General features: G+C 53.0%; 6 protein-coding genes and 1 long non-coding RNA gene across 14 annotated transcripts; 4 read left to right on the forward strand and 3 right to left on the reverse strand.

The window, feature by feature from the left end:
- Positions 1 to 23,409: 23,409 nt before the first annotated feature.
- On the reverse strand, positions 23,410 to 30,503 carry ZNF70 (zinc finger protein 70). 2 transcript variants are annotated; one of them, XM_014850552.3, is made up of 2 exons: positions 30,363 to 30,503; positions 23,410 to 27,514 (listed from the first exon to the last, which is right to left on the reverse strand). In XM_014850552.3, exon 2 carries the CDS (start codon positions 27,433 to 27,435, stop codon positions 26,089 to 26,091), a length of 1,347 nt encoding a protein of 448 aa, XP_014706038.2. In that variant the 5' UTR covers positions 27,436 to 27,514; positions 30,363 to 30,503; the 3' UTR covers positions 23,410 to 26,088. The 2 variants fall into 2 exon arrangements, with proteins under 2 accessions (XP_014706038.2, XP_014706037.2); XM_014850551.3 differs by having other exon boundaries at positions 30,138 to 30,473.
- A 1,222-nt stretch (positions 30,504 to 31,725) lies between these two features.
- Positions 31,726 to 33,055, reverse strand: VPREB3 (V-set pre-B cell surrogate light chain 3). The gene is made up of 2 exons (XM_014850835.3): positions 32,905 to 33,055; positions 31,726 to 32,178 (listed from the first exon to the last, which is right to left on the reverse strand). Exons 1-2 carry the CDS (start codon positions 32,951 to 32,953, stop codon positions 31,868 to 31,870), a joined length of 360 nt encoding a protein of 119 aa, XP_014706321.1. The 5' UTR covers positions 32,954 to 33,055; the 3' UTR covers positions 31,726 to 31,867.
- A 3,364-nt stretch (positions 33,056 to 36,419) lies between these two features.
- On the forward strand, positions 36,420 to 39,295 carry C8H22orf15 (chromosome 8 C22orf15 homolog). 3 transcript variants are annotated; one of them, XM_044775423.2, is made up of 7 exons: positions 36,420 to 36,475; positions 36,833 to 36,957; positions 37,512 to 37,598; positions 37,682 to 37,861; positions 38,049 to 38,123; positions 38,210 to 38,366; positions 39,147 to 39,293. In XM_044775423.2, exons 2-6 carry the CDS (start codon positions 36,933 to 36,935, stop codon positions 38,347 to 38,349), a joined length of 507 nt encoding a protein of 168 aa, XP_044631358.1. In that variant the 5' UTR covers positions 36,420 to 36,475; positions 36,833 to 36,932; the 3' UTR covers positions 38,350 to 38,366; positions 39,147 to 39,293. The 3 variants fall into 3 exon arrangements, with proteins under 3 accessions (XP_044631358.1, XP_044631360.1, XP_044631357.1); XM_044775425.2 differs by lacking the exon at positions 36,420 to 36,475 and adding an exon at positions 36,615 to 36,755 and having other exon boundaries at positions 37,682 to 37,819; positions 39,147 to 39,295; XM_044775422.2 differs by lacking the exon at positions 36,420 to 36,475 and adding an exon at positions 36,615 to 36,755.
- Positions 39,265 to 41,336, reverse strand: CHCHD10 (coiled-coil-helix-coiled-coil-helix domain containing 10). The gene is made up of 4 exons (XM_014850554.3): positions 41,087 to 41,336; positions 40,611 to 40,830; positions 39,584 to 39,731; positions 39,265 to 39,471 (listed from the first exon to the last, which is right to left on the reverse strand). The coding sequence occupies exons 1-4, from the start codon at positions 41,125 to 41,127 to the stop codon at positions 39,452 to 39,454; spliced, it is 429 nt and encodes a 142-aa protein (XP_014706040.2). The 5' UTR covers positions 41,128 to 41,336; the 3' UTR covers positions 39,265 to 39,451.
- A 2,717-nt stretch (positions 41,337 to 44,053) lies between these two features.
- On the forward strand, positions 44,054 to 54,070 carry MMP11 (matrix metallopeptidase 11). 4 transcript variants are annotated; one of them, XM_044775418.2, is made up of 8 exons: positions 44,054 to 44,238; positions 49,187 to 49,416; positions 50,329 to 50,472; positions 50,550 to 50,683; positions 50,827 to 51,068; positions 51,185 to 51,401; positions 52,036 to 52,403; positions 53,350 to 54,070. In XM_044775418.2, the coding sequence occupies exons 1-8, from the start codon at positions 44,125 to 44,127 to the stop codon at positions 53,398 to 53,400; spliced, it is 1,500 nt and encodes a 499-aa protein (XP_044631353.1). In that variant the 5' UTR covers positions 44,054 to 44,124; the 3' UTR covers positions 53,401 to 54,070. The 4 variants fall into 4 exon arrangements, 3 of the variants coding, with proteins under 3 accessions (XP_044631353.1, XP_014706295.2, XP_070372602.1); XR_011505489.1 differs by having other exon boundaries at positions 44,063 to 44,238; positions 52,146 to 53,085; XM_014850809.3 differs by having other exon boundaries at positions 44,063 to 44,238; positions 52,146 to 52,403.
- A 1,115-nt stretch (positions 54,071 to 55,185) lies between these two features.
- Positions 55,186 to 88,090, forward strand: SMARCB1 (SWI/SNF related BAF chromatin remodeling complex subunit B1). Of its 2 annotated transcripts, none has more exons than XM_014850555.3 (9): positions 55,186 to 55,482; positions 58,587 to 58,725; positions 60,391 to 60,520; positions 63,904 to 64,041; positions 66,088 to 66,215; positions 73,662 to 73,828; positions 80,222 to 80,412; positions 87,229 to 87,360; positions 87,773 to 88,090. In XM_014850555.3, the coding sequence occupies exons 1-9, from the start codon at positions 55,390 to 55,392 to the stop codon at positions 87,810 to 87,812; spliced, it is 1,158 nt and encodes a 385-aa protein (XP_014706041.1). In that variant the 5' UTR covers positions 55,186 to 55,389; the 3' UTR covers positions 87,813 to 88,090. The 2 variants fall into 2 exon arrangements, with proteins under 2 accessions (XP_014706041.1, XP_014706042.1); XM_014850556.3 differs by having other exon boundaries at positions 55,203 to 55,482; positions 58,587 to 58,698.
- An 8,338-nt stretch (positions 88,091 to 96,428) lies between these two features.
- LOC139045956 (uncharacterized) lies at positions 96,429 to 103,331 on the forward strand. Its single transcript, XR_011505490.1, has 3 exons — positions 96,429 to 96,565; positions 96,884 to 97,006; positions 97,762 to 103,331. It is a non-coding gene; the product is annotated as an uncharacterized lncRNA (long non-coding RNA).
- The last annotated feature ends 14,949 nt before the right edge of the window (positions 103,332 to 118,280 follow it).

Below are 118,280 nucleotides of genomic sequence, written 5' to 3' on the forward strand. Positions count from 1 at the left end.
AGAAGGAAATTTGGTGAATACATAGACTTGTGGAAACTAAACAACATACTCCTAAATGATCAATGGGTCAAAGGAAAAATTACAAGTGATATTAGAAAATACTTGGAGATGAATGAAAATAAAAACATAACATACCATTCTGTGAAAGCAGTGCTCAGAAGGAAATGTGATATAATTGCCTACATTAAAAAAAGAAAGATTCTTGAAGCTACAGTAATCAAAACAGTGTGGTACTGGCATAAAGACAGAAATATAAACCAAGCAAATACAACAGAGGGCCCAGAAGTAAACCTTCACATAAAGATCAAATACTCTTCAACAAAGGTGCCAAGACTACTCAGTGGGGAAAAGACAGTCTCTTCAACAAATGGTGCTGAGAAAACTGGATATCCACATGCAAAAGAATGAAGATGGACCCTTGTCTTACACCATATACATATACACTATATACAAAACGGATCTGAGACTTAAACGTAAGACCCAGACTCTCAAAAGAAAACTTAGGGGAAGCTTCATGACATTGGATTTGGCAATGATTTCTTCGATGTGCCACCAAAAGGACAGGTAAAAATAGACAAATAGATCTACATCAAACTTAAAAACTTCTGTGCATCAAATGATACATCAAATGAGTGAAAAAGTAATCCCTGAAGTGGGAAACAAATTGTAAATTATATATTTGGTAAGGCATTAATATGCAGAATATATAAAGAACTCTTACAACTGAACAACACAAAAAAGCTGATTAAAAAAATGAACAAAGGAATAGACATTTTTCCAGAGAAGATATAAAATGGCCAATAAGCACATGAAAATATGCTATATGTCACTAGTCATATAGCACTAGTCATCATGGAAATGGAAAGCAAAACCACAATGAGATACCACTTCCCATCCATTAGAATGGCTATAAATTTTAAAAATGGAAAATAAAAAATATTGGCAAACGTGGATAAATTGGAAAACTTGTGCATTCCTGGTGGAAATGTAAAATGGTGCAGCTTCTGCAGAAGACAGTATAGCAGTTCCTCAAAAAATTAAGCATAGAATTACCATATGATCCAGCAATTCTACGTCCAGGTATATACACAAAAGAGCTAAAAGCAGAGACTAGAATAGATTTTAGCACATCTATGTTCATAGCAGCATTATTCACATTAGCCAAGAGGTGGAAGCAATTCAAGTGTCCATCAATAGATGAATGGATGCAGAAAATGTGATAGAGGAGAGGTGTCAAGATGGCAGCATAGTCACACTCTGAACTCACCTCCTCCCACAGACACAACAAATTTATGACTACTTTGGGAACAATTACCCCTGAGAGATAACTGAAAACTGTGTAAAAAGAAATCCTACAACAAGGGACAGTCCTGACTAAGGTGTAAGAGGCAGAAATTCCTTTCTGGAGGGGAAAAATGCCACCTTCACAAGCTGCGGTGCTTCATGGCCAGGTGGGAGCAATCCTAAGGTACACAGCCTTCCGTGGAGGAGTGGGGTACCTGAGCTGGGGAGTGTTATCACTATAAGCATCCTTTGGACTCAGCACAGCTGAGATGAGTGTCATAATATTTGGCTTTGCTGGCTATTAACTACAACAGGGAATACCCCCAGAAAAGCTATCGGACACATGGGGAAAAAAGCCAGCTCTTAAAGGACCCATGCACAAATTCACTTGTTTTGGAAAACAACCTAAAATCACCAGAAAGAAAAGCACACAGTCCTTTGGTGAAAAGACTCACCTGATAGGCTCTGGGTGCATCTTGGTGAGAGGTGAGACCTCTCCAGTGACTGAGACATTGGCAGCAGCCATTATTGTGACCTAGTGCACGTCTGTGTCAACAGACGCTGGCAGATGCCATTGGAGTTCTTCCCCTGGCCTGTTAGCCCAGGATCTGCCCCACCCACTAGAGCACCAATTTAATCCAGCTCAGCCAGGGCAGGAAGCCCACCCTATGGACTGGCCCCTCCAGTGGCAAGCCCTCAGGCAGCTTGTGGGCCTGAATATACCAGGTGCCTGGATCCTCTGCAGCTGGGTGAATGGGTCTGCCTCTGTAGGGCAGGGCATGCACAAGGAGCAGGTGGAGTGTATGGGGCATTGGTGGAGTGTGTAGGGCCTCTGCAGTGGGGCAACTGGGTCCACTTCAGAGGGGTGGGGCACACACACAGGGCAGGACGGTGTTGACAGTGTTTGTGGCCCTGTGGGCAGTGGGGCTTGTCACCTGCAGAAGACTTGTACTTCTCAAACAGCTACATAGGAGATCAGCCCCACCTTCCAAAGGCTGAAACAATTGGGTGCTCATGTGCCTGGGGCCAGCCCCACTCAGCTTCAATCCTGAGAGAGCTGACGAGAGCCTTGCAGGCTGGAGGCCTACAGTAATTGTAAGCCCCTGAGCCTGGCGACCAGTCACACAGGGCCCTACTCACTTTACAGAAAAACTACAACAGGAATATGGTATTAGACCTTGCAACCAACTGTGCTAGGACTCCCCCTGCCCAGTAAAGTGACTGAAGGGTCTGTAGCAGCCACACACAGCTGAGAATTACAACCAGATGGCCGGGGGACAGCCTAGCCTCCCTGGGCACCTGCAGCAAGAGCAACCCTGCCACAACAGGACACATGTAGCCCACACAGGGGTCACTCCTGGAATATTTGGAACTGGTGATGAGAGGGAAGCACACTGCTGGGCCTCATAAGGCATCTCTTACATAAAGCCACCTCTCCAAGATCAGGTGATGTAGCCGACCCAACCAATACATAGATATGAGCACATAGAAACAGCCAAAATGAGGAAGTGAAGGAAAACATTCCAAGTAAGGGAACAGGACAAAAACCCCAGAAAAAGAACTAAATGAAACAGAAATAAACGATCTATCTGACAAAGAGTTCAAATAAAGATTCATAAGGATGCTCACTGATCTTGAGAGAAGAATGGATGAACTCCACGAGAATGTCAACAAAGAACTGGAAGATATGAAAAAGAACCAATCAGAAATGAAGAATACAATACCAGAAATGAAAAACTCACTAGAGGGACTCAATAGTAGAGTAGATGATACAGAAGAGTGGATCAGTGAACTGAACAAAAGACTAGAGGAAATCACCCAAGCTGAACAGATAAAAGAAAAAAGAATTAAAAAGAAGAAGAACAGTCTAAGGGATCTCTGGGACAACATCAAGCATGCTAACATTCATATTATAGGTGTCCAGAAGGAGAAGAGAGAGACTAAGGGGCAGAGAATCTATTTGAAGAAATAATAGCTGAAAACTTTCCTAACTTAAGGAAGGAAACAGATATCCAGGTACAGGAAGCACGAAGGACACCAAACAAGATAAACCCAAAGAGGCCCACACCAAGACACATTATAATTAAAATGTCAAGAATTAAAGATAAAGAGAGAATCCCAAAAGCCAAAAGAGAAAGGCAACAAGCAACATACAAAGGAAACCCCAGAAGGCTATCAACTGACTTCTTACCAGAAACATGACAGGCTAGAAAGGAGTGGCATGATACATTTAAAGTGCTGGAAGGAAAAAAAACTACTGCCAAGAATACTCTACCTGGCAAGGTTATCATTCAGAATGGAAGGAGAGATAAAGAATTTCCAGACAAGCAAAAATTAAAGAAGTTTTTCACCAAGAAACCAGTTTTAAAAGAAATGCTAAAGGGACTTATTTAAGTGGGAAAGAGAAGACCACAAATAGGAATAAGAAAATTATCCCCCCAAAAAGGCAACAAAATCACTGATGAGGGCAAAAATACAGTAAAGGTAGCAGACCTATGAAGATAATATGAAGGTCAAAAAACAAAAGTACTAAAATTACTTATTTCCATGATGAAAGGGTAACGGATACACACACACACAAAGAGGTTAGATCTGATATCAAAGACATAAAATGTGGGAGGAGGGGAGTAAAAGAGAAGAGCTTTTAGCAAGAGATCAAACCTAAGAGGCCATCAACTTAATACAGATTGCTATATACATTGGTTATTATATATGAACCTCATGGTAATGACAAAACAGAAACCTATGATAAGTACATAAAAAATTAAGAGAAGGAACCCAAACATAATACTAAAGAAAGCCATCGAACAACAAGGGAAGAGACCAAGAGAAGAAGAAAGGAACAGAGAAGAACTACTAAAACACACAGAAAAAAAGAAACAAAATGGCAATAAGTACATTCTTATCAATAGCTACTTTAAATGTCAATGAACTAAATGCTCCAATCAAAAAGCATATAGTGGCTGATTGGATAAAAAAACAAGATCCATATATATGCTGCATACAAGAGACACACTTCAGACCTAAAGACATTCACATACTGAAAGCAAAAGGATGGAAAAAGATACTCCGTGCAAATGGCAATGAAAAGAAAGTGGGGGTAGTAATACTTATATCAGACAAAATAGGCTTTAAAACAAAAACTGTAACAAGAGACAAAGAAGGGCACTACGTGATGATAAAGGGAACAATCCAACAAGAGGACATAATACTTGTAAATATCTGTGCACCCAACATAGGCGCACCTAAATATATAAAGCAATTATTAACAGACATAAAAGGAGAAATAGCAACACGACAATAGTAGGGGATTTTAACACTCCACTTACACCAATGGATAGGTCACCCAAACAGAAGATCAATACAGAAGCATTGGCCTCAAATGACACATTAGGCCAGGTGGACTTAGTAGGTATATACAGAACATTCCATCCAAAAACCACGTTATACACATTCTTTTCAAATGCACATAGAACATTCTCCAGGATTGATCACATATTAGGCCACAAAACAAGTCTCAATAAATTTAAGAAGACTGAAATAATACCATCATCTTTTCTGACCACAAAGGTATGAAACTAGAAATCAGCTACAGGAAGAGAATCAGAAAAGTCACAAATATGTGGAGATTAAACAAAATACTATTAAACAATTAATTTAATGAAGAAATCAAAGGAGAAATCAAAAAATACCTGGAGACAAATGAAAATGAAAATATGACATGCCAAAATTTATGGGATACAACAAAAGCAGTTCTAAGAGGGAAGTTTATAGCAATACAGACCTATCCCAACAAACAAGAAAAATCTCAAGTAAACATCTAACAGTGCACCTAAAGGAACTGGAAAAAAAGCAGAACAAAGCCCAGAATCAATAGAAGGAAGGAAATAATAAAAATCAGAGCAGAAAGAAATTAATTAGAGACTTAAAAAACAATATAAAAAAATCAATGAAACCAGGAGTTGGTTCTTTGAAAAGATAAACAAAATTGACGAAACTTTAGCTAGACTCACCAAGAAAAAAAGAGAGAAGGCTCAAATAAATAAAGTCAGAAATGAAAGAGGAGGGCCGGCCCTGTGGCTGAGTGGTAAAATTCATGCGCTCTGCTTTGGCAGCCCAGGGTTTTGCTGGTTCAGATCCTGCACGCGGACATGGCACCACTTGTCAGGCCATGCTGAGGTAGCGTCCCACATGCCACAACTAGAAGAACCCACAACTAAAATATACAGCTATAGACTAGGGGGACTTGGAGAGAAAAAGCAGAAAAAGAAAAAAGAAATGAAAGAGGAGAATTACAACGGACACCTCAGAAATACAAGAGGTTATAAGAGAATACAATGAAAAGCTATAGGCCAACAAATTGGATAATCTAGAAAAAATGGATAAATTCTTAGAATCATACAGTCTTCCAAAACTGAATCAAGAATAAATAGAGAATTTGAATAGACCAGTCACCAATAAGGAGATCAAGACAGTAATCAAAAACCTTCCAAGAAATAAAACTCCAGGACCCAATGGCTTCTCTGGTGAATTCTACCAAACATTCAAAGAAGACTTGATACCTATCCTTCTCAAACTCCTCCAAAAAGTTGAAGAGGAGGGGAGGCTTCCTAACTCATTCTATGAAGCCAACATTATTCTGATACCAAAACCAGAGAAGGACAACACAAATAAAGAAAATTACAGGCTAATATCACTGATCAACATTGATGCAAAAATCCTCAACAAAATACTAACAAATCAAATACAACAATACATTAAAAAGATCATCCACCATGATCAAGTGGGATTTATTCCAGGGATGCAGGGATGGTTCAACATCTGCAAATCAATCAATGTGATACACCACATTAACAAAATGAGGAATAAAAATCACATGATCATATCAATGCAGAGAAAGTATTTGACAAGATACAGCATTCATTTATGATAAAAACTCTGAATAAAATGGGTATAGAAGGAAAGTACCTCAACATAATAAAGCCATATATGACAAACCCACCACTAATATCATTCTCAATGGAGAAAAACTGAAAGTTATCCCTCTAAGAACAGGAACCAGAAAAAGATGCCCGCTTTCACCACTCTCATTTAACACAGTATTGGAAGTCCTAGCTAGAGCAATCAGGCAAGAAAAAGAAATAAAAGTTATCCAAATGGAAAGGAAGAAGTGAAACTGTTACTATTTGCAGATGACATGATTTTATATATAGAAAACCCTAAAGAATCCACTAAAAACCTTTTATAAATAATAAATGAATATGGTAAAGTTGCAGGGTACAAAATCAACATACAAAAATGAGTTGTGTTTCTATACACTAACAATGAAGGAGAAGAAAGAGAAATTAAGAATACAATCCCACGTATAATTGCAACAAAAATAATCAAATACCTATGAATAAACTTAACCAAAGAGGTGAAAGATCTGTACACTGAAAACTACAATACATTGTATAAAGAAATTGAAGAAGACGCAAAGAAATGGAAAGATATTCTGTGCTCTTGGACTGGAAGAATTAACATAGTTAAAATGTCCATACTTCCTTAAGCAATCTACAGATTCAATGCAATCTCTCACAAAGTTCCAACAACATTTTTCACAGAAATAGAACTAAGAATCCTAAAATTTATATGGAACAACAAAAGACCCCAAATAGCCAAAGGAATCCTGAGAAAAAAGAACAAAGCTGAAGGTATCACATTCCCTGATTTCAAAATACACTACAAAGCCATAGTAACCAAAACAGCATGTTACTAGCACAAAAACAGACACACAGATCAATGGAACAGAATTGAGAGCCCAGAAGTAAACCCACACATCTATGGACATCTAACTTTTGACAAGGGAGCCAAGAACATACAATGGAGAAATGAAATTCTCTTCAATAAACGGTGTTGGGAAAACTGGACAGTCACATGCAAAAGGACGAAAGTAGATCATTATCCTACACCATAAACAAAAATTAACTCTAAATGAATTAAAGACTTGAATTTAAGACATGAAACTTCTAGAAGAAAACATAGGCAGTACACTCTTTAACATTGGTTTTATCAGCATATTTTCAAGTACCATGTCTGGCCAGGCAAGGGAAACAATAGAAAAAATAAACAAATGGGACTGCATCCAACTAAAAATCTTCTGCAAAGCAAAGGAAACTATCAAAATGAAAAGACAGCTAACAAATGAAAGAAGATATTTTCAAAACATATATCTGATAAGGGATTAATATCCAAAGTATACAAAGAACCCATACATCTCAACAACAACAAAACTAACAACCCAATTAAAAAATGGGCAGGGACCAGCCTGGTGGCGCAGCGATTAAGTTCGCACGTTCTGCTTCGGCGGCCTGGGGTTTGCTGGTTAGGATCCCGGGTGTGGACATGGCGCTGCTTGGCAAGCCATGCTGTGGCAGGCGTCCCACATATAAAGTAGAGGAAGATGGGCACGGATGTTAGCTAAGGGCCAGTCTTCCTCAACAAAGAGAGGAGGATTGGCAGCAGATGTTAGCTCAGGGCTAATATTCCTCAAAAAAAAAAAAAATGGGCAAAAGATCCGAACATACATTTCTCCAGAGAAGATATACAGATGACCAACAGGCACATGAAAGAATCTTCAACATCATTAACCATCAGGGAAATGCAACTCAAAACTACAATAAGATATCTCAGTCCGGTCAGAATGGCTATAATTAACAAGACAGGAATCAAGAAATGTTGGAGAGGCTGTGGAGAGAAGGGAACTCTCATACACGGCTGGTGGGAGTGCAAACTGGTGCAGCCACTATGGAAAGTAGTATGGAGATTCCTCAAAAAATTAAGAATAGAACTACCATATGATCCAGCTATTCCACTGCTGGGTATTTATCCAAAGAACATGAAAACACAAATGTGTAAAGATACATGCACCCCTATCTTCATTGCAGCATTATTCACAGTAGCCAAGACTTGGAAGCAACCTAAGTGCTCATCAAGGGATAAATGGATAAAGAAGATGCGGTATTTATACACAAGGGTCAGCTGTAAGAAATGATGAAATCCGGCCATTTGTGACAACATGGATGGACCTTGAGGGTATTATGCTATGCTAAGTCAGTGGGAGAAAGTCAAATACCATATGATCCCACTCATAAGTAGAAGATAAAAACAACAACAAATGAACACATAAAGACAGAGACTGGATTGCTGGGAAGGGGTGGGAGGAGGGTGAAAGGGGTGATTATGCACATGTGTGTGGTGATGGACAGTAGTTAGTCCTGGGTGGTGAATATGATGTAATCTACACGGGAATCGAAATATAATGATGTACACCTGAAATGTATATAATGTCATAAAGCAATGTTGCCACAATAAAAAGAAAGAAAGAAATAGATCTAATCACAAAAGACCAAAAGAACCAGTAAGAAATAACAGAGATGTGAAAACAATTTGGTAATAATTGTAGAGTCATTTATTAGCACTAAGTATACAGAAGAATAGTCAGTTTCATATTTGTTTTTACCAAGGATTTGCAAGTGAAGAATATAAAAGCTAAATTCTTTCAGTAAGAAAAATAAAAAGTAGAAAAGCAATGGAGAAAACTCATAAAAAAGAAAATGTGATATATACATACAGCAGAATATTATTCAATCTTAAAAAGGAAGGAAATTCTGCAATATGCTACAACGTGGACGATCCTTGAGGACATTATGCTAAGTGAAATAAGTCAGTCACAAAATGACAAATACTACATAATTCTACTTATGTGAGATATCTAAAGTTGTCAAATTCATAGAAACAGAAAGTAGAATGGTAGTTACCAGGGGCTGAGGGGGATGGTGAGTTGTTTAATGGGTATAGAGGTTCAATTTTCCAAAATTAAAAATTTCTGGAGATCTGCTGCAGAACATTGTGAAAATACGTAACACTACTGAACTGTGCACATGAAAATGGTGAAGATGGAAAATTTTATGTTACGTGTTTTTTTGCCACAATTTTTTAAAAAGAAGAAGAAAGATCCCAAATGTGTAGTGTAACTATACACTTTAAGGAACTACAGAAAGAAGTGCTAGACTCAAAGTAAGCAGAAGGAAGAAAATAACAAAAATTAGAGTAGAGATAAATGGAAAATAGAGAAAGAATTGGAAAAAATCAACAAAACCAAAAGTTGGTTCTTTGAAAAGATCAACAATTTGACAAATCTTTAGCTAGAGTGACCAAGAAGAAAAGCGAGAGTCTCAAATTACTAAAATCAGAAGTGAAATTTGAGACATTACTACAGACCATGCAGAAATAAAGATTATGAGATAATACTATGAACAATTGTATGCCAACAAATTAGATTATCTAAATGAAATAAAAAATTCCTAGAAACACACAAACTACCAAAACCGAGTCAAGATAAATATCTGAATAGACTCATAACAAGAGATTGAATAAGTAATCAAAAACTTCCAACAAAGAAAAGGTCAGGACCAGATGGCTCCATGGGGAATTCTACCAAACATTTAAAGAAGAATTAACACCAATCCTTTTCCACCTGTTCTCAAAAACATCAGAAACATATAAACATTTCCTAACTCATTCTATGAGTCCAGCATTACTGTGACACCAAATTTAGATAAAGCCATCATAAGAAAATAACCAATGTCTCTTATCAGAATATAAATATCAAAATGCTTAACAAAATACTAGCAAACCAAATCCAGCAGCACATTCAGAGGATTATACATCATGACAAAGTATGATTTATTCCAGAAATGCAAGGATTGTTCAACATATGAAAATCAGTCAATGTAATACATCACATTAATTAAAGGAAAAAAACCACACACGGTCATTTCAGTTGATGCGGAAAAAGCACTTGACAAAATCCAACATCATTTCATGATGGAAAACCATTCAACAAAGTAGGAATAGAAGAGAATTTTATCAACATAATAAAGGGCATTTTTGAAATATTCACAGCTAGTATTGTACTCAATGGTAAAAGAATAAAGCTAAGATCAAGAACAAGAAAAGGATGTCTGTCCTCACCACTTCTATTTAATGTTATACTGGAAGTTCTATCTGGAGAAATTAGGCAAGAAAAGAAATAAAAATAAATAAAAAGTATCCAGGTTGGAAATGAAGAAATAAAACTATCTTTTTTCTCAGATGACATGATCTTATAAGTAGAAAATCCTGAAGAACCCACAAAAAAACTATTAAAGCTAGTAAACAAATTTGTCAAAGTTGCAGGATACAAGATCAACTCAGAAAAATTATTTGTATTCCTATACACTAAAAATGCATAATCTGAAAAAGGAAATTAAGAAAGCAATTACATTTACAATAACATCGAAAAGAATAAAATACTTAGGAATAAATCTAACCAAGGAGGTGTAAGATTTGTGCACTGAAAACAACAAAGCTTTGCTGAAAGAACATTTTTTCTAAATGATTGGCACCTGAGCTAACATCTGTTGCCAATCTTCTTTTCTTCTTCTTCTTCTCCTCAAAGCCCCCCAGTGCGTAGTTGTATATTCTAGTTGTGGGTGCCTCTGGTTGTGCTGTGTGGGACGCTGTCTTAGCGTTGCCTGACGAGTGGTGCCATGCCCATGCCAGGGATCCGAACCTACAAAGCCCCGGGCCACAGAAGCAGAGCGTGTGAACTTAACCACTCGGGCATGGGGCCGGCCCCTGCTGGAAGAACTTACAGGCAATCTAAATAAATGAAAAGATACCTCACGTGTTCATGGATTGGAAGACACACCATTATTAAGATGGCAATACCTCTCAAAGTGATCTACAGATTTGACACAACCTCTATCAAAATCCCAAAGGCCTTGTCCATTATAGAAATGGAAAAGCTGATCCTAAAATTCATATGGAAATGCAAGGGACCCTGCATAGCCAAAAATATCTTGAAAAAGAACAAAGTTGAAGGAATCACACTGCCCAATTTCAAAGCTTACTAAAAGCTACAGTAACCAAAACAATGTGGCACTGGCACTAGGATAGACATAGGGATCAATGCGATAGAATTGAGAGTCCAGAAATAAAACCACACATCCATGGTTAATTGATATTTTTAAACACTTTATTTTGGAGGAAAGCTTTCGGTTCACAGCAAACTTGAGAGGAAGGCACAGAGATTTCCCATAAGCCCCCTGCTCCCACACTTGCACAGCCTCCCTCGTTATCAATCCCCCCGCAGAGAGGCGCGTTTGTTACCACTGATGGACCTGTACTGACGTCACCACCACCCACAAGCCCTAGTTCACATTAGGGTTCTCTCTGGGTGTACCTTCCATGGTTTGGAGTCGGCCAGAGGATCTGGAGCGGCTAACACAGGAGGGAGGGATCCAGGCCTGGGGGAGATTTCGCTCCTGTTTTGGGGGCCCCCCTGGCAGAGATGTGCAGGTACTCCGGGGCCCCCGAACTCCAGGCCCAGGTGGAGACAACAGGGTGAAGATAAGCTACGAGGACACAGGTGTCGGCCCAGCGTAAGCGAGAATCACCTTGTTTGTTTTCCGAGTTCCTCTTAAGATAGAGTTGCGTGGTCTTGGTCTTTAGTTTAAAAACAATAACAGCTCACTGTAAACAACGTGAAAAGTACAGAAAAACACACAGGAGAAAAATACTGTGCCCCTCGTACCCCACCCAGAAGAGCCGTCTCTAATATTTTCATGGATCTCCTTCTATTTTAATCCTATTTTAACTGTAAACTGTAACCACCACAAAATAAATAAGTAAAATGCATCTGTAAGGTTTTAAAAGTAATAATAATAGTGGTGATATTTGCATGACACTGTGAATGTACTAGGTAACTGACTCGTTTGTTTTAAAATGGGGAATGCTGTGTGACGGGAACTCCCCGTCGATTAGCTGCCCAGGCTGAGAACGTGGCCGGGACCTCAGCAGCCCCTGAGTTCATCGTCTCTTTACTTTTCTTCAGTTTTGTCTCCTCTGTCTGTGCCCTTAAAGCAACTATTTTCAGTTCTGCCTGCTTTCACACTTCGTATAGGTTAAGTTAGCCCGTGTGTTTTCTTTCTCTCGACACGCGTCTCTGACACCGGTCCCTGCTCACGAGGAGGAAGGCACCTCGCTGTGTGCGGGGCTGGCAGACAGTCGGCACGTCTGCCCCAGAGCAGGGCCCACCGACACCGTCTGGAGCCCCAACTGAGGGTTTGAGGGTTTCTCCAGGGCCCTGTCACTGTGCAACACATCGTTTCCATGTGTTTTGTTTCCAAAAATGGAGAAGCTTAATTTTTTCTTCATTATGCAAAGAAATACAAAGATACAAAGATTCTTTAAAAGTAAAACAGAAAAAAGTATAAAGAATAAAAGTTTCCAGCACAGCCTGAGATCTGTGCTGATTGTGTCTGGTGTGTGTCCTTCCAGACTTGTCCTTGCCTTTGACATAGACAACAGACACATGATAGATGAGAGATAGACAGATGGATGATAGGTGGGTAGGTAGATGGATAAATGGTAGAGAGACAGATAGATAGATAGATAGATAGATGATAGGTAGGCAGAGCGTTTTTCCTTTTGTCACTGAACAACACACCCATGCGGGCATGGGTATCCTGGGTGTGCATCACACTCATGAACGTGCAGCTCTAATGACACTCCCGTAGCCCCTCTAGGTCCCACCCCAGGACGCAGCCACCACCCTGGCCTCCATCCCTGTGCATGGGTCCCACCACTGACTTAGGTTTGGTAGGGACCAAAGGTTGTGCCTGACTAAGGCTTTGGAAGCACGTTACAGACCGACTTCCAGAAAGGCAGCATGCACCACCCCCCACCCCTCAGAGCCCGGAGGACCCCCTGGATCCTAAGGAAGAGACGGCACGGGCACAGACAGAGAAGGGCCCATGGACACTGCCCTCCCACCTGTCCCACCCCACCCCAGCTCTGCTCTGAGGCAGGGGGCAGAGAGGGGCCCCGAGGCCTCTTCCCAGCTCCCTGGAGCACCCACCACGAAGTGGCCTGAGGCAGGCAGGAAGCCCCCTCCTCAGGGAGGCCTTGGACTCCCCCACACACAGTTGCCCTGTGCCCCTTCCTGGCAACACAGAGCCCCCCGTGGGAGGAGAAGGCTCAGGGCTGTGAGCTCGGCCTCTGGCTGCTCTGGGGGCGCTGGGAGGGTGTGAGAGCTGGGAGTGGGGGGCTGGGGATGGGGCCCCAGGTCAGTGGGCTGTGGGCTTGGGTCTGTGAGGTCTGCACACATGGGGCTGTGGGAGGACATGAGAGGCCCTGTTGGTGGTCCCCACAATGAGGTCCAAGGAGGGGATTTTGTCCCCTCTTCCCTGAATAATAGCTAGCCCCTTAGTTTCTGAGGTCAGAGACCCTAGTCTGGCCTTCCTGGCACAGGTGCCCTTGATGCGGGGGTTAGAGAGGAGACCTCCAGCCCCAGCTCCTCCAGTGGCAGGGCCTAGTGCCCCCACCTCCTGGCTGTGGTTTCAGAGCCTGAGCTGTCAGACCCATCAGGGGTCGCGGCTGCCCAGCCTAGCTGCCCCAGGAGCCAGAGGGGGCTGGTGGGGTCACTGGGGATCCCAAAAGGGGCAATAGAGAGCAGGTCTCACCCACTCAGCTTACACAGGAAAAACTGAGGCCCACAGTGGGTAAAGGACTTGCCCCGGGTCACACGGTAAGCCTGGCCGCCAGACTCAAGGCCTAGTGTTCTCCCCAACACATGGCGCTTGCATGCCCTTGGCCCAAGGGTGCCCCCTCTCCGCCTGGCTCCAGCCCCGTGACCTGCACCCTAAGACTGAGCATCACCTCTGGGCTGTGGAGCTGAAGCAGCTGGCGCTCATTTGTCATGAACGTGAAGAATACACAATGTCTGAGAGGAGAAGCTGTCCCCCCCACCACCAGGCCTCAGGAGCAGAGTGATCCCATTGCCCCACACTCCACACTCACCCCAGACCCAGGTCCCTTCTGAGGGGCCAGGCCCTACCCCAGAGCTCTCCCCGTGCCCGAGGGGCCTCAGGGCCACGCCTGGGGACTGGGGCTCTGGCCTGTCAGGAGCTGACCCAGGAGCAGGACAGCCAAGTGGCTGGGAGCCCAGCCAAGTGGTCACCATGCACCGAGCAGGGGTGCCACCTGCACAAGGACGTCACTGCCGTCACCTGACTGTCCTCCATAGACCACACGGAGATGTCCCTGCTGCATTCCTGGTCAGCATAGCCCAAGTATCCCTGTACAGTGCCGCCCCCACGCGCACACACTCGCATTCACACGCACACACGCCCATACATGCTCACACACGCTCACGCTCACACGTGTTCACATACATTCACACTCAGTACATTCACACGCACACATGTGCACACACCAAGGCTCCAGCGGACAGTGCTGTGTAGCGGCGGCTGTTGTGTCATCTCTAACAGGTCACAGTCGTGCAAGGAACGAGCCCAGCAGTGTCTGTGGGAACTCCCGGCTGCACAGGTCTGGTCGCCTTTCACAGCAGGGATGTGACCTGGCCAAGATCACACTGCGGGTTAGTGGTGGAGCCCTGGCCCCCCAACTCCAGGGCCAGTGCTCTCGCCCCCTCCGACGTGGCCTGGGCACCCAGATTCCAGTTCATTCCAGCTCCCAGGGGAGGGGCTGGGGCAGAGGAGCTGGGGGTCTTGTACCCCCACCTCCCTCACATGCAGCGTGCACAGCCAGCCAGGAGGGAAGAAGGCCCCTTGGGGGAGAGGAATTTCCAGACCAGAGAGTTTCCAAGACAGGTCTCCTCCGGGCCAGATGGAAGGGTGTCAAGAGGAGAGGGCTGGGCTTTCCAGAAACACAAAAATGCCAAGAACACTGACATAGACTCGACACGCTCACCACATGGAAGCAAAATGCTAACCTGCAGTCAATTAGCTCAGACACCTTTACGAAGAGAAGAAAAACAACCGGTCGTGCTGGACGCCCCTTGTCCCCCCGCCCCAGTCCCATGCGCTCCCTCCTTCCCCGGAAGAAACCGAGCACCATTCATTCCACACACAACCACTGATCAGCTCTGAAACCCAGAGCTGCTTTAGGCCCTGGGGACTCAGCAGGGACCTCAGAGACCAGGTCCTGGAGCAAAGTTCCAGTGGGTGACACAGGCCAGGACAAACACCACATTATGCTATGGCATATGGTGTGATGAGTTCTTTAGGGAAAGTAAGGGGTAAAGAGGGGAGAGAGTGACAACTCTTGGTTTAGACTAATGCTCAAGAGAGGCCACCCCTGAATGATGTGAGGAGACAAACTGGGGAGGTGCCTGGGCAAGAGTGCTCCTGGCAGGAGGAACAGCAAGTGCAAAGGCCCTGGGATGTGCCTGACAAGTTGCAGGAACAGCAAGGAGGCCAGTGTGGCGGATCCAAGGAAGGGGGATTGGGGCAGGAGAGGGGCCAGCCAGACCCTGGGGGCCTTGCACATCATGCTGAGCACCTTCGTTTTGTTCTAAGTTTTTAAATGTACCTAGACAACATCATGTCAACACACCATGCTCCTTCTCACCTCCTACATAGGTATCTCTGCGGCTAGGATCCAACTAGTCAGACAGAAAGAGCTAGATGGCTCAGCATGTGAAGAGACAGCACGGTACCGGCCCGGCCAGATGGATGGACATTTGAGCAGTTCTGGTTCTTCTTTCACAAACATGACCCAGGGAACTCCTGCGTGTGCCCCGTGCACACACCAGCGCTTCTGGAGGGCACACACCCCGACCTGGGACAGCGGGGACACAGGACATCTATGTTGGGTTTATTGTGAGCTGCAGCAGGCTCTGCAGAGCAGCTGGACTTTCACAGCCCAGCGACAGGCCACAGCCCCATTCCCCAGGTCTGCACCATGCCTGGGACCATTGACGCTCAGATGCTGCGGTCCCCAGCGGTGTGCATCTCCTCGTGGCATTAAGTGAGAACTCAGGCAAAGTCCACGCGCGTCACTCGGCGGTCAGTATACCCCACCACCCTGGTCCCCACTCAGTCCCTGCGTAGTGCGACCCTGGGGCCTGAGCCTCAATGTCCCCGTGGCGTCACTCGGAGATCCCTAAGCCCGCCCCGCTGTCCTGTCCCCACTCCTCCGGGTCTGCGCGCTGGAGCCTCTCTCTGCGCTTCTAGTGAGAGGACAGAGACCCGTGGCGGCCGGGGAGGGTGAGGCGGCCCGGAGCAGGGGCGGGATTGCTAGGGCAGGGCGAGGGGGCAGTTGAAGGAGGACGGGATGGGGCGGGGCGATCAGAGATGGCAGGGATCCCCACGGGGCTACCCAGGGTTCCCGCCCTCCGAGCCTCTGCCAGGTGTGCCCAGGGACTCACAATCGGCAAAAGCTGGACCACGGGTGTGCCCATATGAGGGCCCTTCCAGGTAGCCCCTCAGTTGAGGGCAGTGCGGCCTGGTTTCTGGGGTTGGGGCCTGGGGTCTTGGAACTCAAGATATCCCCCTCGACCCCGCCCAGCAAGCTGCGCGTCTTCGCTGGCCCCGCCCCGCTGCCGCGGCTCCCGGCCTGCCCTCCCGCGATCCCCTCCTTGGCCTGAGGTTCTTCGTGTATAGAAGGCTCCTACCCTGGCTTGAGAGTGAAACAGAGTTTTCGGACGGGGCGCGAGGGGTGGAGGAAGGGCCTGTCTGAGGGAGTGTGTGCAGGGGTGTGTGTGTAGGTGTCTGTGAGCGAGAGTCAATGTAGGTAGGTGATGTTCATTCCTCTGCTGCCTGACTCTCTCTCTCCGCCCCGCCCCCCCCACACACAGAAAAACCAGGGCTAGACAGAAGTTAAAGCTGTAAAAACAGATTTTATTCAGGAACTACGGAAAGTTGGGAAGAGAGACCTCAGTGTGGAACTGGGCTCCACTCCCAGCACAGCCTGGGGCGGTGGGGGGGGGGGGGGGCTGACAGCCAAGGTGCAGGGCGGGGGCAGTGGATGGAAAATAACTGTGAGGAAACATCAAGGTGGGGGGGTTCTAGCTACACCACCCTCAGGCTTCCTTGTTGAAGGCAGGCCAGGAGTCAGACAAGGAGTCAGACATCACCTGGGGGACCACGGAGGACGAGGAACCGTCGGATACCAGGGTGGGGTTCCTGGTTAAACTGACTCCAGAGAGCTCTTGCTAAAACTAGATTTTATAAGGAGGTGTATAGACGGGCCTAGAAGTTCAGCAGCATGACTAAAGTTTGGTCAAGCCAATAATCTTTGTCAACACACACATACACATCCCTTTGATAACTTAGGCACCAAAATAGCAGGTTACCCACTATTAACACATCTTGTGTTCGATTGTAGGAAAATAAAGAGGGGGAGAAATTGTTACTATAAATGCCAATATATTCATGTAGAAACAAGGAGGAAACACAGTAACTACTACAGTCCTCTTCCATGCCTGCTCACGTGGTCGTAGCTGGTGTTTATTGCTTCCACTGCCCATTCTCTACACTTTGCCCTCAAGCACCTCGGCTGGTTAGGGTTCCTTGTCTGGTGGGGTGACCCAAACCTTCACTCCCAAGGGGCTTGGCCATGCGCGCCCCTACCTGAAGGAGGTGGTGTAGCTTGCATTAACTGAGGGACTCGAGGCTCTCAGGGTTCCAGACACACTCCTCCCAGCCCCCACTGTGCAGCACCTGGCACCCCAGGCCCCTGAAAGTCAGGCCGATCGCCCCATGCCTGTTGTTCACTGGCACGAGATGCCTAGGTGGCCAAGGGGGTGGCCTCTTTGTGTCCCTGGAGGAAGCATTCATTTTTCTCTTGGAAACTAAAACCTCTAAACTAACAGAGCCTGAAGTAGCATGGATGGGACGTGTGTTTTTGCTGGTGGAGTCACAGGCCCGGGAATCCTGGCCGGGGGGAAAAGGGGCACCACAAAGTGGTTTGTTCCATGTGTGATTGAAAAGATTGTGTGTTCTGCACCTGGAGCACGTGCTGCTCCACAGATGGCTGTGAGGTTGTTCGTTAACTGTCTTGTTCAAGCCTCCACACGTTCTCATTCATGGTGCTCTCATTCCATGGATTACAGGCAGAGATGTGTAAAAGTCAGGTAGCCCCCAGGCATCAAGCAGAAGGATCCCCAAGCTTGGCTCCTGGGGCCCCACAGCTGGAGGTGAGCTCCCCCAGGTCTGGGCTTCAGGCCTGCAGAATGGCTGGGCAAAGGGGAAGAGAAGGAGACACGGGATCTGCTCCTGGGGCCAGCGTGGCAGGCGGGAGGCCGCTGGTGGATGTGCTCCAGGCCAGTGAGCACCAGGCAGGGGGTGGGTCCTGCTCTGGGTCTCTGCCCTGGCCAGGCTCACAGCGCCCCATGGTGGCCTCCCACCCCATGTCATATACGGACACCCTCAGAGACTGTGTACAGGTCTCAGACAAGGAGACCCAGCTGTTCTCCGGCCTGTTCCCCCGCTTTGTCTCCAGATTGGTTGATTCTCTTCTTCTCCCCCCTTTCGCCCCTCTTTCCACGAGTACTGTGGGGAAACAGGCTCCTGCCAGCATTCTCTCATGTCAGTGCCTGAGAACATGAAATGACAGGGTCTCCAGTTTCAATCTTGAAACTGACTCCCACTCATTCCATTTTGCTCTTCTATGAACCAGGCTGCCCTCAAAACTCCTGCTGGGCCCCAGCTCCCATTAATCAGGGAAGAAACCAAGGGCGAGATGAACTTCAGCCATAGCGAGGATCTGCCTGCGGCTGGGGTGTCCTGGTCGGGAGTTGGGCTGTGGAGTATAAGGGCTCAGGCAAAACCATAGTCACGGTCTTTGGGCAGTACCTTTTAGGATATGGTGACTATGCCAGGTGTTAAGATGATGTGAAAGGATAACAGTGAGACATAAGAAGACAGCAGTCACCTATCTTGGACCCTCTCTCTCTTCTCTTTCTCCACTAACCTGATATATAAATGGAAAGCAGTAGGACGTATTGGAGTACAGGAGGAAGCCATTTGGCTTAAAACTAGTTGGGCCTGAACTCTTTCTTCCAAAAGGGCCTGATGTGGCCTGTTGAGCATGCATTGTGCACTTGCTTTAAACATTTACAATGTCCCAAAGACAAGAATGGTGCCCTTAAAGATAGGGGTGTAGCTTCCCCCGATATGGGCACTTCCTTAAGGACAAGCATCTCCTTCTTGGAACTAAGGATTAATTACTAGCTTGCTGTGCTCACCTTGTGACCACTGAACTGCTGTGCCAGCAAAGTAATCTCATGACTATTGTAAAAGTGACATTCCTATCATATGTGATGTATGCTTTTTGTTCCAAGACGGTATATGACCACTCTGTACACCCTACTTCTTTGGTGCCCTTCCTTTCTTGGGGAAGGAAGGTCGCAGGCTATACTCCTTAAACCTGGCTCATAATAAACTCACCTCAATTTTGATTTGTAGATTGATAGTGGGTTATTTGCACCAACAACCCAAGTGCTGGCCCTGACCCTGAGCTTGGTCTTCTTCCCTGGTTCAACTGCACCTAACACCCAGAATACAGCACAAGGCTGGGGAGGGGCGTGGGAGTGCCTGGCCTTCTCAGCATAGCTAACCCTGGAAGCCTCTCCCTCTTTAGCCCATGCTCTTTCTGTGGATGGGAGAGGGTGGCCCCCAAGGGATGCCCTTCCTGCCAGAGGAACATGGGAGCTCAGTGTGTCTGGAGCACGAAGGGCCTGGGTGGGGCACGGGTGGCAGATCACAAGGGCCTGTGGGCTTCCATGGAAACCAATAGGGGTGTCTGAGGAAGGGAGTGACCCCATCAGACTGCAGACTAGACCTATCACTCTGGCTACTGAGGGCAGAAAGGCCGGAGGGGAAGCCAGGCAGGAGGTGGGAGGCCAGGGAGGGGCTGTGCAGTGAACCAGTGATGGTGGCAGCAGCCCCAGGCGGGAGCAATCAAATGAGCAGAGGAGGTGGCATCAAGCAATATTAGGGGCAGGACTTGGGGGGACTGGTGCACAAGGAGAGGAGGCGGCTGCCTCTGATTCCGGGCTTGAGATCAGAAGTCTGGAGAAAAGGGCAGGCGATAGAAAGAGGGCTGAGAAGCATTGCTGATACACAGAATGGGCAGGAGAAAGTTGCTTATTCACACAGCAGATGCTTGGTGGAGGGCCTACTTCACAGCCTGGTGGGGGACACGGTGACCAGTGAAACCTGCGGGCCCCTCCCCTCCAGGGCTCAGTCAGGAAGAAAGGAAGATGGGCAGAGAGGAAGGAAACTCTGGGACGGGCAGCAATAGGAGGGAGAGGCTTCCGGCCTTATTTATAATTCTCAGATAAAGTCCCACCAGCCTCCAGGAGGGGAACTGTGCCCCCTTGCCACTCCCACCACAAACCAGGACAGCTCTTTCCTTTTGAGGGTGCCTGTGGTCTTGGGAGAAGATCCATCCAGAACCACATGAGGTGCCACTCCCTCTTCCGAGAAATGAGGTGGTATGAGGATTACGTAGGGAGCACATTACTGCTTGGCTGCTTGGGACCCGCTCTCTCACTCCAGGGCTTCCCGGAGCTGGAGGGCCTAAGTGAGGCCCAGAGGGGAAAAACAGAGGTGCTTCCGGGTATCTCTAGCGGGAAGAGGAGCTAGCCTGGCTAAGGATGGTGGCAAAGGGAAGCAGGCCTTAAGAGCCGACAACACCCTCCTCAGCTGGGGAGACGTCCTAAGAGCCTTTCAGATGTGTGCAGGCCGCCACCAGAGGGCGCGCTAGACCTCAGCGGGCGGAGGAGGCAGCCGCGCAACGCTGGGTGACTGACAGCTACGTGCAGACGCAAGACACCGGGACTCGGCAAACACCGGAGCGTCTTCAGCACGTGCCCCCACCAGCATTCTGACGACTACGCCAGTGCACGGCCAGTGGTGGAGGGATGGTCCATCTCATGACGCCCCCAGCTGACACTCAGCAGGCTGCCTTCGGGTTTGGTCTCCTGGGTGAATTAGACACTGAAGATGCGGGTCGCCCACGAGAGGAGGGTCTCTCCTTCCCCTCCCTGGGTAAATCGATGTGTCGGCATTCAGGCAGATATATCCACCTTGTGTGACGTTGGCAAATGTCCTCTTGTCCCCAAGAGCCAAGCAACTCTGAGTGGACGGGGGCATTTGTTTTTCGCCTCAGCCCATGGTGACGAAACCATTTGCCACCTCTGAGAACAGCTCTGGCAACAGCTGGCTGGGGCTTCAGCACAACATCCAGAATTGTTCTTCCCCATGGCTGCCAGGTAGATCTGAAACTAAAGTGCCACACCTTTGGTAAGTCATTGGCCTCGGTTTCCCCACCTGCAAAAAGAGTGGCCAGAAGTGACCATCTTCTTGAGTGTTTGCAGCTGTGACAGTGTTTCCCCCTGCCTGCCATGGGGACCAGCCTGGGACAAACAGGTGATGACAATGAGGGGTATGAGATGTCCCCACCTCTCTTCAAATGACCGTGTGGGTTCACTCAGGGAGGGTGGGATGGTCTGTGATGTCTAGTTCCTTCCTATATCTGGCAGTGTTTTCTAAAACGTAAAGCACAATGCAAGTTCTAAATTATGTTGAAAGAACTTTGGGAGTAACGAGAACAGAAAATTAAAGAAATATTTCAAAATACTAAAGTGTAATAATCATCTTCGCCCTCAGTTTGCCGTTCAGGTATGCAGTCCTTCCTCCTCTTGAAGCCCACAAGGCTGTGAGGGGGTGTCGTTGTTCCATGTTACAGACGAGGACACTGAAGCCAGAGGCTGTGATGTGAAGAGTGAACTCAGAACAGAGCCTGGCACCGAGGGAGACAGGGAGGAGCAGGCACACACAATGGCAGACCTCTAGTCTACACAGAAACAAGGACCCACATATGGTTAATAACTCACAGAGACAGGGGAAAATGAGCATGGCCTTTTTGGGTTAAATGAGTTAATATATATTAAAATATTAAGATGAAGATAAATTATGCCTTACTCTAAACAATAATGTTAATGATAGAACTTCTTACATAAGAAAAAAGATTACAGAAAGAATCAGAAAACAAAATCCAACAATTTGCTGTTTATAAGTTACAGATATATAGCAAAATATATACACAAATTTAAAAAATAAAATGCTGAGTTACATAAACTCTCATGCAAATGCAAATTCAAGAAAAGCAAGGGGCTTCAATTATGATTTTTGGAAAAGAGAAGTTTAAGCTAGAAGCATTAAAAGAGGCAAAGAGGGCACTAAAAGGCACAGTTTTCGATATATCACTATTAAATATACATGCCCCAAATAGCATGGTCCTTACTTATTGATAATTTATACCCTGCCTCCTTCTCAAAAAGGATTTGAGATAACTGCAAGACTAACTTAGCAACAACATACATAAAAGAGAAAAAGATATTAAAGTGAAATAGAAACACATAAAGATAAAAACACCCAAAATCAGACTGTAATTCGATCAGGTAAATGAGTGTTCTTAACTATTTTGGGGTCACAGAGCCCTTCCAGAATGTGGCAAATGCTCAAGACCCCCCCGCAGAACAATTCGTTCATGCACATATCCACACAACTTTTTCATTCCCTAGGGGTCCCCGCATGCTCCTGGACTCCTGGGCAGTCCATGGACCCCAGGGTAAGAACTCTGAAGTAAACAAAAGTTAAAGTGTGGTGATATGAATAAAATAATTTTAAAACTAAGTTAACAAATAGATCTGATAGAGTAAAAACACATTTCTTGAGAATAGACAAATACTTTATAAAAACTGATAATATATTCAGGCCCAGAGAAGTTGTCTGTGTCTAAGTATCTATGGACACTTAGAAATGTTGACACCATGTATAATAAGAAATAACAGCAATGACCTAAGCATTCACCACTTAGAAATATTAAAAAAATAATAATAATAACACTTGGGCCAAAAGGAAATTCCTAATACAATAAAAAACACCACATTTCAAATTTATGGAGTGCAGAAAAAGCTGTGACTTTAAGAAAAAATCATAGACCAAAGTACCTACATTTACTAGGAACATTAAAAATATGATTAACTGTATCTAAATAATTAATCTTAGAAATGTAAAAAAAAGAAAAGAGCAGAACATATACTTTGACAAACAATTCAATTAGTAGACAAAATCAAGACTCGGAGCTTTACGACACTCAACAGCATCTGCCATAAGGAAAGAAGGTAAGACGACAAAACCAAAACAAGCAACCAACAACTAAATTGAAGGACGATTACACATTACTAGGACAACCTCTTATAATGCTACAGTTTGAGAACCTAAGTAAAATGAAAGCATTTAATAGTACACAATTAACAGTAAAAGAATTTGAACAGAAGAACTAGTTTCTGCTCACACTTCCAAGAGAGCAAACTACCTGGTCTCACCATGGTTACGTGAGACTGTGCACCCCTCCGAATGGGGGTCTTAATCTCTGTGTTACCTCAATTGTCAAAAGGAAGAAAGGAGTTGGGGGTGGAGGAGGAGAAGAAAGAAAGTGCATATTTCAAGATATGAGAACAGCATAAAGTGAGTTGAGAGAAGCTGGGAGTGAGTGGAGAGGGCATCTGGGCACAGGGTGGCATGAACACCACGTGGCTTGTTCAGAGGGGCTAAACCAGATGGGCTGAGATGGGGGTTTAAGTGCAGAAAAGCCCCTGAAGGTTGGTTTTAAGGAGAGTGGTGACATGTGCAAAATGACGCTTTGAAAAATCAATTTGGCTGGGGTGCTCGAAGTATTCAGAGGGAGACATCAAAGGGAGGAAAGAGACAACTGCCAGTAAGGACAGGCCTGGCCGGGGATGAGGTGGACTGGGGGGGGTTGGGGGAGGGCGTGTCAGGGAGGTAGATCTTGGCTGGGGGGCCTGCTGTCTCCCCCACACCCAGCATGGGTCTCAGCATTCTCTCTTCTCCTAGTAAATGACCGAAGGCTGCTTGCAGACAACACCTGGGCCACCAGGTCAGGCCAGTCCAGCAGGTTCTGGGGGACCCCAGGGTGCTGGCTAAATGTTTCACAGACTCACATAGCAAAGAGGAGCTGGAAAGAGGAACAGCCACGCTCTCACCCCTGGATGCCCACTGTGATCTCCCCAGCCCGTCAGACCTGTCATTTTGAAATCTCTGGCCTACCAAGGCCCACTTTAATAAGCAACAATTATGGCTTTCCCATTTTTAGTCACCAAAACTGCACAGAACTGCCCAGCTGAGCTTCTGATTAGCTGAAATTACCAGGGCTCCCACGGTGGGTTCATGGGATTCCAGCCATCAACTTGGAAAACTTCAAACTAGCCCAGCCTGCCTCCTCCCCACACCAGCTCTGAGGAGCCGGGGGAGAGAAAGCCAGTACTAAAGAGATCCCTGGGCCACAAGAAGGCCTGAGGGCCTGGGACAAACACCTATCAGTGGGCCAGACCTGTCACTGCCTGAGCCCATTCCTGTGGGATGGGGCAGGGGCCTGGACAGAACAGCCTGCCGGCTCTGCTCAGTCAGGGCGAGGCGGCCTGGCATCTGTGAGGTGTCGGGGGCACATGAGCCCAGCACAGGGCTCACAGCCCGCTCTGTGTTAGAACGTGATAATCACCTGCGCAGCTTTAAAAACACACCACTATCTGAGCCCCACCTCTGCGCATGCTGACTGAATTGGTCCAGGCTGGACGCAGGCTTGCTACTTTTTAAACAACGCCTGGGTGAGCACCAGTTGACAGTGGGGAGGACAGGGAGAAGTATGATGACAAGGACCTCACCACAGCTGCAGGGAGGCTCAGGATGGTGTCTGGGAAACATCTGTGGGTGAGAAGCCATCACAGGGCACCCACAGCCCAGGGCGCCGCCACCCCCATTTTGGCAACCAGACAGGGATGCCTCTCCAGTCTGCGGGGAAAGCATATCTGGATGGGGCGGGGCTCATTTTGGGTCTCCATCCTCCATCGCCAGTTACCAAAGCACTTTTCCGTGTGGTCTCATTCTGAACGGGAGCCTTGCACCAACCCGTTGAGGTATGTGGCCGGGTCCCACTGTGCTCATTTCACGGATGGGGAAATGGAGCCTGGGGGCTTCCTCAAGGTCAGGCAGGTAGGAGGGGCAGAACTAAGACATGAACCCAGACCTCTGATTGAATCACCTTCTTCCTACATCCCTGGCACTGGAGAGCGGAGAGGGTGCTGCGTAGCCACCCCAGACCAGAAACGGGCCCTGCTGATGTCCAAGGTACGCCATGGTCTCTTCTGGAGGGATTAGTCCTGGAGAGCACTAATGCCTAGAGCCCAGGGTGAGCCAGAGCTGGGCGTCACCATCCTCTGGCCTACAGGACGAATGCTCTACTCTCCCGTGAAAAGGGCGTGTGCAGAGACCACCCTCACTCTAACCTGGAACGAGGATCAAGAGACCACATCGGGGGCTTGCCACCCTCACCCCCAATCCCAGACGAATCCTTCCAGACCCTGCCTTTGTTCCATACCCTGTTTTGGTTGTCCCCATTAACACCCAAGCCAGTGGAAGATTCCAATTTGCTGCTGATGTATCTGCCTCTGGATTCGTTTTCTTCAGCTGATTTGGATTTGTGAGCACAGTCTCCGTCTCCTACAACTGCCAGACTACAGCCTGGTGCTAAAGAGTTCATCTGCCAGTTTTGTGGGTTTAACTCAAGTTTCTCCCACTGACCTTTATTCTTCTAGATCCTGGCAAAAGCGAGGAGAGGGGAAAACTCAATCTCACAGGTTTGGGAGTCCAGTGTGAGAATGAGGCGGCTGACGGCTGGCTCTTTGGGCACACCTCCATTCTGGTGGCCTTCCTATCACCCCAGTAAACCTGCTGGGTGCTGGGCACTTGCCAGGGGCCACGGAGGCCTGGCTGCTTCTGTGGGTGTGCAGGAGCGCTGGGGTTGGCGCATTGCCATTCAGCACTGTCATCAGGGAGGTGGGCTCCCTCTAGGACAGGGTTCCAGCTCTGGGGTGAGCTTGTCCTTCTAGAGCTTCTCGGCAGCATGGATTTTCTGGTGCCGAATAAGGTGCGAGCTGCCCCTGAAGGCCTTGCCACACCTGTAGCACTCGTAGGGCTTCTCTCTGGTGTGGGTTTTATAATGCTCGATCAGGGCTGACCTGTGGCGGAAGGCTTTGCCACACTCATTGCACGCGTAGGGTTTCTTCCCTGTGTGGATCCTCTGGTGCTGGATCAGGGCAGAGCTGTGGCAGAAGGCCTTCCCACACTGGCTGCACTCATAGGGCTTCTCCCCTGTGTGGATCCGCTGGTGCTCAATGAGGGACGAGCTCTGGCTGAAGGCTTTCCCACACTTATGGCATTTGTAGGGTTTCTCGCCAGTGTGGGTCTTACGATGTTCAATGAGGTTGGAGCTCTGGCTGAAGGCCTTCCCACACTCTTCACATTTGTAAGGTTTCTTCCCAGTGTGAATCCTCTGGTGCCGAATAAGGTGAGACCTGTGACAAAAGGCTTTCCCACAGAGATCACATTCGTGAGGTTTCTTTAGGGTGTGGATTTTCCGATGCTGGCTCAGGCCTGAACTCTGGTTGAAGGATTTCCCACATTCCTTACACTGATAAGGCTTCTCTCCAGTATGAATTCTCTCATGTTTTCTGAGACTTGAGCTCCGACTGAAATCCTTCCCGCATTCCCTACACTCGTAGGGTCTCTTCCCAGTGTGGGTCTTCCGATGCTGCGTGAGGGCTGAGCTCTGGCGAAAGGCTTTCCTGCATTCCTGGCATTCGTAGGGCTTCTCCCCGGTGTGGATGATCTGATGTCTGAGAAGGTGTGAGCTCTGGCTGAAGGCCTTCCCACACTCACAGCACTCGTAGGGCTTCTCCCCAGTGTGGATCACCAGGTGTCGGAGGAGGTGTGAGCTCTGGCTGAAGGCCTTCCCACATTCCCGGCACGCATAGGGCTTTGTTGGTTGTGCAGTTCTGTGAGGTTCACGAGGTCCCAGGTCCCCCCTGCCCGCTTTCTCACAATCCTGTTTACTGGGTTCTTCTCCATCGTGGATTATCTGACACATACTAAGGTCTGATTTCTGGAGCAAGGTTTGGCCAAATATTTCGTCATCCTGGTCTCTGTTTACTAGTGAGATACTCTGATGCTGAACAGGGCTTGAGCACAGACTAAAATTCCCCTCATAATCATCGTGTTCCTCGTCTTGCTCCCCAAGAGGGATCTCCTTGTAGATAACAGCCATTTGCTCTAAACCCCTTTCCCGAAGAAAAGGGTCTGCCAGGTCCTCCTCTGGGAAAAGTTCCGGCTGCATCTCTAGCCCGTCCTCAAACACAAAGGTCTCACCAAGCTTGGCTGCTGGGGAAACCTCCATCGTGAATCTAGTATCAACCCCAACGACTGTATTTCCTGAAAGACGTTCTTCTTTGGGACACACGTACTGTTCTCACAATCTGAAAAGTAAAAGGGACATTGTCAGGCCAGCAAGTCAAGCACTTAGTGTGTGCCTCCTTCTATGGTGGGTATAACAAAATAAGTATAAGACACAGTCTTGCCCTGGAGATGATCCCCACTGAGTTAGAGATAAGTTTGATTTACCAGAAACAATTGCAAGGAAGACAGACACAATCGCCACACCGTGGTGTCTAGACTCTAAAGGCTGAGGGTGTTCAGAAAGGTGGGCTAGAACAGGAAGTGCAGCCACTGTGGAACACGGACAAGACTCGCCTACCAGAGGATGTCGGGGGTGAGGTTTTGTTCGAAGAGAGTGTGTGCGCACATTCCCTCCTACACTAGGTTAGCTGCATTCTGTCCCGCCAGCCGGGTGCCCAAGCCAGAACCCTGGCATCCGCTACACCTCCTCACTCGCTCACTGCACATGGCTCGTCCTGTCCATTGCCTGAGGCTTTGTCGAAGGGGTTTCTGCCTCTCTGCCCTTGCTGCCATTCTGCAGCTCAGGCCTCAGGGTGACTCCCCAGGATTGTTTCAATATTGGCCTCCCACCTCCAGCTTCTGCTCCTCCATCTGGTCTGTTCTCCACATTGACACCAGCGTCAAACACCCAAAACAAGTGCCTGATCGTATCATTTCCCTTCTTATTCTCCTGTGGCAGCCCAACTCCTTCACAAGGTCCTTCAGGCCTGGCCCTTCCAGCCCCGTCTCCAGCCTGGCGCTTCCACACACCCCTCACCTCCAAGCTCAACAACTCATCTGTACTGCTGTTTCCTCCTCCTACCATGTCTTCCCCCATTCTCAGACAGCCACTGGCTCTTCCTACCAGCCTCGGTCAAATGTCCCCTCTTCTCTGCACCCTCAGACTGATGATGTCAGGCATGCCCTCTTAGTGACCAGAGGCCATCACAGCACTCACCACCTGGATGGCAGACATCACTGAGGGGACTCTCCCCACCACTGCCCGAGAGCTCCCTAAGGGCAAGTCCTGCCCTCCATTGTGGAATCTCTGGCCCCCAGCACAACGGCACAGTCTCCACACACACATTTGATGAAAAAATAAACGACTGGATGAAGGAAAAGCTGTTTGTTTTTGTGCTAGAACTGACTGATACTTTTTTTTTTTTGCCAAAGAACTCTTTATTCAAATAAATCAATTGTCTGGGAGACAGAAATAAGTAAAACAGACAAAAGGAGAGCTGCTCCAGTTGAAGGGGGGAGTAAAGGAAGGCAGCCAGAAGTCCCCACTCAGGCCCCCATCCCACTATGGTGGCCTCTGAGGGAGCCCTCAGGACCCCATTCAGAAACTACTGTGGAAGCTAAAGGGACACATCTCAGGTACCACAATAATTAACAACAGCTCGTGTTAACTGAGCACCTACTGTGTGCTGGCATACTAGACCTTTTACGAGCATAATGAGCTCATAAATGAGCATACCTCATTTAATCCTCACAAGTCTATACAAAGGTACTACGACACTGAAACTTAGAGAATAACTGGCTCAAACAGCATACTAAATTAATCAGAATACTCACGATGAAGCTCATTCCTATTTGGAAATTATTTTTTTCAATGAATTTCCAGCCAGTGGAAAGGCCAGCTGTGCAAAAAGTACAGAACTAAAGTATTCTCAAAAGTTCTTTGATCACTTCAACTCGTCCTCTCTCCCCTCTTCTGCAACCATAATCTCCAGTCTGTCCAGTTCTCACGGGCCCTCACCAAGTCTAACAACCCCCTATGCGGGCCCGTTCTCCTCCTCTCGTCCCAGCCCTTCCCCGTCTAGCTTAGACCTTCTCTATCTATGGTGGGTCTAACTACGGAGTCACTATCTCTCTGCCCCCCGTCACCATCCTCACTCCTTCCCTGCTGCAAACAGCTGCCAAGGACCAACCTTCTCTGCCATCCCTCCTAGGACGTGAAATGTTGCCAAGGAAAATCATATGACTGTGTATGGCACCGAGACAAATTTCAAGTTTCCAGTTTCAGTGGGACTTCGGTGGGCACTCAACTCCAGCATGCAACGACCTTCTTCTTGCCAAGCCCTGTCTCCTCGGTGCGCTCCTTCCCATCCCTCTGGCACTGCTCACCAGTACCTCCCTCCCAAAACCCTTCATTTCAGAGACTGCAAATTGGCAGCCTGGGGATCCTGCCACAGACTCGTTTTGCTTGGCTCTCAAAGAGCTGGACTTTTCCTTTTTGTTTGCCTTAGCTGCCAATATTGAAAACTCGGCAGATTTCTGACTTTCTCTTGAAAAACTGAAAAAGGCCCTCCTTCACTAAACCCACCTTGCCAACCTGGACGCCCCAGGGTTTCCATCTTGCCGGCCCGCATGCCCGCACCCCGCTTCATTCCCTTGGTTTCTGAAGCTCTTTTTCCCCCCAATTTTCACGCCTTCTGATTCCTCTTTCTTGGTGTCCGTGGACTGCAACTGCGCAGCCCACCTTTCAGTCCTGGTGCTTCCGAGGTTGCCTCCCCAAGGGTCTCTCCCTTCCCACTGTGTGCCCCCTACACGCTGAAGTCCCCACTTTTTTTTAAAAGTTGGGGCACTCCTTTATCTGTCCCCAACAACGTTTTAAATATTTCGGACCGAAAATTCAAAGGTCTGGAAACCCATGCTTCCCACCTCTCTCGGGGCCTTCCCCGGGCTCCTCCTGCATCCGTCACTCCATCCTCCGGGGAGCCCCAGGGCCTGGACCCCGGGCAGCCCCGTCTGGTCACGGCTCCCTGGCTGGAGGCCGGCGAGCGGCCGCGGACCCGCACACACCGCCTGGGTGGCGACGCCGGCGCCCCCGCATGCTGCCCTCGGCCGGAGGACAAGCGGGCAGGCTGCGGACGCGGAGCCACTCACCTGGCCGGGCGGGGCCGCTCACCTGCGCCGGGGGGGGGGCGGGGCCGCGGGCGGGGGGCGGGGCGGGCCGCACCTGTGCTGCTCCCACCCGCGGCCGGCGCGGCCTCGCTCCGGCGGCTGCTGACGCGGAGCCTGTGGCGGCCCCAGGGCCCCGCGCCCCGCCCCCCGCCGCAGGCACTTCCGGGACCGCTCTAGGCCGCGCGGAGGGCCCGCGTCTCGGTGGCCCGCCGCGCCAGGCCCTGTCTCCTGCGGTCCCCGGCTCGGGGAAGGAAGGACGCGGGTCTAGAGGGTCTCTCCAGTCGGCGCAGTGGCTCTGGGCTGTCCGCAAAGCGCGGCACGGCTGTGGGGAAAACTGGGCGGGGCAGGCGTTGGCAGGAGTGCCGAGGAGGAAACTGAGGCCCGGAGGGGTGGCCGGCCTAGAGCCGCAGGCTGGCGGCCAGTTCCCGCTGCACTTGCCCTGCGGGTGGCGCAAGCCCGAGGCCGCTGGGGCCTCTGGGGTCTTCAGGAGAGGGGGCTCCCAGAGCTGAGGAGCCCAGCACCCCGCACAGGCCCAGGGTCTTGTTAGGGTTCACCCTCCCTTCCCAGGTGGCCCTGGCCCGGCCTGCGCACCCCGCCCCCACAGACTGAGATGAGAGGAGGGGCCGCTTAGGGCCCTGGAGATGGCTTAGAGTGTAGGCGGGACTCCCAGCGCATCTGGGGGATGACCTCCAGACGGGAGACTCCTCTAGGGGAACCGGCGGGGAAGAGGGGTGTGTTCTTGAACCCTCCACCTCACTCCCGGGCGCTCAGCTCTGCTTTTGATGGCAAGACTTGCCCCTCCACCCGTGCTGCTCCCGCCTTGGTCCGCTGGTGCTCAGGTGGTGCCTGCCCCGCCTGTGGGAGAGCCTACCCGGGGGGCCCCACCCCTATCGCAGGGGACCAAGAGAACGCATGTTCCTGAGCGGAGGGATGCTGTCCACTACGCCCCTGCCATCGGCACCCTCCACCCTGGCCCTCAGGTGCCTCTGAGTGCCCCTCACACACACACACACACGCGCACACTTGCCTCCCTTCCCCGTCAAGGAGTAGGCTGGGGCTGCCTCCGCCCAAGGCAGCAGCCTGGGCTCCACAAGGACCCAGTCCAGTCCCGCCGTGAGCGTTGGACCACAGCCAACCGTGCAGAACTGGGAGGGCAAGAGCTGGTTCCTTTTTCTCCCTCCAGCTCCTCAGTCCCCGGAGTCTCAGCCCCCTGGGGGCCAGTGGCAAGGTTGGGCCCCGCCCCAAGGATCTCAGGTGCTTCCTCTTCTGCAGTAATCCCCAGCATCCCTGCCCCCACAGCCCCAGACCCACCACAGTCACTTTTTCAGCAGGGATCTCACAGCCCTCCAAACAGTTATTGTTGGCATGTTGAATATTATTAACCCATTTTACAGAGGAGGAAGATCAAGGCTCAAAGAAAGAGAGGGGCCCAAGGTCAGGGGCAGAAGTGAGAGGCAGACAGAAGGCGCTCATCCCACACCCTGCCCCTAGAAGTAGCCCACGGAGCAGTAATAATCCGCGTCGTCCTCGGGCTGCACAGGGCTGATGGTCAGGATGCAGACGTTGTGGGCTGCGTCGGCGGCTGCTGAGAAGCGGTCAGGGATGTCAGGGGATCGGTGGTGGTCCTTTTCTGAGCGGTAGTAGAGGAGGTAGCGAGGGGCGCTGCCTGCCCGCTGCTGGTACCAAGACACTCCGTAGTCCCCAATGGGGTGGCGGGGGTTGATCGTGCAGGAGAGTTGGGCCACTTGGCCTGGGAAGACCATCAGTGATTCCCGGTGGGCCAGGGCTGGCTGGGAGCCTGAGAGAGACAGACCTGCTCGGGCCTGGCCTGGCCCCTTCCCTCCTACCCCTGCTCGGTGAAGCCTTTGTCAGACTCCAAGGAGACTCTGGCTCCCAAAGCATTCATAGCTCCGTGCAATGGGATCAGCATTGGATGGGGTGCAGAGTTGGCGACCTCTATGTCCCCATTAGTGCCACATCCCCAAGGATCTGTGTTCAGTTGAGGGCCTAGAGTTCAGAGGGTGCGACTGGGCACCTCTAGGTCCTTCTGCTGCCCACTCCCACCCCTTGCCCTGCAGAGTCACACTGGCTTTTCCAAACCCTGGCTACAGGCTAACCACCCCCAGGAAGCCTCCCATCCTCTCAACCGCAGGTAACTGGCTGCTGGGGACCTTCTCAGGATTAGATTGTCCCTGCGGTCCTGTGGGGTAGGTATCAGCCCACACCAGCTTCCCTGTGAAAAACTAAGAAGGTGACCAGCTTTGGTCTCCTCTGAGACCCAAAGAGTCAGTCTGAAGGGACCCTAGTGATCTGATCACTCACAAATGGGGAAACTGAGACCCACACAGAGAGGCTTGCCCCAGGTCTAGGGCAGCGTCACATGTAACCAGTTCTCCCCTCCACCTCGATGCCCCTTCCAGAACCCTCCCCTTGCCCACATCAGTTTGCTTCCTTCAGGGGCCTTCTGGAGCCAGCATTGTCCCCCACCCCACCCCAAGGTGAGCCAGGCCCAGGGAGGGCTCACCTGCTAGGAGGACCCCAGTCAGAAAGAGGGCCAGCCGCCAGCGGGCCATGGCCAGAGGCAGGGAGGCAGGCAGAAGTCGTTCTGCTGGGTGTGCTGCAGGTGCTTCAGGGCACAGGCAGGGGAGGCCGCCCACGACGGGACATGCAAATCAGCCCGCACAGGCCTTAGAGCAGGCGGCTGCTCCTCCACTGCAGTCTAACTCACGAGCAGTGAAGCCACAAGACTTGCGTCTGGCTTGACGATTTTATATATATGTATATGTGTATATATATATATATACACACACACCCCTGCAACCTCTACCCAGACCAAGATTTAGAACCTTTCCATCTGCCCAGAAGGCTTCCTCATGCGCCTCCTGCATCAGTAGCAGCCTTTCCGCCCCCATGGGTAACCATCATTCTGACTTTGATTACTTAGATCAGTTTGCTTGCTCCCGAATGGCAACTTTAAACGGAGTGTTAATGTGTCCTCTTTTGTTCCTGCTTCTTTTGTTCAACATTATGAGTCACCCATGTGTGCGCAGCAATGTTTCATTCATTCTCATAGCTGTGTGTAATCCACTGTGTGGATAAACCACAGTTAGATTATCCATCTCCTGTTATTAGACATTTGGGTGCCTTCCAGTCTTGGGCCATTACAAATAAAACTGCTGTGAACAATCTCGTTAGTGTCTTTGGTGCACCTGTGTGCTCATTTCTGCTGCACAGACACCCAGGCCTGGAGTTGCCAGGGGCTACGGCACGTGTCCAGTTAGCTTTAGTAGATACTGCTTGTGTTCCCAACACAGGTGTGCCACCCTGCCTCCCCATGCAGGTAAGAGAGTTCCAGAGACATCCTCGCCAGCACTTGATGTGGTCAGTTCCTTTAATTTGCCAGATGGAGGGGAGCTGAATTCAGTCAGGATTCAACCCAAATTGGGATTCCAACTTGAATCCCAACTCCTCCTCTTCTTAACTGCATGACTTCAGCCAAGTTACTTCCATTCTCTGTGCCTCAGTTTCCTCATCTGGAAAACGAAGATGAGCATAGTGCCAGCCTGAGGGTGTGAAGATGCAAAGATAGGACTGATTTGCTCAGTGTTGGGCACAGTGCATGTATTAATCGTGCTTTTATTTTCTGTGGTCTGCAGCTTTGACATCTGGGGCCTTGCTGATCCTGGAGGACTGACCCTCCCATGGCTAGCCAGCTCCTGGAGACAGTAAATGACTTGCCTGAGAGCACACTTTTCAAATGCACACCAGCCAATCCAGAGCCCATGCCCGACCACCTCCTCCCTCACTTTCCACTGTCTGCCTGTGCTCATCACCCAGGGCCAGGTACCAGACAGCTGGGGAGCCCCTAGGCCCCAGAGCCCTGACGTCATTCAAACTAACCCATCCTGAGCCTGCTTCCCCTGCCTTGCCTGTTCCTTCTCTCAGAAACCACAATAAAGGCTCCTGTCCACAGTTCCCCTCTCCCTCTGCCTCCTGACCCCCGCCCCATGCTGCCCCATGTGGTCCCGCTGTGGCACATCACAGGGATCCTCTTGGGATCTGTGGGGAACAAACTATTTTCTCAATGGCAATTGTCTCCTGATCTGTTGGCCTTACCATACCTAGATAATCATAAAACTATTAAAACCGCGCACTGTCATTACCTGCAGCCCTGAGAGTGCCCCACAGAAAGGTTATAACACCCCCCAGTAAGTCCCACTCCATTCCTAACACCTCCTTAGGGCATCTGCACAGCACTCAAGAGGAAAGACCCCTCCTTGGTGGCTCTTGAGACGAGTCCCTTAGACAGCAGAGTGACAGTTGTTGGAGGCTCCAGGCCCTGAGTGGCCATTCTTCTGGAATCCGGCTGCACTCCACTCCTGAGCTGTGTTCTGCAGGACCCAGTGGACACAGTGGTGTTCAAGGAAGACAGGGCCCTGTGTGCCCATCAACTTGGGAAGTGCTGCCTGTTCCCACAGCGCGGATTCTGAGCATGTGCTGCCTGCTGAGCATCAAGATAGCCCTTTAAAGAGTGACCTGTTTAACCCTCTCACCAACTCTGCTGAGTCGAGGTGTCTCACCTCCTTTTACCAGGTGAGGCACTGAGGAAAGTGCTTCTCCAGAGGCAGAGTGGGGCGCTGGCAAGCTGCGTGGAGGATCCAGGCCTCCCCCTCCTCCAGAGCTGTGCCTGCAGAGGGAGGAGGGTGGAACAAACAGCCTCATCGCTGGTTGAGGCTCGTGGAGGGGGCAGGAGACAGAACCAGAGACACAGAGACAGAAGGGAGGCAGTAGAGGGAAGGAAAGAGATAGGATGATGGAGAGAGAGAGGGAGAGAAAAAAGTCAAAGAAAGGATGGACACATGGAGAGGCAGAGAAATGGGTTAATGTGAGAACTAGAGACAGAAAGAGAACAAGGGAGAGACGGTGGGGAAGGAGGAGGGAGAGAAGGAGAGACAGACAAATGTGAGACAGGGAAAGATGGTGAGAGACAGGAGGACGACAGAGGGAGAGCCAGTGAGAAGGAAAGCTAAGAATCCAGGAGGCCCAGCCACAACCAGACAGAAAGAGGGGCCATGCAAAATGATGCAGGCACGCTGGAAAACATAGGCAGTTTCTTATCAAGTAAAACCTACACTCTGACGGTATGTACCTCAGAGAAATGAGAACTTCTATTCCCACAAAAACCTGTAGGCAGCTGTCTATCTTGGCTTTATTCATAATTGTCCCAAACTGGAAACAACCCAGAATAAAAGCAGATGAATGGATCAACAAAGTTGGTTCATCCAGACAAGGGGGCTCTCCTAAGCCATCAGAAGGAGGGGACTCTTGATAAGCAGGGCCACCCAGGGGAATCTCAATCATTACGCTGAGTGAGGGAAGCCAAACTGAAAAGGCCCGTGCTGTATGACTCCCTTCATAGGACATTCTGGAAAAGGCAGGGGCAGGGCACAAAGCAGCAATTGCTAGGGCTGGGGTCAACTACAAAAGGGTGCAAAGGGATTTTGGGGGGTGACGGAAATGTTCTGCATCCCAACTCTGGTGGTGGTTCTATGAGACGTGTCAAAACTCGAAAACACTGAAAAGGGTGAATTTTACTGTATGTAAATCATAGCTCAATAAACTTGACCAAAAAAGGAAAGAAAGAATGGAGCCAGCCCCGTGGTGTAGTGGTTAACTTTGCGCGTTCCGCTTTGACAGCCCTGGGTTCGCAGGTACGGATCCTGGGCACGGATCTAGCACCACTCATCAAGCCAGGCTGTGGCAGCATCCCCCATACAAAATAGAGGAAGATTGGCACAGATGTTAACTCAGGGCCAGTCTTCCTCACAAAAAAAAAAGGGCAGAAGAAAAGAGAGGGGAGGTGAGAGTGAGGAGGAGGCAGAGGGAGGGGACAGAAAGGAAGCACAGGGCGGCGGGGGGGGGGGGGGGGGGGGGACCTTGAGGTGGGAGGGAGCCTTCGAGGTTGGTGAGGATGCCCTGCTTGGCAAGGGCCACAGTGCTGCCAGCTCATGCAGGAGGTTTTCCAAGGGCCAGCGCCCCACCCCCAGAACCTCCCCCTCTCTCAGCCTGGAAACGCTGTCTCTACTGGTGGGGAGGTACAGTCTCTGGACATCCCTGGGTCCCAAGGGTCGAGCCCCCACTATGGCTCTGCCTCAGGGAATGCCCACACCCCTCCCCCCAGGCCAGATCCTGTTACTGGGATACTGGGGAGAAGGCATTTCCTGCCCAGACGTCTTGGCAGCTGCCACTGCCATGGAGACCAGCTTGGAAGCTGGGACGGCCTCAGTCTCTCTGGCTGCTCTGAGCCAGTGATCAGGAGGAAGAGGCCAGGGGCTGGACTAGCTGCAGGGACCCCCCCACCCCCACCCCAGGCTGGTAGAGCCAAGCCCCAAGGGTGGGGGAGCAGGGACCTCCACCTAGGCCCGCCCACCCATATATATCTCTCTCGGCAGGACCCCACCCTGGAATAGATCTCAGCCCCAGCTCCCTCCTTGGTCAGAAGTCGGAGGTTGGGGCGTCAAAGGCCACCCCTATCTCATCTCCTCTGCAGACATGTTTATCACCGTGATGTTTGGAGGTAAGCGGGGTCCCCTGTCCCTGCAGATGTGTGGGGGGACGGTATACTCAGAGGCTTGCTTCCCTCTGCCCTGGGGGAGGGTGGGGAGGCAATGTGGGGAACGGGGTGCATCTGGGGAAGGGGATGGGGGATTTGGGGGCAGGGCTCTGTGAGGAGGCAGAGTGAGTGCCTGGAGTGAGTTCTTTGAGGGGAAAACCTGTCCTGGAAATTCAAGAAGGCTCCTCTCGAGCAGCTCCTGCCACGCCCCAATGGCGCATGTTTTTAAACTGCACCATATCTTTGCTGTTCAGTCAGTGGTCCTCAAGCTTCAGGGTGCATGAGGCACTTGAAACTCTAGCCACAGCTGGAGATTCCACCTTTCTGGTCGGGACTGGAGTAGGAGGGGGGTCAGGGCAGGTGCAGGTGGCATGGGTTGTGCGCCCCAGTCACCAACATCTCGGGAAATGGGTGTTGGGGTACAGCCCTAGTCCCATAGACCCGTTCCCTGCTCTGCTTAGGGAAGAGATGGGAGAGGCAGAGGGCCCCATTCACTCACCTCTGCCCCTCCCCCACAGCTGGCTGCCGGGAGCTGGTGAACCCCTGGTGCAGCCTGGTGACTCTCACGGCCCACCTGAGGCAGAGAGCGCAGGTGCCCCCAGGCAGTGAGTGGGAAGGGAGGGGTGATGGGGAGGAGGGCCAAGGGCCCCCAGGCAGGGGTACCAGCCCTGCCCTGCCTCCCTCCCAGCGACCATCGCCCTCCTGGCTGAGGATGGGCATCTGGTGAGCCTGGTCGAGGGTCTGGAGGAGGGGGCTTCCCCAGCCCCCTCCATGGGCAGCCCCCTGCTGCAGGAGCGTGCGACCTATGTCCTTGTGCAGATCATCAGTAAGTGGGGCCCAAGACTCTCCCTTGTAGTTATGCTGAAAGGTAAGAGGCGGGCAGCAGTCCAGAGACTGCCCAAGGCTCTGCTCAGCCCCCCACTTTGCCCGGGACCTAGCCCTGACCCTTCCCATCCAATGCGCTGTCCTGACACCAGCCTGGGCAGCAAACAGGGTCAGAGTGAAAGGTGGGGGTGGGGCCCACCAGGCCGGTGAGCCATTCTTCCTCCCTCCAGAGGGTGAGGGCGGGGCTCCCACTCGCTATGAGTCCCTACTGGAGAAGCTGGATGACTGGTGTCCAGAGCTGGCAGGTGAGTGTCATGGTAGAGCCTGGCGGGGGGGGGGGACGGACACCTTCTCCCCAGCCTGGACAGGCAGGGCTTCCTGGGCCTTGCAGAGGAGCTGCGCTGGCTGTCGGGCCTACCCGCCATGGGCGATGGCCGGAGGAGGCGTATGGGCACTCGGCATGGCCACCAGGAGCAAGGCCCTCCTTCAAGGCCCCGAAGGGTGGGCTCCCTGCCACCCAGGACCCGATAGTGGGGGCCAGGAGCCAGGTAAGGAAGAGACATGGACATCTTGGGGGATACTCGCATCCAGAAGTGGGGCCCCTTCCCAGGGGATAGACATGTGCTGAGAGGTGGATCCCCAATGCCAAGCCCCGACTCTGCACACAGCCCCCCCCCCCCCCCCCCCCCCCCGCCACAAGGTGGAACACATTGTCCCAGGAGACAGGCCCTCACTACAACTGGAGTGTAAGTAGTGCCCAAGGGCAGGAACACCCTCAGCGCCCAGGAGAGCTGGAACAGGGCCTGACACATGATAGGCACTCAACGCAGAGCTGTTGACAACTCAATGAAGGCAGCAGCACACAGTGTGATGGCGAGGTCCACTCAGGGTTTGAAGGAGCTGCTCCTGTTCCAGCAGGCCCCGTGACCGGGCACACCACAGCCAAGTGGCGGAGCCGGACCCAGATCCAAGGGGGCTGCCTGTGGCCTCTGCCTTGTGTGATTAGAACCAGCCAGCCGGTGGCCCAGCAGCATTCCTCTTGCAGTATCTGATAAGCTCTATCAGCAAGAGGGACAAGGTCAGACAGAGGTCACTGACAGACAGAAGGCCATGGGGTACCCCTAGGATGTGGGTGCACAGAAAGGGACCCAGAGGCAGCGACAAGAAGGGTGGAGGGGGCAGGCGCCCCTGAGACAAGGAGATAAGATCCTCCAGGGATTCCAGCCCCCAGAGTGGGACGACCTTGGGGTCACCCACTAAGCCTCGCCACCTCCCTTTGGACTGCCAGAGGCTGTCGGCTTACAGCAGGCTCCTCCCTCCCCACCCAGGATGCCAGCCTAAGGTGAAGCAGCAGTCCACCCTGCAGTGTGACATCCATCCTCCCCCGCAAGCTTGTCAGCCAGGGTGCTCCTGGCAGACAGGCCAGTGAGAGGACACACAGCAGGCTCTGGTCTAAAATAAACTCTTTTAATTGCACATTTGTGTCTCGGGTCATTGGTGAGGTGAGAAACCCCCTCTGCACCCCCAGTCCCAGCTACATGGGTACAATCTGACGCAGTGGTCCGGCTGTCGGTGAAAGGGTGGAGGTGGCGCAGGGTTACCCGCGGATCTGCACCAGTCTGCACTGGTCTCTTCAGGGCAGGGAGCTCAGACCTGCGGAGGGAGAGTGGCACAGGTCCCTGGTCAGCCCAAAAGTGCTGGAAGACGGACTGCCTGTAACCGACCTCCCCCTGCCCCAGCCCCAGCTCAGGGGCAGCTCGCTCACCGTGGTTGTACTTGCACTGCTTCAGGGCCTCGCTGAAGCCCTCACACAGGGACAGGTCACTCTGAGTGGTGGAGCAGTCCAGGAACTGCCTGATCTCGTAGGCACAGGGTCCCATCTGCAGGGGCTGGGGGGCAGTGCGAGCTGGGGCCTGGGGTACCGTGCAGGAGGCAGCAAGGTCAGCTTGGGGTTGGCACCCAGAGGTGGATTCCAAAGCTGGGGGCTGGGTGCCCCTCCCCACATCCCCAGCCTGGCTGCCCCAAGGGTCCCAGGCAGGCTGAGTGACCCAGGGCCAGCCCACCCAGCTGCTCCATCTGTGAAACAAGGTAAGCCCACAGCCCCCTCAGAGCCACTCAGCTGATGCTGGTGCCGGTGTAGATAGCAATTCCCTGTTGCTTCATAATGGGCATGTTGGGCAGGTGAGGGAGTGGGAGAAACACCTAGAAAAGCCCAGTGCTCTGCTTGTCCTCTTGGAGTATAAGCCCCATTCCCACAAGTTCTGGCACCTTCCTGTCTCAGCCACACTGATCCTCATAAGTCCTGACCCGCTAAGCCCGCATTTGGCTCAGGATGGGTGGGGTGCCAGTGGGGGAGAGGCCAGCAGGGAACAGGTCTCAGAGTCAAACGCTACCCTGTGCCTTTGGGTCAAGAGACTACAGTGCCTGCCCTGGAGTGAGAAAAGTGGGGACTCAGGAACTTCAACATCCCTCCCCTCTATTAGGGTTAGGTGACCTTGGGCCAGTCTCTGAGCCCCTAAGGGTCTGGGTTTCCCCATCTCTAAAGGGCTGGTGGTGTCTGTCCCTGGGAGTCTAGGGACCTTGGCCTCAGTGGGGGGGAGGGGTTGGAAGAGCCTGCCTGTGAGTGACAGGAGGCCCACAGCAACGTGAAGAAGAGGATCTCTTTGGGCAAAGTCCTGGGCCTGAGGCAGCGCCGGACACGCCTGGACACTCCTCGCTGGACAGTCCAGCAGCTCTCTGCTATGTGGCCTTGAGAGCCGCGTGCCTCAGTTTCTCCCGAGCCCGTTGCCCACCTGCTGAGCTGCAGGCTGGGCGGGCTCTGAGCTGCCCCCGCTGAAGGCTCCGGTCAGGGCGCTGCCGACGACGTGTCCCACAGCTGAGCCCACTGCTACTCCGGCGGCCGTGGACGCCATCTGCGCCATCAGACCCGGCTGGCCCGACGCGGCGGGGGCCGTGGCCGCGGCCGAGGGCGGCGGGTGCGCGGGCGGGTGGGCAGTGGGCGCGGCGGTGCGGCTGCAGGGTTGGGGGAAGCAGCGTTAATCCCGGCCCGACCCCAGGCCAGGAACCCCAGGGGCCTGCAGCCCCTGGAAATGCGCCCCTCTCCTCCTCCCGGAGGGGTGGGCGACCCCGTTTTAGACACGTGTTGCGCCGCCCGCGCCCCTCCCCCCCAAGATGGCGCAGTAGTCGCCAAGGTCACGCTAATGCGCCCTTGGGGGAGTGCCCGTGAGTCCCGAGCCCCCTCCCCACGGGGCCCCGGTCCCGCTCACACCTGGCTGTCCGGGCACCCGCGCTGCGGCTCCCCCGGGGCATGGTGGCGGCGGTGGGACCCGGCTCAGCACAGTCAGAGGCGGCGACGGTGGCAGCGGTTCTGTCTCAGGGACGAACGCGGTAGCGCTAGTCCCAGCAGGCGCGAAGAGGCGGGGCCCCGGGGACACGCCCCCAGGGGGAGGTGCCAGGAGTGTAGCCGCTCCTCCCTCCCGCGGGTACCCCGGACTCCTCCTTGCCAGCATCCCCTCGACACTGCGCCTCCCCTGCGACTGGATCGAGCAGTGTGGGCCCTGGGGACACGCGCCAGAGTCACAGAGCGCCGAGGGCTTACTCAGGGGCGACGGGCCAGGGCCTTCAGAGACCCCCGCGGAGCGCAAGGAGTGGGGCTGGTGCTGTCAGAGCTCCAGGGCAGAGGAGACGGGTGGCGAAGGGTTGAGGCCAGCCAGAGTGGGGCACGAGGCGCCAGGCCAGGCTGTGCTCCTCCCCCTCCTATCAGACGGGGTTTGCAGATTTCGGCGTGGTCTCAGGGTCGCGGGGTGTGCGGGGGACTAAAGCGGGGAAGAGACCTCTGCGGGAGATCTAGCGCGACCCGTCCCCAGAACCCTCGCCAGGGTGCGTCCGGAGCTTCTCTTCGACTCCACCCCGGCCAAAACGCGGGGCAGGCGCGGGCTGCCCCCGCCCAGGGTGCGATGAGGCCCCCATGCGGCCCTGCACTCCCCCTGAGCCCCCTGCCCCACGGATGCAGCGTCGGACGCTGACAGCGTTTATGCGACATTCAAGCAGCGCGTCCGTCCCAAAGGCCTGACCTGAATGCATGGAGGCGCACGGGCAGGTTTGAATCCTGTGGCCTCGCGGTTTTACCGCCTTGTTCCGGGCCAAGGGGAGGGTGGAGGCGCGGGATGAGGACGCTTCCCAGCCCTTCAGGAACTCGAGGTTTTTATATCTTTCCTGAATGACTGCGCAGTGGTCATACTATTACCCTTGAGGAGGAGGGGCCCTGACTTCCCTCCCCTCCCCTGTCACTGTGCAGTGTGCCCTGGGGGGACCTCGTGGCACCGAGATTGTGGGGAGGATGAAATCACCCACAGCAGAGCATGGGGAGGTGGTCCCAAGTGGGGAGAGGTGCCCCTCGGTGAGGAGGAAGGAGGGAGGGAAAGGAAACAAGGGGCGGGGCAAGCAGCACGGCCTGGCACGCTCCGTTATGTGTCTGCCGTGCCCTTATGGGCCACACGTACCTGCAAGCCATGTGCACCTCTGTATTCTTACCACACAATCCTCTCAGCTGGCCTGTGAAGCAGGACCCTCCCCTGACCCCCGGCTGGGCCTGGGTCTCAGTTTTCTCCTCTCTGAAGTGGGGGTGACCACCCACCTCTAGGTGAGGTGAACATGTGCAGCGGGGGCGTTCTCTCCTCTCAGACGTGCCAGGCCTGGTCCAGCGTCTACTCCTTTGCTGGGGAAGTCCCTGCCCACCTGGTTCCCGTTTGCCAAATTGGTCCACCCTTCTAGTCTTATCAGGGTCCTCCTGCAGGAAGACCTCTGTGGCCAGCCCCCTTGCTGGCAGCATGGTTGGCCTGTAACCATGACCACCCACCCCGGGCCTGCACTGTGGGTGGTTGTGCCTCAGCACCCATAACTGTTGGACTGCAGGTTCCCCAAAGTACAGCTACGCACCGCTGGACACAGCCAAGAGCATTTAAGATAGTTACACCAATAAATGTTTTTATTTAAATAATTATGTGTTTTCAAGTATATCAGAAAAAAAGTCTATAATTAGCTCATCAAATCCATAATTTCTTGACCAATATTGCTAAGAATGAAGTAGGCATTTCAATTTTTAAAAGTGAATCACTTTGAAGAAAAAGATTGCTCACAGACCAGGTAGTGAAAGTCACTGTTGTCTTCCCTCTCCTCCCCTCTAGGGGTCTCTGTGGAGCCTTCCCGGAGAAGCCCTGAAGGCTCCTGGACTGGGACCAGAGGCAGGGTTGACAGCCTGATGGCCCTCACTTCCCTCCCAGCCACCCTCCCTTCTTAGGCCCAGGCCGGTGCCCACAGCCTCACCTTGCAGCAGCTCAGGACTCTGTCTGCCAGGATGGGAGCTGCTGCCTGGATTTTGGCTCTGCAGGGTGGCCCGGATGGAGCCAACTGCCTGGTGAGGCGGTGAGGCCCGGCCAACCCAGGGAGTGTGTACCAGTAGCAGACCCCTTTCAGCATGGGGACACCCCCTCCTTTGATGCTCACCTCTTCTCCCTCGGCTCTCAGGCGGCTGGCCCTGAGGGGCCCCGAGGAGAATGTTAGTCCCTGACCAATGGACTCCCTGGGACCCCAGCGCCCCCCTCAGACACCACCCCACTGCGCCCCTCTGACAGCACCCTCCCTCTGACTGACCCACTGGAGGGCCTCCTGGTCCCTCTGCTTGCCTGTTGGTATGGAAAGCCTTCTCCGGCCCCTCTTTCTTGGGGCCTGTTTTCCCATCTATAAATTATTGTTCTGTTCAAGCTAGGGGGCTGGCCAGCCTTCTCCTTACGCCTCAGTTTCCCTTTCCTCACAGGGGCTGTTCTGCCACCTTCCAGATGAATCAGCTGAGGCTCTAAGGGCTGGGGGGACTTGGTCAAGGGGAGGACCACCTGTTATAGGCTAGCAGGATATCAGAGGTCAGGCCACCAGGGAGCCGAGCCCAGGATGCTCCTTCCAAGGGTGGGGGTAGGGACCGAGAGGAGTGAAACCCAACTCCTCTCAGACTCTCCACCGCACGGTGGAGAAACTGAGGCCCAGAGTAGCACGAGCTGGCCAGGGCCACCCAGCAGCAGGCCCCCGAGGTGACAGGCTCGGCCCCACCAAGGGAAGGACTGGGACCCGGGCCCCAGCCGCCGCCGGGCCAGCCCCTCCCCGTCCACCTCCCCCACCCCGGCGGCCGCCGCAGCCGCCGCCGCGGGGAGAGTGTAGAACAAAAGGCGCGGGGGCGGGGCCGGGCCGGGCGGGGCGGAGGCTATAAGGGGCGGCGGCCGGCGCGGCCCAGCAGGCCCAGCAGCCCCGGGGCGGATGGCTCGGCCCGCCGGGCTCTGCTGCGCGGCCCCGCGCGCTCTCCTGCTCCTGCTGCTGCTGCTGCTGCTGCTGCCCCCGCCGCTGCTGCTGGCCCGGGCCCCGCGGCTACCGGTGAGTGCCCGTCGCCGGCCCGCTGCTCCTCCGGGGGGGCGCCGGGCACGCGGGCTGGGCCCAGTGGCCAAGCTGGACCCACGGGGGTGCCCGGGGTGCCCTGGCGCGGCCCGTTACCCGAAACGCTTTCTGGGTCCCTGCGGGCGGGATAGATAGTGAGCTTCCCGTCTTTGGAGGTGTGCAAGGGCAGCCTGCGCCGGGGCGCTCAGGCTGGTGAGGCGGGACTCTGCGCTAGACGCACGCCCCCTCCCAGCTTGGGGACGTGCTCCTCGGCGCCCCAGACAAGGCTAACCGGGTGTGTGCTGGGGGAGGTCCCAGCGGGAGTGGTTACAGGGCCGTCTCTTCATTGCAGGGACAAAGCACAGCAGGTCTCAGGCTGGTGTCAGCCTCCAGGTGTGTGGCCTCAGTGAGCTCACCTCCAGGGGTGCAGTGGGCTGGAGGATTAAGGAGGAGCTGGGGAGGGCAGGGTGCTGGGGGACATGGGATCTGAGCCTGGAAGAGGCGCCCCCCCCCCCCCCCCGGGCACCTGTGAGCGGCAAGTTTGGGAGGCTTGGAGCCAGGACATGCTTGCGCGGCGGAGTGTAGCTCCAATGCGTGTGTGAGAGTGAGGCCAGGGTGAGAAAGGAGGGGGCGGAGAGCGCTAGTGAGACCCTCTGAGAGCAAGGGGGCGGGGAGAGAAAGGGGAGGGGAAGACTGTGTGATCTGGAGAGAAGAGAGTCGGTGTGAGAGAGCAGCAGAGTGAAGAGAGGAGGGATGTCACCGGGTGTGTGTGACAGCCTGCATGTGCCCGCAAGGCTGCACCCTCCCCTGAGCTGGGGCTTTGAGGAACAAGTTACAGGGCACCAGGCAGAGCCCGGGCAACTGCACGCCCACAGGCTCCTGGGCGCCTGGACCCCTCGGACCCACCCCGCTGGGCCGCTGAGGCGAGCAGCCAGCTCAGGCAGGGATGGGCGTGTGAGGGGGGTAGAGGCAGGAGTCGGGGGAGTGGTCCGCAAGGAGGGAGGTCTAACCAGGCTGGGCCCTTCTGTCCACCCGTGCCAGCTGTGCCCTGGCCCGTCTTGCCCTGCGCTTGCTATGGGAACAGGATGGGGGAGTAGGGTGGGGGGGTGGGCACCTCCCCGCAGGCCCTGCCTCTTGCCCAGCCCCTCCTGGTCCCCTAGACCTTGGGGCAGAGTCAGGAATCCCCCTGGGTAGCTCTGGAACCCACAGGGGCGGGGGTTGGAGGGACCTACGTCTTCCCTGTGTGCCCCTTGGTGAGCCCTCTTGTGCCTCAGACCCTCACCCTCTCGTTGTGTCAGGTGGGCGGGAGAGAACGGCACCCAGGGCTGGGCTGAGGACTGAGTGCGAGGGTGTGAGGACAGGGCTCAGCAGGCACCGGGGAGACATTCCGCCACCTGGAGCTGCCCCTTTGACACTTGTACAGGGTCAGCTGGGGCCAGATCTGAGCCAGGCTGTTGTCTGTCACTCTGCAGTTATGCAGGGAGCATTTAGGGTCGCCTCCGCCATGTTTATCCCCAGGCTGCCTCCGTCAGGGCCAGGAATGCTCTGTAAATATTTATCCATCCCCGTTTGCAGCTTTCATGGTTGATGAAACCCCAAGCCCAGTGGGACAGATACTGTCTTCCCTCCTGGAGCCACCGGGGGAGGGGAGGGAAGGGGAAGATGGACCTGCCTAGCAACTGGCTGTGTGACTTGGGCAGCTTGCTTGACCTCTCTGAGCCTCAGAGGGGCTTGATGCTGCATAGAACGGCATGGTAATGCTCCCCTGTCTTCCTCACAGCCTAACCAAGTGCCCTCCCATCAGAGTCACCTCTGCTATGTCACCTCGCTATGGTCAGTTATCCCTGTTGGACCAACAGCAAACTGAAGTCCAGAGAGGGACACAACTAGCCTGGCCTTTACCCAGTGGTCCTCTAGTCTGGGGTCCTCCTTTATCTCCCCTCTACTGGGTGCCTCCCATTTTCTTGATTGGAAGGTGGTCCAGGGGCTGACTGCGAGCCTCTGGCTCAGCTGGGAGGCTGAGTCGGCCAAGAAATTCCTCGAGTATGTTTGAGGCTGTGGTTTGGTGCCTGCCCACCTCAGGGCAGGTCAAGGGAGGCTACTGGCCAAGGAGGAGGAGGGAATGCTCTGGAAGAAACACTTCTCAGGAATGTGGGTTTTGGAGATAGGCCGAGAGCTAAAGTGGGGGGAGAGCTGTGGGTCAAGAGGAGGTCTATGCCCAGCTCTTGCCTGACTTGCTGTGTGACCCTGGGCAAAGTCCTTGACCTCTCTGGGCTCTGTTTCTTCCTCTGGGAAATGCCTGCTCCCTGACCCTGGAGGGCTGTAGGTGAGGTCATGAGCACCACCCCACCTCACTGAATCCCAGCAGCCATGAGAGGACCAGCGCACCCATCTTAGGAATCAGCCAGCTGCTCCGTGCCAGGCCTGCAGCTATGGCATCTGGCTCCAGGCCAGAAAGGACTCGGGAAGATGAAGTGTGGGAGGTCAGTAGGGCAGAAAGCATGTGTTCCATCCTGGTAATGGGGAAACTGAGGCTAAGAGCCATAAATGATGGGCACCCAGAAAAAAGATCCCACTGGCTGGAGGCCTCAGTTGTAGCGCCTCCTGCTAACTGTTTCTCCAAGACCACTGGACGTGACATGGGTGGGGAGCAGGAGGCCGCTGGCCTGCGAGGAGACCCTGCATAAGCCGTTCGTCTTCTCTGGACCTGAAAGCTCCCTCTAGCTGTGACTCCTGTTTTGAAGGAGGTCATTTAGCCCTTTGCCATGGCGCCATCCCCATTTGACAGATGGGAAAGTTGAGGCTAAGAGAGGGCAGTGACTTGCCCAGGGTCACTCGATCCAGGGTCTCCGTGGCATAGAACCAGGCCTCTGAATGTCAGCCCAGGCTCTTTCTGCTGCACTGAGTGTCCCATGACCCAGGACTCTGGGTGTGGACTTGGTGCCCTGTGGGGGCAGGGGAGGAAGGGGTGGTGTGTGAGTCCATTACTCACCCTCCCTCCATGGCTGGCCGCTCCAGGCCTCACTGGGGGGCAGGGGAAGGAGAGATTTCTGCCCATGGGCATAAACAGAGCTGGTAGGCTGGACCCAGGGCTGTTTGGGGCTCCCAGGAGACAACACAGCCCTGTCCTTCCCAGGGAGGGTCCTTGAACCCTTGCCAGGGTTGAGGAAGGAATCCTTTTATCCCGGAGATTAGAGAGCAGTGTCGGGAGGGGCTGGGGAAGGCCCTGGTGGCTCATCACACAGACCTGGGGTCACCTCCTCAGTGTGAGACCCTGCATATGTGAGGGCCCCACTTTGTGGGGGTGGGGTGGGGGTTCCATGAGCCCACCTGCAAAGTGCCTGGGAAGTAGGAGGTGCTCAGTAATTTCCCGTTCCTTCTCTGCTGTCACCAAGGCGAGGCCCGCCAGGGTCCCTCCTCAGAGGTTTCAGGTAGGGGGTGGGCTGTGAGCACGACAGCCTGCCACCTGCGAGGTGTTCCCTGGGCAAGTTCCTTAACTTCTCCAGGCTCTGTTTCGTCTTCTGAGAAGTGGGCGGGATGAAGGTGGAGTTGGTGAGAGGTCCCATCCCGGGACTAAGAGCCTGTCTGTGGAGCTGATGGCTTCGCCACACTTATCAGCAGTGAGGCCAGGATCCGCTCGAACCCACAACCCAGTGCGGCTGGCCTCTGCCAGCTAACCAGCTGTTCAGTGAGCAGGCTCTGAGACTGGGGGAAAACTGCTAAGGCCTTACACCCCAGGTAGCTCCACAGCCCCCAGGGGTTCAGGAGCTCCACGTGTTCGGAAGACCCCTTCCTAGTGGGGGGCTCTGGAGGGTTGAGTTCTTGGTGGCTCTGGAATCAGGAGCTTGGGGGGCTGGGACACTGATCAGAACCCTGGGGCGCCTGGGGCCTGGGAGAGCCGCCAGAGGCCGAGGGTGGGGCCTGGGTGGCCCAGCTCCTGCCCCAAATATGGCTGTGGGGAGGCCACAGCCACCCAGGCCAGACAGGCCCAGACCAGACAGGCGCTGAGTCTCTCGGCAACAGCACCGCTCCGTGCCTCTCCTGCTTTGCGCGGTATCCCAAGCCAGGCCTTCGCCTCCGGCCTGGGGTGCCAGAGTCCTCACCTGGCCTCACCATTCCCTTGCTGGGCGACCTCACGGGTCTCCCAACTTCTCTGAGCTTCTGCTTTTTTCATGCATGAGCACTGAGACCTCCACCCTGGGACTTGCAGAGATTGGGGATCTAAGTCAGAGTCACTGCTTGTGTCCTGGGACTCCTGCAGGGTGGGGCTGGGCGTCTGGTAACTGTCTACTACCCCCACCCACACACACCCACACATGGAGGGGGCGGGCAGACCTCATCTAGCCCTGCCGTGCACCCAGCTCTGGTGGGGTACGAGCGAAACTGCCCCCCAGAAATGAGTCCTGAGTTCCAGGTCCTTATTGGGGGCACGGCTGTGCTCAGGGCTTTACACCGTCACCCTGCTTGCCCTCGGATCAGCACTGTGGGAGGTGTCATCCCCATTTGTCAGGTGAGCAAGTCCAGGCAGGGCTGCAGGGTTGCCGCCCCTCCATGCTAGGAAGTGGTGGTGGTGGTGGGTGTCGCGGGCAGGAGCCAGCTCCTGTAACTAGAGGGGTCTGGGGCAGGGACTGGGAAGAAAGGGAGGTGGAAAGGTGTTTGCTGGGGGTGTGTGGGGGGAGCAGGAGGAGCTTGCCTGGCTTTTCCTCAGCAGCATTGTGGGATCCATTCCTGGGTGTGTGTGGAGAGGAGAGCCCGAGGCCCTCGGGGAGGGGGCGGGAGGCAGCAGGAGGCCTGGGAACCAGTCATCAGGAATCAGTCAGCCGTGCCCAAGGGCCCTGCCTGGGAGGTGGGAACGCCCTTCACTTACCCAGCGAGCCAGTGGGCTGGGGCTGAGCATGGGTGTGTTGATAGCCTACGCCCCAGGCCTCGCATCTTCTCTCCTGCCCAGGACGCCCACCGCCGCCACCCACTGAGGAGGGGGCTGCAGCCCTGGCATGAAGCTCCTCCCAGCAGCCTGGCGCCTGGCCCTGCTGCCCAGGAGGTGACCCGGCCGGCTGGCGGCCCCAGCCCTCCCCGCTGTGGTGTGCCTGACCCGCCTGACGGGCCAAGTGCCCGCAACCGACAAAAGCGCTTCGTGCTGTCGGGAGGGCGCTGGGAGAAGACAGAGCTCACCTACAGGTAGGGCGAGCGCCCCGAGCGGCTCTCCATCGCTCCGGTGTCCGCAGTGCGCTGGCCGCCCTCAGCCCTGCCGCCTGAGACTCACATTGGAAAGATCTCCATGGTTAACACAGCTGTGTGTCTGCAGACCCCCAAGCCTTCCAGGGACCAACACCTCAGAACCTCAACTTAGATGCACACACAGCTGATACCCCCATACCTGTGCCCTCCCACGGCAGGGGGCGGTGCCTCTGCCAGCACGTGGAGTCTTCGCACACGTCTTGTGCCCCATAGACGTGCTGGGCATGGCCTTCAGCCACCTAGGCAGCCTCTATGGGGACCTGAGGGTCAGGCTGTGGGTTCCATGGCGAATGAGGCAGACACGGCCCGTCCTCTCAGGGTGCTAGGGCACTAGGCACATCACTGTCCAGATCTACTGGGACAGCTCGGGCTCTGTGCAGGGGGAAGCCGTGATGAGAGGCCCTGGGAGGGATGCAGACGCTGGGGCTTACACATCCTGCAGGCAGGCTCTCGGCCTGGGAGAGGAGGCACGTGAAGACAGGGCATTAAAACTGAGACTGCTGGGGTCTCAGAAATGTCCTGGGTGGGGAACTGGGAACCCAGAGGGGGCAGGTCAAGGGGTTAAGGTCTCCCCACAGTGAGTGGTACAGTCAGGTCTAGAAGGCGGGTCTTGGGGCTCTTGGTCCTGTGTCCTTTCCGCCAAATGCAGACACCTGTGTGTACCTAAGGACACACAAACCACCCAAAGATGTGCCCATGTGGCAGAGGGCCCATGCACCCTACCTGAGGCCCAGAGCACACCTGGCCCATGTCTGGTGTGCATGCACTCCCACTGAGCATCCAGGGGCCACTCCTGGCCTTCAGGGGCGGACCTTGTCCTGAGCGAGGCCCAGGCCCTTCCTCCTCCCCCAGGATCCTCCGGTTCCCATGGCAGCTGGTGCGGGAGCAGGTGCGGCAGACGGTGGCAGAGGCCCTACAGGTGTGGAGCGAGGTGACGCCACTCACCTTCACTGAAGTGCACGAGGGCCATGCTGACATCACGATCGACTTCACCAGGTGAACTGGTTGCCTGGGACCCTTTGGGAATAAGCCCCACCTGTCAGCAGCTGCTGACTCTGCCCCACCCACCCCAGGTACTGGCATGGGGACAATCTGCCATTTGATGGACCTGGGGGCATCCTGGCCCATGCCTTCTTCCCCAAGACCCACCGAGAAGGGGATGTCCACTTTGACTATGACGAGACCTGGACTATCGGGGACAACCAGGGTATGAGCTGGGGACCCATTTTCCAGATAGGACAACTGAAGAGCATAGAGAATGGGGACTTGCCAGGTCCCTGAGCTGGGGTCTGGAGCCCGGGGTCTTGCTGCAGGAGGTTTGGGGATTGCTGGGCTATTTCCCCTTTCCAGGAACAGACCTCCTTCAGGTGGCAGCCCACGAATTTGGCCACGTGCTTGGGCTGCAGCACACGACGGCTGCTAAGGCCCTTATGTCCCCTTTCTACACCTTCCGCTACCCGCTGAGCCTCAGCCCAGATGACCGCAGGGGCATCCAGCACCTATATGGCCGGCCTCGGCCAGCCCCCACCTCCAGGCCCCCGGCCCTGGGCCCGCAGGCTGGGGTGGACACCAACGAGATTGCACCGCTGGAGGTGAGGCGCAGGAGGGTGGGAAGACCGGAGGTGAGGCCCTGCACCCAGCTCCACTGCTCCACTAGCCTCTGTGGCTCCAACGTGGGCTCTTTCCTGGCCCTTCTCTCCCACCCCAGCCGGAAGCCCCACCAGATGCCTGCGAGGTCTCCTTTGACGCGGTCTCCACCATCCGTGGCGAGCTCTTCTTCTTCAAGGCAGGCTTCGTGTGGCGGCTGCGTGGGGGCCGGCTGCAGCCTGGCTACCCTGCACTGGCCTCTCGCCACTGGCAGGGACTGCCCAGCCCTGTGGACGCAGCCTTCGAGGATGCTCAGGGCCACATCTGGTTCTTCCAAGGTGAGTGGGGGCTGGGTGTCACACCCAGGAGACTTCTGGGAGCCAGGAATGTTATGGCCAAGGGGAGGGACAGACAGACATGATGGGCAGACGGAGGGTGCCCTGAAGCCTTGGGGCCAAGGGAGAGCATGGCTCACTGCTCTGGGCACAGCTGGGAGGCTCCCGGAGGCGGTGGTTCTTGAGTTGGGAGCAGGCTAGACGGTATTGCACAGGGGCCTGAGGATTGGCGCAGTCAGCCCGTGAGCCACCCAGTGGAGCAGGAATGATTATGACTCCTGGTCAGAGATGGAGGTCTGGGGCTCAGGCAGGGAAGTGACTCACCTGAGGGCACAGCTTGGAAAAGGCAGAACTAGGATGTGGCCTAGAGCCTGTTCTGTTAACTTTCAGCTGTCAGACGAGAGCCTGGAGCATTTGAGGTGGCAGGGACTTCATAAACAAAGGCCCCGCTGGGGTGCTCAGCAAGCACTTGTCATGGGCAGCCACATGCCAGGGGAAGGAGCGGGAGGCCAGGTGGCCTCTCTGCTGCTTAGACTACCCTTTTCCACGGGGCACCTCTCAGCGCCTGCGCCTGTCCTGCTGGCTCCAGCTTCTGTCTGGGGGTGCTGAGCAGGCGTTCCTGGCCTCTGTTTTACAGACAGGGAACGGAGGCTGGGAGAGTCTGTGGCGGTGGTGGCGGCTGGGCAGGCCTGTGGTGGCTGGCCATGGCAGTTGGGCAGCTCTGTTGCAGCCTCCCCCCTCTGGCAGGTGCTCAGTACTGGGTGTATGACGGCGAGAAGCCAGTCCTGGGTCCCGCACCCCTCTCGGAGCTGGGCCTGCTGGGGGCCCCAGTCCACGCCGCTTTGGTCTGGGGCCCCGAGAAGAACAAGATCTACTTCTTCTGTGGCGGAGACTACTGGCGCTTCCACCCCAGCACGCGCCGTGTGGACAGTCCCGTGCCCCGCCGGGTCACTGACTGGCGAGGGGTGCCGTCTGAGATCGATGCCGCCTTCCAGGATGCTGACGGTGTGTGGAGGGTGGCTTGGCTGGCGGCAGTGGTGCAGCAGCTGCATCTCCCTCTGGTGGTGGCTGGGCATCAGCTCCTCACCCCAGGTGCTTTGTCCAGTGCCCTCCCCGAGCCCCGCCAGGGCAGTGCCATATCCCCATGCTGCAGATGAGGACATGAGGGCCAGAGAGGTGCAAGGACTTGCCCAGGGCCTCGGCCATAGCTGGTAAACTGATAACCGCCGCACACTGAGGACCCCAGACGCAGCGCCAAGCTCCTTACACGTCTCAGGCAATTTTCAGATGTAGCACTTCTTACAAATCCAGTTTCCACAGGAGCAGAGGTTCAGGCAATGAGTCCCTCACCAGGGCCATCCAGGTGGATGGTGGGGAGCCAGGCCCCCAACCTAGGCAGGCCCTGCTCCTAACCACTGAACCTCCTGGCCTCCTGTAATCTCAAAGGACTAGACTGGGGTCTCACAGTCCAGTGCTCTCTCCTGTCCCCCATCCCTGCTTCGTTTCTGTGCTCTCCCACATCAGAGCCCACTGGGAGAGCTGTCCTGTGGTGGCCTCAGGCTCTGAAGCTCCAGGTTGCCCTTATCATCCACCTTGACTTAAGAGGCCCATCTGTGGCTGGTGGGTGCAGGAGTAGAGTGACTTGGAGGAGAGGTGGTGAGGAGAGCAGGACTTGCTTTCCCGAGAGGTAGGAGTGGGGCCTCTGAGGCTGCCAGCATCTGTCAGGCTGGGTGGTAGCTCAGACGACTCTGGGGCAGGTAGACAGGGCTCCCTGAGGGAAGGGGGGAGGTTCTAGAAGGGCCGGCCTGGGGCCTGCACTTTTCAAGGAACTCAGCAGTGGCCACGGCCTGCCTACCTGGTTCTCCCCCTGTGCCTGTCCCTGGGCACAGCCTGAGGGGAGGTGCGGGGCCCAGTGTCCAGTCGCCCAGGCCTGACTCTCCTCTCTCCTCAGGCTACGCCTACTTCCTGCGTGGCCGCCTCTACTGGAAGTTTGACCCTGTGAAGGTGAAGGCCCTGGAGGGCTTCCCTCGCCTTGTGGGCCCCGACTTCTTCGGCTGTACAGAAGCTGCCAACACTTTCCGCTAACCAGCTGGGATGACCTCAGGGCCCCTGACCCCTGCCAGGCCACTGACGTCGGCTAGATACCTGTGGCCATCTTTGTGCCCGTGGGCCCCAGGCACGGGACAGAGCCCATGTCTCCTCAGGGGGCTGAGGAGGGGTGCTGCCACCATGACAACTGCAGGGGGGCCACGCGGGTCGTGGTCATCTGCCAGCGACTGTCTCATACTGGGAAGGAGGCTCTGGCGTTAATTAAGGGTGAGGGTGGTTCAGGTCAGCTCCGCCCCACCTCATGTGGGTCATGGTCAAACCCGGCCACCCTTAATCTCCATCCCTGTCCCTCAGGGTAGGACCTCAGCAGGGCTGGGGGAGCTGGAGCCCTCACTGGTTGGTGATTCTGGAGATCTGTTCCCCAGGTTCCAGGCCAAAAGGTCCACAACCAGCTGGGGAGTGAGGGTGCTTCCTGCCGGAGCCCCCAAGCCCTGGAGGCCCCAGCATACCTCAAACCTCATCCCAGCACTGGGACCCTCCAGAACCATGTAAATGTGTGTATAGTGTGTACAAAGTCTTTTTTTAAAAAACTAAGGACTGTTATTAAACACGGTCATTTTCTATCTGCTTGCCTGGGGTCTCTCTGTGACATTGAGGCCAGGATGGGGAAAGGGATGGGCCAGGCAGGTGGGAGGCCTGGCTTGGGACCTACTCTGTCCTGGGAGCCAGGGTCACAGCCCACCCCACCCCCAAGCCTCTGGTCCTTGGGGCTGGACGCAATGCTTGGGGCTCCTCCCACTCCATTCCTCCATCACGTCTCACCGGATGCCTGTAGTGGCTTTGAAATTGGCTGCCCACTTCCCCACTTGCCCCTCAGATCCTCCTCCACTAAGTGGTCATTTTATCCGATCACACCTCATCCCAGCCACCATCCTGAAATACTGTTGCCCACGGCTGTTGGGACACAGAGCAAAACTCATGGTTGCCACGGCCAACCCTTCCTAACTCTGGAGTGTCTCCTTGCGCGCCGCCCAGCCCAGCATGTATCTTCTTCACAGTGGCACCTCTCACAGCTGCAATTCTATTAGACTGGAACCATATGAACTTGTCAGCAGGGGGCGGTTTCTGACCTGCTGCCCTGCTCACCTGGATACATGGATCACGGTGCTCTGATGCTTTGTTAGCATGGGTCACCGCTCCAGGCTCTAAGCGCCTGGGGCAGGGCTGGCCAGTGTCACCGCACAGCTGGGTTGTAGGCACAAAGCACAGTTAGGGCAGGAATGAAGTTCCCTCCCCTCCAGCACTCATCTGGTGCACCAGCCAGACCAAATACTACCTGGGCCTTGGAATCCTGCCAAGCCCACGCAGTGTCATCATCCCGCCCATCCCCACAGCCGCAGGAACAGCTGTGAGCTCGGAACTGCGGTATCGGTTCGGCTCCTAGGAGCCCTCTCATCTACTCAGCTGCACTGCCTTCCTGGGTGGGGAAACTGAGGCAAGGATGGCTCGGGCCTCCCGGGGCCTTCAGGCCTCATTTCATTCCTCTTCCACTGGGCTGACTGCCAGTCCCAGCTGTGAGACTGCGAAAGCCTCCGCCTGAGTCAGGGCCTCGGTTACTATTCCTGTCCGTGAGAAGTTTTCCTCGGTACCTCCACTTGGGAGGCGGCCTGAGAAGAGACACGGGTCCTGGCTCCTTTAAGGGGCCCGCGAGCGCGCGCCCCGGTCTTTTGTTTGGGCTGCGGCGGCGCGCGCGTCAGCGTCAACGCCCGCGCGTGCGCACTGAGGGCGGCCTGTTCGTCGTCGGTGTCTGAAGCTGAGGAGCTCGGCGGCGGCGCGAGCCCCCGGCCCGGCGCGTCCTTTGCCTCCCGGCGTCCGCTCCCCTCGGCTCGGGGCGCCCTCTCGATCTCGCAGCCCGGCCTCGGCCCCCTGCCTCGTCGCCGCAATGATGATGATGGCGCTGAGCAAGACCTTCGGGCAGAAGCCCGTCAAGTTCCAGCTGGAGGACGACGGCGAGTTCTACATGATCGGCTCTGAGGTAGCCGCGGCGCCTCCTCGCGCTTCCCGGCCCCAGGCCGGCGGGAGCCTCGGGGCGGGCCTGCGCGCCGGGAACGCGCGTCTCCATTCATCGCGGCGGGAGGGCGCGCGCACGCGGACGCTGGGGGCGTGGCCTGGCGGGGGCGTGGTCGGCGGGCCCCGCCCCGCGCCCTCGGCGCTCGCGGTTTGCTTACCCATGTCGCGGGGGTGGGGACACGCCCCGCTGCCGGGACCCGGGCTCCCCGGGGGCGGTGGTTCCCGCTGAGTTGGTACAGTTCGGGTTAGGCCCTGGGCGCTTCTGGGGGGCATGTTGGGAATCTCACACGCGCCCCTCCTCCATTGCTACCTCTGGGACCCTGAAATCGCGGGCTGGGAACGTAGGCTTAATGAGGGCTCCTCTCACGTGTTATTGCCTTTGAGGTGGATTTTGAGGAAGGTGTTCTGACCTTTCTTTAGCGGTGAGGAAACAGGTCGGGAGGAGGATGCTTGCTTTTGGTTTGATAAGGCCCCAGGCCGTGAGGCAGCTCTATCAGCAATTCCGGAGCAGTTGCCACTTTGGATATCTTGAACTTAGAATTACTAGGAGGGAAAGATCCTGAAGATCTTTAAACTTTAACTGGAAGTCACAGCACTTGGTTGAATCAGCTGGACGACTGACTTTAGGAACACCGTACAACTCGTCCTTCACTGGGAGTTTGTACTCAGCATATTAAGTTTTTCCAGATTGCCTCAAACTAGCCCTTTCTGGTCTAAGGGGAGCCCTCAGATAGTGCATATTCTTTAAGAAAAAAAAATGTGCCAGTGCAATTCAGATGTGTGTGTCTCGCGTAAGGAGAAGAGTGGATCCTGGGGAGCTACAGCAGGTACAGCCTGCCAGGGCGCCTCTCCCTGTGGCAGTTGTCAGTATCAGACACCAGCATCTCATTACTGTTTTTACAGTTCCTGGTTCTTTCTTCACAGTCGAACATAATGTGAGTGAATTAAGCCCTGTGATGGTCACACTGAGCTGTGCTGGGTCCTGTGCTGGGGCAGTGGAGCCAGTGCCTGTCCATCGCCATAGCTCAGATGGTCCTCACTGGCTGGTGGGCACCTGCCTAAATGCAGGATGGGAGTGTCAGTTTGTGATATTGGGCAGCTTGTTTAAAGAAACCTTTACCTGATCTAGTGGGCAGGAAGAGCAGCCAGATTGGCCTTGACTCAGTGGGAGGCACTTTTAAAAAGTAAGCGTTCATTGATTAGGCGGAGCAAATGGAGAAGCAGCCTGTGGCCTTATGGGAAGGACATTGGGAGGCCTGCTTCCAGCCTGCTTTGCGTCCGAGTCATTTGTTCACGTGTATAATGAGATGTTTAGATTGAATGGTCTCTAAGATCTTCCCTATAACACATTTTAGTTTCTAGAAAGCTAACTACAGTCTTCTCTTTCAGCCCTCCTGAGGAGAACAGTTGTCCTGAGCCCCAGTCCGTAGAGACCCAGAGGAGAGAGGGGAGAGGTGGTTTGCTCTCTCAGGCCTGGCTTAACAAACGTCAGACATTTGGAGGTCTGGGAAGGGTTCAGGATCAGAGTGCTGTCTGTGTTATCCAGGAGCTCCTGTGACAGCATTGGGTGTGTGGCCACCAGGCCCCTTCCCCTTGGAAAACAAGCACCGTATTCAGAGAGGTGGGCCGGCAGTAGCAACACACTCAGTGCCCCCATGCCACATCTGCACAGTGGCCTTGGGAGGGTGTCTGCAGTCATGGGGAATGTGTGTCACTCTTCTCTGCCATCTGCAGGCAGCTATATTCCCCAAGCCAGAGTCACAGAGGTGAGAGAACGTGAAGAAATGCCCGGGTCCACCCCTTCATTCTACATTTGGGAAACTTGGGTCCAGAGAGGGCCAAGGCTGGTTCTGGGAAAAACCAGGAAGGCAAGCCCTGGTCTCCTAAGTTCCAAAGGATTCTAGGGAAGGGCCTAGGAGTCCTGGAGCCCTGTGGGACCTACAAGGTAGTGGGGGCGATATTGTCAGTGTCTTTGCGGAAACCTAACGGAAACGATACATTTGCTTTTGGATGGTAATGACACTCAAGCCAAATAATGTGCAGGTGTCTGTACCTGTTGTGTGGAGCATGAGTCACTGGCTGTGGCCACCTTTTGTCACACTGTTCAGCAGTTCTGGTTGCCAGTATAAATCTTGGATTCATGAGAAATGGAGAGATATTTTTATTTAATAAATATACTATGCTGGCTAGGTAAATGGGAAGATAACAGAAGTGGTCCTGCATGGGGTGAAGTTCGGAGTTGCTGAACATTTGACAGATGAGTAAGGAGACCCAGAAAAGGAAAGTGATTCGCAGTCACAGATGGAGCCAGCACCTGGCACCCAGTCCACTGGCTGTCCCTGCCATGCGACTTAAGTGGGCATTTTAAAAAAGTCTGTGAAACAATGGGATTTCTTTATAAAGACTTTAGGATTAGATTCCTTTTCATTAAGGAAGTCATACTTTATTTGGTGCAAGCAAACTGAAGCTGTTGTTTGGGCCAGTAATGATTTATGTAGCAAGCTGGTGATTGCTGATAATGCTTTTTAAACTCTGGAAAATTCCTTTGGTATCCCTGGTTTGAGTTTTGTTACTAAACAAAGCAACAGGGGCCATGGGGGAAATTATTCTGCATCTGTTTAAAATTAAAAGACCTTTCTGGTGTTTATTACATTGTAAAAATATCAAAGTCTTGTTCTTAAGAAAAAAGAAAGTCAAGGAGGCCTTATATTTCTAGAAAGTGCCAGAAATCACAGTGCCAAAATCAAAATCCCCGGGAGCTTCTCGGTGAGCTCTGGGGGCTTCTTGGTCAGCCCTGGGGGCCTGCCTCCTGAGCGTCTTGTCGTGTAATCAGGATGTGGATGTTATTAGCCCTGCCTGGAGGGGCAGATGCGGGCCAGATGTGCACTGCTCTTGAACCCTTGATGTCAGCAGAATGTGTTTTTATCGCTGTCTGTGAAAGCCTGGCGCCTGGGGGCCAACTCAAGGCCTGTTTTTCCATCACTTGATCTGGCAGACCTCTGCACCAGGACCCTCCCCTTCCGCTTTGAGATGTGACCCTCATAATGAGCCTTCTTGCTTTACTCATAGGTGGGAAACTACCTCCGTATGTTCCGAGGTTCTCTGTACAAGAGATACCCCTCACTCTGGAGGCGACTAGCCACTGTGGAGGAGAGGAAGAAAATAGTTGCATCGTCACATGGTAAAAAAACAAAACCTAACACTAAGGGTGCGTCTCACGAGGGTTTGTAAACCTGTTTCAAAACCACTCGCTTATGTCATGAAGATAAAACGTTTTCACTCCAGAGTGTCTTCACTGCAGCCCTGACCTTAGGGAGGCAGAGAGCATCCTGGGGGTGGGCTGGCCCCGGAGCATGCGTGCAGCGAGTGCAGCGAAAGAGAAATCGGCCCCAGGGAGCCTTTGACAATATGTCATGTGTTTTCAGTGGGGACAGTTGGGTGGCGGGGACGGAGCTGTGACAGTAGCAGGTGCTGTGAAGACATGTTGGTCTCAAAACGTTTTAGGAATGCTGTGATGCTCTGCCATCTGCCGCGGGCGTGTCGCCGTAGTCACCCTCCATGTAGCCCGAGCGGCGGGTGGTGGCCCCAGCTCCCACTCCCCTCTGGGGCTTTCACCGCTTTGCTTCCCTGAGCACCTCCATCCTGTTCATTCTGGCAGCCAGTGTGCTCGAGCTCATGTGCATGTGGCTGCTCATCGTGCCTGCGGTGTCCCTGGGGCTCGTCGGGGAGCCGCCGACGCTGGAGAAGCTCGTGTGCTCCAGTGTGGCAGCTCTGTGCAGGGTGCAGGATGCTCTTCGGACACTGAGGCTCCATTGGGAGGGTTTCCCGGTACCTTTGGCTTTGGACACAGCGCAATGTTTGGCAGGTGGCGAAACTGCTTCCCACTTGCAATGGTGCCTTGTAGACAGCTGCCCGGGCCTGGGTGAGACCCACCCTGAAGCCCTGTGCGCGTGTGCGTGTGTGTGCTTTGCAGTCTGTCCTGTCTGGTGGTGTCTGTAGGTGCTGCTATGGAATTGTCCACTGTGGGCACAGTAGTGTTCTTTTAATGCAGGAGCCAGAGCTTCTTTTTTATCTGCTGCTGTAACATTTCCACTCACTTGCTTAAAGAGTCTCCTTTTTGTCTTCCCTCCACCCCAGTGGAGCGCTAGTCACTAACGCATTGAGTTCCAGCTTCGCTTTCCCCTCTGCAAGCCGCCAGTGAACTCTCGGTGACGCTCCTGCCTCACGCTGTGGAGCCACCTTCCCCCTAACTGATTTGTTTCTCCAGGAGAAGCCAGGCTGGACCTGCAGACAGGTAGCAGCTCTTGCCCGAGGTTCCCTAGAAGAGCTGTGGGTCGAGTTGCCCAGAATCTGTCCTGCTTCCCAGACAGCAAGTGTCGCCTGGCGCAGAGCCAGGAGTTCATGTTCCGTGTGAAGCAGCTTTTTCCAACTCTCTGGGCTCTTGTTTTAAAAGACAAGTAGTTGCCATCTTTCATTCCATCTCTCCACTTTGCTTCATGTCATGGATTGCAGTGGTGTCAGACCTCTTCCCACGGGGGTGTTACTCCAGAGCCTTCCTGCTCTCCTGAGAGGCCCTATTGGCTGTGCTGCGCTGTAGCTGCTGCTGCCCTGTGCACTTGCTCTGTGCCCGGAGCCCGTGCTCCCGGGACAGATTTGTCCAAGGAAATCCTCAGAGTGTGTTTCCCCAGTAGGACCTTTAAACCAAGCGCTCAGTCCAGATTGCCCTGTTGGAAGAGGCCAGCATTGAGCTGTAGTGAGGTTGACACCTGCTTTCCCACCTCAGCATGTGAGGACCTCGATGTGCTGCATCTACTGGCTGCTGCTGCCCGCTGCCCCACCAGCAGGGTGACCGCAGCAGCATCTCTGCTTACAGATCATGGGTACACGACCCTGGCCACCAGCGTGACTCTGTTAAAAGCCTCAGAGGTGGAAGAGATTCTGGATGGCAACGATGAGAAGTACAAGGCAGTGTCCATCAGCACGGAGCCCCCCACCTACCTCAGGTAACACAGGGCCAGGGTGAGCTCTGGGGCACCCACAGGTATTTTCCTCATACTCCAGGTCTGGTTGGGGAAAAGTTGAACCGAAGTACTTTAAAACACTTTACCCACTGTGCTTACAAATCATCTTAGCCAGCTTCCTGAGTTTCTTGTGTATCTTTGGAATTTCTAAGAAACATAAGCCAGGTCCTGGCTTGTGGAGAGTTGTTAGGAATGTTTTGAAAGTGGGACTAATGTGTCAGAAAAATTAGTGGCCCAGATAAGCTCAGAAGAGAAACAAACAATAGATTTGAATGTATAAACCTAGAACCTTTAAAAGAGTATTTACAGTAATTAAATTTAATTACAGTAATTAATTTAATTACAATAATTAAATAGGTAAGTAATTGCGAAGTTGCTGTGTCGTAGAAAGAGTCTGTTCATTCAGATTTATAAGAAAAATTTGGATACTCCAATAAATAGATGAGTAAAGGGTGGGTGGTCCACACTGAAAGTACAAGGAGTGAACACACTACAGGGAATAATGTTTGTCCTTATGAGTGATTTGAAAAATTCAAAGTAAAAAAATAAATAATTAACGTCATAGAGAATTGAGCAAGGAGCAACAAAGCTGGCACGCTCACGCACACTCCATGGGCAGGGTCTTTTTGTAGAGCAGTATGAGCTCAAATATTTTTTTTTGTTCTCTGGGCCATTAATTTCACCCCTGGGAATTTGTCCCAGAAAAATAATTTAAAAGAACAATAACAAGAAATGTTATATGTACAGAGATGCTCTTGATAGCTTTGTGAATAATAATGGGAAATATGGAGCCACTTGAGTGTGTCCGGCCTTAGGGAAAGACTGAGTGAGTGAAGACGCAGCCGCTTGAATAGACCAGGCGGTCCCCCCATACGGCATAGTTAAGTGGACTCTCAGCAACCCGAAACACGGTTCATATGAGTGCGATGTGCAGCATACCCCCGTTATGCTTTCAGCTCTGAAGAAAATATACGTTTATATGCACAAACCCTGGGAGCACTAAGGAGGAAAAAAAGAGGGTTATTGTTCAGAGTGATGTGGTTATGGAAAATCGTTTCTTTCCAGATGTTGTTTTTAGAATTGCCCCCCAGAAAAAGGTGGCACCCATCCAACCTGGCCAGTGTTACAGATGTGTGCTCTGCAGATTTCCTTCTCCCTGAGGGATGTGGTAAGAATAGAAGGATGGCTAGACTTCACCAGGGAAGTCACAGAAGGAAATTGTGTACATATGGATGGGACTTTCAAGTCTGCACACACCAGCCAAGAACCTCTTCTGGGGCAGTAAACACTTTCTTGATGATTGTGTCATATGAGGAACAGCTGAGGGAGTGGGAGCCTGTTACCCAGAGGTCAGAACTCTAGGGGTGGAGGGTGGAGGTTTGAAGGAAGCCATTTTGGTGGGCTCCACACTGAGGAAGCACCTTCCACTGCCCAGTTAGCCTCATAGGAGGACTGGCACCTCCCCTCCCTGTCATTGGGCAGGTCAGCGGAGGCTGGATGTCCCCTCGGGGCTCTCCGGCAGACCTCCTTGCTGTGGAAGGAAAGTTTAACTCCTTGGAAGGTTGAATCAGATTCTTGGATTCTGTGTATGGCTGTGTCATCATGCTCAAGGTGTCTGTGACAAACTTGCATTGTCCACTTAAGAAAGCTACCAGACAGGAGGTCTCGGCAGAGCAGCGCAGGCCTGGAAATGAGCAAGGTCGCTGCTAACATAGGACAGGATTTTTGGGGAAAGGGAGGCTCCTTAGTGCAGCCTCTAGGAGGCATTCCAATCAGAAAGAGGTGGTGGTCTCGACCTGTGGTTCCCAAATGCAGGCCCAGCTGCTCCTGGCCTCGCCCATGGGAGTTGTAAAGAATCTCTGTTCCTGGCCCCGCCCCAGCGCTGGGAGCCACTTGATCTGGGCAGTGCACAGGAATTTACTACTTAAAATTTTATGCTTTGAGTGAGTCTGTGTGACCAGGAGTAGAAACCACTGGCCAGATAGGCTGTGGTGGCGACCCCCATCTTGCTGCCCCAGCTCTCTTAGCCCTGCCCAGATGAGTTCCACAGCCCTGTTTTTCTCTATCTCTGCTATAAGGTAAAGGCTGGTCATAAGGTCAGAGCCAGACCTGGGTATGGGCCACTATCTTGATAGAGTCCTGGCCACATCTGGTCTTGTGAATCCCTCCTTGCCCCCACCCTCAGTCAAGGGCTGCCCCTGGCCCTGAGCCTCAGGGAAAGTGGCCCAAGCGCTAGAAGACAAAAGAGTGAAAGGGCCAGGCAGGTCGTGGCCACGCCTCTGCCTGGCCCCCCCCCCCCGCCCCCCCACTCCATGGGAAGGGCAAGGGCCCCTGGGAAGGTATTGTGTAGCAGCAGAAAGCCCAGCAGTTGTCACATCCTCTGAACTGCAGCCTGCAGTTGCTGAATGCAGGAGATGCGGTGCCGGTGTTGGGTGTAAAGGTGACTTACACATGGTTGGTGCCCTCACCTCGCTCACAGCCTCACTCCAGAAGGCAGCTCTGGGATGGTAAAGGGGCGCGCAGAGCATTGTGGGAACCCGAGCACTCTCATCTGTCAAACCCGGCCCCGGAGCCTCAGTTTAAAGTAGCTTTTGATATATTCCTCGTGGTAAAAGCAACCTGTAATTTGGAGAGAAGAATGAGCCCTTTATGGACATGGGCTATTTGAATTACTTTGAGTGCCACTTTCTGAAAGTTTTTGCTAACCTATCTTCTCACTCTCCTGGTCTGGAAGCCTGGAGGCCAGAAGCGCTGCCTAGTCCCTCTCAGGCCCGCACGTCTAAAAGAACAGTCTGATCGTATCTCTCCCTGCTTCAGCCCCGGGGGCACTCAGCCCCTGCTGAGTACAGCCGGTTCCTCAGCACCAGCCCCTGGAATCGGACTCTCTCTGTGTCTCCAGTCCCAGCCCCTGCCGAGCCTGCACCCTGCTGCCTCTTCCCTGCTGCCGTCTGTGCTCCTCCTGAGCTGCCCTCCGCCCCTCCATCCCCCGCAGTGAACCCGCCTCAGTGCTTGAGGTTCCAGTCCAGGGTCCGCTCCTCTGGGAAGCCTCCTCGTGCCCCCTCCTTACAGAAGGAACAGGGCTTCTGTGGAGTCCTGCCTAGCATGACGTGTGTTGCCTTGTGGCTCGTGCACTTGGCTGGGGACTGCTTTGCCGTGTCTGGGCATCCTTCCCCTCCCCAGGTGTCTCCAAGTGGGTGCCGTGGGAGCCGAGGGAATAGACTTGCAGAGTCTGGGGTGCACAGAGGTCCCCATCGGGGTCTGGAGCCCAGCAGGGGCGCATTGGGCATCCACTGACCACGACTTGATGCCTGGCGGGCTGTATCAGGCTCAGAGACCCAGCGGAGGGATTTCCCATTTCTCCCTAGGGAACAGAAAGCCAAGAGGAACAGCCAGTGGGTGCCAACCCTGCCCAACAGCTCCCACCATCTGGACGCTGTGCCCTGCTCCACGACTATCAACAGGAACCGCATGGGCCGGGACAAGAAGAGAACCTTCCCTCTCTGGTGAGCACACCATTCCGCCCCAGTCCTCAAACACGGTTTAGTCTCCTCCTCCCAGGAAAGACACTCTGCCTCTGTGCCCCAAGATGCTACGCTGCCCCCCCTTGAAGCGATTTGACTTGGGCTTCCAGTGCGACCAGTCTCCGGCTCACCCCAGCCCCGGCTCTGCCTGCTTCCATCTCGCTGCTCTCCCCTCCTTTCCCCGGCACCACAAGTAGTGTTCCTGGAGGCGCAGTCCTTGGACCTCTTCTTGCGGTTCCAGATGCCATCCTGCTGTGACTCCTGCTGCATTAGTTCCCTGTGGCTGCCACAACAAATCACCACCAACTGGGTGATTTTAAACAACACATGTATTCTCTCACAGTTCTGGAGGCCAGGAGTTTCATTGCGCCAAAATCAAGGTGCTGGCTGGGCCACAGTCCCTTTGGAGGCTCTTGGGGAGCATCCAGTCCTGCCTCTTCCAGCCAGCAGGCCGCCAGCATTCCTTGGCTTGCGGCTGCATCCCCAACCTCTGCCTCCTGGTCACACAGCTCCTCATCTGTCTGTGAAATCTCCCTCCGTCTCTCTCTTAGGAGTACACTTGTGAAATTCAGGGCTGGCTCACCTAACCACCTCCTCTCAAGATCCTTACTTAATCACATCTGCTAAGTCCCCTCCCCCTTTTTGTTGCCATATAAGGTGATTCATGCTCACCTGTTCCAGGGATTAGGACAAAGATAGCTTTTGGGGAACATTTTTCCAGCTCCCACCCCCACCTTCATCTCTACAGCCCGGCCTCGCCCTTAGACACCATCCTCAGGTCTCTGTCACACGCTGCCTGCGCACTTCTCCATCCCGAGGTGCAGTTATCCCCTCCTTCCCTTGCTCAGGCCCGAACCCTGGAACTCTTACTCCTCCTCACGCCGTGAAGTGGATCTCTGCAGGTCCTACCTGCTCAGCCTTCCGAGTGTCGGGAATTGGAGCACCTTTGGCTGGCTCCTTGTCAGGCCTGGGCCCTTTCACCCAGGGCGACTGAGCCACTCCTGCACGCAGGTCCTCCTGACGCCCTGTCACAGACATCGGGGGCCGGCGTCCTGGCGGTGTCCCCGCTTCCTGGCTGCCTCTCCCACCGCCTTATGCCTCACTCACTCTACCTCAGGCATATTGGCGCCCTTACTACATTTAAAGCTGCCCAGAAGCTTCTGCCCTTGCAGTTTCCTCTGCTGAAAGCTCCCTGCTTGCCAGTATCTGCTTGCCTCACCCTGTCTTCCCTCCTTCTCCCTTCTTTCCCTTCTTCCTCCTCCTCTCCCACCTTTTTCTTCCTTCCTATCTCTGTTTGAATGTCACTTTCTCGGGGCTGCCACTCCTGCCCCTTTCCCTGGTGTGCCTGTCTGTCACGTGGTATGTTTGCTCTCTGTTCGCCAAGCTCTGTGGGAGCAGTTCACAGCCCTCTCTGTATCCTGCAGACACCCTTAGGTTTCTCTGGCCTCCACATCCCCTTGTGCCCCGTCTCTTCCCTCTTTGTCTTCCTAAGATACAGATGTGACAACATAAAGCCCTTGCTCATCCTCCCGGGGCTCCCTCAGGGTAGAAGCTGGATTCTGGAGCCTGAGATGGAGAACTGTCGGCTCCTGGGTACCCCGTGGCTTCCCAGTGCCCCTGCGCTGCCCCCATCGAGTCTGCACTCCCCCTTCAGGGCGCTGGTTGCTGCCACCTCAGCAGCTTCTCAGTGCTCCTGCCCCTCGGTCTTGCTCAGGTCTTTCCTCCCCACAGCTTTCCATGGAAGTCCTGCCCACTTGGGGGATTAAATCTCCCCTCCTTCGGAGTCCATATAGGTCTTGTCCTGCTACCCGAGTCAGCTGCTCCCTCTCCCTTCCCTGTGTGTCCATGAAGCATGGCCTCTAGCCCTGTGGTCCTGAGACTCCTGCTGGCCTTGTCTCTGCTGACTCTGCACTTAGTTGACAAGTCCCAATGAGAAGTGGGCTTTCCCCCTCTGGCCAGCAGAGAGGGAGGCCCTCAGCATGGGGACCCAAGGCACCCCTTGGTGACTGTGCTACACTTCACTTCCAGCTTTGATGACCACGACCCAGCTGTGATCCACGAGAATGCGTCCCAGCCTGAGGTGCTGGTCCCCATCCGACTGGACATGGAGATCGATGGGCAGAAGCTGCGGGACGCCTTTACCTGGAACATGAATGGTATGTGGGCGGTCGGGCTCTGCATGGCCCAGACCTGGCTGTTGGGCGAATAGTTCCCTTTCCCATCAGGTGGATCCTGGACTCTGAATACAACATTCAGAGTATTGTGACAAAGATTGGAGGGTGTGGACTCTGGGTTCAGATCCTGCTTCTGCCACTGTTTCCTGTGGGTTGGGTACATGAGCCTTGGGCTCCTTTCTCCCCTGGTGAGTGTGGGTGGCTCAGGCCTAGCATGTGGGCTGCTGGTCCACAGAGCTCGATGATGACCTCAATGCTGCTCAGACCAGTTCATCCTGGCCCTCAGTTCATCCTGACCTCCCCTTCAGCCCCATCCATCTTCCCTGCTAGTTCACAATGCTGCGTGTGCACGCTCGCCTCTGTCATCCCCTTGGCCGGGAGGCCTTCCCACGCGCTCTCCGTTTTTCCCCTCCCGTCCTCGCTCTTTTTTAAGTCTTGGGTCAGATGCCCGCTCTTGCCCAACTCCCAGAGTCCCAGCGTGACTCTGCAGATGTGGAAGAGACAGGGCAGGAGGAGCTGTCCACCAGAGCCTTTGGTCCTCATCCCATCTGCGAAGGAGGGTTACATGTGGATTTGTTTCTTTCTTGTTTTTTTCCTGCATCTTTCAGACTTTTCACAGCAAACATTATTTGTATTCAGACCAAAAAAACAGTGAATGTCATTTTCGAATGAATAAAAGTTTAGAATCACCAGAATCTCACCATCCTAATAATAGTTTCAGTTTTGCATTGTCCCTTCAAGTCGCTTCTGCATGCAAACATGTTTAAAATAGTTGTAATTATAGCACAAATATAATTTTATTTTTCTTCACTTATAGGTATCTTTCTGGTTTCTTTGGTTTCATAATTGGTGCAGAATTTTCTGTTGAGTTGTGGTGCCCTAGTTTGCTAAAACTCCATCCTGCTGTTAGACGTTTCCATGGCAGAGAACATATTTGCTTACAAAAGTTTTTCTCCCAGAGGGGATTTCCTCAGGGAGGAATGCATGTGGTTGTTGAGACATGGTTGCCTCGAGCAGGTGCAGTGCACTGGTGACACCCTGGCACAGGGCCAGGACAGCTCACAGAAGCCAGGCCATCACCAGTGCTGTGCATCATCTTTTACACTGTTCCTTGCTTATCCCAGCTGGCCTGCGTTATAGTTATTTGTTAATTCATCTCTCTCTCTTCATTGCAACCACTTGAGGTCAGGGTCCTTGTCTTTTTTTTTTTTTTTTTTTTGAGGAAGATTAGCCCTGAGCTTGCATCTGCTGCCAGTCCTCCTCTTTTTGCTGAGGAAGACTGGCCCTGAGCTAACATCCATGCCCATCTTCCTCTAACCAGGGTCCCTAGAGACGGAACAATGGGCCAGTGGGGGCATGGCTTGCCAAGCAGTGCCATGTCCGCACCCGAGATCTGAACCAGTGAACCCTGGGCTGCTGAGAAGCAGAACGTGCGCACTTAACCACTGCGCCACTGAGCTGGCCCCAGGGTCCTTGTTTTTAATTGCTGCTTTTCTTATAGCACTTAGCTTAGAAGCTGGCCCAACATAGGAACTTAGGTTCAGATTGCATCTGTACATGTATTGTCTTGTTCCTTTGTTTCAACGACATGTGGAAAGCTCCTACTGTTTGTTTATACCCCCACCCTGTTTCAGAAGGGATGTAAGGCAGCTTATGGAGGGACGCTCAGTATAAAAGAGTAAAGCAAAGGAAGAAGGAGTGGTTAGGAATAACTGGATACAAGGGAAAATGAAACTAGGAGACATAAAATGAAGCCAGTGCTCTGGTCCACGCTCACAATTCAGTAGGTGTACCTTGCTAGGAGATGGGCATGGCTGTCAGCCCTTCAGAACCAGGCAGAGAGAGACATGATAAGCAGTTCTCAGTGTGGTCAAGATTAGCAGCCGCTGGTGGCTCAGAAGAAGCAGAATTGCACGTAGTATTTAAATCTGAGAGAACCGTTTCCTGTGGCTGTCATGAAGAGGACACAGTATAATGTAATGAAGACCAGCGTCCGTTCGTGAACTCCACTGTGAGTTTCTCCAGGTTCTTCCTCAGGAGTCCTCATGTAACATACCGTATCCCACTAAATGGAATTTAGTACAAACACTTGGAGAACCAAAATAGTGTTGTTCTGCAAACCCTTCTTTAGCCCAGCATGGCATTTAGGGTGTCTAAGAGCTATAATGCTTAACTGGTGGATAGGAGGCCACACCCCTGCCATGGTAGTTGAAAGAGCACATTCAAAATTGCTGTTGATTTGCTGGCTTTCTTTTTAGTTGTGTCTCGTTTACTTTGAAAGTAACCTTAAAGGTGGACATGAGAGTCTTTATCACAGAAGGATTAAAAATGTGAAGCAGCACCAGTTGAGCAGCATGAACGAGCTGTATGTCCTTCAGGGCGTCCTTCGTAACCAGGATTTGGCTGCGACAAGCTTTTGGTAGGCATCATTTAATCCTGAGTTCGAGGTTATGTCCTTTGAGAAGGACGTGAAAGGGAGCTTATCAGAGTTGCTGGTGAAGTATGGCATCATCTGCCTCAGTAGTCAGCCTCCTGGGGGAGTGTTGAAGTCCTCCAGAGAGGATGAGCTGCCAAAGCAGAACACCTGCCTACATAGACACCACCTTGGCCCCGAAGAGGGAGGAGAGGATCCCAGGGCAGTGCCATGAACTGCCTCAGGAAAACGTATGGAATCTGCTCCTGCACACGGTAAAGGAGTGATCGGGGCCCTCAGGGTCTGCACCACAGGGCATGGCTACAGCAAGCAGCCTGTAGAGGTTGGTTTCCATCTGATCACTTTGGATGCTTAAAAAAACCCACATAACAGATTCAAGAAGATGAGCGAACCTCAACAGGATAAACCCAAAGAAATCCGTGCCAAGACACATCATAATTTAACTTCTGAGAACTAAACATACAGGAAAAATGTTGAGAGCAGCCAGAGAAAAATGACACCTTATCTACAGGGAAAGACTAGAGTGACACCCGGTTTCTCATCGGAAACCGTGAAGGCCTGAGGAAGTGGCATAGTGTTTTTCAAGCACTGAAAGAAAAGAACTGACAATTCAGAGTCCTTCACCCAGTGAAAATACCCTTCAGGAATGAAGGGGCTCTCTTTCTCAGATGAAGGCAAACTGTCACTTGTACACTTAACATAAAAGAATGGCTAAAAGAAGGAAATGATAAAAGAAGAAACTTTGGAACACCAAGAAGGAAGAAGATGATAAGCAAACATAGAGGTAAAAACAATGACTTTCCTTCCCAAGTTTTCTAAATTATGTTTGACAGTTGAAGCCAAAATTATGACATTGTCTAATGTGGTTCTAAATGTATGTAGAGGAAATGTTTAAGACACTTATACTATAAATGGAGGAGGATGAAGGGACGTACAGAGAGGTAATGTTTCTGTACTTCACTTGAATTGGTAAAGTGAAGGAACCAGTAGACTGATAAGTTATATATATATATATAACATAATAGGCAGAGGAACACTTAAAAATGCTATGCAAAGAGATGTGCTCAGAAATACTGTAGATAAATCAAAATGGAATCCCAAAAAATGTTCAAGTAGCCCACAGTAAGGCAGGAAAACGAAAATAGAAAACAAAAATAAAATGGCAGACTTGGCCCTGATGTCAGTAATTGCCAGTTAGAAAACAGAGGTTGGCAGAGTAGATTTAAAAAATGATCCAATAATGTGTTATCTACAAGAAACTCATTTCAAGTATGATGATATAGGTAGGTTGAAAATAAAAATATAGAAAAAGATGTATTATGCAAATATTAATCAAAGGAAAGCAGGAGTGGCAATATTAGTATCAGATAAACAGACTTAAGAATAAAGAAAATTACCAGAGATAGAGAGGGCATAAAATAATGATAAAAGAGTCGATCCACCAAGAAGACATAGCAATCCTAAATGTATGTGCACGAAACAACACAGCTGGAAAATACGTGAAACAAAATTGATAGAACTAAAGGGAGAAATAGTCAAATCTACAGTTATGTTGGAGACTTCACCATCCCTCTCAACAACTGATAGAACAGCTAGACAGAAAATCAGCAAGATGATATAAGAACCCAGCAACACCATCAACCAGTGGAATCTGATTGGCATTTATAGAACACTCCACCCAACTCAGGAGAATGCACATTCTTTTTAAGTCCCTCTGGAACAAATACCATATAAACATATCATAGCTTATAAAACAAACCTCAGCAAATTTAAAAGAATTGAAATCGTAGAGTGTGTGTTCTTCAACCAAAATGGACTCAAATAGTTGTAAACTAAACAACATACTTCTAAACCATAGTTCAAAGAGGAAATCTAAAGTGAAATTAAAGTAATACACATGGATCTGGATGAAAATACAGCATGTCAAAACTTGTAGGATACAGCTAAAGTGGTGCAGACAGGGTAATTTATAGCACCAATGCATATATTGGAAAAGAGGGGAAGTCTTGGATCAATACTCTAAGCTCCCACCTCAAAAACCAAGAAAAAGAAGAGCAAAATGAAACCAAAGCAAGCAGAGGACAAGACATAATAAAGAACAGAAATCAGTGAGACTGAAAACAGAAAGTAATAGAGAAAATTAATGAAATAGCTGGTACTTTGGAAAAAATCAGTAAAATCGACAAACCTCTAGAAAGACTGACAGCAAAAGAGAGAAATACAAATTACCAAATTCAGAAATGAAATAGGGGCTTATCATCACAGACCCTGCAGATTTCAAAAGGAAGAGAGTACTACGAACAACTCTACACACATAAATTTGACAAGTCAGGCAAAATGGATCAATTCCTTGCAAAACTCAAGCTACCACAACTCACCCAGTATCAAATAGATAGTTTGAATTGCCCTATAACTATTAAAGGACATTGGATTCATAATTTAAAACCTCCCAAAAAGGAAATCTCCAGGCCCAGGTGGATATTGGGAGAATTCTGCTAACCATTTGAAGAAGAATTAACGCCAATTCTATGCAGTCTCTTCCAGAAAATAGAAGAGAACACACTGCCGATTTATTTTATAAAGCTAGTATTACCTAATGCCAAAGCAAATACAAAGGAAGCAAACTAGAGACCAGTATCCCTAATGATCGTAGAAGCATAAATCCTTAACAAAAACAGAATTCAGCCATCTATAAAAGAATTATACACCATGATCTAAGTGGGGTTTATTCCAGGAATGCAAGGCTGGTTCAGTATTTGAAAATCAGTCAGTGTAATCCACCATATTAACAGACTAAAGAAGAAAAATCGCCTGACCGTGGCAATTGGTGCAGAAACAGCATTTAACAAAATTCAACACTCGTTCTTGATAAAAACTCTCAGAAAAATGGGAATAGAATAGAGGGAAACTTCTTCAACTTGATAGAGAACATCTATAAAATATCCTATAGCTAGCATTATATTTAATGGTGAAAGGCCAAACGCTTTCTCCCTAAGGTCGGGGACAAGGCCAGGATGTCTGCTCTCACTACTCTTATTCAGGATAGTGCTGAGAGTACTAGCCAGTGCAATAAGGCAAGAAAATGAAATAAAAGACATATGGGTCAGAAAGGACGAAATAAAACTGTCTCTGTAGATGATCTGATTGTCTACATAGAAAATCTCAAGAGATCAACAACAACAAAAAAGAAACTTCTAGTATTAACCGAGTTCAGCAAGGTCATGGGATAACAAGATGAACATGCAAAAATCAGTTATATTTCTGTATACAATTAGTGAACACGTGGACACTGAAATTAAAAATATATTACCATTTTTAGTGACTCAACAAAAAAGAAATACGTAGGTGTAAATCAAACATGTACTTGTAAATCAAACAAGGCTCGTATGGCAAAACTGCAAAACACTGATGAAAGTGATTAAAGAAGATCTAAATAAATGGACGGACATACCATGTTCATGGAGTAGAATATTCAAGATACCAGTTCACCCTAAATTGATATGCAAGTTTAATGCCATTGCTGTGAAAAATCCCAGCAAGATTTTTTGTAGATATAGACAAAATTATTCTAAAATTGATATGGAAAGGCAAAGGAACTAGAATAGCTAAAGCAATGTTGAAAAAGAAGAAGAAAGTGGGAGGAATCAGTCTCCCCCATCTCAAGCCTGCTGTACGGTTACAGTAACCAAGCTGCATGTTAATCTACAATTATCTCAAACTAAAAAGGTTAATTTTTAAAAATGCTCTGAATAACATACTCATAGAGTGCTTAGCCTGAACACTTTAGCTTTGTGCTTTATGAGTTACTGATCATGGGCTGGCTGAGTGTTGGGGTCTGTCCTGATGGTGCTGTTAGCATGGCTGTATGGCTGCTCTCTGGCCTTCCTTCTGGGCTACTGAGGAAATGGTGGGGTCGGTTGTCTGTTGAGCAGACCTGGTTGTTTTTTTGAGGAAGATTAACCCTGAGCTAACGTCTGCCACCAATCCTCCTCTTTTTGCTGAGGAAGACTGGCCCTGAGCTAACAGCCGTGCCCATCTTCCTCTGTTTTATATGTGGGACCCCTGTCACAGCATGGCTTGACAAGTGGTGCATAGATCCATACCCAGGATCCAAACTGGCGAACCCTGGGCCGCTGAAGTGGAATGTGTGAACATAACCATGTGCCACTGGGCTGGTCCCCAGCAGACCTGATTCTCGATGCCAGAATCACACCATGTGCTTGTGAGGGAATTCATTCTTGGCTTCCTCTTATCTGTGGCTAATCCCAGTGTGTCATGTGGTCGTATTAAATTTTGGGTTGTAAGAACAGGGCAGAAGGAGGAGAAAACGTTTGACCACATAGGATCTTGTTGTAATCTGGCCAGTTGCAGACGGTCCCTGCAAGCTCATGCCTGGTGCAGTTACCTTTCCAGGATCCCGGATTCGTACACACCTTCAAACTTGTCACCATCTTGAGTGCATGCCCACAGAGTCAGAATCTGAGGGCAAGTCCATAAAAAGCCACAAGCAGGCTAATATTATCTTGGAGGGATTTCTGTACTAAGGAAAGTGAGGTGAGGAAGTGGTGGATGGACATGCATCTGTTCTATCCTCTGCTAGGACACTGACCTCAAAGTGGCTTATCCGGGAGGAACCTGTGTTAGTTGCCAGGGCTGCTCTAACAAAGTACTGCAGATGCATTGGCTTAAACCACAGAAATTTATTTCCTGCCAGTTTTGGAGGCTAGAAGTCTGAGATCAAGGTGTTGGCAAGTGTGGAGGAGGAGGAGGTGTGTGTGGAATGAGGACCAGAATGAGGATGCCCATCCTGTGCTTCCTCTCCCATCCATGTCCAGGGAGGGCCACCCTTAGTTCTCCTGCCATCCTCATCTTCATCCTCATCTTTGTCCGGGAGGTTTGGCAGAGGGGAAGGGGTGGGGGGAGGCAAGGCCTGACTATGGTGAGATTAGGCCCTGTAATGAGTCAGCAATCCCTGCCCTCTCTCCTGATTTCAGAGAAGTTGATGACCCCTGAGATGTTTTCAGAAATCCTCTGTGATGACCTGGATTTGAACCCACTAACATTCGTGCCAGCCATCGCCTCTGCCATCAGGCAGCAGATCGAGTCCTACCCGACAGACAGCATCCTGGAGGACCAGTCAGACCAGCGTGTCATCATCAAGGTAGGCTGCTCCTTGCCCTATGCTGGGGCCTTCCTTGTCCTGGCCCGGGGGCGGGGGGGGCGCAGGTCACAGCGTACTGGGGTACACTGAGGCCTTGGCAGAAATCTGTCTTTAGGGTTTGTGTTGCAGGATGGGGCTTTTGCAAAGCCGTCCTTCAAGGCAACACATGGCTCTGCTCACCCCAGACAGGGTGTGGGCTGACTTCTCTGAGTAAGGTATCACATTCTGGGTGCATTCAGGGGGTGCTACCGGGTCACTGCCAGGCATGAGCTGAGCCTGGGTGGTACAGAGGAGATAAGTCCAGCCAATAGGCAGAGCAGGGAGGCCCGCAGTAAGATGAGCACACTGCCACACTCTTCCCATGAGCTGGGCTGAGCCCAACACACCCCGCACTGTCTCAGTAACCTGCTGTAGTCCTGGGGGAAGGTGCTACCTTCCCAGCTGTGTTACAGGTGAAGAGGTGGGCACATGGAGAGGTGAGGTCACCTGCCCCAGACTCCCCAGCTTAGAAGTGGTGGAGCTGGGATATGGGCTAGGCCTGCCTGCTTCAGAGCCTCCTCTGTGTGAGGTGGTGTTATCTCATTGTGGTTTTGACTTGCATTCCTTGTTGATTAGTGACTTGAATATCTTTTCATATGTTTATTGGCCATTTGTATTTCTTCTTCTTTCTTGTTTTTTTTTTTTTTTTTGCTGGTAAAGTTGTGCCCTGAGCTAACATCTGTTGCCTGTCGTCCTCTTTTTTATTTTTTTAAGGAAGATTAGCCCTGAGCTAACTACTGCCAGTCCTCCTCTTTTTGCTGAGGAAGCCTGGCCCTGAGCTAACATCCGTGCCCATCTTCCTCTACTTTATATGTGGGACACCTACCACAGCATGGCGTGCCAAGTGGTGCCATGTCCACACCCAGGATCCGAACCGGCGAACCCCAGGCCGCCTAGAAGCAGAATGTGTGAACTTAACCGCTGTGCCACTAGGCTGGCCCTGTCATCCTCTTTTTGCTTGAGGAAGATTCACCCTGAGCTAACATCTGTGCCAATCTTCCTCTGTTTTGCACGTAGGACACCACCACAGCATGGCTGTCGATGAGTGGTGTAGGTCCACACCCAGGATCCGAAACCGCAAACCTGAGCCACCAAAGCAGAGCACGCCAAACTTAACCACTAGGCTACAGGGCCAGCCCTGCTGAATTTCTTCTTTAGACAAATGTCTATTCAAGTCCTTTGCCCATTTTTAAATCAGGTTTTTGTTCTCTTGTTTTGAGTTTTACGAGTTCTCTATATCTTCTGGATATCAACCCCTTATCAGATGTGTGATTTGTGAGTATATTCTCCCATTCTGTGGGTTGCCTTTTTATTCTGTTGATAGTGTCCTTTGATGCATAGAACTTTTTAATTTTGGTGAAGTCCAGTTTGTCTATTTTTTCACTTGTTGCCTTTGCCTTTGGTGTCATATCCAAGAAATGATTGCCAAATCCAGTGTCATAAAGCTTTTGCCCTGTGTTTTTCTCTGAGAGTTTTAAATTAATGCCTTTGATCTATTTTAAGTTAATTTTTGTATATAGTGTGAGGTAAAGGTCCAACTTCATTCTTTTGCATGTGGATATCCTGTTTTCTGACCACCATTTGTTTAAAAGACTGTCCCCTCCGCATTGAATGGTCTTGGCACCCTTGCCTAAAATTGTTGGACCATATATGTGAGGGTTTATTTCTGGGCACTGTATTCTGGGCTCTGGACTGTCTTTATCTCAGTCCTGTTTTGATTACTGTAGCTTTGTGCTAAGTTTGAAATTAGGAAATGTGAGGCTTCCAACTTTGTTCTGCTTTTTCTTTTCTTTTTTTTTTTAAATATGTGTTTTTTGTTTTTTTTTTTAAAGATTGGTACTTGAGCTAGCAACTGTTGCCAATCTTTTCCTTTTTTTCCTCCTGCTTTTTTCTCCCCAAATCCCCCCAGTACCTAGTTGTATATTTCAGTTGTGGGTCCTTCTAGTTGTGGCATGTGGGATGCCACCTCAGCGTGGCCTGATGAGCGGTGCCATGTCCGTGCCCAGGACCCCAACCAGCAAAACCCTGGGCCGCTGCAGCGGGACGTGCGAACTTAAACACTTGGCCACGGGGCCGGCCCCATGTTCTGCTTTTTCAAGATTGTTTGACTGTTCAGGGTGCCTTAGATTCCATACGAATTTTAGGATGGATTTTTTTCTATTTCTGCAAAAAACATTATTGGAATTTTGCTAGGGATTACATTAAATATGTAGATTGCTTTGCGTAGTCTTGACATTTTAAGTCTTCTAATACATGAACATAGGATGTCTTTCCATTTCTTTATGCCTTCTTTAATTTCTTTCAGCAATGTTTTGTAGTTTTCATCGTGCAAGTGTTTCACCTCCTTGGTTAAGTTAATTCCTAAGTATTTTATTCTTTTTGATGCTATTGTAAATTGAATTGTTTGCTTAATTTCCTTTTCAGGTTGTTCATTGTTAGCATATAGAAATGCAGCTGATTTGTGTGTTGACTTTGCGTCCTGCTACTTTGCTGAATTTATTAGTTCTAATAGTTTTTTGGTGTAATTTTTAAGGGTTTCCTCCATATAAGATCATATCATCTGTGAACAGAGATAACTTCACTTCCTTTCCAATTTGGATGTCTTTTATTCTTTTTCTTGCCTAATTGGTCTGGGTATAAATTCCAATATGATAGTGAATAGAAGAGGCAAGAGCAGGCATCCTTGTCTAGTTCCTGATCTTGGAGGGAAAGCTCTCAGTCTTTAACCACTGAGTATGATATTTGCTGTGGGTTTTTCATATGTGGATTTTGTTATGTTGAAGTAATTTCTTTTTATTCCTAGTTTGTTGAGTGTTTTTATTATGAAGGAGTGTTGAATTTTGCCAAATGTTTTTTCCGCATCAGTTGAGACAATCATGTGGCATTTGTCCTTTGTTCTGTTAATGAGTATTACATTGATCAATCTTTGTATTGAACCATCCTTGTATTGTGGGAATAGATCCCACTTGGTGGTGGCGTATAATCCTTTTAGTCTGCTGCTGGATTCTGTTTGCTAGTATTCTGTTGAGGATTTTTGCATCAGTGTTCATAAGGAATATTGATCTATAGTTTTCCTTCCTTGTAGTATCCGGCTTTGGTATGAGGGCAGCAAGTTACGAAGACTCTCTCGTCTTCAGTTTTTTGGCAGAATTCGGTAGAGACTGGTGTTAGCTCTTTAAACGTTTGGTGTAGTTCACTAGTGACGCCGTCAGGTCCAGGACTTTTCTTTGTCAGGAGGTTTTTGATTACTAATTTAATCTCCTTACTAGTTAATTACTTTTGAGAGGAATATTAATTTGTTTTTCTTAACCCATTTCAGTTTCACATTATGGCCAACCAGCAGGAAGAGCGCATGACTGAGAAAGAAGGGGGACGTCGTGGGAGAGAAAGGGGGGGTGTGAGGCACAGCAGTGGGAGCCTCGCTTCTGTCCCCATGCTCAGTCTGTTGCCTCTTGAGGATGACCCGAGGACTCTGCTCTGTGCTGCATCTTTGTCCTGTAACCGTGGTGGGGACGTGGCCTTATGGTGTTAGCCAGACCCAACCACATGGTTCCAAATGGCTGGGGTCAGCTACAGGCAGGGTCCTCATGAGTCTAACCAGCTGGCTTCCCTGACATTTTTTTCAGAACCGCGTGCCATTTTTTTATTACTCCTACGGTGCATGTGGGCCATACAGAAAACTGTCAGGCAGTTGAAAATGTGCCTGGGGCTGCCTCCTGCTCCCCTGACCGGAGGCTTTCTTGGTGACTGGATAGCTGTCAGCCGTGGGGCCCCTTCAGGCCCTCCAACCCACCTGTAATCCCCACCTGTGGGATGGTGTTGGCTGTGGGCTGTTGGGAGACTGTCTCCGGGTTGGGTTTCCTCCCTGGCTTGGTGACATGAGAGCTTGCCGGTGCTGGGGTCAGACACAGCTGATCAGGGACCTCCTGCTGTCGGACAGTGCTGCGTGTATCAGGCCAGAGGCCTCGTGGGCACTGTGACGTAGTGTCTCATCTTGTAAGTGAGGAAACTGAAGCTCACACCTAGGGTTTCCTTCGAGTAACTGGGACTCAAGAAGAGCTGGGTACTTCTGTGAGGATGTTCTTTCGCTCCTGGGACATGGCAGAGGACAGGAATCTTTGGAGCAGTGGCATCTGAGGTGTAGCTCTCTCCTCACAAAGCAGTGGCTTAGCTTAGAGCTGCCACTTACAGATCTTCTCAGTGATGCTGGGACCAAAGCCCAGGCCTGGCCACCTTTCCCAGGGCATGTGGCCTGGGTCGGCTCCGCTCAGGTCCAGGGTTGGGGCTCAGTGCTGCTGCAGGTTGAGCCATCAGATGCTGCAGGGCCAGCCAGGCCCTTTCTGGGGAGTGAAAAGGCACACAGGGTGAAGCAGGTCGAGGCTGGAGACACAGATGGGAGCCTGGCCCTGCGCAGGCTTGCCTGGGGCTCCTGGCCCTGCCTCTTCTGTGTGAGCCCACCCTTTGTGAGTCTGGCTGTCCGTCACCACCCCGCCCTGCCACTGCCAGACAGCTCCCTCCACCAGGGGTCTGAGCGGCAGCCAGAGTGTCTCTCCTCTGCTCAAAATACCCTGCAGGCTTTCCAGACCCTTCTGTGGAAACCAGAGCCCTTACGACAGCCTCAGGCCCTAGTCTGCTGGGGACCTTCCCCTGAGGGAGCCACATGGCCTGCTTTCTAGGCTCATTCAGTTCTTCCTAAACTGTCACCTCCCCTGGGAGCCCTTCCTGGGCCTCCTGTCCCTTCCCTCTCTACCCTTCCCCTCTTTTTCCTCCTCAGCACTTGGCACCATCTGATATACTATGCATCCACGTGTACACCTTGGTTAGGTCTGTGTCTCTCTCCTCACTGGGTGTCAACCCGTGAAGTCGGCTTTTTGTCTGTTTTACCCACCATTGTATCTCCTGTGCCTCCCCTTGGTAGGTGTGTAATCTCTATTTCTTCATAAATTAAAGCATTAGTGACCACTTGGCAGGGGACAGGCAACCTGTCTGCACGGTGCCCCCTGGTGGCTGAGAGGACTGATGGTGTGGCACCCTGAGCAGGACTTGCTGGGTGTGAGCCGCCACACCAGCTAGCTGGTCCTCTTGGATGTGTTTCTGGGCTGCCTGCTGCTTCACATGCTGTCGGGTTCCAGCGTGTGGACGTGGTTCACGGGGCATCTGGTGCCTCTTAGGGGAAGGGGCAGCTCTTCCGAGTCCATTCCGCATGCCTATCATGGTTAGCCAGGGTGGGCATAGCGTGGAGATGGGAAGGGCTGGGGGCTTGGCTGCAGGACAGGAACGTGGTACGCAGGGCTTTGGGAATGGAGGCAGGGTGGGGTCCCGCGTTTCGCCCTGTGTGGGCTGGGCCCTGAGCAGTTGTTGCCTGCCCTGAGCCTCATCTTAAAAGCCTAGCTGAGCACCCAGGGACAGTGGCATGAGTGGGCAGCTGCACTGTGGCCTGCTCACCTGACAGAGGACTGGATGGCAGTGGGAGGAGTCCTGTGGACACAAAGCCCAGTGAACACAGCTGAACCCTGAATTGTCCTTCCTGCGACTCAGTGATTGATACCCAGTGTCAGAGTGGGCACAGCTAGCTAGCTCATCGGGGCGATGTGAAGTCAGGGTGGTGGTCCCGGGGCAAGTGTAGGTTGGGAGCTCCTGGGGTACCTGCTGTGTTCTGTCTTGGTCTGGGTGCTGTATACACAGGGCCTGGACCCTCTCCAGCTGCAAGTTGCACGTCAGCAGGGTGTCTGCTAGAGAGTGTGGTGGGAGGAGCTGGCCATGGGCCCTTGCTCCCCTCAGGCTTTTCCTGCACCTTATGGGCTTAAAAGCGGAGTGTCAACCTGTGAGCACACCTAGCAAGATGATTTCAGAGCTGGGCACACTCCATAAAGACACGGAGGAAGGGGGTAGGCTTTGGCTCAGGCGAGTGCTCAGGGGCAGTGTCTAAGGAGTGACCCTGGAGCTGAGCCCTCCCTGACCTGTGTAGTCGCGTGGTAAATACCAAGACCAGCAGGGATAAAGGGCAGAAAAGAGTGTGCTGGCCAGTGAGGGGAGCAAGGAGGATGGGAATAGGGGTGAGGTGCGACTCAGTGCCCTGGGGCCACTTCAGGGTCTTCCCTTGAGGTGACTGTAGGGGACCCCGAGCCAGAGCCCTTCTTGGCCACCCTGGGAAGTTTGTAGGGTCAGCCCTGTGCTGTGGGATGAGGAACCTCGGCGAGAAGGGCAAGGGCAGCCCTGGTCCTCAGCGGGTAGGTCATGGGCTGGGTCCAGCCCGGCCTGGCAGTTCCAGAGCGTGCTGTCCCACCTCCCCGGGCCCCTGGCTTGGGGGCAGTGCTGACTGTCCTAACTTGTATTCTTTGGTTCTGGCTCCAGCTGAACATCCACGTGGGAAACATCTCCCTGGTGGACCAGTTCGAGTGGGACATGTCGGAGAAGGAGAACTCACCGGAGAAGTTTGCCCTGAAGCTGTGCTCAGAGCTGGGGCTGGGCGGGGAGTTCGTCACCACCATTGCATACAGCATTCGGGGACAGCTGAGCTGGCATCAGAAGACCTACGCCTTCAGGTAGGATCATGGACGAGTCCGTCCCTCATTCTTCTGCAAACCTGCTCTGGGGAAGAGACTTCTCCCTGTGTGTTGATGCCTTTGGGGCTTTCTGGAACCTCCCAGTACGGTCTGGTCGGTGGCCTCCACCAGCTCTGTGGCCATTGGTTGGCTTACCCCTCCCGCCTCGTGTGCGTCACTGCTGGGCTCCCCATGCCCCATCACAGTAGGAGTGGGGCTGAGGAGGCTCTGTATCTGTCCCCTCCATCCTCCACCTACCCTGACTGCCTGGGCCATGCTCTGCTGCCAGCAGCCCCTCCGCAGCCCTCATGCCCCTCTGTGCTCTCTCTGCACTCTTGGCCTAACTGTCCCTCTGTCAGGGTCACCCACCCCAGGCTTCTTCATCCAATGAACTTGCATTCAGTCTCAAACAAGGGCGACTCCATCTAGCCCTCTCCGGCTTGAGTCAGGGAGTCCTCCAGCAGCTTCTTTTTACTGTCGCATCTCGCCGTTGTTCAGAGACGAGTTGGTGAGCACCCATGCTGGCCGGAGCCTGGATGCATGGCATGGAAGATGCAGCCACATTCAGACTGCCTGCAAAGGCGGCAGTGTAGACAGAACATTCTGCTCCAGTGTCCTCTGTGCTGGTGTGGGGGATGGCCCGGGGGACAGGGACTCCTCGAGAGACAGACGTGGCCTTCTTGTTGGTGGTAGCCTTGCAGTGCAAAGCGTGGGCCTGGCCAGGGTAGAACTCTTGAGCATTGACTGAGTGTGGAGCTCACGGACGTGTCAGGACTGCTTGTCATATCCAGCCCTGTCCCCAAAGCTCCCTTTCTGTGTTGGGATGCTGTGTGGTGGGGGTGGCGCCGCGTATCCCGGCATCAAAACAGGATGTTAGGATTTATTCTGCTCATCAAACTGTTGTCGTCCACATTTGGCAGGCATTATTTAGGGACTGCAGCTTAAAATGTTACATGAGGAGCAAGTATGAAGGTGTTTTTGTGAAGACGTGACAGTTAATGGAGCTCATGAGTGTGTTTGTGTCACAGCTGGTTCTCCCAGAAATCCCAAGAGACAGCTTTCTTATGGCTTCCTGTAAATCTGAGCAAGAGAGAAGGAATGGCTGTGCACCCACAGGGCACGTGGTTCTGGGCCTGGGAAACCGCTGTGCCCCGGGGGGAGGTCTTGTGCTGTCTGTGCTTCAGGCATCTTGGCTGAGACAGTGCATCCAGCGCCTCCTCTGACCCTCTAGGTGGTCCTGCTTCACGGATGGGGTCCGGGCCCAGGTGGGAGGTCTTGGTGAGCTGGGTAGGTGGCGTCTGGCCCACGTCTCCGCTTCCTGTGGGAGGGCTGCTCGTGGTGCAGTGTGTGTCTGTCCACTCTGCCCTGGAGCCAAGGCCAGTGGGCCTGAGACCAGTCTCTCACTTCCCAGAGTTGATGCTGAGGTCCTGGGAGGTGGTGACATGGTAAAGGGCCTGGAAATGACATCAGTGCAGAGTACCTTATTCCCCAGATGCCAGTGGCATCAGAACCCACCTGATGACTGGCACGCGCAGGGCTGGGGCGGAGGGGTGTTGTGCTGCTCCCAGCAGCGGGACCCTGAGTGTGTCAACACATCTGGCAGCATCCCTTCTGCTCTGACCCCCAGGTGACCTGAGCCCTCTGCCTAAAGCCCTTGTTAAGCTTCGGGCTGTCAGCAGTGTGCCAAGTAGCTCCAGAGCAGGCGTCCCTCGGGAGCCTGTGGTGGTGACAGGTCAGGACTTACAGAGGACTTACAGCCCTCCCTTATCTAGCAGACAGTTAACCAATTCCAGTTGTGTGGACGGGCAGCGTTTCTAGTGCTGCGCGTGCAGGTTTCAGATCCTGGGGATTGAGGGCACGGCTGCCCTGCTGGGGACCAGGGGGAAGACACGTCCCCTCCGCAGCAGCCCGGGGCAGCCAGGCAGGAGGGGCGCGGCCTGCCCGGGGGTCTGGGAGGGCCCCTTTTGGTATCAGGAGGGCTGCTTGCGTTTCCCCAGCTCACCAGGCCTCGTGAACTCCACGCTGGGCCTGGCCTGCTCTGTCTGCTCTGTCTCGTCTGGGCAGTGGGAAGCTCTGGAGAAGGCTGGCAAGGACAGGAAGGGGAGCTTTGGGTCAGAGCCTGGCTCGTCACAGGCTTCATCATCCAGGGGACAGACTGTGGCCTGCTGTGGCAAGCAAGGGGACTGGAACTTGTCTCTCTTGACCCCAATCTGCGTTCTCCTCGCTGCCCCCCTGTTTCCCTCAGGAGCTTCCCCCAGGGAGGCAAGCGTCAGCCCTTCCCTGCTCTCCGGGCCTTTGCCTGCCCTCGGGCCTTGCCTGGGGGAGGGAGAGTGGGCTCCTGCGTCCCCATTGGGTCCTCACTTGGCCCATGGAGAGCCAGACCAGGACTTTCCCAGCCTGGTCTCTGCTACGCACAAGGCTTGGCAACTGCTGAGTCACATGACTCCTTTAAAAGGTCTTTAAATTCTGGGCCTCTATCACTCCATGTTGGAAAGAAACGCTCTGACTTCTGGGAGCCAGTCCTGTCCGTCTCCCCTCAGAGTGAGCCCTGTCTGGCTGCGGTGCCCTCCTCAGCAATGTGACACTGAGTTGTGTTCCCAGTGGAGCTGGGCAAGCTGCTGGGCACAGGACGTGGTATGCAGGGCCAAGATGCCCACAAGTCAGAGACCAGGCTGCAGTGCTGGGGGCAGGGCAGGCCTGAGGGGAGCAGAGCTGTAGGTGAGCCACGGGACACAGGCGTGTGGCACATGGGTGGGGGCCCTCAGCTCCTAGAGAACAGGGCTGAACCAGAGGACATGTAAATGTCCTGGAGCCAGTGGAATAGGGACAGAGAGAAAGTGAATGACAGAAGGGAGACAGGGCTCTATCGGCGGGTGGGGCACGGGGCGGAGCAGAGCGTGCGAGGGTGTCAGACATTGACCGACATGTGTGAGCAGCCACCTGTGAGGAAAGTTATATCCAGCAGTTACTGGCACCTCCTCTGGGCCAGATCTGTGCCCTGGGCTGGGGACACAGAGAAGAAATAGTGTCTTGCCTAGCAGAGGAGACTTGTGTGCATGGCCACCAAAGTCACCAGAGCCTGCAGGTCTGGGGAGGAGGGCATGGAACCTGGGGTGAGGTGGCCAGGGCAGGATGCTGGCTAGGAGGAAGTCGGGGACAGGCAAAGGGTCAGAGAACCTGGCAGCTCAGCCTGATGGGGGACAGAGAGGCATTGTCACTGGCACAGCATGAGGGTTGGGAGACACCAGGGTCCCTTAGGACCGGTTGACCATGAACCACAGAGGTTACTCCTAGAGCTCTGCCCACCTGCCCTGGCCTGATGGTGGCGTTTGCTTTGCCTGTTTTTGTGACAGCTTTACTGAGAGACAATTCATAGACCATACGGTTCCCCCATCTAGAGTGTGCAGTTCAGTGGGTTCTAGTGTATCGCAGAGTTGTGCAAGCACCACAGTCAGTCTGAGAACGTCCTCATCACCCCAGAAGGAAGGCCACACTCTAGCAGTCACTCCCCACTGCCCCCAGTATCGCAGCCCTGGGCAATCACTCATCTACTTTCTGTCTATAGATGTGCTTGTCCTGCGTACTTAGTATGAGTAGGATCATATGATATAGGGTCTTTTGTGTCTGGCACAATGTTTTCAGGGTTCATCCGTGTAGTAGCCTGTATCAGAACTTCATTCCTTTTTCTGGCTGAATAATACTCCAGCATATAGATACACTGTATCTTATTTATCCACTCATCAGTTGATGGACATTTGGGTTGTTTCCACTTTTTGGCTATTTCAAATAGTGTTGCTATGAACATTCCTGTACAAGTGTTTGTTTGAACACCTATTATCAGTTCTCTGGGTGTATACCCAGGAGTGGGATTGCTGGGTGATGTTGGAACTAGGTCCAGCATTTTGAGGAACTGCCAGACTGCTTTCCAGAGGAGCTGCATCTTTACCTTCCCACCAGCAGAGCGAGGCTTCCGGTCTCTCCGCATCCTCGCCAACCCTTGTTATCTGATGTTTGGTTCTAGCCATCCTGGTGGGGGTGGAGCGGCACCTCGTGGTGGTTTTGATTTGCATTTCCCTAATTACTAATGATACTGACCATCTTTTCATGTGCTGTTGGCCATTTGTATGTCTTCTTTGGAAAAAGGGCTTTGTTTTTTAATTGGATTATTTGTCTTTATTATTGTAAAGAGTTGTAAGAGTTCTTTATATATTCTAGATACAAGTCCCTTATCAGATAAATGATTGGCAAATATTTTCTCCCATTTTGTGGGTTGTCTTTTCACTTTCATGACAGTGTTCTTTGAAGCACAAAAGTTTTAAATTTTGATAAAGTCCAATTTATCTTTTTCTTTTCTTGCTTGTGCTTTTAGAGTCTTACCTAAGAAACCATTGCCTAATCCACGGTCTTGTTGTGCCAGCACCATTTGTTGGAAAGACTGCTCATTCCCCATTGAGTGCACTTGGCACCCTAGTTGAAAGTCAGTCTTGAACAGGAGGGTGACGTCGCACTTTGCCTCCCCCCTCCCCCAGTTGAGAGGCCGTTCCCCACTCTGTTCTCTCATTTGTACAGTGGGCATACTGATGCTTCTCAGCTGGCCTCTTGAGTCACCTGAGGTCATAAAAGTGAGACCACATTGAAAATGAACCTTAAGATATTGTCTGAGTATCAGGGCAGGTCCCTCTGTCACCTCAGACATGGCCCTCCCTCACCTGGGCTCAGGGTCATCACCTGGACACTGCAGTGCCATAGGAATGGCATCCCAGGCGGCCTTGAAGTCCATGAATCAGAAGCCCCTTGGAGGGACGGGAGGCAGGGTGGCTCTCTTCCCGCATGTCCCCCCAAACCCGAGTCGGGCCTGCTGGCTCCAGGCCCGTGCTTCCGTGCTTGGTTCCAGGAGTTCTTATTTTAGAATAAATGCACTGGAGTGGAATCTTCCCAGAGCAAGGGGAGGTAAACAAAGGGGCCTCCGGGACCCACTCATCGGCTCTTGTTTAAATTAGGACAAGAACATGTTTTGCTCCCCTCGGTGTGGCCTTGGCGCCTTTCATGTCTGCCCCCTGAGGACGTAGGCTGGGAGCCCTTGAGGTGAGGAATGATGTTTGGGTCTGTGGCTGGGCGGTTCCTGGATTGCCAAACCACCGCGCTGGCTGCAGAACAGCTGTTAGGAGCTGATGAGGAGGGGTTGGCCCCTGTGTACCACTCGCTGGGGACTGGTGCGGCCCTGTCACTGGCGTCTGAGTCACCACCATGGCCTCAGGCTCCCGGGCCTCATGGGTGAGAACTGCAAGGGCCAGACTTTAGCAGCAAGAGGTGAGCCCTGCTTCTGCGGGGAGCCGGGGACAGCTCAGGGCTGTGTCCTGTGTGCTCACTGTGCCTGAGACCCTGGGCCAGGAGAGCAGCACAGTGGAGGCTTGAACTGGCACTTGGCCGTGATTTACTGGTTGCAATGAGAGGAGCAGGGACTCTGAGGTCAGGCAAGGGTTCTCACTCCTCCCCAGCTGATCACTCCTGCGACCTTGGGCCAGGCTACAGGGTGGCTGTGTGACAAGGCCGATAGCCCCAGGAAGCTGCTCACTGGATGTGTGTTGGCTGCTGTAATAACAGTCATCCTCTGAAAATCCCTCCTAGCAATAATGTCCCCGTCTTCCAGAGGAGGTGTGCAAACCAAGGCTGACCGCCAGGGGCTGTCCTCTTCTCTTCCATCATCTGCCAGCGTCTCTGGGCCCTCCCCATCTCACTGGCCTGCACTTGCAGCCCCACACTCACAGCTGTGTGGGCTCCAGGCTGCGGGGGCAGACTCCTGACAGGGCTGCGGGAGAGCTGGGCAGGCCTTCTGGGCACTGAGCCTCAGGAGAGAGGCACAGGCTGCCGGCTGGAGTGGGGAGCAAAGGGCCTGGGAGGCCGGCGTGGGGACAGCAGGAAGGGGTGGGAGAGGATCATGGTTAAAGCCGCATTCCGAGGGGTGCCTGCCAGGCTGGGGGTTTGGGGGTCAGCCCTGCAGGTGGGGGGCACAGGGGCCTCTTGGCAGCAAGAGGATGTGCAGGTAGCCCCCGGGGCAGTCACTGAGGGACCCCAGGGTGCAGTGGTTGAGGATGAGGGTTCCAGGGCCCAGTTCTGTGCCCTAAGCAAAGAGCCCAGCCTCTTTGGGGCTTAGTTTGGCCCTAGCGAAGTGGCTGAAGGCCAAGTGTATGGAACCTTCAGGAGCAGCTGCCCAGCGGCCCTCAGTAAGCGTCCAGGCCACCCTCCCCCAGGCACACATTCCCTGGAGAGGACTCTCGGGTGGACCCTCCTTTTGGTCTCTTTTCACCTCCATCTGTTTCCTGATTGGTGGGTCCTGGCCCTGGACACCAAGCAGGACAGACAGCCCTCCCCTCCCTCCAGGTCAAGTGGTAATGGCTGGCCCAGCGACACTGTCCTGTCATGGAAGCCACCCTCACATGGTGGCTTCCTTCTCCTCTGCAGTCTCACAGACCCAGAGGTGCTGAGGCGGCAGCAAAGGGCCTATTGAGAGTCTGCTTGAAGAGAAGCCCGGGGTCATGGGGGCAGCAGTTGTTGCCAGGAGAGGTCCTGGCGGCTCTGCCTTGAGGTTCAGGTGGCAGGAGCGTCCCCGGCCTTCCCTCTCAGTGCTGCTCTGAGGATCTGGGCACGGAAATGGGCCCCAGGCAGGAGGAAGCAGGACAGCCCGGGGCCTTCCCGCCATGCCCTGACCCCACTGTTCCTTCTGCTGGGGGCGGGGTGATGGCAGACAGTGGTTTCTGAGGGCCGCTCCGGCTGCTGCCCTGTGAACCAGCAGGTCCTCGTCTCTCCGCCCCACAGTGAGAACCCCCTGCCCACGGTGGAGATTGCCATCCGGAACACAGGCGATGCTGACCAGTGGTGTCCGCTGCTGGAGACCCTGACAGACGCCGAGATGGAAAAGAAGATCCGGGACCAGGACAGGAACACAAGGTACCCCCTCCAGGCCCCTGCGGCTGGCTGTGCCCCCAGGCGCTATCTTCCAGGCAGGGGTGGGACCTTCGCCTTTCCCTGCTGACCTGGTGACCGGGAAGGGATCTGTGTTGCCAGAGGCAGGCCCCTGGGTGACAAGTCCCCATCCAGCCCTCCGGTCAGGTCTGACCACAGCCCAGACCCAGGTATCAGGACCCTGAGAGGAGGGTGGGGCCTGAACAGGCAGCACAGAGGGCAATTTCAGGCTCCAAGCAACAGACAGGCCCAGGCCCAGGGAGGGGCTAGGGATCCCACCTGCCACATCCTGTCTCTGTCCCCACTCCTGTACCTGGCTGCCCTAGAGATCCTGGGGGAGGGCAGCCACCCAGAGCAGGAACCTGGCCCTGGGTCACTGCCCTCTCCCCTCCTGCAGGCGGATGCGGCGTCTCGCCAACACTGCCCCGGCCTGGTAACCAGCCCAGCAGCACTCGGCTCCCACGGAGCATTCAGAAGGTCAGCCCGCCTCTCCTCCATCTTCTGGCAAGGGGGCAGCCCAGGCCGTCCTGAGGAGCACGGGCAGGGGGCCGTCCAGGCCACCCTCCCCCAGGCACACATTCCATTTGCTGAGCCCCAGGCCCGACCTTCCTGGTCAGGAAGAGGCCTCACTTGGGGTTGTGTTCTGTTTTTGTATAGGAGCCCCAGGCAGGGCTAGCAACACTTTGTCAATAAAGGCAACAGGTCATGTTCTGTGTCTTCCGAGAGGTGACATAAAAATCTGAACGGGGAAAGCAAGGAGCAGGGCCTGGCTGGGGGTGATGGGTGGCCAAGGTTGGTGAGCCAGGCCTCTTGCCCTTGTGTGCATGCGATCCCAGGTGGGCAGGTGGGGGTGACAGGGCTCCAGGGTCCCCCTCTCAGCCACCCAAGGCCTGAGTCAGAGCACAGCCCTTCCTCTTCCTCGGCCCCTCCAGCTTCCCATCCACGACCCGTGCTCTGCACATCCTCGCACAGGGGAAGATAAATGGGGTCATAAGGCCCAGAGGGCACGGGGCCCGCCTGCCTTTCAGTGACAGCTCCGCCCCCCGCCCCAGCTGCCTTTGGAAGCGGCTGCAGCCCCCCCTCCTGTCCTGGGGCTCTGCTGCGTCCACGTGATCAGGCTGCCCCCAGGTGGGATCGCTGCTTCTCTGGTGTCCCTTGCAGAGGCCCTGTCCTGGGAGGGCACTGTGGGGACATCACCAGCTTTCATTCCAGCAGCTGGAGTAGCTGGACCCTGGGCCTTGGGCACCCAGGCTGCTGTGCACGTGCGCATGACCAGTGGTGTGTACCACTCTCCCACACTGTACGGCAGCGTACTCAGAACAGGTGCGCTGGGGCCCATCTCTGCCACTGGCTGGTGCCGTGGCCCGGGCCAGCTCCCCACTCCCAGGCTGGTTGTGAAGAATGACGCGTGGGGAGCAGCAGGCCCAGCCCAGTGCTGGTTCGGGGCTGGGGGTTGGGGAGACGGAGAGAAGGAAGCAGAGCTCGGGCCTCTCCCAAGCTCGGTCCCCTGCGCATCCTCGTCTGTTAGGTGAAAATGTTCCTCCATAGGAGGGACATGGGATCCACAAGGACAGCACCTGTGGAGCTCCTCTCTGAGCCAAGCCTGACTTGGTGAACTGGGTGCACAACTGCAATCTTACCGAGGTAACAGGCCCAGACCCCCAGCACCGGGCTGGCGCCACCTTCACTTGCTGACAGGTCCGTCCATGCCAGGACAGGGCTGAGCGTCAGGACTGTTCTGCTCCACGGGAATGGACAGGGGCCCCGTGACTCCTGGCTCCCAGCTTGAGCCCCACCCTGGGCAGGGGCTGAGCTCTGAGTAGGGACTGGGGGTCCTGGTTGCCAGGATGTAGGGTGAGATGGGCCTGGCTGTCTGGGTTGAGACCTCCTGGGAGCACAGGTCCCAGGGAGTTTGTACTCAAACCCCTACTCATCGTCCAGGAGTGGAACTTGCTGGAACCCCACGGCAAGGGGACAGCTAGGCTTCACCAGAAGGCCCTGAACAAAGAAGAAGATTCCCAGCCCAGGCCCGGCTGACCTTGGAAATGGGTGGGCTGCATTGCTGAGGTGTGTGCTCAGTCCACGGGGCAGGAGACAGCCCTGAGCCCCCACAGCTGGTTGGTTGGAATGAATGCTGCCTGCCTCAGCCCTACTGGGCAGGTCGGCCCACCTGCTAGGAGAGGCCTGGCGAAGGGCTAGTGCACCAGGCCCTGGGGCAGGACCCTCACCTCAGACACTGCCGGCCCTCACTGCTGCAGAGCCTGCTGCTGCTCCACAAGCTGTCACTCCAGCAGTCAGGTCAGACTCTATGGCCAATACTTTTGTCATCTGTGAACATGTGGCCGGAGGAACCCCGTGCTGCTGGTCATCCAGGGATAAACCGTAACTTGGACTGGTCTGGGACAAGGAGGAGACTGGCCAGGTCATCTGATGCCCACTTTACAGAAGAGGACAGTGAGCTGCATGGATAGATGAGGCTCCCATGGTCCTCAGCTAAAAGCGGCAGGGACAGAACTTCCCAGAGGTCTCTGCCTCGGCCAGTCACAGGACTCTGCTGAGGGGAAAACTTCTCAAGGCTTTGGGGTCACAGAAGGGGCAGAGGACCCGCCCCGGGCCTCCTCACACCTGACCCCACGGGGCCTTGGCCAAGTCTGTTTGATGCTCAGCTGGAAAATGGGGCAAAGGTCCACTTGTCGGTGGCTGGTGAGGGACAGGAGGGGCCAAGTGAGGCATCAGCCTTAGGGTACCACAGGCAGGAGCCCCTACAGACTGGACACAGCACAACTGGGGACAGCCAATCCCAGCCCCGTCACGGAGATCTGGTCAGCCCCTCACTGACTGGCAGGGAGCACAGGCCCAACACGGGGTTGTTTCCCCAAGGCTCCATCAAGGCACTGGCAGGGCTGGGATGAGAACTTCCGCCTGCCGTGTGTGAGCTCAAAGCTCTGCTGGGCAAGCATGGGCAGGTTCTTGAGCCTCTTGGCCTCCCATCCTTCCACCTACAGTTGGTCTGAGAGGGCGGGCCAGGCTTGGCAGGAGTAGAGCTGTGTCCTGGGCCAGCCCCACCCTAAGGGTAGAGGTAGACAGGGCAGGACCAGGCTGGGTGGCCCTAAGTCACGGCCAGCAGCACCTGCCCAGGATGGAAGGGTGTGGCCACTGAGGCCGGGGGAGCGGTGCTGTGGTGAAGAGGCCGCAGGTCACTGTTTAGTTGGATGAGCTCTGGGCACGGGCCCATCCTCCAGAACAGACTGCTCTGCTGCCGCAGAAGGTAGAGGTGGGATAGAGGCCACCAGAGGCTGGGAGATAGGCTCTGGGGCTGGCCCTGGCCCTGGGTGGGGTCACTGCTGCAGGGGTGTGGGCTACTCCTTGGGGAGGGGCAGGTTATCGGGGTCCTCCTTTGGGGCATCCGGTAGCAGCTTCCTGTGGGGAGGGGCCAGCTGGCTGAGGCCAGCCCAGGTCCTCCATGGGGCGGGGAGCTGTCTGAGGGAGTGCAAGGGGAGGGATGTCACCCCCACACTCAGGAAGCTGGGAGTCTGTAGCAGCCTCTTGCCTTCAGGCTTGTTGGGGAAGACATCCTCCAGGAAGTAGTAGATGTGACCTAAAGTAGTCCCTGGGGAGAGCCAGGGAATGCCAAAACCGCCCTCCACGGTCTCGAGCTGGGGCTAGCAGAGCCTCCCCAGGCCTCCATGCAGAGCCCTGGAGGCCCAGCCAGGCCCAGAGCAACCTCAGGCCCCAGAGCTTGAGTGCCCAATGTCCTGTGCACACTGCCACCCAGGGCAGGGCCGAAGTTGGCCCCAAAGGACAGGCTCACAGGGCCCAGAAGTGGCAGGACCTGGGGAGGGCCTGAGGATATACGAGGAGCGGGAGCCACGGCTGGAACCCAGACCCACCTTTCCCCACCCTCGCAGGACCCACACAAGCACCAGCAAGTCAGGCCTGAAGACGTGAAGCCTACAGGCCGGCTGGCTTGTTCCAGCGGCTGTAAGAATGCTGCGAGGACAGATGAGAGGTCCAGTGCAGGTGCAGGGGAGGGCTGTCGGGGAGCAGCCAGCCTGGGGTGGCCCTCCCACAGACCCTCAGGTGCAGACAGCCAGCTCAGGGTGGGCTGGGTGGACAGGCAGCCTCACCCAGCAGGTCCATGAGGATCGGGTTGCCCAGCAGCAGGGAGAGCCCAGAGCAGGAATGGCGCCAGAAGGCGAGGAGGCCAAAGAAGCCGACCCTCACCCGAGGGCTGCAGCAGCTCCAGACGTCCTTGAGCATGGCCATGAGGGCCTGGCCCCGGCCAGGAAGAACAGGCTGCCCAGGAGCCCCAGCAGCCGGGCCAGAGTCAAGGTGCTGGGAGGCCCTCCCCTGGTGCAGGCCTCAGTGCTGCCCAAGGTCCCTCTGACTTCCCAGCCCCTGCAATCCTCCCACTGGTTCCCCTTCCCCATCCAGCGTGCCCTTCCGGTCGGGGCCACAGGGTCTCTGCTCTGCCTCTCTGCCTCACCCCAGCCTCCACCACGGCCCTGCCCGTCTGCCCTGCTCCTAGCATCAGGGCTCCACCTCCAGGCTCCACACCTGGCTCACCTGCATCCTGCGTGGTACTCTGCATGCAGCTCTCAAGATCCAGCCCTGGCGCCTGGAGCTCAGCACGCGCTGCATGCTCAGTGCATCCTAAGCTAGAGGAACAGACTCTGTGCCCCCTGGCCTGGGCGCTCGGGTCGTGCCCCCGGACAACAAGGCAGGACCCAGAGGCGCCGCGCCTGACAGTGCAGAGCCCTGAAGGACATGGTCATGAGGACGCCTCCGAAAAGAAACAAGAAGACGAAGTTGGTCTTGTGGGCGCGAAAGAAGCCGTCCTCCAGCGTGCGGCAGTCGCGGAAGCTGGGCGTCCGTCTGGGAAGTGCTACTGAGCCGGCCTCAGTTTCCCCTTCCCGGCCGCTCCCTCCCCGCCCCCGCGAAGAGCACGTTGAAGAAGCCGAATCCCAGGGGCCAAAAGAAGGGGAGGTTGGTGACGAGCCCCAGACCTGCGAGGGGCGGGCGGTAGGCCGGGCGGGCGGCGCCGCCGCACGTGGAACTTCCGGAGACGAGGTTGCAGTAGGGCTGGAAGGGGCCCAGGAGCTCCGGCTGCTGCGGAACCGGGGTAGCGTCAGGGGCCGCCCGGGATCCACTGTAACCACGGCGACCCCCACCCCTGAGCTGTAACCACGGCGACCCCCACCCCTGAGCTGTAACCACGGCGACCCCAGGCCCTGGGCTGTAACCACCGGAACCCCCGCCCCTGGGCTATAACTACCGGGACCCTCCCACCCCCGCGCTGTAACCACGGCGACCACCCGCCTGGCTCGCCACGGCCGCGGTGGTGAGGACGCAGGCCGCGGTGCAGGCCCGCGTCACCGCCAGCAACTGCAGGCACTCGGCCGTCAACCCCCGACACCCGGTTGAACCTTCCCGGGCGGCGTGGCTAGTCTGCCGGCGCGCTCTTTAACCGGCGTCCAAGCCCCGCCTGCCCGCCTTCGGCCAATCCGCGCCGGAGGCTCTGGGCTCCGGGCTAGGGGGCGGGGCCCTGGTTCAGGTAGCCAATAGGAGGAACCGGGGAGCCGGGGGCGGGGAGGGGGCGTGGTCGGGGAGACGGGCCAGTGAGCAGGACCGCACGATTGAGCCCGTGGCAGCTGTGGTGGTGGCTGTGGTGGAGCAGCGGGAGAACGTGTGGCCAGTGAGGACCTGGTGTCTCCGTGACAAGCTGGGGAGCACCGATAGGGAGGACCCACGGGCCACCATGGGGGCGGGGCTAAGACAACTAGCACAGAAATGGCGGGATCCAGGCACAATGACTAGAAGGGGCGGGGCCCCACGGGGGCGTGGTCGGGGCTCGCGGGACTCAGAGTCTGACCTGGCAGCTCTGTCGTCTCCCTACGGCTTTGGGCGACCGGGGCCGGTATATCTTCCTTCTGAGAACCCGAAACAGTACCGCCTGACCTACAGCAAAGGAGGCACTCGGCAGCGTGTCCCAATCCCCCGCACGTTCAGGACCCCGCTGGAACATGCGGCTCCAGTGGAAGTCTTCCCAGGGCGGGCAGAGGAGGGGAAGGGTTGGGGACTTGAGCAACTGTGGGGACGGGAGGCTGCTGAGGCGGCTGGAGAGGCCTCATTATTTTGGTCGAAGGAGAAACTCCATCTATTCCTTGTATTGAAGAAAGCCCACCGTTTACTGAGCACCGACTGTGTGCGGGCACGTTCTGGATGCTGGAGACACAGCAGCCAATAGAGACGTTGTCCCTCTCTGCGGAGTCGAGGAGACAGGCGGTCAGAGGCCTATGCTAACATGAGAGCTGGTGTAGACAGGACGTGCCCTGACGAAATTAACAGCCACCTGGAGAGTGGAGGATCCGGTAGTGGGCCCCATGCTAGATGGGCTGATCTGGGAAGCCTCTGTGAAGAGGTGATGCTCGACTGTCACTTTAACAAGATCCCTGTGGCTGCTGTGAGGACAGTAGACAGCCAGAGGATCAGTGAGCAGCGGCAGCTCTAAGGGACATTGGTGGCTTGGGTGGTGTGAAGCCTGGAGGGTGAGGAGGGGTTGGATGTGGGCCTGATGGAGGAGTCAAGGGTGACATCGGGACCTGAGCCACAGAGTGGATGGAAGGCAGTGGCCTTTACTGACATGGAGAATGCTTGGGGCAAAGGCGGGTGGATCGAGAGTCCTGTTCTGGCCTCATTGAGTTGGGTATGTCTGTGTGACATCCGCCTGGAAAAATCCAACGGTGTTGTTGGGGTGGAGGTCAGGCGGCTGTCCAGATGTGGGTGTCAGCCATCAGTAGACTATGGCATTTGTAGCCTTGGGCCTGCGGGAGATGCCCAAGGGGCGAGGCTCGATGGAGAAGAGGCCGGGCCTGGGCAGCTCGACCTTCAGCGGCAGAGACAGGAAGGGGACCCAGCCAGGGAGGCCTGGGAAGGCCGCATGTGGTGCAGGAGCTGAGCCAGGAAAGCGCCTCAGTGGGAAGGCAGGGAGAAGCCCAGGAGACATGGCCTGGGAAGGACTGTGGGATGTGCCATGCCAAGGTCCCTGGTGACCAGGGTAATGGCGGGCCTGAGGGAGAGGAACGTGCCCAGACGGACATGGCTTTCCCACCATGGGGAGCTCAGCCTTGGACCTAAGTGTGGAGGATGAGGGATGCTCCGGACAGGGCCCTGTGGTCCCCTGAGGAGACAGAATGGGGCAAAACCAGGTGAGAAAGTGATCCCAGGTGGATCCCAAGGAAATGAGGGCTCTAAGGGTGGTCTCCTAGGAGTGGCTCATGGAGCCCCCATTCTGAGGGACAGGGGAGAGGCTGGGAGCACTGAAGGGGGATACACACATGGTTCAGGAGTGAGGAGGGGTCAGCAGAAGCTGGCCCAGGGTGCTGAGAGGGGGCAGCGGGAGCAGGCCGAGGGACCCCCTTGGACAGCCTCTGTTTTCCAGGAAAGCAGATCAAGGCCGCATCTGAGGTGGGCCCTGCAGAGTGGACCCCTGCCAGGTGGAGGCATGCCAGCAGGGTGGGGATCCAGGGCTGAGGGCTGGGCAGGGCCTGCAGGGCAGGGAGGAGCCAGCAGGGAGGCTCCGGTCATTGGCCTGGGGCAGGGCAGGCATTCACCTGCAGGCACTGAGCAGGGCTGGCTAGCCCTCCCCTCAGGGTCAGACCAGGGCTGACAGGAGGCTGTGGTGGTCCACAGGGGCCTCTGTCCCCCCTTCCACTCGGGCCCAGAAGACAGGCGCCCGGTTCCAGGCAGAGAAGCACATTCCTGGGAGGCGGAGCCCAGGGTGGGGCGCCTAGCTGGGTGGGATATCCAGGGAGCACGGCTGGATTCTACTACAGATACTCTCTTCTCAGGAACCGGGATCCTCGGATGGGGAAACTGAGGCCCAGGAGGAGGCAGAGCAGGGCCGGGGCAGACCTCCATCACCAGTCCACGCTTTCCTGTCCAGTCTCAGGCTCAGGACAGGCCACTCTGGAGACACTGGGTGCACTTCTCCTCCGACCCTCAGGTGTCTCCAGACAGTTCTTTATGGAGAGAAGCCCCGGGCGTCGCACGTCCCTGGCCAGGGGACGAAGGCAGGCAGTGTGCCGATGCTCACATCTGTGGGGCTCTCTGTCCCAGGAAGCAGGTTGTTGTCCTGCCGGCTCGGCCTGCCTTTTCTCTCCTGTGCAGAGGACTGTGGCAGGAGGAGGGCCTGTGGTCCCTTGGCAAGGTAACGATGGGCCCTGCTCCCCAAGCTGCCTCTCTGGCCCAGTACCCTGCCTGCTGCAGAGCAAGGAGCCCTGGGATCCCCAGCTGTGGGGAAATGAGGGGACCCCAATCTTCCGTCCAGGTTCTCCTGGTGCCTAAGACAGGACAAGACCCCCTGCGGGCCCCAGGCCTGCCTCCCCTGAATGGGCCTCACACACTAGGAGTGGCCTCACCAGTCCCTGGGGACAGCCCAGACACCTGGGGTTCCCTGCCTGCCTCTGCGCAGCCCCACATGGCACCTGATACTCCCCAGGACTCTCCAGTCCTCTCCCTTCCCTCCCACACGCCTCAGCGCCGCCGCCACCTCTTCCTCCAGCCTCAGACTCTCTCTTCTGGGGATGCCCCAGATCTCTGGCTCGTTCCTCCCTTCATTTTCCTCCCTACCAGCCCAGATGTTCTGTTGAAGAGCAGAGGAAGGGAGGGTGTTGGAAACACCCCCTACTCCAGGAAGCCCTCCCTGAGGGGACCAGAGCTTCCCTGTCTTCTGTTAGGGTCCCACACACTGAATTTCTGAGTAGATTTATCCCAAAGGCAGCACACGCCTGTGGGGACAAACTGGAAGGCTCAGACATGAGGTGAGTGTGTGTGCATGCATGTCGGAGCAGCTGTCCTTCCTTCGACAACACACGGCGCCGCTTGTCAGCCCTGAGCATCCTCTGTCAGGGGCCTTTCCTCTGGGCTGTGAGCTCAGTGCCCACCCCCTTCGGGTGCATGGACCCCAACTGCGGTGGATGGGCCTCTGCGCAGCTCCAGCCAGCCCCTCCCAGGAGCCGCTGTGTCCTCGGCCCTTCCTGTCTGGGTCATGGGTATTTTTAGCACCGAATCCGGAACGCACTGGGCAGCAGCTGCTCACAGGCAGAGCACAGGGACAACACACCGTCCAGGTGGCTGCTTCAGGCCTGGGCAGCAAAGGGAGCACCCTGGGCCTGGCCCTCTGAGCCTGGTAGGAGAACCCTGACTTTCCGGGAATGGGACGGTCTCTGGGTGGGATGGGGAGGGAAGAGGCAGTGCGGAGCCCAGGATGAGTAGGCATAGCCAGGCCCCACGGGAACAGCCTGTGCAAAGGCCCTGAGGTGGCACTGAAGGACAGAGAGAAGGTGGAGGCAATGAGTAGCAGCTGCATCTGATGTGAGGCTGGGGAGGGCTGGGCCAGGCCGAGCAGGGCCATGTGGGCTGTAGCTTCTGTCCCAAGGGCAGTGGGAGCCATGGGAGAGTTTTCATCATGGGGGTGAGGTGCAGATCAGATGGCAGCTCTTTGCAGGAAGAAGGGGATGAGAGCAGAAGCAGTGGGCAGAGCGGAAGAGGACAGCAGTGGCCTGTAGTGGCGCGCATCTGACCAAGAGGAAGCGAAGGGGTCAGGAGGTGGAAGCCCCAGGCCTTAGTGGTAAGACCTGGGGAGGGCCGGGTTTGGGAGGGAGGCCACCCGTTGGTTTGAGACAGGCCGAGTTTGGGGTGCGGTGGGGACGTGACCATCTCAGGCAAGCCCTCCCTGGTCCCCACAGCCCAGCGCTCCTGGCTCCTTGTCCTCTGTGGATCTGGACCCTCCTGCAGAAGGGCTGCCCCAGGCTCTCTCTGTCCCTGGGATGCGCTGTGTGCTGGGCATGGGCAGACCTTGGACCTGGACTCCGGGGCTGGCTCTGCTGCCTCAGGGCCGGCAGTGGACCTGGCCACTCCCCGGCCCCTCCTCCTAGGCCTCAGTGTCCCTGTCTGTGGGAGGGGCCGGCTGGCAGTGTCCACCTGTAGGGTCTCCTCCAGCTCGAAGGCTGCAATCTGTTCTGTGGGGATGTCAGAGATTCCGGGCAGGGGCCCCTTCATGTGACCCGTGTGACTGGCCCCCCTGCAAGGCCAGTCTGTGCTGTGAGTGAGCGCACGCCCGGGAGCGAGAATGCCCTCAGGAAGGACTCTCTCCCAGGCCTGTGTCCCCGCCCACCTCCTCCTACTCTTCCCCTCCAGATGTGGGCACAGCTGTATTTTTAGAACAGCCAACCACGAGGAGGACATTTTTCCCTTCCATTAAGATGGTTTCAAATCTCCCATCTGCAGTCAGCCGCATGGCTCAGTCCTCAAACAGCAAAGGGTGGCCACAAGGAGCCGCCTCAGCTGGTTTGAGTTTTTTCTCTTTTCTTTGTTTCTTTTAAGTGATTAAGTTGGGAATGTGACCCAGAACTGGAGTGAAGGCCAGCTCTGAGGAGGAGGGCGAAGCGAGATTGCGTGGAGCCTGCAGGAGCTGCCCCACGGCCTTCACTCTGCACCCCACCCCAGCTGGGGATGTCCAGCTAGGCCACAGCCCCCCATGTTTCCCCACCCAAGTGGGGAGTCTGTGTGGGGATCAGAGAGGGCCGGCGCCTGCCCTCAGGACACCCTGTGGTGGGGGTTGGGGGGAGTCAACAGATACAAATGCAAACAAGCAGCAAATGGAAATACTGGGACTTAACACTTATTATCCACAATCAAAACTCCCCGCATGGGCTCACTCAGAGGATGGAGAACACAGAGGGAGGAGTCGTGAACTTGGAGACAGAAATGGGACAGTCTGAAGAACGCAGAGGAGAAGGACTGAACAGGAGTTCACAGGGCGCGGAGACATGTAGGACGCTCAGAAGTCCTCATTTCCTGCCACTGGAACTTACTTCACCTCTGACCATCATTTGTCCATCTGTAGATGGGGTGGCTGTCCCTTCCTCACCCAGAGTGTTGGGAACTACATAAGATAGTGGGTGCAGAGCAATGTGTGGACGTGGTGGTCCTACTAAGTGTTCACATCCATCCACCCACCCTCTGCGTGAGCTGCAGAGCCACAGCTAGGAGGTCACATAGGCCTCGCTGACCCGGCCTCCGGCATTTCAGGTGCTACAGGGATAATATCTGCAAGGGTTCAGCAAGGCCCAGCTAGTGCAGGCTGGTCCTCCACTGGGGAAGGAGACCCCGCTGTCGGAGGTGAAGACCACCACGGTGTCGTTCAGGGCCCCCGCTCCATGCAGCTCCTGGAGCAGGAGTCCAGGCCCTGTGGGGTGGGGACAGGGACAGTGGAGCTCAACTGCAGACAGACCCAGAGGCACGAGAACATGCGAACACTCACACATTTCTTCATCCCTCTGCTAGACCCTGCACCTGTCATTTGCTGACATCAACTCTGCCATCCTTCCCACCAGCCCAGGCCTCTCACCCAATGCCCCACCCAGTGCCCCATGCTGGAGCAGGCCTTGCAGAGCTCCGCCTGAGCGCTCCTCTCCAGGGATTCTGGCCATCCCTTGGCACTTCCGTGTCACCCCTGCGCAGCTGCTACCTGCCGTCCGCTGGATTCTGTGTTTTCTGGAATCCCACGTCTGCCCATGGAGCTACTAGAGACAGTCTTGGGCAGGGGCTGGAAGAGAGGATCCCTCACCCCACACCCTTCCCAGGTCACCGTGAACTAGTGGCACCAACAGGGAAATGAGGAAGGCACCCATCTCCTGTAGGGGATTCAATGGTGACCCACCCCCAAAAAATGTCCCCCCGGAAGCTGTGAATGTGACCTTCTTTGGAAAAAGAGTCCTTACAGATGTAATTGCCAAGGATCTCAAGGTGAGAGCATCCTGAAGCACCCAGGTGGCCCTAAATCCAGTGACAAGTGTCCTTATAAGAAGAGGAGAGATGCAGAGCAGAAGACACAGAGAAGGCCCTGTGATGATGGAGGCAGAGCCTGGAGTGGGGCAGCCATGTCACAAGGGACGCCTGGGGCCAGCAGAAGCTGGAGAAGGCAGGAAGGTCCTAGAGGCCCAGAGGGAACCCAGCCTGCCGACGCTGTGATTTCAGACTGCTGGCCCAGGATGGGGCCCAAGCCATGGCCCACCCCACCCACCATCCAGGCTCCTTGGACCCACCTTGGTCCCTCTACCCGATGGGGTGTCCCGAGTGCCCAGGTCAGCTCAGGATGCTGGGGTGTCAGTGATGAAGTAAGGCACCGGGGGGCAGGTGGGTGGGAGTCAGGGTTTGAGCAGGTAGGTGGGGGACGGGGGAAGGGCCGCCCTTGAACTGGGGCAGGAGGTGGAGGCGCCGGCCCTCCTCCCGGGGCCTGAGATCATCGTCCTTCCTGTGGGTGGATTCACCCGGAACCACCACGCTTCTGGACATCATTCCACGTCCTCACCTTCTCTCCACCGGCCCCACGATGGGGACCTGGATCCAGTGAGTCAGAGGGTTTCTTCTCAGACACTAGAGCCACACGTCTGAGGCCAGGCCTGCGAGCCCACAGGAGGAGCACAGACCCCAGATTTATAAGGTGGAGGAAGAAAAGTGGAGGCATCTGGGAAACATGGGAGGGGCCCTCCTTCCAGCACATCCCGCAGGTTGTAGGTCTGGAGTCTAGTCTGGGTCGGCCCAGACCACGCTTCTCATGGCTACACTTCTTGCAGAAGGTCCTGCACTGGGGCTGGGGTGTCTGCAGTGCTGGGGGCCATGGAAGGTGACACAGAGGATGACAGGCCTGCACAGGGAGTGGGTGCTGGAGAGTTGAGGTCAGCTGGCTGACACACCAACTACCTTTCGACCTCAGGGAGCCCCAGTCCTCAGGAAGGAACAGCCCTCTGGGCTTGGCCTCCTCCCCCAGAACTGAAAGTCTCCTGTGACCCCACTGCCTCAGTTTCCCCAGGTCCTCTCTTCCTCTGAGCAGATTAACTAAGAGAATCTGGAATCTTCTCGCCCACCCCCACCCCATCATTTGGGGACTCCAAGAATCCCAACTAAAGACTCTGGGCAGTGTGTCCTGTGTTAACTGCCCAGAGGTCCGGCAGAGGGGAGGGGACGCGGCCCTCATCGCCCCGTCATCCCGAGTCTGCAGGAGTTCCTGAACAGCAGCTTAATTCCAGTGAGTCCGCCCCCCCTGGAGGACAGAGCCCTCCTCCTGACGCCAAGTCCATCGGGGACGCCGTCTCCAGCACCATGTGCTTCCTCCCGGGGATGCCTGGAGGCGGGAGACGGGCCTGTGCAGAGCTCTCATCATCTCCCACTGCCCTTGGCTCCCTTCTCTGCCCACAAGCCCTGCACCTGGCTGTGGCCTCTGTGAGGGCAGCCCAGGCCCTTGTCCTCATGGACCCATGGCCCAGCTGGGAGGCCCGGGGCGTGGGGACGAGTGCTCAGAGCAGGCAGCATGGGGCTGAGGGTGGCTCTGGACAAGGCCTCATCCCTCTGGGGCAGGAAGGGAAGGTGCTGACCTGTCCCCAAGGTGACACGAAGCCCCCACTGTGGGACCACTGGCCTGGCCAAGCCGCAGCGGCAGGCTCTGCACCTGCCTGAGGAGGCGAGGTGCTGGAGCTCCTGGTGCCGGCCCTCCTCTCCGCTCTGATGCCGCCAGCAGGGAGGCGGGGAGGCAGGGCCGCCCAGCAGCCTCAGGCGCTCATCTGGCCCCTGGTGTGGACCTCAGGTGGCCGGCACCCAGGGAGGTCTGCCCCGCCTCTCCCCCCTCACCCCACAGGCCCACGGGTCTCTCCCCTGGGACATCGGCAGGAAACGCAGTAGACTGGGAGGACACACACCGACCCTGGGGCCTTTTGTTTTCTTCTTTCTGCTTCTCTGCTCTTCCCAACATTTGTGTAATGAGCACACGTTGCAGACTGAAAACGACAGGAGCAGCCTCCTTAAATTCACCAGCTCTTCTCTAGTGTGTGAGGGATCGTGGCACATGTCACACACTCAGACCAGAGAGATGTCAGGTGAGAAGGAAAAGCCTCTCCGTGTCCCTGCAGCCCCGCCCAGACGGGAGCATGTCCACAGCTGCCTGAGGGACCTTTCAGGAAGCATCTGTGCACAGGCCTCAGTCCCCTCTGCACGGAGGCCTCCTACCCAGCCTCAGTCTCTCAGATGGGGACACAGAGCACCTGCTCACTATAAGGTGATGTCATGAGAGAACACATCACTGGAAGGGCCCGGGTACATCCAGGTTCATGGCAGCATGAGTCCAGCAGCCAATGGGTGGACGCAGCCCAGTGTCCACCGATGGGTGAAAGGATAAACAGATGTGCTGTATGCACACGCTGGAGTACCATTCAGCCCTGAGAAAGAATGGAGTATTGTCACAGGCTACAACATGGACGAACTCTGAGGACATTATGCTGAGTGAAATCACAGTCACAAAGGGACAAATACTGTACGATTCCACTTCTACGAGGGACCTAGAGTAGTGAGACTCACACACAGAAAGTAGAATGGAGGGTCCAGGGGCTGGGGAGGGGGCACGTGGGTTAGTGTCTAATGGGGACAGAGCTTCGCTCTGGGATGATGAGCACGTTCTGGAGATGGACGGTGCTGACGGCTGCACAACAATGTGAATGTACCTAATGCCACTGAACCGTACTCTTACAAATGCTTAAAATACCCAGAAATAAACCCACACATCTGTGGACAGCTAACTTTCAACAAAGGAGCCAAGAACACACATGGAGAAAGGAAAGCCTCCTCAATAGATTGTGTGGGTAAAGTGGACAGCCGCATGCAGAAGAATGAAAGTAGACCATTATCTTACACCAGATGCAAAAATTAACTCTAAATGGAGTAAAGACCTGAATGTAAGACCTGAAACCATGAAACTTCTAGAAGAAAACATAGGCAGTACACTCTTTGACATCGGTCTCAGCAGCATATTTTCAAGTACCATGTCCGGCCAGGCAAGGGCAACAATAGAAAAAATAAGCAAATAAGACTTCATCAAACTAAAAAGCTTCTGCACAGCAAAGGAAACCATCAACAAAATGAAAAGACAACCTAACAACTGGGAGAAGATATTTGCAAACCATATATCAGATAAGGGGTTAATATCCAACATATACAAAGAACCCATACATCTCAACAAGAAAAATCCTAAGAACCCAATTAAAAAATGGGCAAAAGATCTGAACAGACATTTCTCCAAAAGAGGATAGACAGATGGCCAATAGGCACATGGAAAGATGTTCAGCATCATTAACTGTCAGGGAAATGCAAATCAAAACTCCAATGAGGCATCACCTCACTCTGGTCAGAATGGCTATAATTAACAAGACAGGAAACAAGAAATGTTGGAGAGGATGTGGAGAGAAGGGAACCCTCATACACTGCTGGCGGGAGTGCAAACTGGCGCAGCCACTATGGAAAGCAGTATGGAGTATCCTCAAAAAATTAAGACTATATCTACCATATGATCCAGCTATTCCACTGCTGGGTATTTATCCAAAGAACTTGAAAACACAAAGGCATAAAGATACATGCACCCCTATGTTCATTGCAGCATTATTCACAATAGCCAAGACTGGAAGCAACATAGGTGCCCAACAAGGGACGAATGGATAAAGATGTGGTATATATACACAATGGAATACTACTCAGCCCTAAGAAATGATGACATCCAGTCATTTATGACAACATGGATGGACCTAGAGGGTACTACACTAAGTGAATAAGTCAGAAGGAGAAAGTAAAATACTGTATGATCTCACTCATAAGTAGAAGATAAAAACAATGACAAACAAACACATAGAGACAGAGATTGGATTGCTGGTTACCAGAGAGAAGGAGAAGGGAGGAGGGCGAAACGGGTGATTATGCACATGTGTGTGGTGACAGATGGTTAGTAGTTTTTGCATGGTGAACATGATGTAATCTACACAGAAATCAAAATATAATCATGTACACCTGAAATTTATATAATGTTATAAACCAGTGTTACCTCAATAAATAAATAAATGCTTAAAATGGTACATTTTACATTATGGATCTCTTAGCACAATAAAATCAGAGTAAGTGCCTTCAATGGCAGCTCTTATGGTCACTCCAGCTCCTGGGACAACATCATAACAGGAGTTAACAGTGGGAGGGCGTGTGCCAGGCATCCTGCTGCGTGCTGTACATAGAAAGCGTTAACTTGGCTAATCCCGTGACAATCCCACGACGAGGTATTACTATGACCTCGTGTGACGGAGGAGGAAACCGCGGCGCACAGAGGTAAGTGACCTGCTCTCTGTCACACAGAGCGGTGGAGCAGGGCTCATGGGTGGATGGGCAGAGCCCCAGCCCGCACTTGGACCACTTGGGTGGGGGTTGGGGGAGGTGGGGGCACCCCCGGGGGAGACGAGGGAGGGGTCCCCTGCAGCAGAGGCATTGGGGGCTCTCCTCCCATGCCCTCCTCCGGCCTCCTGGACTGGGTGGATGAGCTGCTGGGGACCACCGGGCTCGCTGGGGCCTGGCGGAAGCGAGGGGCAGTGCGGGATCAGACGGTGTGGGCACCTCCATTGGGGATCCCCATTCCCCACCCACCGCGTCCCCACCCGGGTCCTCACTGCCTCTGGCCTTGCTGGGCCGGTAGGCCACGGACCGTCAGCTGGCGTGGGGTCCCTACCCTTAGCCCCCAGGGTTCAGGCAAGCGGCTTCGGGTCTGGGGGCCGGGGTCTGCCCAGAGCGGGCTGGCGGGGCCAGGGTGAGGGGTGGTCTGGGGCTGGCTCTATATGTGGGATCCTAGAGGATGCTGTGCACGCTGAATTAATGGGGGAGCCTCTGGCCTTCTCCCAGAAATGACTAGAACCCCTGGGGCTTCTCTAGGGATGCGATGCCATAGGTAGGGGCTGGGGAACTTGAGGCCTCAGGATGGGACACCCCCCCTGCAGCACTGCTGTCCCCCTCAGTGGGTGGAGTGGTGCACACTTGGAAAGTCTCCGGGCCTCAGGGTGCCAGTACCCACCTGCTCCCCACCAGCCAGACGAGGGTGCCCCCTGGACCCTGCTTCTCTCTGCGCTGCTCCCTGTTAAATTCCCTGGGGAAAAAAAAAAAAGCAAACAAATTCTCCGGGAGGAGAAACCCTGATCTAATGAGCGTTTCGGATTCTCACAGAAATCCTTCATCTCGTTCTTCCAGGCCAGCGCTGATGGAGGGAGAGAAGGCGCCCAGGGTTTGGGCAGGTTGATTCAGGGAGAGCAGTGAGCAGGGGAGGGGGCAGCCCACGTTGGTGAAGGCCCCTCTGCACAGCTTGTTGGCTTCCTCTCAGACCAGCAAGGGGGCATTTAACCCATCTGGGTCAGACCCCCTGGATGGTCAGATTGTGCCTCTGCTGATGCCCTGGACCCCTGCCCTATTGCTGGGTTCTTTGAAGGTGGGACCCTGACTGCTGGTCGTGTCGCCCGCAGGCCCACGCAGTGCATGGCCTCTACTGTGAAGGTGCTGGCTCAGGCCAGGCCCTCAGGTGCCTGCATGACCTAACCAGCCCTCTGCTGCCCCCTGTGGTCGTGCAGAGGAGGCTGTGCATCCTGGCCTGGCTGTCCCAGGACTCTGTGCAGTGGCTGAAGATGGACTTAATGGCCAGGTTGTAGGTCGGGCTCAAGGTCATTCCCCAGTCATCCACCTGTGCTGAGGGGCCTGACTCCTGCCCCAGGTGAGATGTCTGCCCTTGCTGCATGCTGCATGCCACACCCACGGCCTGACGCCACTCCAGGCCTCAGTGTCCACCCAGAAGCTGAGGAGAAATGCACAGTATCCCCTCCAGACAGTGGGGCACCCAGGGCTCCAACCCCATGGGACCCAAGAAGCCTTGGTTTACAATCTATAACATGTGACTGCCTGTGGGCAGATACATGCCCCTGTACCTGCTCCTGTCACACTTGTCACACACAGGCACTGGATTGTGTGATGGGGCCAGCAAGATGGCTCACCGTGGCCTTAAGGACGCTTCCTCAGACTCACACACTCACACAGAGGCACACAGGCCTTTATGCTCCCTCAGGTGGCACCCGAGGCCCCAGTTGGGTGCGGGGAGAAGAGGTCCCCTGATCACTGCAGGTCACACCTGTGGGTGATAGAGGGTGAGCGTTTAGCCTCCCTGTGTGCGCTGGTGTGCCCAACGTACACGGTGGACCCACAGACCCCTGTGCTCAGACGTCTACACCAGGGACGCCGTGGGCGTGCCACGTGCCTCCTGGGGGCTCATCACCCTCTCTCCCCAACAGTCTGGCCTCTACTCTGCCTTCATGGGTGCTTCGTGTAGGTCTTCCTGGCACCTCCCGGATGTGACTCTGGGCCCCGTGGCCATCATGTCCCTCCTGGTCTCCTTCTACACCTCCTGTGAGCCCGCCTGTGCTGAGATGCTGGCCTTCCTGTGGGGCTGTGTGCAGGGAGCCCTGGGGCTCCTGCTCTCGGGTGAGACCCTCGGGCCTTCCTGCCATGGTGGGGGCTGCGGTTCTGCTCTTCCTGGGGCCTCAAGGCACCTGCCTCCTGGGGCTGCCCCTGCCTTCAGCATTTCCTTTGTATTCCAAGGGTTGTCCCTTTGTGTGGGGGGTGGAGGTGCCCTCGGCCTCAGCCCTCCCCTATTCTGCTGAGAGGCCAGGACACTTGGAGATGCGCCCAGGGCCTGAGACCCCAGCCTCCCTTTCCTGCTCTCCAACCCAGCCAAACAGGCCGTGTCACCACCGGCCCTTAGCCCCAGTCCCACCCACACCCCATCTCCCAGCCCATGTGCACCCATGTACACTGGGACCACGCAGAGCTGGGACCAACTCGGTATTTCCTCCTGGGCGGCCAGTGTCCCTGCTGGACGTCATCTCCTGCCCCATCAGTCATTAAAGGTTTCATCTCCGCTGCTACCGTCACCATCAGCTTCGGGCAGATCAGGGTGGGCTCGCTGTTGGCACCAGGGCACCTGCTGGGTAGAGGACCAAGGCCGGGTCCTGGTATGTGTGGGCTAGTCGATGTCCTGCTCTTCCAGAGCTTGAAGCACAGGGTGCTCATGTGGGTCTCCATGCATAAAATGACCCCTCAGGGAAGATATTGGGGGAGGGTCAGATCCTACCATAGGTCATTTGGGGACCGGTGATGACAGCCCTGCTCTGGGTGGAGTCTCCCCCCACTGTGCTTGGTTCCCTCGCTGAGCGGTTCTGTTCCGCTGCCTCTCTTGCACACTCAGCCAGCAGCTGCCACAGGTCCCAAGCATCCTGCCAAACTTCCACAAGCAAACGATTCCCCCACACTCATTTAGCTAGATGATTCATTTTATGTCATTTTCCAATTTCTGTTGACTATATTTCAAATGCCCTGCTTCTTTATGTTTCTGTTTAAACCTCCACAAGAAGCACTTGATCAGTGATCACTGGTTACCCGAGGCCATCATCGGTTCTCCTTTCCCTGGGTCTGACGTTCCTGGGGGGCAGGAGCTGTCTTGCTCCCGACCGTGGCTGCCCAGCGCTGTGCTTGGTATAAAGCAGGTCAGCGCTCAGGTGGGTGTGCAAAGTGGGCCCGAACTGCATTGTACTAATGATGCTGGTGTCCCCACCGGGGCATCTCCAAGGCCTGGTCCCCACGGCCAGGCTCTGCCCCAGGCTGGCCCATGACAGTCTTCCCTGACAGAGGGCAGTGAGCAGATCAAGGCCTGGAGGAGACGTGTGTGAGAATCAAGCAGCTGACACGTCTTCCCTTTCGCTCTGGGCTGGGGCTGGATTCACACTCTCCCTGTGCTCATTTTTCACCACACCCCGGGGTGCAGGCTTCTCATCATCTCCATTCAGGGAGGAGGGAACCCTTTAGAAAGGTGGGGTGAGTGCGATTTGTATATTACGTGCACACACATGTCAGGGGGAGCTTGGCAACCGCTGTTTCATGGGATGATCTGTCCTTTATTCTGGAAATGACATCCTTCCTTTTTAGTGTCAAGAATGCTCCTTGATGCGATCATAGTGCGGGTAGAGGCAGCTGCTTTATGCATTCGTACTTGGCGACCCTAGGCCTCCAAAGTCATTGAACCTTGACTGTGTCATGACAGCCATTGGAGAGCCCCTGGGCTGGAGGGGTGGGGGTCCTCCTGACCTGCCCAGGACAGAAGCGGGGAGGTGGAGGTTGGAGGTATCACCTGGCTAAGTAGCCGGGACTTCTGTGGCACCAGCACCTCAGGCACCTTGGCCCTGGTGAGCAGTGTGCACCCAGGGGAGTGTATTGTGGTCAGTGATGGTTGCGTTAACTGAAGGGGGACAAAGATTGGTACCAAGAACAGGTGCACAGCTTTGTGACAAATCCGGAATGTCTTTGTGTTTGTATTTGCTCACTCGTGGAGGGTACCTTAAAGCCTGATGGATTTTAATAGACATGCACCCTGCACCATCACTGCAAGTATTGAATTTCCCATGATCCTTTGTTTCTCTGCCTGCTGGCCGTGCTGACCTGCATTTGTGTCTGTTGTCTGATAGAGCGTTTAGGATTGGATTCAGGGTCAACAAAGAGCCCTTTACAAACTCTGTGGATTCTTTTCAGTTGTCTCCTAAGGCATCTGTCACGTCTGGAATCCACTCCAACCACGAGGAGGAGCGTCCCTTCAGTGCCTATGAAATGGACTCTTCACAAGTTTATAGTTTTAAAACTGAGAATCAGCAGGATTCAATTCTTCTTGATTCCAAAATGTTTATTTCTTAATATTTTGGTTTTTCACAAACTGATGCTTTGGAAAGAGATAGTTAATTGTCCTCTTTGACTTCTGAGGTCATCCCTGGGGATGGAGCAGGGATGGATGTGGGTCCACCTTCACATTCAGGGTGCAGATCTGTGACCCAAACTCTGACACTTCTTTCCGTTTGACGAATTCCCCATGGTCCGCTCCCCCTGAGCGATGATGATTCTTTCCTGACATTTGTGAATATGTGTCTTTAAATCTTTGATGCCTTTTTCTAAAAATTAAAATATGGAAATCCTTGTGAATATTTCAGGATTTCCTGCTACCCAGAACGTTAACTAATAGAATTCCTCTGGGTTTCGTTGCCCTAGTTCAGATCCTTCAAGGTGAGTGAACGAGATTCCGTGCTCCCTTCTGGGGGTTATGTTCTGTGTTGACGATGCACAACGCTGTCTTGTAATCACAGGAACAGCTTTAGTGAGATACGGTTCACATACAAGTCACACTCGAAGGCGTGCAATTCAGTTTTTTAGTATATTCACAGAATTGTGCAACATAAGCTCCGTCGATTCTGGAAGCTTTCCACCATCCCTCTAAAGAAACACCTTCCTCGTTAGGAGACAGTCCCATTGCCCCCAGCCCCTAAGGCCTAGGCAAATACAAATCCACTTTCTGTTTCTATAATTGGCCCATTTTGAACATTTCTTGTGAATGGAATCACACAGTGTGTGACCTTCTGTGTCTGGCTCCTTTCACTCAGTGCAATGGTTTCAGGGTCCATCCGTGTTGTGGCGTGTGTCAGCCCCTCATTGCTTTGATTGCTGAAGAATATCCATTGTGCGGCTGTAGCACGATGTATTTCTCCTTTCCTCAGGTGACGGACATTGGGTTGTGCCCACTTTGTGGCTCTTATGACTATGGCTGCTGTGAACATTCCTGCACAAGTTTCTGCATGGACATCTGCTTTCATTTCTTTTGGGCGCACACCTGGGAGCGGAACTGCTGGGTCAGATGGTCACTCTCTGTGTTCCTGTTTGGATGCCCAGAGGACCTTCTCCAAAGCGCCTGCACCGTTTCCCGTTCCTGCAGCAGCGTGTGAGGGTCCCAGTTCCTCCACATCCTCACCCACACTCACCGTCTGTCTTTGATTCTAGCCCCGCTGTGGGTGTGAAATGGCTTCTCTCTGCGGCCTTGATCGGTATTTCTCTGACGGCTGACGATGTTGGACATCTTCTCATGTGCTCAATGGCCATTTGTGTGTCTTCTTGGAGAAATGTCTGTTCAGCTCATTGGCCCATTTTTAAATTGGATTAATTGTATTTCTATAACTGAGTCGTCACAGTCCTTTATATATTCCAGGTATGTTTCTTATCAGATATATGAGTTGCTCATTTTTCTCTATATTGTGGGTTATCTCTTCACATTCTTAATGGTGTCCTTGGAATCCCAAAAGTTTTGCATTTTAGTGATGTCCAATTTATGTGTAATAGAGTTTTACTAGTTGTGAATGATTCAGACATTAACTCATGTCCTCATCAATATTTTGGTTATCTGAGTTAGAAGCCAGCTGTCAAAGGGTCAGGGCAAGATTTGAATTAGTTCATTTCAAGATTTGTTATAGATCCAAAAGAACTCGTCAGGGAAGATATCAAATTTGAATTATTTCTTTATTATCCTTTTAATGCTCATGGGATCAGTAATCATAGCCCCTCTCTCATTTCTCATGTTAGGAATTTGTGTTCCTCTCATTTTTTCTGAGCTAGCCCGGCTTGAGGTTTATCCATTTTTTTAAATCTTTTTTGAGAGCTAGTTTTGGTTTTATTGATTTCTCTGTTGATTTTCCTGTTCCAGTGTCATTAATTTCTTTTTTCTTTTTGAGGAAGATTAGCCCTGAGCTAACATCTGCTGCCAATCCTCCACTTTGCTGAGGAAGACTGGCCCTGAGCTAACATCTGTGCCCATCTTCCTCTACTTTATATGTGGGATGCCTACCACAGCATGGCTTGATGAGCGGTGCATAAATATGCACCTGGGATCTGAACTGGTGAAACCAGGGGCGCTGAAGGGGAACATGCAAACTTAACTGCTGTGCCACTGGGCTGGCCCCTAAGTGTAATTAATTTCTGTGGTGATTTTTATTATTTCCTCTCTTCTGTTTGCTTTAGGCTTCCTTTGTTCTTCTTTCTCCAGCTTATTGTGTCAGATCTTTTTTCTTTTTAAAGATTGGCACCTGAGCTAACATCTATTGCCAATCTTCTTTTTTGATTTTTCCTTCTTCTTCTCTCCAAAGTCCCCCAGTACATAGTTGTATATTCTAGTTGTAGGTCCTTCTAATTGTGGCAAGTGGGATGCTGCCTCAGAATGGCCTTGTGAGCGGTGCCATGTCTGTGCCCAGGATCCGAACCAGCGAAACTCTGGGCCACAAAGCAGAGCACACGAACTTACCCACTCAGCCACCGGGCCAGCCCTTTTTTTTCTAATATGTGCATTTACTGCCATAGATTTCCCTCCAGGTTCTGCTTTCACTGCATTCCACACATTTTGATTAGTTGTATATTCATTTTCATTTAGTGGAAAATATTTGCTGTTTCTCTTGAGACTTCTTGTTTTGATCCATGTGTTGTCTAATCTGAAAATATTTTGGGATTTCCCAGCTATCTTTCTGTTTTTGTTTCCTACTTTAAAGTCATTTTTGGTCTGAGAACACACTGTATTTACTTTCTATTGTTTTAAATTTGTTGAGATATGATTTTCTTTTCTTTTTTTTTTTTTTTTACCTGGAATGTGCTCTATCCGGTGAATGTTTCATGTCAGTTTTTGTTTGTTTGTTTGTGTTTGGTGAGGAAGATTGGCCCTGAGCTAACGTCTGTGACAATCTTCCGATTTTCTTGATGAGTGATGTGTAGGTCTGCGCCAAGGGTCCAAACCCATGAACACCAGGCCACTGGAGTGACGTGTTGGAAGTTGACCACTAGGCCACGAGGCCAGCCCCTTATGTGAACTTTGCAGCCTGGGTGTTCTGCTGTGTTGGATGCGGTGTTTTATGAATGTCACTGAGCTCTAGTAGATGGGTGGGACCGTCCAGTCCGTCCTTCCTGAGGTTCTGCCTGCTGCGTCTGTCACTCACTGAAGGAGCGGTGTTTAGTGCTGTCGTGGGGATTTGTCTGGTTCTGTGATAGTGGATTTGTCTATTTCTGCTTGCAGTTTTATCGGTTTTTCCTCACATATTTTGATATTCTGTTTTTAGAGGCGTGTATGTTAAGGACTGTCATGTCTTCTTGAGAAGTGACCCCTTTCACATCATGGAATGCCTCTTCGTCCCTGAGAATTTCCCTTGTTCTGAAATCCGCTTTGTCTGGAATTAACACAGCTCCTCTAGCTTTCCTTGGATGTGTGCTATCCTGACTTAGTCTTGTCCTGTCCCTTTACTCCTAATCCAGCTGTGTCTTTACAACAAAAGTGGGTTTCTTCTGGACAGCATGTAGGTCGTTCTTATTTTTTTTAATTAGTGTGAAATCTCTGTTACTGGCCGCATTGAGACCATTCCTGTTTAAAGTGATTATTGAAATAATCGGATTAATATCTACTGTATTTGTAACTGACTCTATCCGTTGCTTTTGATCTTTCCTTTTTTGTCTTGCACTTTTTAAATTATTTTTTGCCTTCTCTGGTTTTAATTGAGCATTTTATATGATTTCACTTTTTCTTTTAGTGTGTCAATTATCTCTCTTAAAAGTTTTCTTTTTAATTAAGATTATGATAGTTTACAACCTTGTGAGATTTCAGTTGTACATTATTTTTAGTCATGTTGTGGGTACACCACTTCACCCCTAGTGCCCTCCCCCACCCCCATTTCCCTGGTAACCACCCATCAGTTCTCCTTGTCTATGTGTTAACTTCCACCTATAAGTGGAGTCATATAGAGTTCGTCTTTCTCGGTCTGGCTTATTTTGCTTAACATAATACCCTCAAGGTCCATCCATGTTGACACGAATGGAACAATTTGGTCCTTTTTATGGCTAAGTAGTATTCCATTGTGTATATATACCATATCTTCTTTATCCAGTCATCAGTTACTGGGCATGTAGGTTGGTTCCATGTCTTGGCTATTGTAAATAATGCTGCGATGAGCATAGGGGTGCATGGGACTCTTGGGATTGCTGATTTCAGGTTCTTAGGATAGATACCCAGTAGTGGGATGGCTGGGTCATAGGGTATTTGTATTTTTAACTTTTTGAGGAATCTCCATACTGTTTTCCATAGTGGCTGCACTAGTTTGCATTCCCACCAACAGTGTATGAGGGTTCTTTTTTCTCCCCAACCTCTCCAACATTTGTCACTCTTGGTTTTGTATATTTTTGCCAATCTAATGGGTGTAAGGTGATATCTTAGTGTAGTTTTGATTTGCGTTTCCCTGATGATTAGTGTTGATGAGCATCTTTTCATGTGTCTATTGGCCATACTTATATCTTCTTTGGAGAAATGTCTGTTCATGTCCTCTGCCCATTTTTTGATCGGGTTGTTTGTTTTTTTGTTGTTAAGCTGTGTGAGTTCTTTGTATACTATGGAGATTAATCCTTTGTCAGATAAGTAGCTTGTAAATATTTTTTCCCAATTAGTGGGCTGTTTTTTTGTTTCAATCCTGTTTTCCCTTGCCTTGAAGAAACTCTTCAGTCTGATGAAGTCCCATTTGTTTATTCTTTCTATTGTTTCCCTCATCTGAGGAGTTATAGTGTCCGAAAAGATTCTTTTGAAACTGATGTCAAAGAGTGTACTGTCGATATTCTCTTCTAGAAGACTTATTGTTTCAGGCCTAATCTTTAGGTCTTTGATCCATTTTGAGTTTATTTTGGTGAATGGTGAAAAAGAATGGTCAATTTTCATTCTTTTACATGTGGCTTTCCAGTTTTCCCAGCACCATTTGTTGAAGAGACTTTCTTTTCTCCATTGTAGGCCCGCAGCTCCTTTGTTGAAGACAATCTGTCCATAGATGTATGGTTTTATCTCTGGGCTTTCAATTCTGTTCCATTGATCTATGCACCTGTTTTTGTACCAGTACCATGCTGTTTTGATCACTGTAGCTTTGTAGTATGTTTTGAAATCGGGGATTGTGATGCCTCTGGCTTTGTTTTTCTTACTCAGGATTGCTTTAGGAATTCGGGGTCTTTTGTTGCCCCATATGAATTTTAGGATTCTTTGTTCAATTTCTGTAAAGAATGTCCTTGGGATTCTGATTGGGATAGCGTTGAACCTGTAGATTGCTTTAGGTAGTATGGACATTTTAACTATGTTTATTCTTCCAATTCATGTGCATGGAATGTCTTTCCATCTCTTTATGTCGTCGTCAATTTCTTTCAAGAAAGTCTTATAGTTTTCATTGTATAAATCTTTCACTTCCTTGGTTAAATTTATCCTGAGGTATTTTATTCTTTTCGTTGCGATTGTGAATGGGATTGAGTTCTTGAGTTCTTTTTCTGTTAGTTCATTGTTAGTGTATAGAAATGCTACTGATTTATGTATGTTGATTTTATACCCTGCAACTTTGCTGTAGTTGTTGATGGTTTCTAATAGTTTTTCTATGGATTCTTTGGGGTTTTCTATATATAAGATCATGTCATCTGCAAATAGCGAGAGTTTTACTTCTTCATTGCCTATTTGGATTCCTTTTATTTCTTTTTCCTGCCAAATTGCTCTGGCCAACACCTCCAGTACTATGTTGAATAGGAGTGGTGAAAGTGGGCACCCTTGTCTTGTTCCTGTCCTCAGAGGGATGGCTTTCAGTTTTTGTCCGTTGAGCATGATGTTGGCTGTGGGTTTGTCCTATATGGCCTTTATTATGTTGAGGTACTTTCCTTCTATACCCATTTTATTGAGAGTTTTTATCATAAATGGGTGTTGGATCTTGTTGAATGATTTCTCTGCATCTATTGAGATGATCATGTGGTTTTTGTTTCTCATTTTGTTAATGTGGTGTATCATGTTGATTGACTTGTGGATGTTGAACCATCCCTGTGTCCCTGGTACAGATCCCACTTGATCATGGTGCATAATCTTTTTGATGTATTGCTGTATTCGGTTTGCAAGAATTTTGTTGAGGATTTTTGCATCTATGTTCATCAGTGATATTGGCTTGTAGTTCTCCTTCTTTGTGTTGTCCATGTCAGGTTTGGGGATCAGAGTGATGTTGGCTTCATAGAATGTGTTAGGGAGTACTCCATCTTCCTCAATTTTCTGGAATAGTTTGAGAAGGATAGGTATTAAATCTTCTTGGAATGTTTGGTAGAATTCTGCAGAGAAGCCGTCTGGTCCTGGACTCTTATTTTTGGGGAGGTTTTTGATTACTGTTTCTATTTCTTTACTTGTGATTGGCCTATTCAGATTCTTCATTTCTTCCTGGTTCAGTTTGGGGAGGTTGTAAGAGTCTAGGAATTTGTCCATTTCTTCTAGGTTGTTCAATTTGTTGGCATATAGTTTTTCATAGTATTCTCTTATGATCCCTTGTATTTCTTTGGTGTCTGTTGTGATTTCTCCTCTCTCATTCTTAATTTTATTTATTTGAGATTTCTCTCTTCTTTTCTTGGTGAGTCTGGCTAAGGGTTTGTCGATTTTGTTAATTTTTTTGAAGAACCAACTCTTTGTTTCATTGATCCTTTGTACTGTCTTTTTTGTTTCAATATCGTTTATTTCTGCTCTTATTTTCATTATTTCCCTCCTTCTACTGACTCTGGGCTTTGTTTGTTCTTCTTTTTCTAATTCTGTTAGGTGTTGTTTGACGTTGCTTATGTGAGCCTTTTCTTGTTTAGTGAGGTGAGCCTGTATTGCAATGAATTTCCCTCTTAGGACTGCCTTTGCTGCATCCCAAGTGATTTGGTATGACGTGTTCTCATTTTCATTTGTCTCCAGATAATATTTGATTTCTTCTTTAATTTCTTCAATAATCCACTGTTTGTTCAGTAGTGTGTTGTTTAGTCTCCATATTTTTGCACCTTTCTCTGCTTTATTCTTGTAGTTGATTTCTAGTTTCATAGGGTTATGATCAGAAAAGATGCTTGACATTATTTCAACTCTCTTGTATTTATTGATGCTTGCTTTGTTTCCCAAAATATGATCTATCCTTGAGAATGTTCCATGCACACTTGAGAAGAACGTGTAACCTGCTGTTTTTGGATGAAGTGTTCTATATATATCTATTAAGTCCATCTGGTCTAATTTTTCATTTAATTCTATAATTTCCTTGTTGATTTTCTGTCTGGATGTTCTATCCATTGGTGTTAATGGGGTGTTGAGGTCCCCTACTATTATTGTATTGTTGTTGATGTCTTTTTTAGTTCTGTTAAGAGTTGCTTTACAAATTTTGGTGCTCCTGTGTTGGGTGCGTATATATTTATAAGTGTTATGTCTTCTTGGTGGAGAGTCCCTTTTATCATTATATACTGTCCCTCTTTGTCTTTCTTTATCTGTTTTGCTTTGAAGTCTACTTTGTCTGATATTAGTATAGTGACATCTGCTTTCTTTTGTTCATTATTAGCTTGGAGTATTGTCTTCCATCCCTTCACCCTGAGTCTGTGTTTGTCTTTGGGGCTGAGGTGTGTTTCCTGGAGGCAGCATATTGTTGGGTCTTGTTCTTTGATCCATCCTGCCACTCTGTGTCTTTTGATTGGAGAGTTCAATCCATTTACATTTAGAGTGATTATTGAAATGTGGGGGCCTACCACTGCCATTTTATGTCTTGTTTTCTGGTTCTCTTCAATTTCCTTTGTTTCTCGTCCCATGGTTTAGTCTGTTCTGATGGACAGCTGCTTCTCTCTGTTGTTGTCCTTCTACTTATCTCCTTTGCTCTTGGTTTTTTAGCCCCTTTCCTTTTTTTGATCAGGAATGAGGGTTTTCCTGAGCATTTCTTGAAGAGGAGGTTTTGTGGCAATGAATTCCCTTAATTTTTGTTTATCTGGGAAAGTTTTTATTTCTCCATCATATTTGAAGGATATTTTCACTGGGTAGAGAGTTCTCAGCTGCAGGTTTTTGTCCTTCAGATTTTTGAATATATCATTCCACTCTCTTCTATCCTGTAAAGTTTCTGCTGAGAAATCTGCTGATAGCCTGATGGGGGTTCCTTTGTAGGTTAATTTCTTCTGCCTGGCTGCCCTTAGTATTCTCTCCTTGTCATTGACTTTTTCTAGCTTCACCAGTATATGCCTCAGGGTTGGTCTTCTTGCACTGATAAAGTTTGGAGATCTATTGGCTTCTGTCACATGAAGTTCCATCTCTCTCCCCAGGTTTGGGAAGTTCTCAGCCATTATTTCTTTGAATAGGCTTTCTGCCCCCTTCTCCCTCTCTTCTCCTTCTGGTATACCTATAATCCTTATGTTGCAACTCCTAATTGCGTCAGATAATTCTCGGAGAGTTTCTTCATTTCTTTTTAGTCATTGTTCTCTCTCCTCCTCTGCCTGCAGCATTTCTATATTCCTATCTTCCAAATTGCTAATTCTTTCCTCCATATTATTGGCCCTACTGTTCAGTGCATCTAGATTCTTCTTAATCTCCTCTATTGTGTTCTTCATTTCCAGTATTTCTGTTTGGTTCTTCTTTATCGTATCAAACTCTTTTGTGACATAGCTCCTGAACTCATTGAGTTGTCTATCTGAATTCTCTTTTAACTCATTGAGTTTTTTAATGATGGCTGTTTTGAAGTCATCATCATTTAGGTTATATATTTCATTGTCTTTGGGACTGTTTTCTGTGTATTTGTCATTTTCCTTCTGTTCTGTAGATTTAATATATTTTTTCATATTGCTTGATGGTGTAGATTTGTGCCTCTGCATAGAGATAGAGTTTAGTTACTGCTTCCACTTGTTTCTACTGGTGTGGTGAGGGGACAGCTGTTTATACTGCACCAACCAGGAACCCTATCAGCTGTTGCTAACTGGGCCTGGGCCCCTCCTCATAGTCACAGTGGTCCTGTGGGTTCCCTTTTCAGATGTGGGGGCCGTCACAAGGGGGCTTCAGGCTGCTGGTGCCTACTGTTGCAGACCACCTAGACGTGCTCCCTCCTTAGGTTCTGCAGCGGTGTTATGGGCTTTCCCAGTGGCCAGGGGCAGGATCACTTATATTTGCAGCTCTATCACTGTCGGCACCCACAAAATCTCACTTGTCCACTATGGGTCACAGCAGAGCTATGGGCATCTTCTGCAGTCTGTGGTTAGCTCACCTAGCTATGCTACTTTTGTCCCAGGGTCTTCCAGCCTTGTGGTTGCTGGGTGGGTGCTCTCTACTAGTGCTGTGCAGAGGCTATCACTGAGGCTGCTGTGAGACTGTAGAGTTTCCCCCTGGGCCAAGGAGCCGGGTCACTGGAACTCCACCCAGCCCCAGTCCTCTCCCATAGGATCTCGGGGAGCCCCTTGCCCTGTCTGGGGGATAGCCGGAAACCTTGAGTTCAGTGGCAGCTGGCCGGCTGCTGCCCTGGCTGGGATTCTCCTCTTTGTGACCCTCCCGGTGTTGTGGATGCTGGGTGGGGCCTCTCTGCTAATGGCAGGTAGAGACTTTGCCTGCTGCCTGGAAGGAACTCTGGAGTTTCCCCCCCGGGCTGCGGAGCCGGCTGCTGGAGCTCCACCCAGCCCCAGTCCTCTCCCAGGAGATCTCTGGTAGTCCCAAGCCCCTCCCAGGCAATAGCCCAGTCAGTGGGGCCAGCGGTGGCAGCCAGCAGGCCACTGCCGTGTTTGGGATTCTCTCCGGGAGCCTCCTGGCATTGTGGATGCTGGGTGGGGCCTCTCCGCTAATGGCGGGTAGGGGTTTTCCCCACCGCCTCCGGTATGTAACTCTGGAGCTTCCCTCTGGGCTTAGGTGTAATTGCGGGGGGCTTAGGTAGGGCTCTGGTCACCTGTTTCCACTGTCGCTCCTGTGGTGTGTGCTCCCTCCTGCCCTTGGTGTGTGGCGATGTTCTGGGGGCGTCCGCTGGAAGAAAGCTTCTTGCAGGTACTAGGCTGTTCGGGAGTCGGGGTCAGAGAGTTTTTACCTATCTCCACCTCCTCCGGGAGGCAAGTCCGTCCACCTTCTGATGTATAGCAGCGTGGGTCTCTCAGGCGTCCTGAGATGCTATATGGATATCCTTTGTTAAGCGATGAATGTCCAATTAGTTGTAGATTTGAAGGGGGAGAGACAAAGAAGACTACTCACGCCACCATCTTGGATCTTCTCTCTCTCTTTAAAGTTTTTAAATGGTTTCTGTAGAGCTTACAATATAAATTTACAACCAACCTCAGTTCACTTTGCAATGACAATGTTTCTTCATGGT

The sequence above is a fragment of the Equus asinus genome, chromosome 8, assembly GCF_041296235.1.
Source record: "Equus asinus isolate D_3611 breed Donkey chromosome 8, EquAss-T2T_v2, whole genome shotgun sequence".
Classification (NCBI taxonomy): Eukaryota; Metazoa; Chordata; class Mammalia; order Perissodactyla; family Equidae; genus Equus; species Equus asinus.

Excerpts from the sequence above, each read along its gene's own strand:
- ZNF70 (XM_014850552.3), bottom strand. The coding sequence starts at position 27,435 with ATGGAGGTTTCCCCAGCAGCCAAGCTTGGTGAGACCTTTGTGTTTGAG.
- VPREB3 (XM_014850835.3), bottom strand. The coding sequence starts at position 32,953 with ATGGCCCGCTGGCGGCTGGCCCTCTTTCTGACTGGGGTCCTCCTAGCA. Across the intron at positions 32,179-32,904 it reads GACTGGGGTCCTCCTAGCAG|GCTCCCAGCCAGCCCTGGCC; the intron begins GTGAGCCCTCCC and ends TGTCTCTCTCAG.
- C8H22orf15 (XM_044775423.2), top strand. The coding sequence starts at position 36,933 with ATGTTTATCACCGTGATGTTTGGAG. Across the intron at positions 37,599-37,681 it reads AGCGCAGGTGCCCCCAGGCA|CGACCATCGCCCTCCTGGCT; the intron begins GTGAGTGGGAAG and ends CCTCCCTCCCAG. Across the intron at positions 37,862-38,048 it reads CCTTGTAGTTATGCTGAAAG|AGGGTGAGGGCGGGGCTCCC; the intron begins GTAAGAGGCGGG and ends TCCTCCCTCCAG.
- CHCHD10 (XM_014850554.3), bottom strand. The coding sequence starts at position 41,127 with ATGCCCCGGGGGAGCCGCAGCGCGGGTGCCCGGACAGCCAG. Across the intron at positions 40,831-41,086 it reads GCGGGTGCCCGGACAGCCAG|CCGCACCGCCGCGCCCACTG; the intron begins GTGTGAGCGGGA and ends CCAACCCTGCAG. Across the intron at positions 39,472-39,583 it reads GCAGTGCAAGTACAACCACG|GTCTGAGCTCCCTGCCCTGA; the intron begins GTGAGCGAGCTG and ends CTCCCTCCGCAG.
- MMP11 (XM_044775418.2), top strand. The coding sequence starts at position 44,125 with ATGGCTCGGCCCGCCGGGCTCTGCTGCGCGGCCCCGCGCGCTCTCCTG. Across the intron at positions 44,239-49,186 it reads CCCGGGCCCCGCGGCTACCG|GACGCCCACCGCCGCCACCC; the intron begins GTGAGTGCCCGT and ends TCTCCTGCCCAG. Across the intron at positions 49,417-50,328 it reads AAGACAGAGCTCACCTACAG|GATCCTCCGGTTCCCATGGC; the intron begins GTAGGGCGAGCG and ends CTCCTCCCCCAG.
- SMARCB1 (XM_014850555.3), top strand. The coding sequence starts at position 55,390 with ATGATGATGATGGCGCTGAGCAAGACCTTCGGGCAGAAGCCCGTCAAG. Across the intron at positions 60,521-63,903 it reads GAGCCCCCCACCTACCTCAG|GGAACAGAAAGCCAAGAGGA; the intron begins GTAACACAGGGC and ends ATTTCTCCCTAG. Across the intron at positions 64,042-66,087 it reads AAGAGAACCTTCCCTCTCTG|CTTTGATGACCACGACCCAG; the intron begins GTGAGCACACCA and ends CTTCACTTCCAG.